The sequence below is a fragment of the Euleptes europaea genome, chromosome 19, assembly GCF_029931775.1.
Source record: "Euleptes europaea isolate rEulEur1 chromosome 19, rEulEur1.hap1, whole genome shotgun sequence".
Lineage (NCBI taxonomy): Eukaryota > Metazoa > Chordata > Lepidosauria > Squamata > Sphaerodactylidae > Euleptes > Euleptes europaea.
The window spans coordinates 17,551,698-17,692,917 of NC_079330.1; the positions used below are offsets into that span (position 1 = coordinate 17,551,698).

Below are 141,220 nucleotides of genomic sequence, written 5' to 3' on the forward strand. Positions count from 1 at the left end.
ACAGTCACCTTTTAAATCAAAGGGCTGTTTAGGTCAACTATAGAAATAATGTGTAGCATCCAGCATGGTGTAGCGGTTAAGAGCAGTGGAGTGGCAGACTGATCTGGAGAACCGGGTTTGTTTCCCCACTCCTACACATGAGGCCAGCTGGGTGACCTTGGGCTAGTCACAGTTCTCTGAGTTCTCTCAGTCCCACCTACCTCCCAGGGTGTCTGTTGCAAGGAGGGGAAGGGAAGGCGATTGTAAGCCGCTTTGAGACTCCTTAAAGGTAGAGAAAATCAGGGTATAAAAACCAACTCTTCTTCTTTTTCGTCTACAACTATAATTTCTGAGGCGCAGCCATCTTACTGTGTCGCCAGATAAAGACAAAGACAAGCATTTTCTCATACACCCTCTCTCACACCCACCCAAACACACACTCACATATAGGCCTGCTGTTGGATGCTTTCTAGTATACGTTTGTGTAGGCTGTATGAAAGTTTGCTCGGATATAAATGTGTTTGCCTTTAAGGCCCTGCAGGTGTCCTGTCTGGTTCAACTAGGACAATTTAAGTTTGAACACTCGGTCCAATCAAAAAGCAGTCTCTGAATACCCCACACTGATCAATAGGAGAACCCAGCAGCACTAGCCTTAAGGATGAATCGCCCATTAATGCACGACTCCCTGAGTTCCATGTGGAAATAGGCCCAGTCCCCCCCTTCCAACCTCCACGTTGCTCTGATGACATTTTTAGCATAAATCAGTTCACACATCCGGACGCTGATTGTGAATTAAGAAACCAAACAATATAAAGGTTCGTCAGCCAGCATGGGGCAGTGGTTAGATTGCTGGTCGAGGATCTGGGAGACCCAGGTTTGAATCCGCACTCTGCTACGGAAGCTTGCTGAGCAATCTCGGGCCAGTCACACACTCAGCCCTAACCTACTTCACAGGGTTGTGAGGAGAAAATGTAAGCCTCTTTGGGGTCCCCACTGGGGGAAAAGCCAGGTATAAATGACAGACAGACATTGGTTGGGACCTGTAAAGCTGAGGGACCTCCCAGACTTGGAGAAGAGTTCGTTTTTATATGCCGACTTTTTCTACCACTTAAGGGAGAATCAAACTGGCTTACAATCACCTTCCCCTCCCCACAACAGACAACTGGTGAGGTCGGTGGGGCTGACAGAACTGTGACTAGCCCAAGGTCACCCAGCTGGCTTCACGTGGAGGAGCAGGGAAACCAACCCAGTTCACCAAATTAGTATCCGCCACTCATGTGGAGGATTGGGGAATTGAACCTGGTTCTCCAGATCAGAGTCCACTGCTCCAAACCACTGCTTTTAACCACTACACCATGCTGGCCTTGTTACGACCTCTGCATAGCCCTATGTGAAGTTTTTGTTTTTCCTTGCAAATTCCCTTTTTTGTTTTGTTTTCAGAAACATATCCCAGGCTACCTTCTTAACCTAACTACAATTTATAGGTGAAAATATTGAAAAGTCACCAGGGATCAATCTGTGTCATTTAAACATGGCTGAGTAGGTTTTCTGTGTCAATTTGACTGTGGGTAAACAAACACAGAAGTTTCACTCAAGCAGAAGACAGAGTCTAAGGAATGTACATTTCTTGGCATCCTTGAAGTGATGAGGTACAATAGAGTAAAAAGGGTTAAAACTCTGGGACGACCTCTTAACAATACTGCTTCTTGTCTGCCACCTTGGACCTCGATTGTAATATATCGTGTAGATGTTAAAGCTGAAACGTGAGATTGGGAGTCCAGGTATTTAGCTCCTAAGCTGACTCTGCTGAGCTTAGAGTTGTCCCTGTCGCGGCTTCAGTTTAAAGCAAATGTTCCATATGCTCTGTCTTCTGCATCATTTTCTATGGCAGGCTATTCCAGAACTAAGAAAAATCCACAGCCTTGTCCGAATGTTAATCTTTTAAGAACACTTGAAGGCCTGAGGCTGAGGAAAACAGACATTGTCGTGTTTGGACGTGAGAAGTCCGGATTCATTTGCAAGCTTCCAGTACCTCTCTCGAAGAAGAAAGGCAGCAGATTTGGGTTGCCGTTGCCGAGTAAAAATCCCTTTCTTGTTCCCCAAAACGCGTGTTATTCCTGTTGAAGTGAAAGGCAGTTTTAAAAAAAGCACCAGTGAAGAGCCACAGAATTTCATGTTAGCAAATTCCAGAGGGTTTGCTCTGTTTGTCTGTCGTAGCAAAATCAAACAAAAGTGTCTCAGTCTAAAGTGCTGTGAGATTCATTGTGGCAATAGCCTATGAAGGCTTACACCATAATACAGAAATGTTGGCTTTCAAGATGTTTGGTTTTATGGGATTTTGGACTAACCACAGAATGTGTCGTCCTGCTAGCAGTTTTTTAAAAGAAGTTTTTACTTTCATTTTCTGGGGGGGCGGGGCTGCGTGGTGAAATCTCTGTACATAGGATTTAAACACTGCCCCTGATTAACACAAAAGCAGAATGAATTATACAAATCCAGGACAGCAATATGAATTTCCATAAATCTGGACCAATCACAGAATCAAAGATGTATCTTTATGCTGTAAATTGGCTTATGTGCATAGTGTGGATTACACCTATTTAAGAAATGTAAATGAATGGGGTATTCAAAGAGCCCCATGGCGCAGAGTGGTGTACTGCAGTCAAAAGCTCTGCTCACGATCCAAGTTCGATCCCGACGGAAGTCGGTTTCAGATATCCAGCCAAATGTGCTTTGTTTTCCCCACAGGGCAATAAGAGTACAATTTAGTCGAAGCATTTGCCATTGCTGTGGATTGCAGTAGAGGACAGCTGAGCATACATTCACCTCTCCTCAAACCAATAGGATTTAGAAATGCCTCTGTCAGGATAGGGGAGGGACTGTGGCTGAGTGGCATAGCATCTGCTTGGCATGCAGAAGGTCCCAGATTCAATCCCTGGCATCTCCAGTTAAAGGGTCTAGGCAAGTAGGTTATGGGAAAAACCTCTGCCTGAAACCCTGGACTGCCGGTCTGAGTATACAATACTGATTTTGATGGGCCGAGGGTCTGATGCGGTACAAGGCAGCTTTGTGTGTTCATAAACCTCCCAAGTGACTTAGTAATTTTCACCCAACATGACCATACCTTGTTCAGTCATAAAATCAGCAAAATTCCAGATGAGCTCCCCAATGACATACTCCTTCCTCTTTTGGTCAAAGATGGTGTGATATTCCTTTAGTACGGCTGCTTGGTATTCCTCTGTGAACATAATGGGAGGGTCCTGAAGGCAATAGGAAAGAGAAGAGTGAAGGAGGGGAGAGCAAGAGACACTCTTGGGTGAAATGACAGGTGCACAGGATACATGCACATGAAATCAAGGTGAGATGTGCATGCACTCTTGTTTTAGTGTAGGGTGCTTGGGTTCTGTTTTAAAGATCTTTGTGTGATCATAGAATCATAGGGTTGGAAGGGGCCACACAGGCCATCTAGTCCGACCCCCCTGCTCAATGCAGGATCAGCCTAGAGCATCCCTGACAAGTGCTTGTCCAGCCTCTGCTTAAAGACTGCCGGTGAGGGGGAGCTCATCACCTCCCTGGGTAGCTGATTCCACTGTCGAACAACTCTTACTGTAAAAAATTTTTCCCCTAATGTCCGCCCACAATGTAAACCCATTATTGCGATTCCTATCATCTGCTGCCAAAAGGAACAGCTCCCTTCCCTCCTCTAAGTGACAGCCCTTCAAATACTTTAAGAGAGCGACCATGTCCCCCCTCAACCTCCTCTTCTCCAGACTAAACATTCTCAATTCCTGTAGGTTATCCGGGCTGTGTGACCGTGGTCTTGGTATTTTCTTTCCTGACGTTTCACCAGCAGCTGTGGCAGGCATCTTCAGAGGAGTAACACTGAAGGACAGTCTCTCTCAGTGTCAAGTGTGTTGGAAGAGTAATATATATAGTCAGAAGGGGGTTGGGTTTGAGCTGAGTCATTGCCCTGCAAAAGTATCAAAGGTAATGTGCTAATCATTATCCTGTAAGTATCAAGATAATGTGCTAATGAGGGTGTGGTATGTTAATATGGAACCATTGTATCCTGAAGTGATCTGTTATCATGAAATACAATGGTTCCACATTAACATACCACACCCTCATTAGCACATTACCTTTGATACTTTTGCAGGACAATGACTCAGTTCAAACCCAACCCCCTTCTGACTATATATATTACTCTTCCAACACACTTGACACTGAGAGAGACTGTCCTTCAGTGTTACTCCTCTGAAGATGCCTGCCACAGCTGCTGGCGAAACGTCAGGAAAGAAAATACCAAGACCATGGTCACACAGCCCGGATAACCTACAAGAACCGATGAACTCTCACCATGAAAGCCTTCGACAATATTCTCAATTCCCTTAGTCTTTCCTCATAGGGCTTGGTCTCCTGGCCCCTGAAGGAGTGGCACAGCATTTGGTGGAACCTTCTGGAAAGTTCTGCTTCAGAGTCGAGGAGAGAGTACCCCTCCCACCTCAGAATGTTCACTTCGTATTTAATAACAGGAGCGGAGGAACCTCCTTGGGTATTTTTCAATGGCTTACAGTGTGTGTGGGGGACTGCTGAATGTAATTTAAAACAGGTGGGTCCCCCCTTCCACACGCCCAACTCACGCTATGGATGCCAGCAACGGCGTCGGCTCCGTATTCGCTCTGGATGATGGGTTTCTGGTGAGTTTTGTACCAGTTCTCGAACTGTGAACTGAGTTGTCGCTGGATGACTTCAAGGTGCCCGGGGTCGTGGTACCAGGAGAAGTAGCTGTTCACACAGACAACGTCCACGTAAGGCGCCTACAGAAAACCTCGGCTTAATTTGAGTGAGGAGAATCATAGAGTTGGAAGGGACCACCAGGGTCATCTAGTCCAACCCCCTGCACAATGCAGGAAACTAACAACTACCTCCCCCCACATGCCCAGTGACCCCAACCCTTCCCCGCCATGCAGGATCCCACAATCAAAGCACTCCCGACAGATGGCCATCTAGCCTCTGCTTAAAGACTTCCAAAGACGGGGACTCCACCACCCTCCGAGGCAGCACATTCCACCATCGAACAGCCCTCACCGTCAGAAAGTTCTTCCTAATGTTTAGGTGGAATCGCTTTTCTATTAGTTTAAATCCATTACTCCATGTCCTAGTCTCTGGAGCAACCAAAAACAAGCTAGTTCCCTCCTCAACATGACATCCCTTCAAATATTTAAACATGGCTATCATGTCTCCCCTCAACCTTCTCATCTCCAAACTAAACAAAACCAACTCCTTAAGAACGGGGTCTTCGTCACACTCCTTTGAAAGCAAGTCCCCTCCCCCTCAGCAAAGCAGCCATGTGAAGAGCTTTTCTGGGAAGGGGCTATATAGGCTATCTAGTCCCAACCCCCTGCCCACTTTAGGAAATCCAAAATGAAACATCCCTCATAGAAGAAGAGTTGGTTTTTATACCCTGGTCTTCTCCACCTTTAAGGAGTCTCAAACCGGCTTACAATCACCTTCCCTTCCTCTCCCCACAACAGACACCTTGTGAGGTAGGTAGGACTGAGAGTTTGGAGAGAATTGTGACTAGCCCAACGTCACCTCGCAGGCTTCATGTGGGGGAGTGGGGAATCGGACCCGGTTCTCCAGATTCAAGTTCTCTGCTCTTAACCACTACACCATGCTGGCTATCCTGTTTGAAGGCTTCTGGCGCTTTCATACAGGCTGAATAAAGCACTTCCAATGCACTTTGCAGCTGGATTTCATTGCATGAAAGGGCAAAGTCCACTTGCGAACAATCGCTAAAGTGCTTTGAAAGTAGACTGAAAGTGCATTATTCAGCATGTGTGAAAGCACAGTGAGGCAGAGCCTATCAATCAGTTCCACTGTTGACTCGCTCTTTATAATTGTGTTGCTGTCAAGTTGAGGCTGCCTCCTGGTGGTCCCAGGGCCATGGAGTTCTCAAGCCAAGAGACGAGCAGAGGTGGTTTGCCATGGTCTGCCTCTGCGTAATCTCCCATCCAAGAACTGACTGTGGCCAACCGTGTGTGCGTGTGTAAAGTGACGTCAAGTCACAGCTGTCTTATAGCGACCCCTGGTGGGGTTTTCAAGGCAAGTGATTAAGCAGAGATGGTTTGCCATTGCCTTCCTCTGCAGAGTCTCCCTTGGAGGTCTCCCTTCCAAGTAACTTAGCTTCCGAGATTGGGCTGTACTATACCATTCCACCTCCAGCTGGAGAGCCAGCATGGTGTGGTGGTTAAGAGCGGTAGTTTGGAGCGGTGGACTCTGACCTGAAGAACTGGGTTTGATTCCCCACTCTTCCACATGAGTGGCGGATGCTAATCTGGTGAAATGGATTTATTTCCCCACTCATACATAAGAAGCCAGCTGGGTGACCTTGGGCTAGGCAGAGCTCTCTCAGTCCCACCTACCTAACAGGGTGTCTGTTGTGGGGAGGGGAAGGTGATTGTAAGCTGGTTTAATTCTTCCTTAAGTGGTAGAGAAAGTTGGCATATAAAAACCCATTCTTCTTCATCCCCTCCTGGGTTGTTAGGCTGCCTGAATCACACTTGCCAATAGGAAGTGTCTCCTAATGTTAAACTGAAATTTACCCGTCAGTAAACTAAGCCATTAGATCAAGTCTTGCTCTACTGCACCAGCAGAGAATGAGTCTTTGCCCTCTGCCCTGTGGCAGCCCTAGGGTTAGGTGAAAGACGTTATACTGTCTCCCCTCCAGTCTAGACAGACCAGCTTCCTTCAACCTTTCCTCACAGGGCTTTCTTAACAGACTCTCCTCCATATTGGTTGCCCTCCTCAGAACTCGTTCATGTTTTATCCACCTCTTTCATAATGTGTGATACCCAGAACTGGACACAGTACTTCAGATGAGGTCTGAGTAGCATGGAATCGAGCGGCACTATTACTTCTTGTGACTTGGGTAGGCGGCTTCTAACGCAGCCTAGCTGTTAAAGGTTTCTTGACTAAAGACAGATGTACTGTGCTTACCCCTTGGTCGCGAGCATAATTGGCATTTGAGACGAACGTTACAGGCCGGGTGGGGTCCATGGCTTTGGTGTGAGCGATGACGGTCCTGCGTGGCAAGAGGAAAAAGCAGAAATGTATTTATTCAGGGGTGCAATGTCTGACCAAGCTAGTTCCTCCCCTGCCCAGACTCCTTTTCTTTGAGGTTACTGAGGAGCTGTTTCCAGGACTTGGGGGGGGGGGGGACAGATTAATAGCTAGAAAGTGTCACCCATTAGTCAGTGACCCCTTAGAGCTACTGCCTTTCTTCCGCAGCAGTGCCTGTCTCTGGTTCTCCCAATATGCTGGGCCCTTTTGCACGCTTAGCCCAGTCTGTGGATCTGCTCATTTTCACCCGACTGTATAAACGCAAACTGAAGGCCGTGACTTACTACTTACAAACTTTTCCTAGCATTATTGCCTTTTCTAGCAAGTCTTCTCCTTATGTGTCCAGACTACCATAGCCTCAGTTTAGTTATTTTGGCCTCTAGGGAGAATTCTGGCTTGGTTTGTCCTTACAGCCCTATAGGTAGTAGCGTATATTTCAAAAGCAAAGGTACAGCCTGTTTTGGGGGTCCTAGGCTGACCCTCTGAACCAAGGTGCCCAGGACCTCTGCCCAAAGTTAACAGCACCGCTCTACTGTGACCTCTCACCTGCCGTTTAGAACCATCCAGCTATGGACTGAAAGCACCTTTCCAAGATTCTTATTGTCTGTGATCTCTTACAGAACAAGAAGAATACCAGTGTTGCGTTTTGTTCACATGAACACAAACCTGGTTTTACAGAAAAGAGCAAGAGTCCAGTAGCACCTTAAAAGAGTAACAAAATTTCTGGCAGGGAGTGAGCTTTCATGAGGCAAAGCTCACTTCTTCAGATACAGCTAGAATGTGAGTCCATCTACTCTTAAGTAGAGAAGAGTGAATTAGACACACAATGGCAATGTAAAGACCAAACATAAGTAAATGACATTAGCGGGCATGATTGCATCAGGTGTGATATGAAGAGGGGTAGTACATGTGGAAAAATTAGCATTGGTAGTGAGACAAGAATCCCAGATCTCTATTCAATCCAGGAGAATTCATAGTTTCATTATTAGTTGTAATTCAGCAGTCTCTCTAATCTCCCTTTGTAAGAGAACTGCTACTCTTAAATCAGTAACTGAGTGTCCTGGAAGGTTAAAATGTTCCCCTGCTGGTTTTACGGAGTGTGAGCTGCAGTCTGCTTTACAAATCTCACAGTGTGGCAGATAACTCACTTAAAGTAATAAGCCGCTGGGGCCAGCTCTGAGGCCGGTTCGTTGGCTACTGACCACATGACGACCGAGGGCCGGTTTTTGTCCCGGCGGATAAGCTCCTCCATCACGATGAGGTGATGCTGGAGAGATTTGTTTCCAAAGTTGGTGCTGAAAGGAAGCAGCAAAGCGTTAGGCTTCAGACCAATGCACGAAGTTCATTTCTCTTCCTCTTTTGAAGTGCCTAAATGCACCTCTCTCATTCTGCCATGCTTTATTTATTTAAAACATTGCTGTGCTTTTAGCAAAGAATGGCTTGCTTGGACATCCCCTCTTTCTCTACTTCTTCTTCTCTCTCAATGGCCTCTAGGGAGAATTCTCTCTATAACCATTGGAATTCACAATCTCTCTGCCCCACCTTTCTACATGAGATCTCTGCAGCCAGGTTAATTTAAAGCAGTGTTTCCCAAAGTGGGCAGTACAACCCCCTGGGGGGCAGTGGGATTACCTAGGGGGGCACTAGGAGGCAAGAGGGCAGCGGGGGGGGGGGCGCTAGAGGTGGGCCCCTTCAACTGTGTTGTTCACTAATTTACAATAGATCAAGCTATGGCACCATGCTGGCAAATTTGATGGAAACTATCCCAATTTTTTCCCAGACTTTGAAGAGCTGGTACCACTGGATCAAGTTCATCAGTTTTGTTGAATAAATTTCAACTGAAAAGTTTTACTTTGATTTTGACTAGATGTGCATTTGTTACTGTTTTGAAATTTTATTGTCATGATCTTCTTTATTGAGTCATGCAAACCCCTATTTTGAATAATGCTTTTTATAGGATGGGGCGCTGGGGTTGAGTTTGTGGAACCAAGGGGGCGGTGGCCCGAAATGTTTGGGAACCACTGATTTAAAGCAATGAAAAGAACTTAAAATTAAAAACGAGCAGATCTGCACCCAAGAGATCTTGCTCATGTTCAGCAGAGGAACAGGAATATCTCTTGTCGAATGTACGAGTGGCGAAGTTTTACTTCGTCGTGATGCTATGTAATAACGGCCTTCCGGCTTTCATCTCAGGCCGGAGTAGAAGAGTTCTAACGGTGGTGATCTTTCTGCCTGCAGTGTGCCTCTGTGACAGCCGATCATTCCCAGAAACCTCCTTGCCCCCAAGTCCCATAATGCATTGAGTGCCTCATCCCTCACCTGTCTCTCATGCCCACTCCTGGACACTCGTCGATTACCACAATGCCGTAGGCGTCACAAAGCTCCATGATCTCCTCGGCGTAAGGGTAGTGGCTGGTGCGAAAGGCGTTTGCACCCAGCCAGTGCAAAAGGTTGAAATCCTTCACAATCAGGGGCCAGTCCAGCCCTTTGCCACGGATCTGCGAGATAAGGAACCTGGTGAGCCCCACTCTAGGAATCGGCGAGAGCCCCGTTTCCACCGCACGACCCTAACAGATGTCCAGGGGTGGATTCATCTACGGGAGCCGAAGTGGTAGAGTGGACAGAGTGAGGGTCCCCGACCTTTTTGAGCCTGTGGGCACGTTTAGAATACTGACACATAATGGTGGGCGCAGCCACAAAATGGTTGCCGCAATATGACTGCCACAGCTTAACTTCAGTCACAGATCCTTAAATGCCAAAGTAGCATTTAAAAAAAAATCTGTACAGAATCAAATCTCCAGTAGTCAATCAGAAAGCTTGCTGGGCAAAAGCCTGACCTGACCCCTCCCCTCCTAAAACATTTGATGGGAGCCAGAAAAAGTTTCCGTGGGCACCTACAGGCACCATGTTGCGGACCAAGTCAGTACTGCCTACTCAGACTGGCAGCGGCTCTCCAGGGTCTCAGGCAGAGGTCTTTCACATCACCTACCTGCCTAGTCCCGTTAACTGGAGATGCCAGGGACTGAACCTGGAACCTTCTGCATGCCGAGTAGGTGCTCTACCACTGAGCCACGGCCCCTCCAAATGGACCACACGGCTTCTTATTTTTGTACAGCTCACGGCTGGTGTTGAGCAAGTAGGAAAGACACCCAGCCCAACTCACGTCAGCGTCTTCGTGTTTGTTGACCCCGTGGAAGTAGAAAGGCTTCCCATTGATGAGGAACTGGGTGCTGGTGACCCGCACGGTACGGAAGCCGACCGGCTGTGTGTACTTGTCTTTCAAGGCCTCCCCGTTCACAAAAGCAGACAGCGTGACCTGTATTCCAAAAGATGCCCCCTTTTGAAGTAACTTTCAAGGCACATGGGACCCCACCCAGCACAGTTTGGCTTTGCTAACCCCAGGGAGAAAGGGAAAAGGGCAGAGCTGCTGAACGGAGACTGGGACGGTCCCAGGGTTTTCCAAAATGCCGGGGATTATCCCAAAGAAACAAGGGGGCTCACAAGTCTGTTACTTCACATACGGGATTCAAATAGATCTTGGGAACAGCAGTAACCCATTCCCAGGTTTTCCCTGGGGATAAATTTATGATAACCCAATATCTGGTAGGCTGACTGCCGAACACCATGAGCCTCTTGCCTATGTATTTGTGGAGCCGCTCCAGAGGACCTAACACATTACACCTTATTCTGTCCTCTTTACACACAGCCCAGATCTAAATTTCTTGGAGCATTCCTAAAGTGCCTAAATCATTTTCCAGATCCAGAGAAGCTGCTCTTTCTCCTATCAGTATCCTGATGTTACCTACAAAGTGCCAGTCTTTGCTTTAGCAGCCAAGAAAATCCGAGCTAAAGCTGTTTTTAATCAGGGAATTTAATAAATTTAATTACTAGCTTCTTGGGGGTCAGACTGTTTTAAAGTTATTTCAATGTTATTTTATGTTATTTTAATGAGTTGTATGATAGACAATTTATTTACGGCTACAAACAATAAACTTTTAACACACTCAATATCCGGTAGGCTACTTCTGCTGTCTCAAATTTCCATTGAGATGCACAGGCCTTTTGGTGCAAAGGAGGAGATGCTGTGTTGGACAGGGGGCAATGTTCATATCATGTGAGCATTTCTCCCCCCTCCCCATGATCAGGCCCCAATATGATACCTCTAAGTAGTAAAGGTATCCGGGTTGCTCATTCATCAAGTAGGGCCACCACAGGTTGGGATCCAGGACTTTCAGTTCGCCTGCCGACCCGTTTCCAGTAGCTACCACGATGTCATCTCTGTCTCGCAAAGATAGAGTCAGGGAGTAGTGTGGGCTTCCCTGAACTGAGACCAAATACTGTACCAAACCTGGCCCAAAGGAAACAGAGAGGATTTGCAGAGGGTGCAGTTTAGTGGCTGCAAGGAAGTCCTGGGTTCAAATGTCACCTCAGCCACAAGAAGAAGAAGAGTAGGTTTTTATATGCCGACTTTACCACTTAAGGAAGAATCAAACCGGTTTACAATCACCTCCCCCTCCCCACAACAGATACCCTGTGAGGTAGGTTGGGCTGAGAGAGCTCTAAGAGAACTGTGACAAGCCCAAGATCACCCAGCTGGCTTCATGTAGAGAAGTGGGGATCCATTTATCTCTGAGCGAGATCATGCTTTTTACAATCAACAACAACTACCAAAAAAAGCGCCAAACAGTGTCTGAACTCCCAGATCCACAATCACAAAACCGCTCAGAAAAGGAGGCCCCTGAAAACCTTCCTGCTAACTCCCCCAATGGCAATGCATTTAATCTGGCCTTAGAGAATAGCACTCTGGGGTCTTTCCTTTTCCCTTTCCTTTATTCGAGGGGCTGGGGTTCAGTGGTAGAACCTCTCCTTTGCATGCAGAAGGTCCCTGGTTCAATCCCCGGCATCTCCAGTTAAGAGGACCAGGAAGTAGCTGATGGGAAAGACCTCTGCCTGAAACCCTGGAGAGTTGCTTGCTGCCAGTCTGAGTAGACAGTACTGACCTTAATGGACCAATGGTCTGATTCAGTATAAGGCATCTTCATTTATGACCATATAGGAGAACTCAATAGTAATTAAACTCTGTATGTGTGATGAAAGAATTGCAAAGATACACAGAGAGAGTATCTTATTTTCTCTGCAGGAGAGGCAGTCAAATATTTAAGACTGTTGCTGTACAAAAAAGACTAACCCCCCCTGAATTTCTATTAACCAATGGTGAAAGCGCACAACTTACCAACATTTTCTGCCAAGTCTGTGGTCACGGTGATATCATCTATGTAGGCCGAGGGGGTCGTATACAGAATGACGGGCCGGTGAATCCCGGCGTAGTTAAAGAAATCGAACCTTGTGTTTTGAACAAAATAGCCTTTGGGATACCTGTATCAAGGCAGCGGAGAAAGGAGGTAAGAGGACCGGGGTGGGAGAAGAATCTCCAAATGAGAACGTGTATGGACAGTATTTTATTTCTTTCTCATTCATTTGTACTCCATCTTTCTCCCCAATGGGGACCCAAAGCGGCTTATGTTCTCCTGGCTTCCATTTTATCCCCACAACAACTCTGTGAAGTAGCATTGGGCCGAGGGTATGTGCCTGGCCTAAGGTCACCCAGCAAGCTTCCATGGCAACATAGGGATTTGACCCTGGGTCTTCCAAATCCTAGTCTGACACTCTTAACCACTACACCGCACTGTGGGTGTTAAGTGCCGTCAAGTCGCTTCCGACTCATGGCAACCCTATGAATCAATGTCCTCCAAAACGTCCTATCTTTAACAGCCTTGCTCAGGTCTTGCAAATTGAAAGCTGTGGCTTCCTTTATAGAGTCAGTCCATCTCTTGTTGGGTCTTCCCCTTTTCCTGCTGCCTTTGGCTTTTCCTAGCATGACTGTCTTTTCCATTGACTCTTGTCTTCTCACAGTGTGACCAAAGTACGACAGCCTCAGTTTAGTCATTTTAGCTTCTAGGGACAGTCCAGGCCTGATTTGGTCTAGAACCCACTGATTTGAGGGCATTGTTTCCTAGTAAGCATGCGCACAATTGGCCACACTAGGTCCACAATAATGCTCAGGCTAGCTTGATCTCATCCATCTCGGCTACTAAGCAGGGTCGGCCCTGGTTAGTACTTGGCTAGGAGACCACCATGGAAGTCCAGGATCGCTATGCAGAAGCAGGCACTGGCAAACCACCTCTGATCGTCTCTTGCTTTGAAAACCCTACAGGGTCGCCATAAGTTGGCTGAGGACGGCACTTTATACACACCCTTCAGAAACAGCTTCCTTCATCTCGTCCCAGGAGAACATTCTGGAATCTCGACTAAAGGACGGATGATATCTGTCTCCCTCTCTCTTCCACCCACCAACCCACGCACCGACACCTCCCGCTGGGACATGAACTCACATGGACTCGTCCTTGAAGAACTGAATAGTCCCCGGAGGCAGTGTGTGAGGCGTCAGGGTGTTGTTGACAGCGATGGTGATGCGGCACAGCTGGGAGGGCTGGAGGAGGCTGCCGATCTCTGCTTCGAAGGGGAGGTGGCCACCTTCATGTTCGGTCACCTGTACCCCATTGACCCACTGCAAGGGGATAAATCAGAGGTCTGGAAAGGGGATACATCAGAGGTCTCCAGGATCAGAGAAGCATGCCTATTATATTAGATGTTGTGGAACACAGGCAGGATGCTGCTGCTGCAGTCTTGTTTGTGGGCTTCCTAGAGGCACCTGGTTGATCCCTGTGTGAACAGACTGCTGGCCTTGATGAGCCTTGGTCTGATCCAGCAGGGCCTTTCTTATGTATATGAGAGAGTCCTATATAAGCCTGTTTCCTCCCAATGCAAGATGCCTGCCCTTTTCATGTTAGAAGCCCCAGTGGTGCTGGCACATCTCAAAGGAGCTAATTGTTGGCCTGTCTCCCAGTGCAAAAGCCCCCATGATAATCTCCCATTCCTGGTGAACAAGGACGGGTCAAGGGCCAAGCACCTCTGGCTGGTGGAGGACCCTCTTCCGGGCAGTAGGCCTTGGCAGATGCCCCAACAAGCCGATCCTTGCCACCAGTTGCAGAGCCGTGGGTCCATGACTCTCCCCATAGAGCCTGGCTCCCCAGATTCCAGAACAGTCACATTTCGCGGATAAAGATCCAATCACCTGTCACAAATCCCAGCTGATATATCTCCATCTTCCAGGATGGTATGTGTGGGCATGCACAAGAGGGCTGCACACTTAGTGTGCGGGCATCAGAGGGCATCTTAGCCCCTCCAGAAACTGAAATGGGTCTTGCACAGGTATGCAGAAGAAGAAGAGTTGGTTTTTCATATGCCGACTTTCTCTACCACTTAAGGGAGACTCAAACTGGCTTACAATCACCTTCCCTTCCCCTCCCCACAACCAACAATCTGTGAGGTAAGTGAGGCTGAGAGAGCTGTGACTAGCCCAAGGTCACCCAGCTGGCTTAATGTGTAGGAGTGGGGAAACAAATCCAGTTCACCAGACTAGCCTCTGCCGCTCATGTGGAGGAGTGGGGAATCAAACCCGGTTCTCCAGATCAGACTCTGCCACTCCAAACCGCTGCTCTTAACCACCACACCACACCGGCTCTCTGCAGATATCAGTGTGTCAAAACGCTGCCCCCTGGACTCACTACGATGGAGTAGTAGTGAGCACTTCCGATCCGAAGCACCATACGTGTCCAAGCGTCCTCCTGGAGCCAGCGGGCAGGCGGGAGCAATTCCTTCTCGTACCAAACCCAGCCCACGTACTTCCGCAGACTGGGGTCCTGAGTGATCTCATTGAAGCTGGCGGGGACTGGCATGTCAATCACTGGCCCGGACTGGAAGAAGAAGAAGAGTTGGTTTTTATATGCCGACTTTCTCTACCACTTAAGGGAGACCCAAACTGGCTTACAATCACCTTCCCTTCCCATTCCCACAACAGACGCCCTGTGAGGTAGGTGGGGCTGAGAAAGCTCTAAGAGAGCTGTGACTAGCCCAGGGTCACCCAGCTGGCTTCATGTGGAGGAGTGGGGAAACAAATCCGGTTCACTAGATTAGCTTCCACCACTCTTGTGAAGGAGCGGGGAATCAAACCTGGTTCTCCAGATCAGAGTCCACCTCTCCAAGGGAAAGTCATATGTCAGGGCGGAGCTGCTCCTCCGCTCCGGCCCACTTTGTGGCAATCTCCAAAGCAAGTGTCTCCCACCAAGTCAGTTACATCGATTGGTAGGGTTGCCAACTTTCCCCCCCCTGGCTGTGCGCCTGTGTCTTTCCCAGCAGGCTGACACAGGATTGTAGAAGGGCGCTTTATCTTCTCATTGCCAAGCAACTATTTGAGGGCAAGTACACAGTAAGTAATGGACCTTTTGCAAGTCTTTGTCACATCACTACAAAAAGAAAGTTTGATTTTGCAGTCTAAGACCTTCCTTAACATTGTTTGGAGCGCACCAAATCCTAAAATGTAAACGGTAGAGGGCTATAAACTAGATAGTATTCTAATACACTGTGCCATTTAAAAAAATTATAAGTGCATTACAATAAACTTGTTGGAAATAATATCTCATCTTGCCATTTTTTGCCCAATTTCCCCCTCTCTGTGTCCTGACTCACAGGCATATGAGGGGGTTCATTTCTGGCTGAGAAGCAAAAATTTCCCCAGTTCGGTTTTTTTCTGCTGCACGGAAACCGCCACATGGCTTAACTTCCTCTTTCCAGCACAGCTGAAGTAAAGAGCAATTTGCCGTTTGCAGTCCTGGCTTGCCCGGAAGGAATTTAGCAACAGCCAAGATCCCAAGGTTCCCTTTCAAGGTTTGGTGAAATTTGCCAAAGACAGGAAATGGGAACGGTGGCGTTACTGCCCTGCTTGTGAGCAGTTTAGGAGCTTCAGGTGGCTCTTGTGGGTAGTTGGATACTCTTGCTTTGGTCTGGGCCAGCAAAACTGCTGTGATGTAGGACAGGAGCATCACACTGCCTAAAAGACCCCCAAAATCAAACCTCCAAGTTTAGGTACAGTATACCTTTGAGTACAGTGATCAGAGACCCAGGTTCAACCCCCTCCCTCCACTGCCATGAATCTCACTGTACTCTTGGGCTTGTCACGTTCTTGCAGCCTGACCTACCTCACAAGGCTGTGGTCAGGATAAAACAGAAACAGGAGAACTATGTGTAGCTCCTTGAAGGAAACAGTGGGATGAAAATATAATAATAAATAGAAATAACCAAGGACCGAGTGCCCGTCCTGAGAAATGGATAGGGTTGCCAGCTCCAGGTTGGGCATTACCTGGAGATTTTGAGGGTGGATCCTGAGGTGGGTGGGGTTTGGGGAGGGACTTCAATGGCATATAATGCCATAGTATATATAACGCCTTCAATGGTATATAATGCCTTCCAAAGCGGCCATTTTCTCCAGGTGAATTGATCTCTGTCGCTTGGAGATCAGTTGTAATAGCGGGAGATCTCCAGCTACCACCTGGAGGTTGGCATCCCTAGAAACGGAGGTATTCACAAATGAGTCTTGGTGTGACAACGGCCCAATGATTGGACCCAAAGGTCTAGCAATGATAGGATACCTAAACAGAACCTCCATGGACAGAGGCAGGATACCTCTGCTCTGAATGTGATCCCTGTGCTCGCCTCCGGAACGCACGAGGCATTAAGAAAGAGGAGAGCACATCGGGGCATGTGCAGGTTGTCGTTCCTTCTAGAGCATAGGTTCTCAACAAGGGGGAATTCCCCCCCGGGGGGGGATTTTAGGGTTCTAGGGGGGAATTGGGACCACTTTTCAGCAAAGTGTGATGTCCTGTAGATTATGTACAATCTGAAAAATTGTAGTTTGTTTTTAATTTAACCTGTGACATTCAATATCTTGGGAAGGGGGGAATTATATTCTGAACAATGAAAGGGGGGAATGGGGCAAAAAAGGGGGGAATGGAGCAAAAAAAAGGTTGCGAACCACTGCTCTAGAGGAATCACCATGGATAACTCTCCACCAGGGCCAAGGCCAGTCTTTTTTGCGCTCTAGGCAAGGCTAACTACTTGTGCCCCCCCCCATCTCTAACCAATTTTCAAAAACAGATGTCTTGTAGAAAAAAAAATGAAAGCCTACAAAACTTTGTATAAGACATTATAACTAATTACACTCCATAGCACTGTTGATACTTATCTTAAAAAAATATATATATATAAAATGCAACTGACCATTTATATACATACATATATACATATATACACACATATATATGGTCAGTTGCATTATATATATATATATATATATATATATAAATGGTCAGTTGCATTTTTTCAAGACACGAATCCGTTTAAAACGGTGCCCCTCAGGCCATTTCTACACCCCTCTGAGGTCTGCGCCCTGTGTGTGTGAAGTGCCGTCAAGTTGCAGCCGACTTATGGCGACCCCTTGTTGGGGTTTTCATGGCAAGAGACTAACAGAGGTGGTTTGCCAGTGCCTTCCTCTGCATAGCAACCCTGGTATTCCTTGGTGGTCTTCCATCCAAATACTGATCAGGGCCGACCCTGCTTAGCTTCTGAGATCTGACGAGATCAGGCTAGCCTGGGCCATCCAGGTCAGGGCTCTGCGCCCTAAGGCTATGTTATTAGCAAGCAAAGCAGTAATAGCTCTAGGTTGGAAGGATAAAAGTAAATGGACTATAGAAATCTGGCACAACTATCTGTTTGAATGTATACAGTCGGATATCGTCGAGATGATGCGTCAGAAGACTTCATGGGAAGATAAGAACAGGGAAATCATGAGAAGATGGAAGACCTATTTAGAGTGGATATCAATGGAAGGAAGAAAAGACATTCGGCGTGTCTGGGGTTAAGAGACTAAAAACTATAAGGAGGAGAGGGGTTAGGGAGGGGGATGGGTGGGATGGAAGGGAATGAGAAAAGAATGCGTTATATAAACAATGTATGTAGAAAAAGAAATATATATTTGAAACTTGTATAAAAAGAAAATAATAATAATAAAAAAGACATGCAAAAAAAAAAAAAAAGGTGCCCCTCAGGCCATTTCTGCACCCCTCTGAGGTCTGCGCCCTCAGAGGGGTGCAAAATGGCCTGAGGGGCACCTTTTTTTTTTTTTGTATGTCTTTTTTATTATTATTCTTTTTATACAAGTTTCAAAAATATATTAGCAAGCAAAGCAGTAATAGCTCTGGGTTGGAAGGATAAAAGTAAATGGACTATAGAAATCTGGCACAACACAATGAGAAAAGAGAACGTCATACAAACCACGTATGTAGAAAAAGAAATATATATTTGAAACTTGCATAAAAAAGAAATAATAATTTTTTTAAAAAGACATGCAAAAAACAAACAAACAAAAACGGTGCCCCTCAGGTTATTTCTGCACCCCTCTGAGGTCTGCGCCCTAGGCGACTGCCGGGCTGGAGCCCCTCCTGCCCACCCACCGCTCACCTGCCGTAGCGGCCGCCGGTACCACCGCTGCACCAACCCCGCGTCCCTTCCCTCGGACCAGTCGGCCCGGAAGCTCCAGAGGCCGCTGAGGTCCTTCAGCTCCCTCGAGGGGGACTCCCGAGGGTAGAGCATCCCTCCCTCCAGGGCTAGAGCCGGGCTCCATGCCAGGAGCAGGCACACAGCGGCCGCCCGCAGAGCCATGCTGAAGGCGGCGGCCAGCATTCCGAGCCCTGGGAGGAGGTCAGGTGATCTCCCGCCCCAGCTGACCGTCCAGGGCCAATGACAGGCCGGTCGTTCCCCTCGCCTCCCTCCGGGTTTCGGAGGCAGCTGCGGCCATCTTGCTTCAGGGCTTGCCAGGGATTTGCCAGGAGGCTCTGCTCTTAGACGTCAGATGATAGTCACCAATTAGAAGTATCCCTTATTTATACAACACCCCGTATATAGCAAAATAAACATAAGGACATTTCCACAAAATAATACGAAGTGTTGATTCACACTCGTCAATTTCAAAATCATACAAAATAACACAACACTTTGTAGTATTGGTTCTTGTAGGTTATCCGGGCTGCGTGACCGTGGTCTTGGTATTTTCTTTTCCTGACGTTTCGCCAGCAGCTGTGGCAGGCATCTTCAGAGGCAGGGGTGGGGAACCTTTTTTCTGCCAAGGGCCATTTGGATATTTATGACATCGTTCGCGGGCCATACAAAATTATCAACTTAAAAATTAGCCTGCTATATTTGGTCAAACATTTAGCCAAGAGGCACGACCGGAGACGGCTCCGACTGCCTGCCACATAGAGCGACTTGCTTTTGAGCTCTGCCATCCCCAGCTGGGCCCAAGAGATTCAGGCAGGGCAGCATCCTTCTGAGCTAGAGATAAGCCAGGACCCATGGAGGGCCAGACCAAATGATTTCGCGGGCCTTATATGGCCCCCGGGCCTGACGTTCCCCACCCCTGTTCAGAGGAGTCACACTGAAGGACAGTGTCTCTCAGGAAAGAAAATACCAAGACCACGGTCACACAGCCCGGATAACCTACAAGAACCAATGACCCCTGACCGTGAAAGCCTTCGACAATACTTTGTATTATTATTTTGTGGAAATGTTCTTATGTTTATTTTGATATAAATAGGGTGTTACATAAATAAGGGGTACTTATAATTGGTGAATATAACCTGATGCCTAAGAACAGAGCCTTCGTGGTGATTTTTTTTTGGTAGAACTGCGGTTAATACAGCATAGATTTATTGTTTGTATCAAGGGCTTTGCAAGGGCCAAGCTCGCTGGAGGCGCATTTTGCTCATCTGCCGCCATTAGTTGCACCGTTAGTTAGCCTGGACTTTCCACGGGCCTGCCCAAGGGCGGGAGGTTTTGGGGGCGGAGCCTGAGGAGGGCGGGGTTTGGGGAGGGGAGGGACTTCAATGCCATAGAGTCCAATGGCCAAAGCGGCCACTTTCTCCAGGGGACCTGAGCTCTGTCGGCTGGAGATCAGTTGCAATAGCAGGAGATCTCCAGCTGGCACCTGGAGGTTGGCAACCGTACTCTCCAGGGAGGCGCACCTGCCCCCCCCTTACTTTCCATCTTTAGGAGGCAGTTGAAGACTTTTTATTTAGGACTGCATTTGATTAAGTGGACCGGCTAGGGTTGTCAGGTCCCTCTTCGCTATCGGCAGGAGATTTTTGGGGCGGAGCTTGAGGAGGGCGGGGTTTTGGAGGGGAGGGACTTACATGCCATAGAGTCCAATTGCCTTGCCTTTCACCTCTTCTTCGGCTGTCTTCATTGTGGACTTCCATTATCTACCTTCTATACTGACAATTCTGCAATACAATATGATCTAAAGTGTACTTACCTTGGAAAGAAGAATCCTTCAGTCCATTTTGTATATTTGTGTATATATTGTGCATATATTGTTTGTCGTTATCTTAGAGCTAAGTATTCACTTATCACCTTACACTTTTAATATAATTGTATTGCATTGAGATTTGTGCGCTGGTTTTGTTTTTTAACATTACTATACAGCACAGAGCCTTGTTTTTCTTCGGTATTACCTGGAAGTTGGCAACCCTAGTGGCCAGCAGTCTTAAACAGTGGTTTTAAAGTGGGTTTTATGGGTTTGTAAAAATATATTCTATCCATATTGCGAGCCGCCTGGAAGTCTGCAATACACTGGTTCCCAACCAGGGGTCCATGGACCCCTAGGGGTCCGCGAGAACTAAATTAAGGTCCACGAAACAAAGTTATAAACCCATAATAAATTAATATTTTCAATTAAAAGTTCTCTATTATAAATATATATCAAATATTATTCTAAGTTTAATGTTTAACTAACAGTTCTGATTCAAGTTTATTTTCAAATTCTCAGAATTTTTATTTTGAACCTTGGGGTCCCTGCACCGAACAAAAAAGTCCTAGTGGTCCCTGGTCAAAAAAAGGTTGGGAACCACTGCTGCAATAGGATGGCCAGGCCCCTCTTCGTCACTGGTGGGAGGTTTTTTGGGCGGGGTTTGGGGGGGGGGGGCTTCAATGCCATAGTCCAATTGCCAAAGCGGCCCTTTTCTTGATCTCTGTCGGCTGGAGATCAGTTGTAATAGCAGGCGATCGCCAGCTGCTACCTGGAGGTTGGCAACCCTACTCTGCAAGGAAGAAAGGCAGAGAATAAATGTTTGAAATTAAAATCGATAAATAAAACATAGCAGTTTAACAATAATTAAATGCAGCCAGCACAATGAGGCTGGGAGAAAGAGAAGCCGATGCCAAGTTTGTGTGTTTGAGGTATTCATTTATTTCCTGCTTGACTTCTCCCCCCCCCCTTTAAAGTTATAAAAAATGAAATGCTGGTACCGTTCAGAGTGTAAATGCGTTCCCCCTGTGAGGTAGGTTAGGATGAGAGAGACTGGCTGGAGGTTCACTCAGGGAGCTTCATGGCAAATTTGAAGCCACGTGTCCCAAATCCTGAGAGACAGGGTGGCGTCGTGGTTAAGAGCGGTGGATTCTAATCTGGAGAACCGAGTTCGATTTCCCACCCCTCCACAGGAAGCCTGCTGGGTGACCTTGGGCTAGTCACAGTTCTCTCAGAACTCTTTTAAGTCCACAAGGACACAACATTGGTTTTCCCTGTGCTCACAGGCTGTGAGAAGCTTCAGACAGTGCAGATTAAACCAATAAAAATTGTAGGGTTGCCTGGTCCTCCTTGGGCACTGGTGGGGGTAGAGGGTAGGGTTGCCAACTGCAGGTTGGGAAACTCCTGGAGATTTGGAGGTGGAACCTGGGGAGGACAGGGACCTTAGCGGTGGACAATGCTGCAGAGTCCACCCTTGCAAACACCCATTTTCTCCAGGGGAACTGATCTCTAGCCTGGATATGAGCTGTAATTCCTTGGGATTTCCAGGTCCCACCTGGAGGTTGGCATCCCTAAGTGTGAACCTTACACCATAGAAGCGGCGGCTATAGAATCTGAAATTGGTAAGGGTTTGAGGAGGGGTCACGTTCCCCCTTGTGGGAACGTTGGGTTTGCTCTGGAGGGTATTCTCAACAACCAGGTGCCTCTTCAAAAATGGCTCATGGCTGCCAATTCTGGTTTGGGAAATTCCTAGAGATTGAGGGTGTGTGTGGCTCAGGAGGTTGAGGTTTGGGGAGGGGAGTCCACCCTAAACAGCAGCCATTTTCTCCAGGGGAATTGATCTCAGTCATCCCATGCTGCCATCGTCATGTACAGACAAGGTCAGAACCACACGGGCAGGGTCAATTGCACAAACAGAGTTGTAATCCATTTGTTGTGTGTGTGTGTGAGAGAGAGTGTATAAATCCATTTTATCCTGGTTATTCCAAGGGTTTATGCAGTTATTTGACATTATGTTAACATTCCTGTTCTCCCGTTATGGACTTAATAGGGCTATGGGTTTTATAACGTTTTCAAATGCGTTTAAGATGTTATTGAATCTGTACAGGTATTATGTTGCGGTTTATTTGGGGGAAAGGGTTTTTTATGCAATTCTCTCAATTTTTCCTAAAAACATGTAACTATTGCTATGTTTATCTTTGATCATCATTAGTGTCTGTTTTTGTATGTATCTTTTGCATGTATCTGTCTAGGCAAAGTCAATGTTTTTATATGTCTTTTTATATGTATGTCCAGCCCCATGGTGCAGAGTGGTAAGCTGCAGTACTGCAGTCCAAGCTCTGCTCACGACCTGAGTTCGATCCCGACGGGAGTCGGTTTCAGGTAGCCGGCTCAAGGTTGACTCAGCCTCCCATCCTTCCGAGATCTGTAAACTGACTACCCAGCTTGTTGGGGGTAAAGGGAAGATGACTGGGGAAGGTACTGGCAAACCACCCCGTAAAACAAAGTCTGCCTGGTAAACGTTGGGATGTGACGTCACCCCATGGGTCAGGAATGACCCGGTGCTTGCACAGGGGACCTTTACCAGCCTGTGATTACACCCTTTCCCACCCGACCATATCTTCTTCTCTCACACACATCAGTCTTAAGGACCACTTTCACAAGAGCAATCAAACCCTTCTGCTTAAATCCCTGCACTGGTCTTCACTAAGAGGACAACCAAAATGAACAGGAGTTGTCTGCAAGGCATAATGCCCTGCTCATGATTGACAACCTAAGTTTGCAGGGCAACCTTACGCTAGCAAACTAGGTTCAGTGCCACTCCCAGGATCGCTCCTCCACCACTGAAGTTTTTGCCATGGATATTTCTGCCTGGAGTGTTCCCTTGCCCCTTTGGAACACTTAAGACTATGTTCACAATGCAGGATCAGACAACACATGCAACTTTCTGCCTTTAACTTGCCTCTTCTACTCCCCAACCTTCCCTGCTTAAGTTGAAGAACAGCTGGTTTTTATATGCCGACTTTCTCTACCACTTAAGGAAGAATTAAACCAGCTTACAATCCCCTTCCTGTCCCTACAACTGACACCCTGTGAGGTAGGTGAGGCTGAGAGAGCTCGAAGAGAGCTGTGATTAGCCCAAGGTCGCCCAGCTGGCTTCGTGTGTAGGAGTGGGGAAACCAACCCGGTTCACCAGATTAGCGTCCACCGCTCATGTGGAGGAGAGGGGAATCAAACCCAGTTCTCCAGATCAGAGTCCACTGCTCTTAACCACTACACCATGCTGGCTCCATTGCAGTCCCCTTCCCCAAATCCTGCCCAGAGAAGACTCCGATCCCACTTCCCGCTCCTTACCCCTTCTCTTCAATATACTCAACTCCCTCTCTGGGACTAGCATACATGTGCAACCAACCCAGGAGGGTTTCCAGTTCTAAGACTATAGTGCTTCTAGCATCATCAGGATGGCTTCCACTAAGTTTTGCTTATTTCCCCAAGTGTCTTTGTGTTTCTGCATGCTCTTTAAAATTTGCTTCCCAAAACCTTTTTTGTGATTCTGCATTTATCTAGTATTTACTTTGCCTTGGGATTTTATATCCACCTACTTTTTCCTTGCTTTCATATGATCAATAAAGAGTAAACCTAATTCAAGTTCCTGTCATAGTCCTTCTGTCCCCCTCCATAATTATACTGGATATATTGTCCTTGCCCTGACCTGGATGGCCCAGGCTAACCTGATCTCGTCAGATCTCAGAAGCTAAGCAGGGTCGGCCTTGGTTAGTATTTGGATGAGAGACCACCAAGGAAGTCCAGGGTTGCTATACAGAGGAAGGCACTGGCAAACCACCTCTGTTAGTCTCTTGCCATGACCCCCCCCAAAAGGGGTTGCCATAAGTCGGCTGCGACTTGATGGCACTACACACACACACACACACACATTGTCCTTATATATACATGGACTAGGTTCCCCTTACCCCAGGATTTGAGGGATGCACTTATAAAGGCCGTGCACCTATAGTCCCCTTTCTGTATGCAGAGCACATGCTCTGCCTTTGAGCCACACCCCCACATGTAGACCTACCACACTGTCCATGGAACCATCTGGTAAATTACCGCTGGGTAAAATGATTGGGCTAGCCTGGTCCATCCAGGTCAGGGCAATCTCATCAGATCTTGGAAGCTAAGGAGGGGCAGCCCTGATTAGTACTTGAATGGGAGACCACCAAGGAAACCCAGGGGTGCTACGCAGAAGTAGGCAATGGCCAACCACCTCTGTTTGTATCTTGTGCCTTGAAAAACCTGTTGCAACTTGACGGTGTTTTCCACCGCCACGGTGATTGTATCCAGGTTGGCTTTTATATGCCGACTTGCTCTACCACTTCAGGAAGAATCAAACCGGCTTACAATCACCTTACCTTCCCCATGACACCCTGGGAGGTAGGTGGGCCTGAGAGAGCTGTGACTAGCCCAAGGTTACCCAGTTGGCTTCATGTGTAGCAGTGGGGAAACAAATCCAGTTCACCAGATTAGCCTCCGCCGCTCATGTGGAGGAGTGGGGAATCAAACCCGGTTCTCCAGATCAGAGTCCACCACCCCAAACCATCCCTCTTAACCACTACACCACGCTGGCTCTCAGGAAGGGGTTTACGAAACCAGAAATTTAAGCGCCTCAGACTGAACCCCAGGGAAGCTGCTGAATTGCCTTCTCACCCCTCTCCTACTTGGGAGACAAGCATACCCCGAAGAAACCACACAACAAGTTTTGCTTTTCTTTTCCTCAGTGAAATCCAATACACCACTGTATTTATTATTAACTCGGGATTAAACGCGATAAGCAGAAACCCGCAGCACTGGGATAGCTTCCCCACACGCAAAACTTATTCTTTCTGCCTCTTGAGCATCTCCTTCACTTGCTCGATCTGGGTGGTCACGCTGCTCTTAGCCGTGCCCCCGGGGGAGGTGTATTGCTCCACACTGTGCTGGTGGTTGAAGACCTGGGAGATGTCGCTTCCCATCATGGGGCTGGAGGAAAGGACGGGAGCAAGAAAAAGCAAATCAGGTAAAAGTCTAAAAAAAATCAAATTAAAACAAACAAACCAAAAGTCAAAGCAAGCAGTTAAGTCCAAAGGTTGAAGGAGCTGGGTATTTTTAGCCTGAAGAGGAGGATATGATAACCATCTTCAAGTACTTGAAGGGCTGTCAGAGAGAGAAGGCTGCTGAGTTGTTTTCTGTTGCCTCAGAAGGTCGAACCAGAACCAATGGGTTGAATTTAAATCAAAAGTGTTTCCACCTAGATATTAGGAAGAGTTTTCTAACAGTTAGAGCAGTTCCTCAGTGGAACAGGCTTCCTCTGGAGGTGGTGAGCTTTCCTTCCCTGGAGGTTTTTAAGAAGAGATTAGATGGCCATCTGTCAGCAATGCTGATTCCATGACCTTAGGCAGATCATGAGAGGGAGGGCATCTTGGTCATCTTCTGGGCATGGAGTAGGGGTCATTGGGGGTGTCGGTAGTTGTGAATTTCCTGCATTGTGCAGGGGATTGGACTAGATGACCCTAGTGGTCCCTTCCAACTCTATGATTCTATGATTTGTTGGTCACATTTTGGTGTGACCAAGAAACAGAATGTGGGCCTTGTCTAAATACACAAACTCCCATTAAGTCTATAATAAGAAGGTTAAATTTTTGGATATAGTGGGATGGGAGATATGAGGGTAGGTCAGTATCCTGTATGAATCCTTCATCTGCCTTTTCCACAACTGTGTCAGAATGATCCTTTAAAAAATATAATACTCAATACTTCTTAGTTTCCATGGCTGTTAAATGGGTTGCCAATTTAGTGTGAAAGTTTTACACTGAACCCTTCCCCAATTCTGCAAAATGGGATTTTTTAATTCATTTCCTGTATATTTTAATTGCATTGTCTAATTTTTGAAATCAACTGTTATTGCACCATATAAATTTATATTGTTTTAATGTGTTGTTTTAGAATTCTGTAATCCTTGAGCCTCAGCAGGAAAGGCGGACTATAAATAAAAATTCTACCCTTCCATCACAGTGCTCAAAGACGTATCCCCGCCACTGAGCCTCCGATCCTGATACTGGACCCGACCTAGACTTGCTTAGCTGCTACATCATGTGCCATCTGACCATGCCCCAAATCTCAGTGGCCTTCCTTAGAAGGCTGTTTTAAGGATAACTGAAACAGCATAAGCGACAACGCTTTGAGCAGTAGAGAAAATGTGAGGTATCAATCTCCAAAGCCACAGGGGCTAGAAGCTTGGCTTCTATATTTTGAATTTAAGCCAAATTTCTCGTGGATGCTGTAAGAAGCCCCAGGAAAACTAGATTTAGAAGTGCAAATACATACGTGATGCTCTTCAAGTCCTCAGTGGATAGATGATTGAGGGTCACTCCTTTGCTCTCAGCTAAGTGAACTGCTTTTCCAACAGCCATGTGGGCTTGTCTGAATGGCATCTGCAATTAGAAGGATGCAAGATGAGTGGTGGGACCTAGGGAATCACTCAGTCCAGCCCCTGCCTCCAGCCCATCAGAGGATCCTCAGCACAACTTTTAAGCAGGCAGAAACAATCAAATGTTTGAGTGAATCCCAAGTCCTTTCCAGGAACTACAACTCCTAGGATCCCTTGCTCGGAAATGCCACACACAAGTTTAGATTTATACTACAGATGAATGCCTGTTCCACATGGAGCTGCCTTAAACAACACATGAACACATGAAGCTGCCTTATACTAAATCAGACCCTTGGTCCATCAAAGTCAGTATTGTCTACTCAGACCAGCAGCGGCTCTCCAGGGTCTCAGGTAAGGGTCTTTCACATCACCTACTTGCCTGGTTCCTTTAACTGGAGATGCCGGGGATTGAACCTGGGACTTTCTGCATATCAAGCAGATGCTCTACCACTGAGCCACAGCCCCTCCCCAGAATTAGTACATTCAGTGAAGGAGGGTTCAAGCGGCAAATAAAGAGGAATGCTGGAGAAAGAGGCCATCTTAGGGTGTTCCACAAGCAATTCTAACCCCCTTCCTTCCCCCCCCCCCCAGCCTTTGGATACTCACCCCTTTGCGGACCAGGTAGTTGGCAAGGTCCGTAGCAAGCATATCAGCGCTCAAGGCCCTCTCCATATAATCCTTGTTGATCTGGAAGAGGGTTAAGTCTTGTGAGCGTCAACGGAGACAAGCAGAGGCAAAGGAAGACATCAGATCGACCTGTTTGGGGTGCCCCTCCTGTCCCGAGCCATACACAAGTCAGACTTCTGTTTTTCAGCACAGTTGATTGGTTTTAAAAGCCAAAGCGTTAGTTGAACCCATTTGCCAGCGCTGCGCTCCCAAAGCTGGCCCTTCCACACCCGAGGAACACAATGCAGGACTTGGATGGGTATTCCCTCTTGTACATGTAGGCCTCAGTAGTGACTGGGACAACCCTTCCAAAATTCTCACCTGGAGAGTAGAGATCACGCCGGTGGTCACCTGGAGCACAGCATTCACGGTGTCCATAACATCGATCACAGCTTCCTTATCTTCCTGTTGGTTGAGAAATTAAAAAATAATAATGAGATACACAAGAAGCACCCTTCTGGACCCATCTAATGCAGGCTTTAGCCCTCAACGGTAGCCAGCCAGATGCTTCTGGGAAGCCCTCTCACCCGGGATGCAAAGGAGATGATCATCCCATGTTTGTACCCCGATAGACTGCCTCCAAGCCTGGAGGTTCCATTTAGCTGTCATGGCAGATAGCCACCCACAGGCCTCTCAATAGATTTGTGTACACCACAGGAGGTCCCCAGCGGACGATACCTGCCTAAAGATACTCAGCAAGTTGGAAAGGTTGGAAGGCAAGCCCTAACCTCCCCCCCTCATCAAGATACTTCCATGCCACTTAGTATAGACAAGCTGGTGTGGCAGGACCGTCCATCTATACAAACTTGAGCACAGTGTGTCATAAAGGAGACATCCAGTTCGCCCCATAAGCAGCTTCTGTAGACAGCTGCTGTTGCCATTTGCTGCATCAAACCCTCTCGGACTCCTCCTTGGATCAAACCACACCCCCAACTAGCCAATTCAAAGCCTTTTGAGCTAAGCACTCATCTTGTGGCGAGGAGGTCCAGAGATCCATCGTGCTCAAAGTTCCACTGATCTCCAGGGTCCTTTTTTTCTTTACCCAAGCCCACCTGGACAACTCCTAGCTACGCTTAGCTGCACATGCCAGAAGGCAGCTATTGGGCCCAGGGTTTGTAACTGGGGCTTGGGCTCAAGGCTAGAAGATCTTCCCAACCCCCAGTATTTTTACCTGCAGGTCCTTGTTGTAAGCACTGGGGAGTCCTTTCAGAACCATGAAAAGCCCAGTAGTCTGCAAGGGAGGATTTAAAGCGGATAAAAATCCAAATAACCAACAAAATCCAAAATGAAAATCCAAATAACCAACCATTCAAAAGGATTTTTTTTAAAAGTCCCCAAATTCTTCAAGGGTCACAGGTCCCCTGTCCCTTCACAAACTGGGCCAATAAGGCTTGCCCAAGATGCCTATTGTAGCACAGCCTTCATCTCCTGCTTGATTTCCCTCCTGCCCCCACCAGCCTCTTTAAACACCTTTTCCCAGCTAATCCAGAACGCCAAGACCTGGTTCTCTTCCATCGCTCTGGTGCCTTCAGCCTGCTCCAGGAAACAGGTGCAGCAAAGTCTTCCAGCATCGTCCAAGTTTCTAGTCCTCAGTCTCGCCTTAACTTCTCACATTCTTCCCCCCGCATCCCAGCAGCTTATCTCCTCCTCAACTGCCTTCTGCCTCCACTGTCTCTTTGCCACACTGATTCCATTCCTTCTCCATACCTGAATGATCTCCTTCCTCACTTTTGCCGAGGTCCAGAAAAAAACCAACCTGCCCCTGAAGTCACCATAGAGGTTTTACTCCCCCGTCCCCATATCGTCCCCCTCCCAGACTCCCTTTCAAATCACGTCTGCCTCGCCCAGACCACGAACCCGAAGGATCTTTCGACAACGTTCTCGGCTTCGTACAGCACCTGGCGCAATGCATCGGGGGAGCACTCACCCTTCCAAACACGCGGCCAGCCTTGCTGCGGATCAGTTCGAGGCTGTCCGGGTTCTTCTTCTGGGGCATCAGGCTGCTTCCGGTGCTTTAAAAAAAAAAATCAAAACATACCTGTTAGGACGCCTCCCTGCCCAAACTGCCAGTTTCAAAGGGCGTGCAAGATGGCTGCCGCCGCAAAGACATTGTGCCATACCAATGCCCCAGCATCCTCTGTCGTGTGGCAAAGGATTCTGGGACTCACCTCTAAGATCGCATGCTGTTCGAATATACCCCTCTTGGTGTGTATTCATTTGCGGAACTAACAGGTACGTGACCTCTCAGGAGATGGTAAGCTCTCCTTCCCTGGAGATTTTTTGAGCAGAGGCTAGATGGCCATTTGTTAGCAATGCTGATTCTATGACCTCAGGCAGATCACGAGAGGGAAGGCATCTTGGCTATCTCCTGGGCATGGAGTAGGGGTCACTGAGGGTGCAGGAGGGAGGTAGTTGTGAATTTCCTGCATTGTGCAGGGGGTTGGACTAGATGACCCTGGTAGTCCCTTCCAACTCTATATTTTTAGTTCCCTGCAACCAGGTAACAAGACCCCCTCCCCTTTCTTAATTATGCTGCATCTCTGCAAGATTCCCTGATGTGTGACCCAATTTACATTTTGCTGTGTCCAGAACTTTAAGCAATAATGTTCGAACTTCCTATCCCCCCCACTGTACATTTGCTATGAAACCCCCAAGCATTGCAGAGGATTCTGAAGCATGTTTCACAGAACATAGCGAGTCCAGGAGGAGCATAGAGAGTGTGCCCAGTGCAACCCTGCAAAGGCGCTGTGAATGGGAAGAGCAGAAGTGGGTGGATTAACCATCCCGTGTTACTGATCTTCTCTTTGAGGAACCCCAAATATGTTTCCAAGGAAATCCCCAGACCAAGCACATCAAACAGCAGAACTAGGCTGAAAGGGAAGGGCACGGAGGCTCAGGGTTACCAGTAAGAATCCGAGAGGGTGATGAATCCGAACTCCTTTGTGTTATAAATGATCAAATCTTCAGCTAATCGGCTCAGGTGGATCATGATCAGGGAAGAAGTGGACAGAAACTCGACTGGGGAGAAGAAGGAAAAAAATTAGGGGGGGGATCTCTCTTTTTTTTTTTGCACCCTCAGCTTGCAAACAAATCAAGTTGTTCGGGCCATGTTCAGAAGGAACACTTGAGCGCTGAACAAACACTCCTGTCTCTCCCCACCCCCATCTCCAAAATCTGTCTGGAACGATGCACCCACCCACAAAGTCTCGGTCGCTCACGGCATCCATGCTGTTGATGCTGATCGTAGAAAAGTCAAGTTCTGAGAATAAAAAACAGACATGAACGCATCAACAACAGGATCTAAACGAAGAAAGGCAAACGAGGAAAGACAGAGGCCTTCATTGAGTTGCTTTCAGATGGATGCTAAAGATGGCAGGGTGGCCGAGGGCTGTCTAACTGGCAAATAATGTCCAGGGTCTCAGGCAGAGTAAGTTCTATCCTAGTTACCCACACTGTCAGACCACAGGTCTGTCCAGGTCAGTACTGGCTACTGTGACCGGCAGTGGCTCTCTGGGGTCTCAGATAAAGAACTTCCTCATCAACTACTAGAAGAAGAAGAGTTGATTTTTATATGCCGACTTTCTCTACCTTTTTAAGGAGAAGCAAACCGGCTTACAATCGCCTCCCTTCCTCTCCCTACAACCTTGTGAGGTAACTGGGGCTGAGAGTGTTCGGAGAGAACTGTGACTGGCCCAAGGTCACCCAGCTGGCTTCATGTGGAGGAGTGGGGAAACCAACCTGGTTCACTAGATTAGAGTCTGCCGCTCTTAACAACTACAACACGCTGGCTCACTACCTGTTCCTTTGGACCAGAGATGCTGGGGATTGATCCAGGGACCCCTCTGTATGCAAAGCAGATGCTCTTCCACTGAGCCACAGCCCCTCCCAGATCTTTTAAGAGGAAATTGGGGGTTTTTTGGGGGGGGGTTAAATCAGGGACCTTCTACAAACCATCCCCTATCCAGGAGGCACAAGCAACAGTCTAAATCTAGACCTCGCTTCTCTTCTGGCAGGCTGCCGATTCCCTCCTTCACCTCCCAGATTGGGACTTCTGGTGAAAGCCTACAGCTTACCTTTACGGAGAAATTCACGGTCAAGGTTCAGGGGGTTGCCTGCCAAAGCACCACTGGAAGAGAGACAAATGAATACATGAAATTCCTTCCTACAAAAGATTCCTTCCTACAAAATGTTCAAATGCTCTCTTCAATCAGTTTGTCTAGTACTTTTTAGCCTCTTGTTCTTCTTCCAGCCCTGACCTGGATGGCCCAGGCTAGCCTGATCTCAGAAGCTAAGCAGGGTCAGCCCTGGTTAGTATTTGGATGGGAGACCACCAAGGAATACCAGGGTTGCTGTGCAGAGGAAGGCACTGGCAAACCACCTCTGTTAGTCTCTTGCCATGACAACCCTAAAAAGGGGTCGCCGTAAGTCGGCTGCGACTTGACGGCACTTCACACACATACATTCTTCTTCCAAGGAGCTCAGCATACATTATTCTCATTTTCCCATGTTATCCTCACAACAATCTTGTGAGGTAGGCTAGGCAGAAAGAGTGGCCTAAGGCCACCCAGCAGTGTGGGGATTTGAATCCAGTTCCTAGTCTTAGTCTCCCCTCTACACTACACTGGTGATGAAAGGGGCTTCCTTCTTTGGGCAGGGAAGTTAAGTAGAATTCCCTGAGAAGGGCCATGCCAAGATCTTTCACTGGTGCTCAAGCCAGCTTCCTTTACAATATATGGAAGTGGGCCCCAGAATCCTTTGCAAAGCTGCAAGAGAATCCTGGGCCATCCCTTTCTATTTCATTAGCAATTTGGAAAATAACCACAATGTTGGCTAAAGGGCAGCAAATTGCCAGTTTGGTATTATAAATGAAGACCTATCAAAATGTGCAGATTTTATTTGCACTAGCCTCTCTATAGCCATTCCTCATTCACTCACACATGCAAAAAAAAAAAGCCCCGGCACAACACTTCCTCACACGCCACTGCAATAGGGCTTGCCTTCTCTTTCCCCCACCTCTTCCCACCAGCAGCCCCTTCAGTCCACGGGTCTAGGGAGCTATCAGGTTTGGTCTTTCCTTTCTAATTCTGAGCATCTGGAATGTTCGTAAGCATTCCATAACGCCTCGGCAGCAGAGCCAATAGTTTACCGCCACTCATTGCAATCAATTAAAGCCACAGTACTTTACAGTCAAAAGTTTCCAAGGCTGCAGTCCAATTCCTGGGAGCAGCAGATAACGGTTTTGCCTCAGCTGGGCATGCGCTGCCTTTCCCAACACCCATCTTTACCTTCCCAAGGGCAGGACGTTGATCCGTCTCTTCACCTCCATCAGGCGTTCAGAATCCCTGGTCAAAGCAACTGCGTGGCTGTCGGGAATGAAGAAAAGGGGAGTATGAAAACAACCTGAACATCTAGAAAGAGAGATGCCTGAGCCGTTCGGGGTGCTGTAACTCTTAGTTCTGTAACTTCGTCTCTTTCATCCCAGAAGTATAAAAAGCTGACTCTCATTATTAAGAAGAGCTGGTTTTTATATGCTAACTTTCTCTACCACTTAAGGGAGAATCAAATCTACCTACAATCACTTTCCCTTCCTCTCCCCATAACAGACACCTTGTGAGGTAGGTGAGGCTGAGAGAGCTGTGACTAGTCCAAGGTCACCCAGCTGGCCTTATGTGTAGGAGTGGGGAAACCAACCTGGTTCACCAGATTAGCGCCCGCCGCTTATGTAGAGGAGTGGGGAATCAAACCCGGTTCTTCTGATTTTTATATTGCTATCCCTATAAAGCTATTTATCTATTTTTCTATTTGTAATTTTAAAATTTGTGAATTCCAAGATTTCAAAGCCATATTGTTTATAATATTTTATCACTCAATGATGTTGTAAATTTTGTTTTCGTCTTATGTGTGTTGCGCTCAAGAGCTTTGGTCGGATGAGCTTGAAATAAAAGGAAAGGTTCTGCAGATTAGAGTCCACCGCTCTTAACCACTACACCATGCTGGCTAAGCGAGTGTACAAGTAGGCCAGGAAAGGAACTCTGCATACACCCAGAGACAGCCTTCCCTTGCAGATGTTAGACTGCTACGGGTGGATTTCCACTGTTAGGAACAGCTGAATGACTCAGAGCTTTGAGAAACGTCAAGGAGGGACCAGGGAAGAGGACCGATTACCTGACTAAGAAATGGCTCCATCTGATTGGCTGAGCCCTTTGCATGTGGGTATAGCCAGGGAAGATCACATCGATTTCACTGCAGTGGAACAAAATGAGAACGCCAAAGGTGTACATTTGCACTGGGTCACAGTTATTCGTTATTTCAATAGTATCGTCAAGGTATACAGGATGTGACAGTTTCATAAGCGAACACAGATGGGTCCCTGCCTGCAAGGAGCTTGCAATCTAGACATCTTTAGTCTTCATAGTTAAACAAAGCCTTCAAGTACTGAAAAAATATACTAGACAAACAACAAGCGGAGAATTTAAGTTGCCTAATTGGGGCATCTGGATAGCCACTGTTGGAAGCACAATGCTGGAATAGATGAGTCTTTGGTCCAGTCTAACAGGGTTGCTCTTATTACTATTCACCATGATTTGTTAGTAGTGGAACCTCCCCATACAGTGGAAGTATATCCCTGAACAACAACTGCTGGGGAGGGGACAATGGGGAAGTCCTGGCGCCTTCTTGCAACCTTCCCAGCAGCATTTAGTGGACCACTGTGGGAAGTAGGATACTGGACCTGAGAACTTTTAAGGGGTTCATTCATTCTTTCAATTGATATACCATCCGGGGCTCAGGATGGCTAACAAAAATAAAATACAGCAGTTTAAAACATTCCATCCTTAAATAATATAAATCTAAAAAGCCAATAAACTATCTAATAACCTTAAGTCTTCCCATAGTACAGATGTTAACCACATTTTTTAAAAAATCAGTTCTGGTAACAGGTGGTAAACACAGGAGAGTATTTGGCTGTAACAATCAGACATAATAAAACCCAGGAGCTGGGGGAGGGGGGAAAACCTCAGTAGCATGGGAAACAGTAAAGGAAGCCAGCCGTAGCATTGGCACAGATAACACTGTCCTCAGCCATAAGAGAATCAGCAGACCGCGGGCCAGTAGCTGGAACAACAAGGCACTCAGGACCAAGAAGAATAGACCCAGACATACGCGGAGGCGCGTTCTAGAAGGGTGCGGATGAGCTGATGCAAATGGGTGGACAGCATGGAGATGGAGTTCTTCATCAGCAACCTCAGGTCGGTCACCACCTGCACGGAAAACACACACAGATACAGGACTTGACTGTTTGCAGCTTCCAATAGGGGGGAAAAAAACAACGCCTGTCCCCAAGATATCCGGCTGCCAGAGACATGTCCTCTTTGGCAAAAGTATGTTAAGAACAACTGTTAGTTTCCTTTCCTGTCTTTAATTTTCCTTTAGGCCTAACCACACTAATATTATATATACACATATATGTTTTAATGTCCCTTTTCCCTTCTAAGTATACCCTAATTATAAAAGTTTTTTTTTAATTTTCATTTTGTGCTGCAATTACTAAAAGATAAGTGGCCAAGGATTTAGTAACATTCGGATCCTTATCCTGCAGAAGAAAGGAAAACCTTTGCTCATAACTCATCCTTCTCTAACGACGGGGTTATCCAACTCCCTCTATCTTCACCAAATAAAGGACATTCAAGGGCTAAGTGAGCCCAGGTACTGATCTTCCCTGTGTTACAAAAGCACCAACGTTCTGGAAAAGGCACTCCAGCAAGGTGGTCTTTTAGTTCAGGCGATGGTGCAGCATTTAATCCAGCAGCCAAAAAAATTAATTACAGTATCTGAGAACAATCTGAGATATGCTGGGAGGGTCACCAGAGGTTCTAATTCATTATAGGAAAGAGAACACAAACTATTATTTTTTTAATCACCGAAGTCCATTGGTTTCTTAACTCATCAGTACGATTAAAGAATCACTGGAAAAGATAATAACGCTAGGAAAAGTGGAAGGCAGCAGGAAACGAGGAAGACCCAACGTGAGATGGATTGACTCCATAAAGGAAGCCACAGCACTGAGTCTGCAAGACCTGAGCAAGGCTGTTATGGAAAGGACAATAACTTGGCTTTGATGAAAACTCCTAAGGGAAGGGACAGTGGAGAAGGTCCCACAAGTCATGTGCTCGAACGCTACCATTTCCCTTCATGGATGTCCAGAGTCCTGATATCGATCAAAAGGTTTTCAGACATCTGACCCTCAAGAAACCCTTTTGACACAGTTTCATCTGTTTGGAGAATCCCCTACACATTGGAAGGGATGCCACAATACATTTTAATGCACCCCAGTCCTCGAAGATTGGCACTCTACACAAACAGTGTGCTGAAGAGGGGCAGCAAGCTTCTCAAAATGCTTGTTGCGTGCCAACAAGTCGCTTCCAACTTTTGCCAACCCTATGAATTAAGGACCTCCAAAACGTCGTGTCGTTGGTCAGGTCTTGCGAACTGAAGGCTGGGGCTTCTCAAGATACCAGGGCCCAAAACGTCCGTGCTGATCTTCTGAACATCGGTGGCTCCTGACTCGCATTAGTTTTTAATTTTGTAACATCTGGCCTGAGAAAGTGTTCTGAGGAACATGAAAGCTTGTGCACCGTGACAGATCATTGGGCTGGTCCTAAGCAAAGTGTCTTTGGCTTTCCAGTAAGTTCTACCACTGAAAGGCCCAAGACTTCAGTTTCTGGCTGTAGGGAAGGAATAGGGGGGGGAGGGGGAGAAACACAAGGTTGCCACTTGGCACGGATCAGGTACCCCTTCATTGTTGAATGGCCAGGAGGTAGCCGTCCAGTGTGAGAATAAGCAGGACTCGGTCTCCTGACCTTCAGAGATGCAGACAACCTCCTTAACCACCAGGCCTGCTTGTCTTTCAACTGTAGTTATGCACTAGAGGAGGAAATAAGCAACTTTCAAAAGAAGGGGGTTTGTTTGCATCTGGGCCCCCAAAAAGAACACATTTTAAGGGGGGGGGAACCCACCCAACCAATCCTAACAGAAACACAGCACAGATGAAATAGCTCACTGTCTCCCCTAAGTATCTCGAAGAAAACAGGGTCAACCAAAGGCCCCGGGGGGCAGGAAGACGAGAGAAACAACTGTTCTTACTCAGTATGCATGTGGACTAGGATGGTGGCTCCTGAGTTTATGTTGAAGCACATGGGGTTTATTTTTTGTGCCAAAAGCCACTGGGGTTTCAGTAGAGAGGTTGCATAGCCTCGCTTCTCGTCATGGCAAAAGACCCTATATAGGGTCTTGGAGCCTCAATCCCTAGAAATCCAACTCCTGAGATTTTTACCAGTTGCTACCCACCCCTTTACAGCCTTAAGGACTAGAACCTTGGTTTATTTTTAAGGTAGAGTTCACAGGATGCCGCACCTAGTTCTGGCTACATTTGCATGGGAAGGGCCAAGGATGAAAGAGAAGGGAAGCAAGCAAAACAGAAGGAGGGTTAAGCCACTGAAAAGCCACCCATGGTTTCCCTACTTGGTCATTTCTGCTACGTCCAGTATGGAGCTTCCCAGCCACATCGCCAATGATCTCCTGAAACAGAAGAATATTGATGCAAGTTAGCTTAGGAAGAAGAAAAAGAGGAGTTGGTTTTTATATGCTGACTTTCTCTACCACTTAAGAATCAAACTGGCTTACAATCACCTTCCCTCCCCACAACGGACACCCTGTGAGGTAGGTGGGGCTGAGAGAGCTGTGACTGGCCCAAGGTCACCCGGCTGGCTTCATGCGTAGGAGGGAGGAAACAAATCCAGTTCACCAGATTAGCCCCAGCTGCTCAAGTGGAGGAGTGGAGAATCAAACCCAGATCAGAGTCCACTGCTCCAAACCACCGCTCTTAACCATTACACCACGCTGGCTCTCTTAAGGGTTCCAAGGCAGCTGGTTTTGGGGACAGTCACATGGCCACTTTAATTCCCAGGGACAGACCACTGAAACAATGCTAACTGGGCAGAGGGTGGGCTGTCTTTAGCCAGACTCCTTAGGAAGGACCATCATGAGGACTAGATCCTTAATGAGCTTCTCTGGATATTTCAGAGTTGAGCACTTGCAGCCAGCAATTCAGTTGTTATTCCATATATATTAGGAAAAAATCAGCTCTCTGATGTTTGAACTGAATTGGACTTCCTTTGATTTGTCCAGAGTCAACTTCCTTGGCTGACCTCCCCTTTGTTCTAATATCAAGAAAGAATGAGGAAAAACTTCTTTCCAGAAGAAGTTGGTTTTTATATGCCGACTTTCTCTACCACTTAAGGGAGACTCAAACTGGCTTACAATCACCTTCCCCTCCCCACAACAGACACCCTGTGCGGTAGGTGGGGCTGAGAGAGCTCTAAGAGAGCTGTAACTTGCCCAAGGTCACCCAGCTGGCTTCGTGTGTAGGAGCGTGGAAACAAACCCAGTTCACCAGATTAGCCTCCGCCGGTCATGTGGAGGAGGGGGGAAATCAAACCCTGTTCTCCAGATCAGACTCCACTGCTGAAAACCACCGCTCTTAACCACTACACCACGCTGAAAAGACAAAACCAAACCTTGAGCCTGCGTTCAATGGTAGTGTGGATATCCTCGTCACTTTTGGAGATCATTAGGGAGCCCTTGGAACACTCCTCTGAAATCTATGAGAGAAGCAAAGACATCAGCTGGTTAGCAATTAACGGGGCCTCCCCTACGTCTGGCCGAGCCATTCATGCGTTTAACCGCAAAGTCCGACCGCTTGCACTTCTGAGCTCTCTGGCGAAAACCCAGAAGCAACATCCATCTGCTCAGCAAGGCAAGCATATTGCCAACCGGGGAAATTCCCAACATTTATCCTTTGATAAGTGCTTTCAGTGTTCAAAGCACTTCACCTATGTTACAGCGGCAATCTTTAAAACAAGCCTGGGAGGTAGGATGGTTACATTGCAGGTTGGAAACTGAAGCTGGGAACCAGCAGGCTGGCTAAGGAGGTTTGTGGTGGAGAAGAGATCGGAGCCAGCGTACTCCCAGATCACAGCTTATGCTCTTTACAGCTCTCACTTTTTGTTTTTGCAATAGAAAAACCAAACCATGACTTTATAGCTTCTCTACCAAGACCTTAACGCCTGTGCAACAGAGGTGGAACCAATTCATACAACTATAGTTTACAGTTGGCTATTTTTACGTTCTGGGAGTAGAGAAAAATAGCCATCAAGGGATTCTGCCACAAGGCTCAGCTCCTGGTTTTGTTCTGTTCCATTCCATGTATATTAAGTCTAGGCTGACCAGAGATTGTCTAGGCTGCCTAGATTCAATACAAGTCAGATTCTGTGACCCAACCAATGCTGAACAATTATTCCCCTTCCTCTGTTAACCTTGTAGGTGCAAACTGAGAACTTTTTACAAATCGGCTGAGTGGATCTTGATCACCCCTTGATTTCTCAGTAAAGATTCAAACTTATCGTCCTGCCCTCCCTCCAATCAGACTGATCAAAACTTGGGAGAAAAGCCGATGAATGAAGTTTACTGAGTTTGCCTGAGATCCACGCCAGTCTGTATTTAAAGCATGGAGCTTCCACAATGCTGATGGGACTTGAACTTGTTTATTTTTGAAGCCACCCTAGCATTACCATGTTTCTCATGGGGGGGGGGCATATGACACATTCAGAACTGGTTGAGAAAAATATTAGAGATGGTCTTTCTTTCTAACAGTTGTTGCCGGGCTCGCCCCCATCCCAAGGTGTTCATTCTAACAGAGCGGTTCCTCAGTGGAACAGGCTTCCTCAGGAGGTGGTAAGCTCTCCTCCCCTGGAGGTTTTTAAGAAGAGGTTAGATGGCCATCTGTCAGCAATGCTGATTCTGTGACCTTAGGCAGATGATGAGAGGGAGGGCATCTTGGCCATCTTCTGGTCACTAGGGGGGTGGGGGGGAGGGAGTTGTGAATTTCCTGCATTGTGCAGGGGGTTGGACTAGATGACCCTGGTGGTCCCTTCCAACTCTATGATTCTATTCCCACACATCAATTTTTGCAACTCAGAACACTTTGAAAGCTAAATCGTCAGTTCAGAACAAGGTCACGCCATCCACAGTACCTTCTCTAGGCCGCTGATAATCTTGTCTAATTCAGCCCTGGATAGAATCCCAGCCTTCTCCAAGGCCTTGGCATAAGCTATACTCCCCCGGATGTCGACCTCCGCCAGGCGCTGATCAGCCATGATGGAAGTGTTCAGCTTCTCCATGATGGGGTCCAAGCTTCCGACAAGCCTCCCGCCGTACATTTTATCGCCCTGCGGGAGAGGAAACGTCCCATTACAGGTGAACAAGGCAGCCCGGACGCCTCTACCTCCTGTTTCTGTGGTTGCCATCTTGGCAGCCCACGAAGAAACAGAAGGTTTCAAGGTGGCGGCCCTCTGAGGAAACGGAGGAGGAAGAGGAAGAGTTGGTTTTTATATGCCGACTTTCTCTACCACTTAAGGGAGACTCAAACCGGCTTACAATCGCCTGCCCTTCCCCTCCCCACAACAGACACCCTGGGAGGTAGGTGGGGCTGAGAGAGCTGTGACTAGCCCAAGGTCGCCCAGCTGGCTTAGTGTGTAGGAGTGGGGAAACAAATCCAGTTCACCAGATTAGCCTCCGCCGCTCATGTGGAGGAGTGAGGAATCAAACCGGGTTCTCCAGGTCAGAGTCCACCACTCCAAACCACTACACCACGTTGGCTCTGGATCACTGCCTGAGCGGTATTTTTATACGCGAGCGAAACATGTTGCGAGGGTGCTGAGGAAACAAGCACGGCTCAGCTAGCTGAAAAAACACAATCTGGGACTCCCATATTGAAGTCTGCACAGTTGAGGGTCCATAACCACCCTCTCAGCTTCGATGGAGCCCCAATTCCTGTGTCGGCACCTGAACTCAAAGAACTGGTATCTATTCTGAAGTATTTAGACCTTTAAACCCTGCTTTTCCTACCAGTGAGAACCTAAATTGGCTAACAACATTATTCTCCCTTCCTTTATCCTATCCTCACAACAATGATCCTGTGAGGTAGCTTAGGCTGAGAGACCAACCGGCCCAAGGTTACCCAGTGAGCTTTTAGGGTGGAGTGAGGATTTGAAGCCAGGTCTCTGGGATCCAAGTCGGACACTCCAACCATTACACCACACAGACCTGCACCCCAGACCCGCACCTCGCATCCCTTGGTCAGGCAACGTACAATGTAGTCCTGTGCAGAATTACTCCAGGCTAAGCCCACTGAATTTGTTGGGCTTAGACTGGAGTAAGTCTGCATAGGATTACACTGCTAACTGCTTTTATCATATAGATTATCATCTTTTGGACTACCGGACTGGGAGATCACAAGGGACTCCATGATGTACTTTTGCTGTCGCTTGATCGCGATGCGCCAACCCCTTGGCTTTCTCAAAGCAAACATGAAGAGCGCATGTGACTGTCTGGCCCTTCCACAGCAAGTCAAAGGTTGCTGTCCAGGAGATAGTTCTGGCTCAGCCTTGCAAGGATCAGCAGCAATTTCGGCTGCCAGATAATGCTGAAAATGCATTTTAATCTGAGAGGCATCGGCTAGGGGAGCCCTAGCTCCATTCTCATTTAGGCTAGGAAACGCTTAAAAAGAGATGGCCATTTGACAGATGTGCTAAACACCTGGCCCCGCTGCAAATATATTTATATTCCGCTTTCTGCAGACTGCTAACTGTATTTAGTTCCCTCTCTGGCTGAAGTTACCAGACGACGCACCTCTCCAAACCTCTGTACCAGCTGCCCATCTTCTTCTGCATCCAGTACAAACACTTTCTCATCCCTTCAAAGCTCCCGAACTTCTTACCCAACCTATCTTTTTGCGCTCATTTGCCCAACCCGTGACTTTTGTTTCTCCAGCACCCATAGCTACCCAAACATCTCCTGCTCTCTTAAACAACTCTGCCTATTTGCCTTCACTGCCCCTTGTGCCTAGAAGCCCTCACTTGCCCATCCTTTCCTTCTAATCCTCTCCTCAGAACTCCAGGAAGCCCTTGGTTATCTTCCTTTTCAACTGCAACTACGTGCGTGCACATTCCTCCCTTGTTACTACAACCCTTCTGTTCTCTCACCCTTTAGATTGTAAGCTCTTTGGGACAGAGAATGGTGTGGGGGGGGGGCTTTTCCTTCTGCTCTAAGGCATCACGGACAGTGATGGCATTGCCCAGACTATAAAAATGACCAAGTTCAATCCCTCAAAGAGCTTTTTAAAAAGAGACCTTTCGAGTTACTAAAGAATCTGCACCAAATGTCTAGTAACAAAGGCAATCTGAGATTTTTCTCCCACCTATTTTCACTCTAGACCAAAAAATGCCGCTTGCTAGGTCAGACTAAAAATCCATCTAGCCCAATACGCTGCCTCCAACAGTGGACAGCCTGATGCTAGTGGGAGCTCAGATGCAGAATGGCCGCAAATGGAGCGTTGCTGTATTTGATTCTAGCATCCTTCCTTGCCTCCAACGGCGGAGGGTGCCCCCCCCCCGCACAGGTATAACCCAACAGGTGAATATCCAGATACCTGTGTTGTCTAAACTTTTTAGCATTCCATGAACCACATGCCGCTGATTAACCTGTACAAGACCCTTCCCTATACCAAGAACTGACCCCCTACCCCAACAATACTGATCTCCCTCCATCCCTGTCATCTGTCTAATGCAGTGGTTCCCAAACCTTTCGGACCACCGCCCCTTGGTTCCACAAACTCAACCCCAGCGCCCCCTACCCTATACGACAACACAGTTGAAGGGGTCCATCTCTAGTGCCCACCCTGCTGCCCCCTTGCCTCTTAGTGCCCCCCTAGGTGATCCCATTGCCTCCCAGGGGATGGTACTGCCCACTTTGGGAACCACTGGTCTAATGCAAGCCCCTTGGGGCAGACAACCAATGCAAAAGAAAATGGTCCTGTACAGCGCCAAGCTCACTATGGGTGCCATCTAAGTGTTAAACTAAACTGTAACAGCACAATGCAATTGGTTCTTGTAGGTTATCCGGCTGTGTGACCGTGGTCTTGGTATTTTCTTTCCTGACGTTTCGCCAGCAGCTGTGGCAGGCATCTTCAGAGGAGTACCACTGAAGGACAGTGTCTCTGTCCTTGAGAGACACTGTCCTTCAGTGTTCCTCCTCTGAAGATGCCTGCCACAGCTGCTGGCGAAACATCAGGAAAGAAAATACCAAGACCACGGTCACACAGCCCGGATAACCTGCAAGAACCGATGAACTCTGACCGTGAAAGCCTTCGACAGCACAATGCAACTTTGTTCAGCTGGAAATAACCGCAAAGGAGCGTAGCTCCGTAAAATTCAAGGCAAAACTATTACAAACGGGCATGGGAAAAGGGCATGGAAGGATGGGGAGAAGGGGGGGGAAGAGAGCTTTTCTCACCTCAGATGCCATGCCTGGAGTCTTTTCCTTCTCTTCCCTCTAGAAAGAAACCTTTGCAAAATGCGTGTGAACCTGCAAGGGAGCCAAAGGGAACTTTTGCTCTCCTCTTTTGCAAAGCGTCCCCCTCCCCACCCCCGGGGTCTCTCCAGATGCCCACGTGAACAGACCCAGGTGCTTTGTCTGCCTCTTGCCAGCCCCCTGCCCTCTTCCAGCAACCAGCCTGCCCCGCATGAAGCTCTAGGGCAACCTGCCAGGCCAGACCCACGGCGGGAGGGCAGCCCCGACTCACCTGCCGCGAGTCCAATGCGCCACCCAGCCGATGCGTGCGGTTCCAGCTGGCCCGGGCTCCTTTTCAAGCGCAGGACTCCCGCTGGCCACGCCCCCGGTGGGCGGGGGCTTGGGCACAGCCCCGCCCACCCCTCCTCCTTTCTGAAAACCACCCCGCCCAACCCTGCCCCTCCAGCTCTGCATTCTCCATCATTTGCAGTGAATTTATTATATTTCCCCAAAGAGAGATCGAAAGTGCTGTGGGGTCGTTTGAGATTATTCTCCCTCTTGCAATTTTTTTTATAATAGATTTTTTATTCAAGATTTTACTAACAAACAAACAAACATCTTCCATTCACGTACATTCTCTTACATGCAAAATAAATGGTCTTTCGGGGAGTTCATTTTCAGATCATCGCAAAAATCTTAGGAGTCATTGCTTTAATCTAAATTCAGGTTAAATCCATTAGCTATAAACCCACTGCTTCCCAGGCTATCTTCCCTTACAGTGCTAAAGCTTAATGCTTAAACTATCTATCAAGGCAATACTAAATCAGACTAGTTAATACCAATCTTCTCACCCAACTATACTTCATTCTTATGTTCTAAGTTAAACTCACGCATAATAAAAATATTTTTGCTACATTAATCTTATTGATATTTTATACTTGTTGTAATACGTCTCCCTTCTTCACTGAACTCTACTTTTTACTTTATATGATCAAAATACACTGCCCACTTCTTCTGAAATTCTTCCACTGTTCTGCCTTTCACCAGAATCTGATAATTTTGCCATCACTGCATATTCTGCTAGTTTGTCTTGCCATTTCTCCATCTCTGGAGCTGCTTCTTGTTTCCAGGTTGCGGCCAAAACTAGTCTCGCAGCTGTTGTCATATAACCAAACTAGTCTCTGTGATCTTTGTCTATCTTCTCCGGCACTAGTCCCAACAGCATCGCTTCAGGGTCTAGAGCAGGGGTGGGGAACCTTTTTTCCGCCAAGGGCCATTTGGATATTTATAACATCATTTGCAGGCCATACAAAATTATCAACTTATAAATTAGCTTGACCAAGCCCCAAGCAGGCAGCTGCCCCAGATGACCCCCCCCCCCGGTACGGGCAAGCAGGCAGGCATCCAACTGGAGGCGCACTCGCCCACCTGATGGCACAGGATGGCCTATTGCACCAGTCGGGCGTAGATGTCCATCCACACGCCGGAGTTGCTCCTGCTCCACATGGTCGGGGCCGGATTCTACAGCTGGCTCCTTCTACCTCTGCCTGCAGGGGTGAAATGAGGACACACTGGCTAAGAACTCCCCCCCCCCGCGCATTCTGGCCCTGCCCCCTTTAACCCCTCCATTGTCGCCACTTCCGCCCCCAGCCCTCTTGTAGTATAGAGGGAATATGTTTCTCCATGGCCCAGGTGGGAAAGGGTTAACACAGTTTCTTGGGCGGCCCTAGCAGCTCTATAGCTAACGACTCTTCTGCAAGGGGGGAAAAAGTTTCCTTTTCTCAGCAAAACAAACTCACATCCGCCTTAAATAGAGGATATTCCTGTCTACGGGAGGGGGCGGATCGCCAGTCTTAGATCCTTCTGAGCAAGAGATCTGCCAGGACCCACAAAGGGCCAAACCAAATGATTTTGCGGGCCTTAAACGGCCCCTGGGCCTGACGTTCCCCATCCCTGGTCTAGAGGGAAGATGGTTTTCAAAACCTTCAGCATTTCTTGATGCATTTGTATCCAGAATTTCTTAACCTTTGCACAAGTCCACCACATCTGCAGTTTTCAAGAATGTTGCAGATTATGTGTTTGGAAGCCCAAGGGGTGTGAGTGTTTAAAACATGGGATCCCCTAGCAGAAATTGTTTTCTTTGCCTTTAGTTGATTTGGTTTTTTTGCAAGACTGTATAGGAACCAGCAGGGGGCAAATGTGATTTGAGGGCGAATGGTGTTTGAGAATGTGGTATTTCTGTGTTTCTCTTTATTTAATATGAACACACATTGATATTTTTGTAATGTGCTGCTCGGGCTTTCTAGAACGGTTTTGAAGCAGGATTTGAGAATCAAGAAATTTGTTTTATAGGCACGTTAGTGGAAATAGATTGGCAGAATTGTCAACGAGGAGGGGCAGGAGAGAGGTGTACAAAATTATGCATTAAGTGGAAGCCGTGGCTAGACAGCGCTTTTTTCTCACCTACTATAATAATAGTAAATCTTGGTAGGCAGCACCAGTGAAGTTAATGGGCAGTAGATCAAGCACTATGGAGAGTGCTACGGATATCGCGGCCAAAAAAACAAATCAGTGGGTTATAGATCAAATCAAGCCTGAACTGACCCTAGAAGCTAAAATGACTAAACTGAGGCTGTCGTACTTTGGACACATTATGAGAAGGCAAGAGTCACTGGAAAAGACAATCATGCCAGGAAAAGTTGAGGGCAGCAGGAAAAGAGGAAGACCCAACAAGAGATGGATTGACTCAATAAAGGAAGCCACGGCCCTCAGTTTGCAAGACCTGAGCAAGGCTGTCAAAGATAGGACATTTTGGAGGACAATGATTCATAGGGTCGCCATGAGTTGGAAGCAACTTGACGGCACTTAACACACACACACAGATCAAGCACAGACAAAAAGAATTGTTTATTCACACAGTGCCCATTATGGAATTCATGATGCAGGAGGGCTACTAAAATGGTTATAAAAGGTTATTATTTTTCAATATCCTACTTTTATCAATATCCTCTCCAGTAGGAACCCACAGCAGCTTACAGCCAACCTCCAGGTAGTGGCTGGAGATCTCCCGCTATTACAACTGATCTCCAGGCGACAGAGATCAATTCCCCTGGAGAAAATGGATGCTTTGGCCATTGGACTCTATGGCATTGAAGTCCCTCCCCTCTCCAAACCCCACCCTCTTCAGGGTCCACCCCCAGAATCTCCACATAATTCCCAACCTGGAGGTGGCAACCCTACCTCAGGCTCAAAAAAGATTGGGGATCATTCACCAGGGCTCTTCTGATGTTCTTGGTGGCCTACAAATTTATCTTGTCAATATAGCTCTTCCCCCAATTATTTGGGAAATTAACATCAATATGATGATGATCAGATGTTGCTTGGGTTTTATGTTTTTTTAAAATATGAAGTGTGACCTACCTAAAATCATATTTTTCCTCTAAGAAATAACTGCTCAGGGCCTATGGGTCATAGAAGCAAAGAAGGAAAAGAAAAAAAGATATACTTTTGGTCCCATCCATTTCAACATGTTTAACTGTCTCCCACCGAGATCACAAAAGAGATTGTTTGCAGAAGATAATTCTTTAAGGTAGCTATTTTTCTATGTTAATTTTTTGTTTTGTTTAAGATACTTATTCCCTGTGTTGTCCCAAGGATGTTTGAAGCAGTATGCTACAGCATTAATGCAATTTTTTTTTAAATTGTGACCCCAGTCAAATCAGTAAAAAGCAGATGAATGAAATAGGATTTAAAGCGGTTTGCAGTTATTATTTGTATAGGTCTGGCCAAAGTATGGCCATTTTATAACTGCCCTATATTTTGTATTGGATGTCCTGTATTTTGTATCGGATGTCCCATCTTTGATGTTTTAGCTACTATGCCAATAAATAAGGCTACGAATGAAATGGGATGTGATTCAACAAGGAAAAGCCAATGCAAAGTTTTAAGTACAATAAACCAGAGAAGGGGAATCATACAACAAAGCATTGGCTCAAAGCCTGAACCAAGAGAAATTTTTTTCACCTAGCGCCTAAATGTTAACAAGAGAGGTGACCAGTAGACCTGCTGTTGTGGCATTCCACAACTGAGGAGGGCATTCCATAGCTGAGGTGCCTCCACAGACAAGGCCCTGTTTCTGACCGTCATTGCAATGCACAGAGCTGTCGCAGATCTTAACTGGCAGGAAGGTTCATACTGGAACAGATGGTCAGAGACGCTTCTGACACCATTCGACACCAGATTTCAGAAACTAACATTTCATGGCTGTTGCAAACATGAGCGTGGCCCAAAAATGCAATTGCCGGCATTTCAAGGAAGCCCAACCCTGGATTGCCCTTTGGAGAAGCTGAGGAATTGTGTCTGCTTGCTATGGGCCTCGAAGACTGTATCCGATAAAATAAATTGACCATTTGGTTGGGGGTAGGGTTTGCCAACCTCCAGGTGGGACCCGGAGAGCTGGAATTATAACGGATCTCCAGACTACAGAGATTAGTTCCCCTGGAGAAAATGGTTACTTTGCAAGTTGACTCGATGGCATTATATCCTGCCGAGGTCCCTAATTAAAAAGCCAGTGTGGTCTGGTGGTTAAGAGTGTTGGAATAGTGTCTGGAAGACCCAGGTTCAAATCCCCACTCATGCCATGGAAGCTCCCTGGGTGACCTTGGGCCACTCATACTTTCTCAGCCTAACCTACCTCACAGGGTTGTTGCGAGGAGAAAATGGAGGAGCGGAAAATGATGTAAGCCGCTTTGAGTCCCCATTGGGAAGAAAGGCGGGGAATAGATGGATTAAATAAATAAAATTTGCATGATTTACCATTACAAATTAGATAGTGATATATTAAATTCTTTAATTAAATTCTGGTTGCTATTTATGGTTTTCATATTTTCTTGCAAAATAGAACATTTTGATTAAAAAAATTTTTTTTTAAAGTAAAGACAAGCAAAAGGTCGGGGTGTGGGGGGAGTCCTTTCTACAGTTCTCTTGAAATTGTTAGTGGAATACCTTGTCAGCTAAATTTGTATAAAGCAAGATCGCAGTTTTTGTCAGAAATACGAAACGGTGTGTTTTCCTGAACGTGGAATGCTAAAAGTGGCTTTACAAATATGTTTAGCTGAAAGAAAGAAGGAAAGAAGGAAAGAAAGACATTCTGCATATGGCTTGAAACTGCTAGTTAAATGCACCGTCAGCTGAGCCTGTATTTAAAAAAAGATGTCATTTTTGTGTGTGTTTTTAAAACCAGTTGTTTCATGAATGCTGAATGGTTTTTTTTTTTGGTTTTTTTAAAGATCCTTTGGTGCGATCGGCAAAACGCTGAGCATAGTAAACATCTTTCATGACAAAGGATACAAACACAGAGCAGATCTCACAATAGTGGTGTCTGGGCCCCGCTGCTTTCATTTGTTAATACCAGCGCGCTCCGAGACCCCCAGCCCGGGGCCTTTGCGATCTGGGTCAGAATATTGTGCTGAAATGTTGGTATGCTGAGCATACTCTTTTTGGGGGCCGGGGGTGGAGGAGGAAGGACACTGCTGCCTTTGTTCCCGGTGTTGTCTAGCAACGTGGTTGGATCGGTACCCGAGCAAAGAAGCTGGCATTCCACCAGCCCCATGTTCCCAGATGGAGTATTCAGAAATACTGATCACACGCGCACACCACCAATGAACTCCGCGGCGAGCAAGCAGGAACTGTGACTCTGAGATAGGCACAGTCGCTGGGTACAGCTGGCACGGGACCAGTCCGCTATGTGTACATGGAAACTGGCATTCCCCCGCCCCTCCACAAATCCAGACCGAGTTGGCAGCTGTTTTCAGAAAATCCTGGCGCTGGCTTGAAAGGTTGCAGGGAAACCCACAAGCGAGGCTTCCTGGCAACAGGCTAGGGTTGCAGGGGCTGGAGATCTCCCTGGAATTACAACTGATCCCCAGATTACAAAGATCAGTTCCCAGGGAGAAAATGACTGCTTTGGAGGGTGGACTCTGTGGCAGGGGTGTAGGGTTGCCAGCCTCCAAGAACTAGCTGGAGATTTCCTGCTATTACAGCTGATCTCTAGCTGATAGAGATCAGTTCACCTGGAGAAAATGGCCGCTTTGGCAATTGGACTCTATGACATTGACGTCCCTCCCCTCCCCAAACCCTGCCCTCCTCAGGCTCCACCCTAAAAACCTCCTGCCAGTGGCGAAGAGGGGCCTGGCAACCCTACAGGGGTGTCAAACGTAAGGCCTGCGGGCCCGATCTGGCCTAGGGTTGCCAACCTCCAGGTACTAGCTGGAGATCTCCTGCTATTATAACTGATCTCCAGCCGATAGAGATCAGTTCCCCTGGAGAAAATGGCTGCTTTGGTCATAGGACTCTATGGCATTGAAGTCCCTCGCCTCCCCAGACCCCACCCTCTTCAGGCTGCATCCCATAAATCTCCAGGTATTTCCCAACCCGGAGCTGGCAACCCTAGCTCTCCGCTGCTGACAGCTCTCCAACGTCTGAAAATCAGAGGCAACTCTGTCTCTGAAACATACTGTTTGTCTATCAGGGCTAATAGCCAATGAAAGACCTATCCAGCATAAATTTATCCAACTCCTTTTTAAAATCCAATTAAGTTGGTGGCAACATCTTGTGGCAGTGAGTTCCATAGGTCATTGCTGGTTGTGCGAAAAAGTCCCTCCCTTTGGTTGTCTTGAATCCTCAATGAACCAGTTTCATTTTGAGATGTTAGATTTGAGTCCAGGAGCACCTTAGAGACTTGCTGGACTCAAATCTAACTGTTTTACACTAGACCAACCTGGCTACCCTCTGAAACTATTTTTACAGGTGTAAAACTGTCTTCCCTCTCCCTGTGTCATAGGGATACCCATCCTTTCTGTTTTTGTTGTATGAATAGTCTTGTAGTGTTGGCCTGTAATGTGGAGCCCCAGGTTCGAATCCCCAGTTTTCCCATGGAAGCTGGCTTGAGCCAGTCACAGCCTAGCCTACCTCAGAGGGTTGTTCTGAGGATAAAATGGAGGAGAATGATGTAAGTCGCTTTGGGCCCTCTTTGGGGAGGAAATTGGGGTATAAATGATGTAAATAAATAAATAAATATTTAGAAATCGTTTATTTCGGGGAGCCTCACCAATACCCTTCATAAATAGGCTGTTGATTTGGTTTTCATCTTAAGCATAAAAGGCAAGGCTGCTCTGCTATTCAGCATTGCAAAGGCTCTGGTTCCCTTGGGGTTTCACTGGAAGTCAGCAAACAGTTAAAGGGACTAGTACCTGGGAGACCCAGGTTCGAATTCCCACTCCTGCCATGAAAGCTCACTGGGTGACCTCGGGCCAGTCACACTCTCAGCTTAACCTACCTTACAGGGTTGTTGTGAGGATTATTTTACCTTAATTTATCTTACTTTACCTTAACCTTACCTTAATCTTACCTTACTTTAACCTACCTTACAGGGTTGTTGTGAGGATTATCGCAAAGAGAGTTACTCCAGTCTAAACCCACTGAAATGAATGGGTTTAGGCTGGAGTAACTCTCTTTAGGATTGCACTGAAAATGGAGGAGAGGAGATCGAAGTAAACTGCTTTGGGGAGAAAGGCGAGGTACAAATGAATTAAACACATACAAATTAATTCTGTTGCTTCCGATATTTTTGCCACCAGGGGATGGGATGGGGGAAGAAACCACTTGCAGTTTCTTCCTGAAGCACCGAAGTACCGTGGAATACTCAGACCAAGAGAGCGTGTTTATTTTCCTTTGCTAAAAACCGACCCATTTTGCAGTCCCAGGAGCAAAAACCCCCAAAGCAGCAGCAGGAAATCATTGAAACAAAGTGGAGAAATTCCCTGCAGTAAAACCGATGGCTTCAAAACAGGCATCAAAGCAGAAGTCTAAAAAGCGGAGCATCCTGGCGTTTTTGCATGCATGTAGATGTCTGAACCGACGAAGCTGCCTTATACTGAACCAGACCCTCGGTCCATCCAAGTCAGTATTGTCTACTCAGACTGGCAGCGGTTCTCCAGGGTCTCAGGCAGAGGTCTTTCACATCACCTACCTGCCTAGTCCCTTGAACTGGAGATGCCAGAGATTGAACCTGGGACCTTCTGCATGCCAAGCAGATGCTCTATCACTGAGCCATGGCCCCTCCCCAAATTAATAAATGTGTTGAACACTTGATGCTGCCTTCTATTGAATCACACCCTCGGTCCATCCATTGTCTACTCAGACCGGCAGTGGTTCTCCAGGGTCTCAGGCAGAGGTCTTTCCCATCACCTACTTGCCTAGTCCCTTGAACTGGAGATGCCGGGGCTTGAACCTGGGACCTTCTGCCCTGGATTATTATTATATGATATTAGTATTGTTATTATTAGCAATAATGCTATATATGTATCATCAGCAGTGCTATCAATGCGGATGGCGCTTCCCCTAGCTAGCACGAAATGGCAGGTCCCTGCCCCGAGGAGCTTGCAAGGAAGGAAATGCCGGGACAGACGCGTACATCCCTTTTCTTTACGCTTCCCTAATAACGATCGCGTTCGTTCATTTTTAAAAAAATATTTCCCCCCTTCCAAAAATATTGGCCGCGAAATGAAGTTCATGGTTTGTTTGTTTTTTAAAAACGTCTGAAGCAACAGAAATGGAAGAACAGCAAGGTTCCAAAGAAGGAAGATTGGATCTTTAAACTTTTAGATTACAAAGGGCGAAAACGCATGGTCGCTTTATCCTCCTTTAATCCCTGTTTTAGCCGGGATCGAACTCACATTAGGCGAAACGCATGCGTCCGATCCAGGCTGAAACAGGAATTAAAGGAGGATAAAGCGTCCATGCGTTTTCTCCCAATGAGTCCGCTAGATTGACTGCTCTTTATGAGGACAAAGATTTGGACAAACATGAGTCAACATGGATGCCATTTCAAGACTATATCAAATTAAAATATGGTATGAAAATACGATTGGGCTACATCAATTTATGAGTCTTAAGACAAATATTATTTAGATATTGGTTTATTATGACAGTTTTTTACATTTTCAATTGTTTTAATATAGAGTAATTTACAAAATGCGGGACAAAATCGAGACAGAAGAATATCAACCAGAATAAGCTTGGGAAGTCAAAATAAATTGAGTATACATGACTATTTTTTTTTGGGGTACAGTTTGAAAGTTTCAGTGAAGAATTTTTGACATGGTTGGATTTTGGATTTCATTGTTTAATTTTGGATTTCAACTGTAACTTAATTCCTTTTCCTTTTTTTTTGTATTTCCTCTATTGTTGTATCTCATGAAAGTTAATACGATTTTTAAAAACAACAACAACAACGTCTGAAACAAAGCCAGATGTACCATCAGCAATAAAAAATTTTTTTATTGCAATTTAATTATTTGGAAAAGATAGAAACACGAAGAAAGCCCAATATTGTCTAAGGTCAAGGTCAAGGTCCCCTGTGCAAGCACCGGGTCATTCCTGACCCATGGGGTGACGTCACATATTGATGTTTACTAGGCAGACTTTTGTGGTTTGCCAGTGCCTTCCCCAGTCGTCTTCCCCAGCAGCAAGCTGGGGACTTATTTTTACTGACCTTGGAAGGATGGAAGGGCTGAGTCAACCTTGAGCCGGCTCCCTGAAACCGACTTCCGTCGGGATCGAACTCCGGTCGTGAGCAGAGCTTTTGACTGCAGTACTGCAGCTGACCACTCTGCGCCACGGGGCTCCTTCCAATATTGTCTAGAAGTAAGCTAAAGGAAGACTCTCTGTCACAACTGCATTGGTGGTTCAGTGGTAGAATTCTCGCCTGCCACGCGGGAGGCCCGGGTTCGATTCCCGGCCAATGCAACGGCTCCTTTTTTATTTTTCTTTTAAAATAACTTTTATTAACGTCGAAACCGCCCCTGTAACCGTTGCCTTCCCGCTCCCCCGCTCCAGGGAAGGGGGAGGCCTCCGCGCCGTACTGTCTGAGGAGAAGGAGGAGGAGGCCTAGCCGAGCGAGCAGAGACCTAGTCGCGCGGGGCGGCCTAAGCAGGCCCGGCCGCCGAGCAGCGCCGCCAGGACGAGGCGGGGGACGGCGGCGCGATGGAAGTGTAAGGCGGCGGGCGGGTCGAGATCCCCGTTTCCCTCCATGAGTCGTTCCCCCCCCCCCCACCAATCACCCCGGGCGGCTGCTGTGGGCTGGCTAATGGCCGCCTGGTCGCCTTTACAGGGCCATTGAGGGTGAGGGAAGAGGGTGAGAAGCATCCTCCTCCCCTCAGTATAGGGGCACGGGGGGGGGGCGAATCTGTCTCCCCCTCATCGTTAGGGTGGTGTGGGGAGGGGGGAGAAGGAGGAAAGGGGCATTGCCTGAGGTGACTGGTGTCCCCTTCCTCCTCCCAAGTTGGAAGCCGTGGCTTACCCGCCATATCGCCCACCCCCCACCCCCCTTTATGAAGGAAGAGGATATTAACAGTGCAATGAACACTTTGTGTGTGTAGAAAAGGGCGAGAGTCCAGTAGCACCTTAAAGACTTAACAAAAATATGTTCTGGTAGGGTATACCAGTAGTAGAAAAGGGCAAGAGTCCAGTAGCACCTTAAAGACTAACAAAAAATATTTGCTGGTAGGGTAGGAGCTTTCGTGAGCCACGGCTCACTTCTTCAGATATCTGAAGAAGTGAGCTGTGGCTCACGAAAGCTCCTACCCTACCAGCAAATATTTTTGTTAGGTATCTGAAGAAGTGAGCTGTGGCTCACGAAAGCTCCTACCCTACCAGCAAATATTTTTGTTAGATGTAGTAGCAGGCCTTTTAAAAACAACAATGATTTGCTTGCTTTTATGTGTGCGTTTGTTCTTCTGTTTGTATCTTTAAGGAAAAAGTACCGTATATAACAATAAGGGAACCCTTAAAAAAAAAAAAGAAGCAAACAAGTCTGCAATCTTCTGCACCCTGACTTGGGACTTTGCTTCATTGATCTCAGTGGGACTGAGTAAAGACATAAAAGATCAGGCTGCAAGTGTGGCTCAGTGGTAGAGCATCTGCTAGGCATGCAGCCGGTCCCAGGTTCAATCCCTAGCATCTCCAGTCAAAGGGACTAGGCAAGTAGGCGATGTGAAAGACCTCTGCCTGAGACCCTGGACAGCTGCTGCCGGTCTGAGTAGAGAATATTGACTTTAATGGACCAAGGGTCTGATTCGGTATAAGGTAGCTTCATGTGTTCTTTACCTGCAGAGGTGATTCTGACACACCCCAGGCAACCAAACTATGGTGGTTAATGCAAGGGGTTAGGGCCCCCTTTCAATTTAGAGTCTAGAGAGAGATGCATTCTGGTAAAGCTAGATTTGAGTCCAGTAGCACATTAGAGAACAATAAGATTTTCAGGTATAAGCTTTCACTATTCAAGGCTCTCTTTGTCAGATACCTGACGGAGGGAGCTTTGACTCTGGAAAGCGTATATCCCCAATATCTTGTTGGTCTCAAAGGTGCTACTGGACTCGCTTTTCTATTGCAGACCAACACGGCTATTCTCTAAAGCATTCTAGCAAGCTTGTGACAAAATGTGAGACAGTAATTTCAACATCACAGGCACCTCCCAGCCAGTGTGAAGCACCTTTGAATCCTGTTGATCTGAATGAGAAAATTAAATACGTCTTTACTGAAATCAGTGGGCCTCAAAAATGCTTGATTTTGACCGGATTGTACCCTATGTGTGTGCATTAAACAGAAGAGTGGAATAATAATTAATATAAAGATATCTCCATAAGTAAAGATCAAAGCAGAGTGAGCTCACATTTTAGGCCTCATAAATTAGAACACATTTTTTACTCTGATTTAATTAATCTGCGTTAGAAGAAGTTGATCACATACGCAAACATTCTGTCCTGTCCTGCTTGACTTTCAAGTGGCTCAGAGATTTTAAAAGTTAACTATAAAATCCCAAATGTTCCCTATAACATAGTTTAAAAATTAGAGCAAATCACTACATCATGTATCGAACACTTAGACAAATAAATCTTTCTGCTGGAAAGATAGCAGTACCATGGGCTTTGCTGGGGGTGAGGGGAATGCGCATTCCACACATGTGGCACCATCACCACAAAGGTCCTATTAACCTTAAATAGGATGGCAGTGCCTTGAGTAGAGCCTCAGAAGAGCTGCCCCCTGGGTGTAAATCTCTTCCAGGAGCCCAGCGTACAAAACCTTACAAAATGAGGTTTTCTTCTTTTCCCCAGTCACAAATGTCTTAACATATGGTTTCACACAGGTTGGATAATGTACTTGAGGGATCATTTGCAAGTGGATTTTCCTGTTTCACACAGGAGAATCCACTTGCAAAAGATTGCTAAGGCGCATTGAAAGTGCATTATCCAAAGTGTGCGAATGGATAGGGAAGTGACCTAAAAATAGTCGTTTTTAATGGATTCATTGCTAAGGCTACCCTATGCTTTATACAGGGGATAGCTGGTAATATTCTGGGAACATATTGTGTAAGACTGCATTTTTTAAAGCTGGATTAACAGATCTGGAATAAAAATGTACATGTCCTATATCCATTCCCTATTTAATACGTACAGGTAAGCTGTTTTCTGACCTAGATGTTTTAGACTGGCATTGACTTTGGAGCACAGTCTTTCCAATCCAGCTACATTTCTAATGGTAGATTTTCTGTGGCCCCTGTTTTGAGTGAATGGCGACAAAGGAAATCTAGGCCCCCATATCTGCTTATAGCTGTTGAGGAATTTTAACAACTGGTGCTGCTTTTCTCACTGCTGTGTGACAAAGGGCAAGGGGGTTAAGGAAAAGTTGGGATTTATGTAACAGAAGATTTGAATGGCCGACCCTACAAGCAGGACTGTTTAAATTGCACTTTGTAGAGGCCGTGTGCCATCCTCTTTATTTGACCTGGTACTGTCTTACAGATGTCTTACTATCTGTTGTGGATTACCGTGTCTTTGCCAGGGAGAAACCTGCTCTCCTAAGAAAGCAGTGAGGTCTTCACTAGAACAATGTGAGCGTTTTTGTTTACTCAGAAGTCCTGTTGACTTTGGCTAGGACTTACTCCTAAGTATGTGTGGGCAGGATCGCTGCCTACGAGGAACAAACAACACATGCCGTGTATCACTTTGATGCAGCAAAAAAATGCAGAAATTGTTCTGCAATACATTATCAAGTGCCCTCTCAATGAATCTTCTGGCGTATTCTGAAATAGTGCGAAGTTTTTATTTTTGCTCGAAGAGAGAACCCTTTTGTTTCAAACCTATTTGAAAAACAGAGAGTAATTCTCTGTAACCCCATTTGTATGTTCAAGCAAAATCCTGTACCACGCTGTTTCTTTGATTAAAAATCTTTCTTCCCCGTTTTCTATTGTATTTGGTCACAAGTGCCCTGGATGTACAGGGATTTCTCTAGACGGGGACGAAGTGCAAAGTTCCCAAAGAGAATTAAATTTACCTATCGACAAAAAGCCGCGACCAGCGTACGCGAGTGTGTGAGCTTGCTTGCTGAACTTTCTCCCGGGTCAGCAAAAACGTAATGAGAAGGCTACCTCAGCATTTTTTTTTCCTGAGGGGGCTTCTCCCCCTCCCATTCAATTTAAAAACAAAGCGGGATGGAACCTGTGGAAGTTTGTGGAAGAGGCATTGAACTTGTGCGAAAGTGATGAGCATGACGGTTCTTTTCAAACCGCCGGCTGTGCTTGACATAATACATTGTACTTTTAAATATGTTCCAGCAAGGGGGCTGAGAAAAGCCTCCCTCCCCCCTTTTGTATAGCTCTCTTGTTGTTTCTGCTCTCTGTCTGTTCAGCAGAACCCTTTGTCCCTAGTATGTATAGCGCTCACAGCTTTGTGATGTGCGTGTGGTTGCGGGGTTTTTCCCCCCTTGTAAATGAAGCATTCTGTTTATTTATTTTTTAGCAAAATAAAATAATTGTGCCCGCTGCTGAATCGAGGCATGCATAAATAGGAAAACTGAGCATACAACTCCTCACAGAGCCAAGTTTAAGCGGCAATAAGCAGACCTGAGTTGCGACTGTCCTGTCTGACTTTGGAGCACAGTCTTTCCAATCCAGCTACATTTGCGCTTGGGGGGAAAAAGGCCTGTGCACTGTCTAGCTGAGCAAAGGTGCGGGTGGGGATCCAGTGCTCGTTGCATTGAGAGCAGCGTGGTGTGGCTATGCAGCAACCTTCTCTGGGTGCGCATTCGGATGTATGCCATGATTCACGATCCGGCAAATGTGCAGAAGCCAGGGGCTGCCTATGGGCCTCCTTAGTTGGATCGGGGCTTGTGCATTTCAGTGGATTCAACCGCACTGAGGAAGTGGATAGATTTATTAACTTTTGTCTTATGTAAATAGTTTCAGAGAATACCCAGTTTGGTCTGCAGCAGAAGAGCTAGATTTGAGTCCACCTTTAGAGATGGATAAGATTTTCGGGGTATGAGCTTATGAGAGTCAAAGCTCTGGAGAGGGGCCATGGCTCAGCGGTAGAGCATCTGCTTGGCATGCAGAAGGTCCCAGGTTCAATCCCCTGGAGAGCCACTGCCGGTCTCAGGAGATAATACGGACTTTGATGGACCGAGGGTCTGATTCGGTATAAGGCAGCTTCATGTGTTCAAAGCTGACGAAGGGAGCTTTGACTCTTGAAAGCTCATACCCTGGAAAATCTTGTTGGGTCTTTAAGATTTTAATGGACACGAATCTAGCTGTCTTACTTAAATCTTTCTCCTTTTATATAATATGTTTTTACGTACACAGAGCAGCTTATAATAAATCCAGGACACACAGTAAATGTTTGCACTGGAAGTCAATTCTCCAAAATTCTTCCTTGTCTTCTGTGAAGTTACTAAAAGATGTTATAACATCTGCTTTTGCTCTTCTTTGAACAAGGTTTGAAAGAAAACCAAAAGGCAGTGACTTTTCTGGTTAGATGGGTAATAGTTTGTTATTTTGTCCCCTCTGCCGTATTACCATTTTATTAGCTTTTTCTAACGCATATTTATTTGTATCCTGCTGCTCCGCTCAGCTAGTGTTGCCAGCTCCAGGTTGGAAAATACCTTGATATTTTTGGGGCGGAGCCTGAGGAGGGTGGGGTTTGAGGAGGGGAGGGACTTCAACGCTATAGAGTCCAATGGCCAAAGCGGCCATTTTCTCCAGGTGAACTGATCTCTATTGGCTGGAGATCAGTTGTAATAGCAGGAGATCTCCAGCTAGTACCTGGAGGGTGGCAACCCTATGCTCAGCAGAGGTTGAACCCTAACCTGGAGGAAGGCCCTTCGGCAGGTTTTCTATCAGGTTTTCTACCAGAACCTTCCTCACGCTGGAGGAAGGCTGAGCCGAGGGTTCCTACGGAAGTGATTGTCTCTCTGTGGCCTCCAGTTCCTGACATTCCGCCCTGCCTTTCCCTTCTGTCACTCTTTGTGTGACCAAGAAATAGCAAAGGATGGGGCTAGATAGATAAGAGCAAGGTTAATTCTTTTAACTTTTAAGTTTTATTAATAAAAATGGACAGTCAACAGTAAATATAAGCATAAACTAAAAACAAATAGTCACATAATCACATAAAGTCACATAAAATACTTTACAGCCCTGCATCCATAGCCCCTTCTTGCTTAACCGAAGCTATATCTTATTATAAAATGGACATTTCTCTTCTTTGAATGGCTCTTGTCCATAACAGGTCTACACTATTAATATCATTATTTTTTGTGTTAAGCGGTTAGATTCACTAAAATATAGACCTCTTTGATTTTTGGCAACCAATCATGTATCTTAGGGGAGGTTTCCTGGTTCCACTGCCTAGCAAAGACCATTCTAGCTGCAGTTAACATATGTAATGCTACTATCGGTTGGTCTCTTGGAATTTCAGGGAGATAGTTCAACAGGAGCAAGGTTAATTCTTCATGGCTGGGGTCACCAATGAGCAGCAGTTGTGTCTTCCAAGTGCCCTTCCTTTTCTCTCTCTCTTATAAGTGAATGATCGATTGCCTTTCCCCATAGGAATGAGTGGGGAAATCCTGCACTTGGAAGGCAGGAAGGCCGGCAAAGCTGTACTCCCCACTTCTAGGGTTGCCAGGTCCCTCTTTGTCATCAGCGGGAGGTTTTTCGGGCGGAGCCTGAGGACGGCGGGGTTTGGGGAGGGACTTCAATGCCATAGAGTCCAATTGCCAAAGCGGCCGTTTTCTCCAGGGGAACTGATCTCTGTCAGCTGGAGATCAGTTGTAATAGCAGGAGATCTCCAGCTAATACCTGGAGGTTGGCAACCCTAGCCACTTTTGACCATATGTCCCAGTCCTTGCCAGCAGGGATCCCACAGGGAATCGCAGTTCGCAGTGTGTTAACTTGCTCTGTGTACGCACCCCATCTATGATGAGGGGTCTTGCCTGTAGACATTAATTAATAACCTTTATGCATAACCGGTGGAGAACGGGAAGAATCCAGGCTTGGTTCTTGAATATATCCCTCTTGTATAGGCATATGTGGTTCCCCATTTTATCCCCACAACAGCCTTGTGAGGTAGGTTAGGCTGGGAGAGAGAGACTGGCCCAAGGTCACTCGACGAGCTCCAATGATCCCAGGTATCCCAGATCCTAGGCAGATGCTGTAACCATTATATTACCCTGGGGGTGGATGATGAGAGGGAGGGCATCTTGGCCATCTTCTGGGCATGGAGTAAGGGTCACTGGGCGTGTGTGGGGAAGGTAGTTGTGAATTTCCTGCATTTTGCAGTGGGTTGGACTAGATGACCCCGTTGATCCCTTCCAACTCTATGATTCTATGATTCTGTGTGTGTGTATACATAAATATTGTGTCATGTATTATTTTGTGAACTAAGGCAGATTATAAGAGGGAGGGCAGGAATGATTGTATCGGCAGTGTTTGGCTCATGTGGCCCTTTCGTACATGCCCAGGGTAATGCCAATCACCATTTGGGAATCAGGAAGCAACTTTCCTCCAGACCAGACTAACCAGGGATTCTGTTTTTCTTTTCTTTTCTGGCCATCTTTTGAGTGTGGAACGTGGGTCACTAGGGATGTGGGGAGGAGGTAGTTGTGAATTTCCTGCATTGTGCAGGAGGTTGGGCTAGATGACGCTGGTGATCCCTTCCAACTCTGTGCTTCTATGATGCTATTTGTTGTTAAATGAAATGGCAGGGTATTTCTAAGAGAGATGTTAGTAAGATACTTTGTTACTTTTGCATAAAACAGATTATTGCCTAAAGCAGATTACTGCCAAGTTCTCAGTTCTTCTTTCAAATGATGATGCCCACAGGCTTCATCAAATAAAATCACATTATATTGGATAAAAAGAAGGCAGTACATGATATGAACTCAGAGGTGCCTGACTCGCACTTGAGTGGCATATTTTATGGCAGCTCTACACTGGTCTAAACCAGTATGAGACCGATTTAACTCATGGTTTCCACCAAAGCTGTAGTTTTGTGACTGGAAGCTGAGAAAGAGGTGTGAATCTGGTTTCCCTGTGCAGCAGGATCATTCCCTTGGCACAGCTGCGTCGGCCGGACAGAAGAAGAGCAGGCCAGCCTATAATTTTGGTGGACCAGCAGATGTGCTTAAAAGCTTTCAAGAAGGGTCGTGGTTTTATTTTTAGTGGAGCAGACTCCTTGGAGTTGCGTTCTCTTTGAAGCAAAGGGGCTTGATGGACTTGCACCGGTTTGGCTTTGATGAGGGGGTCTCAGATCACACATACATAGTCTCCCCTTCCATGAGCAGTATCAAGCGTGAATGACTCAGTGTGGATTTTTTAATGCAGGCCTTCATTGCAGAGCATACTCCTTTTAGAACCTTGTGAGGTAGAAGACAAACAGGAATTCCTTACGGTGCTGTTGGACACATGAACACATGAACACATGAAGCTGCCTTATACTGAATCAGACCCTCGGTCCATTGAAATCAGTATTGTCTACTCAGACTGGCAGCGGCTCTCCAGGGTATCAGACGGGTCTTTCCCATCACCTACCTGCCTAGTCCCTTTAACTGGAGATGCCGGGGATTGAACCTGGGACCTTCTGCATGGCAAGCAGATGCTCTGCCACTGAGCCACAGCCCCTCATTTCCTGTTGCTGCAGGAAATGAAAATCCTCAATTCCTTTAAATAATTCTGATGTCTTTTGTTTTCTTTTTCTTTTTTAGGAAAGATGGAAATGCAGCCCTTCTCAGCAATTACGAGGTAAATCGATTTGTGTTGATGGATTACATTTCTGTCCTGCCTTTCTTCCATCATGGATCGCAGGGCATTGTATCAGTGTTTTTGTGTGGGTTGTTTAATGAGACCCCCCCCCAGCACTGACCACCAGACCTGCTGAGTTTCATCAGGGTTGCTGGATCAGGTGCCCTTTGGACCCATGAATGTACAGGCACGCCCTGTTTTATTGCGCCCCGCATTATTGCGCTTCGCAGATATTGCATTTTTGAGCAAGTCTGTTGGCACCATTTTCCCAACAGCATGGGCTCACTTTGTGTCTCTGTGTCACATGTTGTTAATTCTTGCAATATTTCAAACTTTTTCATTATTTTTACAGTACATTGTTTTTTAGACATAATTCTATTGCACACTTAATAGACTTCAGTATAGTGTAAACATAATTTTTATATGGACCGGGAAACAAAAATTTCTCCCCATGTGACTCACTGTATTGTAGTGGTCTGGATTCTCCGAGGTATGCTTGTACTGTGTCACAAACAGTTGATGCAACACAATATAACACTGGTTAAACTATGGATGAAGAAAAGGGGAAAGTCCGTATTTCTATTATAGTAGTAGTAGAAGTAGGAGCCCCGTGGCGCAGAGTGGTAAGCTACAGTATTGCAGTCCAAGCTCTGCTCATGACCTGAGTTCAATCCCGACGGAAGTCGGTTTCAGGTCGCCGGCTCAAGGTTGACTCAGCCTTCCATCCTTCCGAGGTTGGTCAAATGAGTACCCAGCTTGCTGAGGGTAAAGGGAAGATGACTGGGGAAGGCACTGGCAAACCAGCCGTAAACAAAGCCTGCCTAGGAAATGTCGGGATGTGACATCACCCCATGGGTCAGGAATGGCCCGGTGCTTGCACAGGGGACCTTTACCTTTAGAAGAAATAGAAGTAGTAGATGTAGTAGATGACATCTAGAAAAACAAAAACCTTCCAGCCCATAAAGCTCTACAACCAGAAATCAGTACTGTATCACAAACAGTTTATGCAACACTGTATAGTTTATGCAACACAAATACACCATACACAATATATAATATTAGGCCTGGTACCTGAGGAGGAAAATCCAAATCTTTTCTCCCCATACCTGTGTAAGAATGCAGCAGTGACTGGAACCTAGCTGTTTTACCAGGTTGATAATTGCACACATTTTATACGGGAGAGATATACAATATATATCTGTAAATGTATGTATGTTTTACATGGGTTTCAATTGACCACTGAGGAAGGCCAAACAGGCCAAAATGCATCTGGCATGTGGTTACAGATATCAACCTTAGGAAATGCCATTGTGCTGTTTTTACGTTTTTTAAATAATGTTTATCTTGACATAGCGCTTTAAATTAATTATATTTTCATTATCTATATATTTTATTTATCCCACCCAACCTTGGGTACCCAGCTTCTGTTTTCTAGGTTGGGTTTCATTCCCCTTTTTTCTTCTAACCTCGCTGAGACAGATGAGAGAGAGTTCATCCAGCGGTTCAGTACAGCTTACTGGCACTTTCATTAGCGCTCTGTGATTTTTAACCCAGAGCTGCCTGATTTGAGAATAGATCGGGATGCATCTGCACTAAAGATCTCAATCAGTTTGCAATTGGTTTGACTGTCACAACTTCCACCAAAGCTGTATTGTGAGGGGAGGCTGAGAAATCCAGTCTTGGAGAGCACCGTCCCTTCCCGGGATTACAATTCCACATGTGCCTTGGCTGAAAGGCGCAGTGCCGAGGAGGCGCGAAACTCTTCAGGAGGGCTCAGAGCATTGGTTTGCCAAGCTTACGGAAATGTTGCGTTAGAAATCTCGCAGTGCTTAAACCTTCCTAATAAAGCTTCTTTTTGGCAGGTCTACAAGTTGCTGACTGATCTGAAGCAGCAACGCCGGGAGACTGGGAAAAGCAAACAGAGTTCTGGCCAGCAGAATCTGAACACTATCATGTATGAAGTGAGTAAAACCAGCCCGGAGGGCCTGCTGGTCGCCTGCCGCTCCCTTCTCAACCTGCGCATGCCTCCCTTGTGCAAGAGCTGCCTCTTCCTGTCCCTTCTGTCTGTCCACATCCCATGGGAGAGCTGTGCCGTGCACAGAACACAGAAGGGCTTCTGTCCCATAGCAAATGGATGGCTGGACAAGTGTTGGGGTGGTTGATTTGGGGTTCATTTCAACTCTTGGTACAACAGAAAGTGAGCAGATATATTGTAAAGTATCATTGACATTTGAAAGTATAGTTGTAGTGTTTGAAAGCCCTGTTGAAAGGGTCCCCCCGCCCCGACCCTTTAATTTTATCTGTAGCTACTTATTCTTAAAATGCTCATGTTCTCAGGTAAAATGACTTGGTCCAAAACCCAAAGCCAGCAGTTCTCCTTTGGGGGCCCAAAAGGGAGAGCATACATTTCTCTCTACTCTCTTGATCTGGTTCTGTCATGTCCACCTCTTACTTGCTTTTAAGTCCCGTTGGAACCCAGCAGAATTTAGTAGAGGATAAGGGTGCTCAGGTTTGCAACCACAAAGCCTCAACTCCCAGAAGCCTTTTTAAAGGGGGGGATTCTCTGTCCCTGTGATAATTTTGCAATCTGCCATGTCATTCTGAAACTATTGGATTCTCCCCTGGAGGAAACATTCATAAGTACAGCCTTTGCCGTGGTGTTTGATTCTTACTTTTTGGGTTCTTCTCTGGCTTAGGTTTGAATCATTTTTACATTAGACATGAAAAACAGGCATGACTAATTTGCCCACTTTTATTTTTCTGTTCCTCTAGACTCTAAAATACATATCTAAGACTCCATGTAAACACCAGAGTCCTGAGATCGTAACAGATTTCCTCTTAGCAGTGAAAAATCACAAGTTAACAAAGTAAGTATGAATAGTATTATTATTGTTATAGTGCATGATAATGCGATAAAGGATTTAAATTGTTGGCCAGAAACTCCTGTTATCTGGACAGTAGAGGCACTGGAAATAGGTTGCCGGATACACGTTGCTGGATACTGTGGGAACATTAAAATGTGCTAGAATTCAAAATGGAAATTCTGAGTCTGCACTGGCAGCTAAATCAAGTAAGGTTGTAGGAACTCAAAGTAACGCTAGATGATGCAAAGATGTATATGGGTGTTAGATCAAAGACCACAGATAACCATCCTGGGAAATCTGCAGAGCAAAAAGCATACAGGGTTTTCCCACAGTCCCCTCCAATGCTACAGCTCTTTCTGAGCCCAGGAAAGATTGCTCCCAGGGTTGCAAGATCCATGCAGGGGGAACCGCTGTGGGGGTTGGTGTGCTGAAGTGAAGAGCGGCAGGAGTATGAAATTTCAATTCCTTGTCCCTCCTCACTTGAGCCCTCCTAACCCCAATGGCTATTCCTTTCTGCAGGTCCCACGTCCTTGGGACTGATCCCTCCAGGGCTCAGAAGGAGCTGGAGCAACGGAGAAGAAAACAAGGCTACACTTCGTGCACACAGAGTGGGGGGATCCTGTCCACTAAGTTCCAAGTTAGCTTGAGTACAATCTGGTCATTTCAGTCGGCAGAAAAACTCATCCTTAGTCTTTAGTGACAAAGAGCAACTTGAAAATAACTTCAGCCAGCATGGTGTAGTGGTTAAGAGCTGCAGACTCTAATCTGGAGAACTGGGTTTGATTCCCCACTCCTCCGAATGAAGCCTGCCGGGTTACTTGGGCCAGTCACAGTTCTCTCCAGAACTCTCTCAGCCTCACCTACCTCACAAGGTGTCTGTGGGGTAAAAGGTAAAGGTCCTCTGTGCAAGCACCGGGTCATTCCTGACCCATGGGGTGATGTCACATCCCGACGTTTTCTAGGCCGACTTTGTTTACGGGCTGGTTTGCCAGTGCCTTCCCCAGTCATCTTCCCTTTACCCCCAGCAAGCTGGGTACTCATTTGACCGACCTTGGAAGGATGGAAGGCTCGGTCAACCTTGAGCCGGCTATCTGAAACCAACTTCTGTTGGGATTGAACTCAGGTCATAGAATCATAGAATTGGAAGGGACCAGGTCATCAAGTCCAACCCCCTGCACGATGCAGGAAATTTACAACTACCTCCCCCCTCCCGCACCCCTAGTGACCAGAAGATGGCCAAGATGCCCTCCCTCTCATCATCTGCCTGAGGTCACAGAATCAGCATTGCTGACAGGGAATGTGCTTAATGAGCAGAGCTTGGACTGCAGTACTGCAGGGCTGTCTGTGGGGAGGGGCAGCTATTTTGTGACTGGCTTCACCTCCTACAGCAGCCATTTTGTGGTTGCACCCACCATGCTGTGTCAGGATTCCAAAGGTGCCCGCAGTCTCAAAAAGGTTGGGAACCCCTGCACTAAGGGGACTTTTGGTCTGGTCTAGCACAGCAGTTCCCCCCCCCCCATGGCCTTGAGCATTACCACCTCTGTTTCTGCTGGGGTGGTGTTGGGAAGAGCCTCACCGTCAACAGGCACAACATCTGGCGTCATCTCCCCTCTTTGTTGAAAACAAACTGTTATAAAGACCGTTCAGTAATATAAACTGCCAAACTCCCTCCCCCCGCAACATTACAGAGCCCTAGATTATCACACTTCACTTTTACAGCCCGCAGTCGGCTGGCAGTAATCCCAGATTAGCAGCTGTTCTCCCTCTCTTTGAGCTGGAGAGAGCCTGTCTGAGGGGTTGAAGCAAGCCATCTGTGGACAACATGCATCTGGGAATCTTGGTTGCTGTTTCTCTTTTGAGGGTCAATTTTTAGGGGAGAAGTGGCAGGGGAAAGGATCCTTAAATTACCTACCATCTGCTTCCCACCCTCCTTGGTACAGCAAATGCCTGGCACGAAATAGCTGGAGGAACCATGGAAGGAAAGTGGTGTGTGTGGGTGGGTAGGCCAAGAGTTAAGCACATTCATTTCCCCCTCACCAACACACACTTGTGGCTTCCCTCTCTTTCCAAGCTCACCCCTTGCTTTGCAGCGGCAAAGTGGCAGCTGCAGTCCTTAGACCCATCTTTGCCTCTGAATGTTTAGATTTAATTCTGTTTGTGCTAATGAACATAAGGAAAGCCATGCTGGATCAGACCAAGGCCCATCAAGTCCAGCAGTCTGTTCACACGGGCCAACCAGGGGCCTCTAGGAAGCCCACAAACAAGACGGCTGCAGCAGCATTATCCTGCCTGTGATCCACAGCACCTTTGGAAAAGAAGGTTTGAGATTTCAGAGCATAGAATGAGCGGATGGCTAACTGCTTGAGCAGGCATTCTAGGTGCTGAATCAGTATGCCAGTAGGTAGCCCATAATTTGCATCCCCGCCCCCCACCAATGATCAGTTGAAATGGAAGGTTAATAAGCCCAGAGCTTCATGGTTCTCACAGGCAAACCAGTCTGTGTTCAATTCCTGTCGGCTTACCCCTTGCAAGGCGTTTTGTGTTGCATACTCCTGTCCTCCATGGGTAAAATTATGTTGCAACTTCTGTGCTAGCTCCAGTTCATGCACCTTGGCTCTCCTCTGCCAGGGGATAGTTGGAAACAATTGCCTGGAAGCCATTTGCCCTGGTGACCTGACCCCTAGGGAAGATTGGTGGAAAACATGGGGACATTTCCCCCCCTGAACCCGCTGTGTTAAAATGACCAGGAGGGGGATGTCTAGATAGAAAGTTGACAAAATTCTGCTTGCACTCTGTTTTCGATCTTAGGGAACTATGAGCGGAAGATTTGACTGGCTTTCCTCATTCTTCCACCAGGCGCCGAAGCTAAGTCTTTTCACATAAAGCACAAGGGGGTGCATTGTCATAGGATACAGTCTGTGGGGGCCTTGTTTTCAGAGTGGCAATAAATCCTGTCGGAAGCGATCAGTCGCAAGAGGCGGATGACTGAGTTTGCTTTGCAGTCACTTTTTCAATCTTGTTATCTTTTACCAGCCCTCCTGATTTAAAATACATTCTCCAAGACACATTTTGATATTAAGGTCCAGTCTCTCATCCCATTTAGCTCTTTTAGTAATTAACTTTGGGGAATTTTCTTGAGGAAGTACACCTGGACCACTACCATTTAATGCAAATTTTTTTAACGATATGGGCAGATGATCACTTTCCAGTCTTTGATGCATTTCAAACGAAGCAGTCCACATATACAGGGCCAGAGAGACTGATGTGATCCAGTACGCTAACCCCCCAAACCCCCCAAAAGGAGTAGAAGCCCTTTGAAAGGTCCTTATATGTCCCGTGCAGATTAAGAAGCCCAACTCTATCAAATTAAGCAGTTGTAAACCGTGATCATTTATACCCTTGTCTAGGGAAAGCCAGGGGACAAACCAATACTCCTCTGGAGATACCTGCATCTTATTAATGTAGGCGTTGATATCTTGCCCAATCCTGGCATTAAGTCTCCTGCCAGTATGATGTCTTCCCCAGAGAGGGTTGATTCTGCCCTTTCCATATCCGGGTCACCAGGGGATTGGCTTGAGCTGGGGTAATATACACAGATTTAAAATACTACTTTTCTCAAGGGCTTTGCAGGCCCTAAAAGTGTTGTTGTGTTCTGGGAGGGTCCACTAGAAAAAAACTATCCAAGAAGGATGCCGCTAATGAACACAGGATATAAAAATTACCAAACTGGGAATTCTCTTGGCAGGAGCCAACATTCCCATTTAAGTCACGCAGCAGGCCCTCTGGGTGGCTAATCCAAAAATAGCAGGTAGGACTCATGCCTTCTCGGTGGTGGCCCCCTCTTTGTAAAATGATCCTCTGGAGGAGCTATGGAAACCTCCTTCCTAGCTTTCTCTAGGACATGCAAACTGTTCCCCCCCCCCCTCTGGGCCTGTAAATAATTAACTGTTAACTGTATTTTCCTTCTGTCAGAATTCCAAAGGTGCTCTCAGGCTCAAAAAGGTTGGGAACCCCTGCAACTAGGTGGACTTAGCACAGTAGTCACCCCCCCGCCCATGGCTTGTAAATGATCTACCTGGTTTTAACATCTTTCATGACTGATTATAAGGGTGGGATGTGCTTTTTAAAATAGAAAAATACAGGTTGCAAATGTGAACATACTTTTCCTCAAAATGCACAGTCCAATCAGTTTTATTCGAAGTATTGTACCATCAACTATAAATTGAAAAGAAATGTTGATAATATCTACTATTTTCCGACAATTTAGAAGGAGCGGCAGACACAGGAACTGCAGCAGGATTAGAGAATTGTTCATTTAAATAGGGAAGCTGCAGATTGCCCTTTGTACTTACCTTCTTTTAAAATAATTTTTAAATGTAGTTATACAAAATGTCACGTCAGACGATCGCCAGGGATGTATCATACAAAAAGATAACAAAGAATAAGAACAAAATACCAATTGACCTATTAATAGCATTCCCATTGTTCTAGAACCGCAGAAGCTATAGGAAGTTGTGAAACCAGTTCTGTTTAGGATAGTAGAAATACTCTCTGGCTCGTAATTTACCTGGGGCCCCCTCTTACCCTGCTTGATCCACCCTGCTTGAGCTGAGCTGGCCTATCATGGACACCAGAGATTAGGGAATGCTGATCCTCTCTTTTACTTTGGTTTCCTTCCAGCATAGTTTTGTCCTACCCTTTCTCCGAGTTCACCTCTTTTTCATTTTCAGTAAGAGATGTGTCTGAATTCTAGGATGGGGGATAGTTTTCTCCCTATGTGGAAAGAGTTGCGCGCGCGTATGTGTGTGTAAAGTGCCGTCAAGTTGCAGCTGATTTAGAGCAACCCTGTAGGGGGTTCAGAGCAAGAGACTAACAGAGGTGGTTTGCCATTCCTCTGCATAGAGACCCCGGTATTCCTTGGTGGTCTCCAATCCAAATTCTTACCAGGGCCAACCCTGCTTAGCTTCTGAGATCTTATGAGATCGGGCTATCCTGGGCAATCCAAGCCAGGGCATGTTAAAAAACCCCAAATTCTGCAAAATGACAAAAACAGGCACAACTTTTTTTTAGTTGGTTTTTTTTACCCTGCTTTTCTTTACCTTTAAGGAGTCTCAAAGCAGCTTACAATCGCCTTCCCTCCCCCTCCCCACAACAGACACCTTGTGAGGTAGGTGGGGCTGAGAGAGTTCTAAGAGAAGTGTGACTGGCCCAAGGTCACCCCCCAGGCTTCATGTGTAGGAGTGGGGAAACAAACCTAGTTCTCCAGGTTAGAGTCCATCTCTCTTAACCACTTCGCCACGTTGGCTCTCTGCATGTGAGGATACTCTGCGAACAACAGAGGGCAGTACTAGTACACATATTTTGCTCCTAGCTGGAACATCTCATTGCTTCCTGAGTTGGAAGAGAAAATGCAAACAGCCCGGGGGCTTAATCTAGCAGGAAATTCATTCCAATGGGGCTTATGCAGGAGAACTCCCTGATGGGTTGTGCGCTTGGTTGGTCATCGCTGTGAAAGAAATAGGCCAAGTTATCACATAACACTTGTAACCCTTTGCAGATTTGCTTCTGTTGTTCCCCCCCCCCCCCGTATTATCGCTTCAAAACCAGCGCAGCTTGCCCATAGCTGGCATGATAAAACAATTGAAGTAAAAGTAGCATCAAAGCAAAACAAATTATAACTGTTGGGGTGGTTTATAGCTAGGATTGCCAACTCCGGGTTGGGAAATTCCTGGAGATTTGAGGGTGGAGCCTGGGGAGGGAGGGATGCTCAGCAGGAATGTGATGCCATGCAGGCCCCCCTCCAAAGCTGCCATTGTCTCCAGGGGTTACTGATCTCTGTTGTCTGGAGATCTCTGTTGTCTGTAATTCTGGGAGATCTCCAAGCCCCACCACCATGGAGGTTGGCGACCCTATTTATAGAACACTTTATGAGTGTTGAAACACTTCCCCAGCAGTCACTCTAGTCGAGTGAAGCAGCTCAGTGCTGCTGTCTCTGTGTTAAGCGGTGGGAGAGGGCTGGGCCTTCTCTGGGGCGGCACCCTGTCTGTGGGGGAGCTGCTCGTGAATTCCCTGCACTGTGCAAGTGGTTGGGCTGGATGTCCCTGGAGGTCCCTTCCAACTCTATGATTCTGCCTTGCGCTGAGCACGAGAAGCGGCAGCAGCGACCATGTTGCTCAGAGCAGCAGAGGCCGAGAGGCGCTGAAGCATAGTGCGCAGCTTGATTGCAGGGTGGAAATAACGGAAATGGCTCTCCCAAACCCCCCGAAGTGGACTTGTTTATTGGGGGCAAGGAAGAGGGTGCAAATTGTGCTGGTGGGTCGATCTCCCCGGTGCTTTTGGCATAGCTCAGCCTGCTTTTACTGTTTTGGTGAAAGCAAAAACACCTCTTTACAACAGTACTGTGTTTATATCCTCCCTGCGTGGGTTATTTTGTCCCTCTGAACATTAGTTTTCCATCCTCGAAGCCCCAGTCTGTGCAGCTCGGAACTCTGACTGGCTTTCTTGTCCCTTTTTGCCCTGCCCATCGATTGAATTCCCTGCAGCAATGATTTATTTTTGTCATTTGAAACCCAGCCAACCTCTTAATGCTTCTTGTAAAAATGAGGAGCGGTTAAAAATGCTTAGGGCTGTTTAGCTGGGAAAGAAGGTGGTTAAGGGGAGACATGACAGAGGTCTATAAAATTATGCATGGTATGGAGAGAGTGGACAGGGAGAAGCTTTTCTCCCTCTCTCATAATACCAGAACTTGGGGTCGTCTGCTGAAGCTGGAGGGTGAGAGTTTCAAAACCGATAAAAGGAAGTATTTCTTCACACAAGGCATAGTTAAATTGTGGAACTCCCTGCCCCAGGATGTGGTGATGGCTGTCAACTTGGAAGCTTTAAGGGGAGTGGGCATGTTCATGGAGGATAGGACTATCCATGGCTGCTAGTCCAAATGGATTCTAGTCATGATGCATACCTATTCTCTCCAGGATCAGAGGAGCATGCCTACTATATTAGGTGCTGTGGAACACAGGCAGGTTGGTGCTGCTGCAGTCGTCTTGTTTGGAGGCTTCCTAGAGGCCCCTAGTTGGCCACTGTGTGAACAAACTGCTGGACTTGATGGGTCTTGGTCTGATCCAGCATGGCTTTTCATACGTTCTTAACAGCAAGTCCCGAAAACTCAGCAATAGAAATCCAGTATCGAAAGGGCTGATGCAGAAGGAGGAATGTAGAGGCATCCAAGATGTTTGGTCCTGACTTTCCATGGCGAAGATGGGGACAAATGTGCACTGGAAAGGAATCCTAACAATATTTTGTAATGTTGGTCATTCCATTCCCACCTCCCAATTGATGCAAATGTGATTTCCGGAAAGTTTTTTACTAATGACGACTAGCGTTTATATAGGGATTTTGAGTGTTGAAAGGGTTTTGCTTGCATTATCTAAGCACTCCTTATAACCCTGCAAGCTAGGGTTGCTGCTCTGTGCTGCTGTGGTGTGGGCCAAATCTGGCTGTTGTGGTGTAAGATCCTCTGCAGCGCAACTGCTGCTGGTGCCATACAAGGTGAGCAGGTCAGGATGCTCAAAATCTGAAAGTGAATTTTAAGAAATCTAGCTCCAAAAAAAGGTTGAAATGTGTTTTCCAGCCATCTCTGAGGGGGCTGTAGGTTGAGTGAGTTGTGGACGGCAATGACAGCCTGTGGATAGAGAATCCTCAGCAAGGGAAGCATCAATGTTAGTGTGCCTGAACCAAGAGTCATAAGGGAAATTGGATAATCTTAACTCTTGGGCCACAAAATGCCGCGCTGCGTACAGCCGCAGTGATGAAATATTTCTGGGCATCCAAAAGCCCTTGTCCTTCACTGTCCCATGCCAAGTTCCTGCCTTGGTTCTTAGGCCCTTTGGGGTGACACGTGGCCAAGGCTTTGACCTCTAAACAAGCCAAGAAGTGTTCAAAATGCAGATGGCTTCTCTGACCAGAATCCCCAAATTACATGGTGTGTTTGTTCTTTTCTTTTGCACAGAGCAGAAAAGCTACAGCTTCTCAACCACAGGCCTGTGACCGCAGTTGAGATCCAGCTGGTGAGTTCCCAAGTTCCCAAGCATCTGAAGGCCTCTGTTAAAATTTGCCTTGGACCTTAGAAAGCAGTCGGAATACACCCATTTCTTGCCGTCTTCCTGAACATTCACCTTGTTTAGATGCTGTCGAGTACCCTTTTGTTCCTCCTGGCTTCTGAGATTTCCCTGCAGGGCTATTGCCCTCACTGTCCTAGGCCTGCTTTGCCCTCACTGCCAGTTTGATTTGACCGGCTGTGGCAAGCCACACGATTTTTGTCAATGACACAGCAGCGGTGCGCATCTGGCGTGATGGCATCAGGCGACAGTAAACAAAATCTATTTGGATTTAAATGGCAGCGGGGTCGAGGGCAGTGAGGACAAGGGAAAGGGAGCTGCCAGGGGCAGTGAGGGCAAAGGGGGAAAGGAGCCGTCAGGGTAGGAAAAGGCCACCAGCATCAGCACAACCTGAGTTTGTTTATATTATAGTTGTCTCCTGTTTTTCCAGCCAAAGTTAGCCCCCCAAGCAACTGAGACAAATGAAAATTCAGAAGCAATTTGGATTGGATTTTTGTATTGGGGAGGGGATTCGTAGTTGGAACCAGGTCTGGGCACAGAGATCAGATGCCTGGCTCCTTTCAGTAATCGAATTCCTGTTAGCTAGAAACTGGAGGAAGGGTGTCTGTCACCTGGAACTGACGGAGAGGTATCCGACTGCTTCTGGCCCTCATTGGGGGCTGTAGGTTTTAAGAACATAAGAAAAGCCATGCTGGATTTGACCGGCTGGATCAGACCAAGGCTGATCTGGAGGCTGATCCAGCTGGTTTGATTTTCCTTAAAAGGTAGAGAAAATCAGCATAGAAAAACCAGCCTTCTGCCTCTGCCCACACTTCAGCAACCCTGCCGACTTCCCTTGACCCAGTTACACTACCAAAGCTTCCAGGTCAGGCTGAGACTTTCCTGGGCAGTAGCAGTGCCTGCCAGCTTCATGGAGGATTTCGCCCCTCTCTTTGTTCTTTGGAACTCATGCCTCCAGCCTTTGAGCTCTGCTTCCCTCCGCCCCCCCTGCCTAAGCCCTATCATCCATCCTTAGCAGATGCTGCTGCCTCTGTTGGAGAGAGCTGCGTAACAAAATGGGTATTGACTGATGTTCTAACGAGAGCGCCTGAATGCCGCGGTGTCCCCTGAGCAAATAAAGCCTCTGTATTAGAGAGAGAAATGAATAGCCAAGGCAAACACTCCACCTGAGCATCTGCTCCCGTGGAAGCCCTGGGAGTTGTCGGGGCATTGATTCTGCGAGGAGGTGGGTTTTACTCTGTGTGCTCTCCCCACTCGTGGAAGTCCATTAGGCTGCTGCTGATAGTGGGCAGAGGGAAAGATTGCGGGCGGGTTAATCCCAGCGGTTGGAGAACCTTGGCTCTGAAACCTCCCAGTCTCCTCTTCCCGTGCGCCAACAAATTTGGAGCCAAAGAGGATTTTTCAGCTTTGCAGAATGGAATTGGCTTCAGTTCGTCCTCGCCAGAAAGAGGAATAATAGAATCATAGAGTTGGAAGGGACCACCAGGGTCATCTAGTCCAACCCCATGCACAAAGCAGGAAATTCGCAACTACCTTCCCAACCCCCCCCAGTGACCCCTATTTAATGCCCAGAACATGGCCAAGATGCCCTTCCTCTCATGATCTGCCTAAAGTTATAGAATCAGCATTGCTGACAGATGGCCATCTAGCCTCTGCTTAAAAACCTCCAGGGAAGGAGTATTTACCACCTCTCGAGGAAGTCTGTTCCACTGAGGAACCGCTCTAACTGTTAGAAAATTCTTCCTAATGTCTAGAATGGCTTCAACGTCTGCCCTCCTTCTTTTGAACACATGAACACACATGAAGCTGCCTTACACTGAATCAGACCCTTGGTTCATCAAAGTCAGTATAATCTAGTCAGACCAGCAGCGGCTCTCCAGGGTCTTAGGCTGAAGTCTTTCACATCACCTGCTTGCCTGGTCCCTTTAGCTGGGGGTTGAACCTGGGACCTTCTGTGTGCCAAGCAGATGCTGTACCACTGAGCCACAGTCCCTCCCCATTTTTAAATATGGTTTGTTTTTTTTAAAAAAAACACATTTGTATTTCCATTTCCAAACTATTGAAATGCATCTTTGTGAAAGCCATCTGTTTGGTTTGAAATGTGGCGCTTCGTAATGGTAGTTTGTTCGGTGCTGCCTGTGTCCATGATGCCCTTCGGAGCCACAAAGGCAAAGCCAGACAGGTACCTGCCCCCACAAGCTTACAATCTAGTCTTGGCAATGAGAAAAACAAAGCTTTCTGTATAGGTGGCTTTTTATAGCCAGAGTCCAACAGTGACCCTCCTGTGCAATGCAGCAAAAGGCTTCCTTTGGCGTAATGGAGGCTAATTCAGACCAAGATTCTCAACACAACTTGAGCTCCAAGGAATTCTTCTGGAGAAAAAGGTGTTAAGAGTAAGAAAGACCTTGGAATTAATCGCTTCTGTCACAAAATGGTTATCTTTAGAACAAAATTAATATGTTTTAAAGGCGGTGGTCTGAATTAGCATTGCTTAAGCCCACTAAAAGCTATTGCTGTGTTCTTTTTTAACCACAGTTTATTTCTTTAATCTGTTTCTCTTCTGCCCTCTCAGCCATTCTTGGCTCCAGTGGGTGTTTAAAAAACAATAGAAAATGCAGCAATCAATCAGACTGTGACCTGTGAGACCAGAAGAGCCCCAAGAAAATCAGCAGGGGCACTTAAAACTGCAAAGAATCAACAGAACGTGAAAATCTTTAAGGGGCTAACAGTACGATCCTAAACTGAGCTACACCATTCTAAATCCACTCAAAGCATTGGCTTAGAGGGGGTGTAAGGATAGAAGAAGAGTTGGTTTTTATATCCTGGCTTTCTGACCACTTTAGGGAGACTCGAACCGGCTTACAATCCCCTTCCCTTCCCCTCCCCACAACAGACACCCTTATGAGGTAGGCGGAGCTGAGAGAGCGTGGCTAGCCCAAGGTCACCCAGCTGGCTTTGTGTGTAGGAGTGGGGAAACAAGTCCAGTTCACCAGATTAGCCTCCGCTGCTCATGTGAAGGAGTGGGGAATCAGATCAGAGTCCATCGCTCCAAACTGCCGCGCTTAACCACTACATCACGCTGGCTCTGTGAAAAACTTTTTTAGCACTGTGAAAAATACTCTTTTTTTTTGAAAAGCAGAAGACAAAAGCCAGTTTCATTCAACTTAATTGAAATGGCTGTGGAATACCCGAGCATGAAAATTCAAGAGACTTGGCCCCAGGTGGCCAGACGAAGTCATAGCACCGTTGAGGTGCCACAGAAGAGAAGGACCTGTCCATCATAACTGTCCACCTTGCTTCAGAAGGTCCAAGAACCTGGAGCAGGGTCTCCAAGGGGGGGCTTCAAATGCATTGGGGACGTGTATATTTCTGGCCTTTGCCCTGGGGAGCTTACAGTCTGATGGGGCGAGAGGACAGCAAGAGCGGCAGGTCAGGTGTGAGGAGGCGCTAACCGTTTCTGATCCGCAGATAGTCGAGGAAAGTGAAGAGAGGCTAACGGAAGAGCAAATCGAATCTCTGCTCCAGACTGTCACCAGCATCCTTCCAGGAGATCCGGAGCAAGAGGAGGAGCGGCAGTCGGCCATGGCCGTCAAGGAGGAAGGAGAGCAGGCGTAGGACGGTGTCTTCAGGACTGTAATGAGGATCCTTACCCGACTCTGAAAGTTGGCTGTTGGTTTGCAACAACGATCTGCCACCCCCACTCTGTGATGACATACTTAAAATACAAAGCCACGTCACCCTGTTTTACTGTTGAATTCTTCTTACATCACAGCAGCAAACTTCGCTTACAACAGAAGGGTTTTAAAATTGGCTCTCGTGTTGGCATTTTGTGAGTGGTATGGAAAGACAGGCGTGCTTTTGGGTCGGGAGGATGCCAGGCTTGGCTCCATGTTTCTTTTCATCATGTGCTTCTCTGAGTAAGGCTTGCACACAGCAACCTCCCTAATGTCTCATTGGTTTCTTATGCTCCTGAAGAGCAGATTGGTGTGACTTAAATGTGAGGAATGCAAGGGGAGAGAAAGATCTTACACATGTAGACGGAACTGGTTTGCTCACAGAAAACCATGCAGCTTGTTTCTATACAAGGTTTGGGTACGGGTGGTGTGACTGGGACCCAGAGCGAGGTTTTGTGCAGGGGCCCTGGTGATTCTTGGTGGTCTGGCTTCCTGCCTGATCCCTGGTTTTTGTTTTGTTTTTTGCTTTCTCTCTGCCCCTCAAGGAGCCCCGTGGCGCAGAGTGGTCAGCTGCAGTACTGCAGTCCAAGCTCTGCTTGTGACCTGAGTTCGATCCCGACGGAAGTCGATTTCAGGTAGCCGGCTCAAGGTTGACTCAGGCTTCCATCCTTCCGAGGTTGGTGAAATGATTCCCCGTTTTGCTGGGGGTAAAGGGAAGATGACTGGGGAAGGCACTGGCAAACCACCCCGTAAACAAAGCCTGCCTAGTAAATGTCGGGATGTGACATCACCCCATGGGCCAGGAATGACCCGGTGCTTGCACAGGGGACCTTTTACCTGCCCCTCTCTTCTTCCTGAAGCCACCAAGGCCCCGAGCCCCCCCCCTTCCTTTCCCTGAGGGTTTTGGTTTTTTTTTGCTGTCAAGTCACATCTGACCTATGGTGACCCCAGTGGGGTTTTCAAGGCAACAGACATTCGGAGTGTAGGATTTTATTGGGTTTCCTTATGCCCAAATGTTTGTTAATTTAGCAGAGTGCACAAAGGCTACTGTGCACAGAGCAGCCCATCCAAACCTTTGTGCGTGCCAGGATAAAAATTGCTCGGAGCCTTTTGTCTATTCCACTGATATACTTTATTTATTATAGGAACTCCATTTCTGAATAGGATAGAGTAAAATATAGTTCCCTGTCTATTCTAACTTAACTAGGATGGAAGGAGATCCAGGACTTGCGTCCTTTCTTCATGGTGGCAAGGTGGAGTATTGTGCTCAGTTTTGGGCACCGCAGTTTAAGAAGGATGTAGACAAGCTGGAACATGTCCAGAGGAGGGCAACAAAGATGGTGAGGGGTCTGGAGACCAAGTCCTATGAGGAAAGGTTGAAGGAGCTGGGTATGTTTAGCCTGGAGAGGAGAAGACTGAGAGGTGATATGATAACCATCTTCAAGTACTTGAAGGGCTGTCATATAGAGGATGGTGTCGAGTTGTTTTCTGTTGCCCCAGAAGGTCGGACCAGAACCAATGGGTTGAAATTAAATCAAAAGAGTTTCCATCTAAACATAAGAAAGAATTTTCTAACAGAGCGGTTCCTCAGTGGAAAGGCTTCTCAGGAGGTGGAAAGTGATCCTTCTCTGGAGGTTTTTAAGAAGAGGCTAGATGGCCATCTGTCAGCAATGCTGATTCTATGACCTTAGGCAGATCATGAGAGGGAGGACACCTTGGCAATCTTCTGGGCATGAAGTAGGGGTCACTATGTGTGTGTGTGGGGGGAGGTAGTTGTGAATTTCCTGCATTGTGCAGGGGGTTGGACTAGATAAACTTGGTGGTCCCTTCCAACTCTGATTCTATGATTCTAAGTGTGTGCGTTCGAGTGGAGGTGTGAAGAAGCTGGAAGGAAGGATGTTTTCCCCCTGTGAGTAGCAATCTACACATGAAAGGATAGTAGAGAAAGGATGCCCAGCATCTTGACCCCTCTATCTCTCTGACTCACTAATCAAGTACCCCTCTGAAGTCTGAGGTTAAGAGACAGCGCAAAGTCCTTCTCTTCCAACACTGAGGTGGTTTGCCATTGCCTGCCTCTGCATCGTGACCGTGGTATTCCTTGGTGGTCTCCCATCCAAATACTAGCCACGGTCGACCCTGCTTAGCTTCTGAGATCTGACGAGATCAGGCTAGCCTAGGCTATCCAAATTTGCTCAGAACCAGTTTGGACCTGTTCAACACACATGGCAAGTCGAAACCAGAGCCCTGCCCCTCTCCATCTTGCCTCGCGTCACTTTGTTCGCCACACTAGGGGATCTCTGCTGCAGAAAGTGGGCAGTTCTGTGGGTGGGTGTCCCGCCACGACAGCTCTGGCTATCAGCGAACACCTGCCCCCATCCCATGCCTGGGACCCCTGCAGGTCTGTCCCGAAAGTTTGCTTTTCTTATTTGTAGAAGGTACTGAAAGGAAAGGGGAGGCTTGGGAAAAATAAGCACAGCAGTGATTTCATGTGGGGGTGTGGGGTGTGTGCGTGTACGAGTACATATTGCCGTGTTTGTGCAGGCAGCAGGGCTTTATTTTGGGAAGGCTCTTCACAGATAACGTGGGGCCTGCTGGTGGCTGGGAGACCAATCCCTGAAGGGGAAACAACCCTCAGCTTCTTATCAGCAGCTTGGAAAGAGGCCCTCCCTGTCCCAGAAAGTTGTCCTGTTGCTTTTGGCAGAGTGCGGGTCTTGCGTCAGTGAAATAGCAGCACGATGTAGGAGCAAGAACCCCCCCCAGCCCCCATGTGTGAAGCAGAAGACCGCCTAGAGCCCCTGGTGGGACGGTGATAAGAACATAAAAAAGGCCATTCTGGATCAGACCAAGGTTAATAAAAAAAAAAAAAAAAGGTGGGGGGAGACCAAACTTGAAAAACCAAGAGGTCCATCAAGTCCAGCAGCCTGTTCACACAGTGGCCAACCAGGTGTCTCTAGGAAGCCCACAAGCAAGATGACTGCAGCAGCATTGTCCTGCCTGTGTTCCAAAGCACCTAATGTAATAGGCATGCTCATCTGATCTTGGAGAGAATAGGTATGCACTACGGCTCGTATCCATTTTGACTAGTAGCCATGAATACCCTTCTCTTGCATGAACATGTCCACTCCCCTCTTAAAGCCTTCCAAGTTGGAAGGTTCAAATAGTGCCCATGACACATACATGTAGGCTGGTTGTAGGCAACCCATTCAGCTTCATCTGCTGTAAGGGGAGAATAATCCTGGCCTACCTTACAGGGCTGTTGTAAGGGTTACAAGACAGTAACGGGCACTTTGACTTCCGAAAGTGTTACAGAAATGCTGATTACAGGAGGATCCCAGCCTTATAAACAGCCTTTACCAAGCAGCAGAGCACCATCTACCTTCCATCGGGAGCCGCTCTGATGTTTCTGGTATTCAAATGTTATGCCATTTGTTGCAGGGAAGGGAGTTTCTTTCTGAAGGAATTGCTGAAGCTGCCGGTGGAATGCAGTTCAATGACTCTGAGCCAAGACTGGTTTTGAATTGGCAGCTCAGGAAAAGGGTTAGAGGGCATGAACACACCTTCCTCAGATTCTTAGAGCTGCTAAGGCATGCTTTTCCGAAACACGTTTGGAAGCGCGCCACTTACCCCAGAGAACTGCTTTTACATGGTGTACAAGGCCCTCTGTGCTTTTGAAAGAATCACTGATCCCGGCACACTTCCCTGTTTGGAAGGGGGCAATCCAACAGCAGTGACTCATACAGAGATGTAGCAGGCAGCCTCCTCTGTGGGGCTGTAATTATGTGGTCCCGTTAGGCATTCTCAAATGCTTCAATTGCACCTGCTGCAAAGGCTCAGTTTGGCTCTCCTTCCTCCCAGTAAGCATACTAGAAAGATGCACAGCCAGAACAGTGGATTATGCAGAGATGCAACAGGCAGCCTCCTGTGTAAAATAAAGTGCTTCGGGTTCATGGGAGCCTCTCACTATGTAATTAATCTCTCTTGGGGTGCTGCTTTGGTAATTATTGGTACAATCCATAGTCCTTTCCCCTGCTCATGTCGGTGGGTGTGTATGTATGTATGCTTGTGCACTACAGAACTCTCCCAGGCCCTGCTGTTCCATTGTTGCAGCTGTGATAACATCGAGAGACACATCTGTCACCAAGCCCTTCAAGAGCTGTCAATTAGAGCATTTCATTGACACGGCTGGGTTTCCTTTATTCCTGTTTTCTTTTCCCCCTCCAGATTTCTTATTAATCTCTTCTTTGCTCTGCAGACCTCTGCTGAAGAGCATCTCTGCAGTTGTTGGAGCTTGTGTTCACAACTGGGTCTTTGTGTGTGTGTGTGGGAGGAACAGGGGGTAGATTCACCATGTCTATATACCCAGCAGGGGTGCCCCCTTACAATCCCCTTCCCTTCCCCTCCCCACAACAGACACCCTGTGAGGTGGGTGGGGCTGAGAGAGCTGTGACTAGCCCAAGGTCACCCAGCTAGCTTCGTATGGAGGAGTGGGGAAACAAATCCAGTTCACCAGATTAGCCTCCGCCGCTCATGTGAAGGAGTGGGGAATCAAACCCGGTTCTCCAGATCAGAGTCCACTGCTCCAAACCACTGCTCTTAACCACTACACCACGCTGGAGGGGGATTTATGGGGACCAGCTGCGCTGACGGCCCCAAGAAAAATACCCAGAGGGTTGTCTGTTTCTTCTTAAACGTCAAGGGAGGCAAGGATTTACACGGCTTGGTTTGCAGCTGACTGCGTCCAAGTTGGCAGTGCCTTAATCAGCTTGGAATTTGGGCTAGGAGTCAAGCGTAGGCTGTGGTAAAGATCTCCCTTAATCTCTTTAAAAAGGAGATCACAGTCGCATCCTCTGTGACCAGCAGGAGAAGCCAAGAGATGGACAAATTGTTTTTTCCTCCTAAGTTGCTGAAAGGCAGTTCAAAGACGGATCGGCGCTGACGGGTGTTCACGTTCGTTCATCCCTCTTTTGCCCGTGCTAAGCAGGTCGGGAGGGTTTCTGTAGGACTATTTCAATGACTTCCTTGACCAGAGGTGACCAGGGGGTGAAAAAGAGAAAAGGGCATGTGTGGTGTGCCATGGGAAGTGAAGTCATTCTCAGTCCTTGTTTGACTTCCTTACAAACTGTTATTTGCCTCTACTTGTGGGCTTCATGACAGCCAGCGCGGTGTAGTGGTTAAGAGCGATGGTTTGGAACGGTGGAGTCTGATCTGGAGAACCAGGTTTGATTCCCCACTCCTCCACATGAGTGGCGGAGGCTAATCTGGTAAACTGGATTTATTTCCCCACTCCTACCCATGAAGCCAGCTGGGTGACCTTGGGCTAGTCACAGTTCTCTCAGCCCCACCTACCTCACAGGGTGTCTGTTGTGGGGAGGGGAAGGGAAGGGGATTGTAAGCCGGTTTGATTCTTCCTTAAGTGGTAGAGAAAGTCATATAAAAAAGGCATAGAGAAAGTCGGAATATAAAAACCAACTCTTCTTCTCCTTCTCCTCTTTCTTTTTTGCTTTTCCTTCTTTTCTTTCTTTTTCTTGCCTGCTGGGTGACCTTGGGCTAGTCACAGTTCTCTCAGAACACCCATAGCCCATGCTGAGGCAGGCAATGTCAAACCACCCCTGAACGTCTCATGCCTTGAAAACGCTAGGGGGTTGCCATAAATTGGCTGCATCTTGACGCCACTTTTCCCCACTTTTCTTATCCTTCATTCACGATTTTCACCACTCATGCATGATCCAGAAAGACTTCTCTTTTACAGTTTCCTCTTGTACCCTTCCAGGATTTTTTTTCCTTTTTCCTTTTTTGCAGGGCACATTACATTTGTTGGAGGGTGTATAGTATATTTAGTCAAGCATTATGTAAAGAATTTAAACTCATAAAAATGATTTTTGGTGGGCTGTTTATCACTCCATGACTGTTTTTATGGAGGCTCATTCTTAGAAAACGCTTCTGTCGATCTTTCTAAACTTTGCTTTCCAAGCTTCCTTAAAAATAGCCGGCTACGAAAAGCGTCACTGGGTGTGCCTTTGCCAGCTCCACTTTCCACTCCATGCCTGAGCTGTGCCGATGGAACTGGAAGCCAGAAAAGGTGCCGGGGATTATGAGCCCTTTCTGGTTTTCCTGTCTGCCCGGTGATCTGGGACGTCAAAGACTCCTTTCTGTATTTCTCTCAGAGCTGAGTTTCTGAAGGGATGGAGTCTGCCTGCGCACCTTGAAGAAGAAGCTCAAAAACCCACCACAAGGAGCCTCGTGGTGCTTTGAAGACGGTAGGGGCTAAAACGGGTTTGAATAATACTTTCCTCCCTGGCAGCAGAAAAGAGCAAGGCCGTTTATGCATGACTGTTTCCTCACGGTCACCTCGCCAGCTCCTTTGGAGCTTTGCTTTGATTATGCTTGCATTTCCCGACCGTCAGAGGTCGCCTCGCTCTCGCCGCGCATTTCCGTGCGTTTTCCCTGTGGCTATTTTTGCACGGTAATTAGCAGCGCGTTCCAGGCTGAATTGCCCCGCATATTTTTTTTTACATTTTGCACGCTGAACTGTCGTTCCGGAGGTGACTGCGAAGCCGGCACTTACCGGTACCTGCTTCGCGTTACTAAAGAGGCCATTTAACACGACCTTTGGTGTTTGCCGTGAAGAATCCCCCTCAAGGAACTATGCAAAACAACAGGCGCGTTAGCTATGCATATGCTAATAGCTATGCAAACAGGAACAAAGGAGCAGGCGAGTGTGGGGAGTGGAACTTCTTTTGCCTAGGGACCGTGAAAAGGCATTTTTAAATACTGACTTTGATGGACCAAGGGTCTGGTTCAGTATAAGGCAGCTTCATGTGTTCAAGGAATCCTAGTAGGGTTGCCAGCTCTGGGTTGGGAAATATTAGGAGAATTTGGGGGTGGAGCCTGGGGAGGGCAGGGTTTGGGAGGGAAGGGACTTCAAAGGTGTATAATGCCATAGTCCACCTTCCAAAGCAGCCATTTTCTCCAGGGGAACTGATCTCTGTTGCCTGGAGATGAGGTGTAATCCCAGGAAATCTGCCACCACCTGGAGGTTGGCAATGCTAGATCCTGGGTTGCAGCTTTTGAATCACAAGCCACCTCTTTGGCAGAAGCAGCTGTAGGTGGGTGTAGAATCCCCAACATCTCCAGTTAAAAGGATCAGATAGGAGGACATGTGAAAGACCTCTGCCTGAGATAGGGCAGACAACTCCTGGTTGGGAAAGTGCTGGAGATTTAGGGGTGGAACCTGGGGAGGATGGGATTTAGGGATGGGAGGGACCGCGAGTGGGGTATAAATAGGGTTGCCTAATTATGGCAATGAAGTCCCTCCCCTCCCCAATCCCCCCCTCAGGCTCCACCCCAAATACCTCCCACCAGTGGCGAAGAGGGACCTGGCAACCCTAGTTGAAGGACACGGTGGCGCCCACGGGCACTATGTTCGGGACCCCACTCTAAACCAGTACCACAAGTGTGAAGTTTGTCCTAAGTTTTGGCAGACACGGGCCAGCTGATCGGACTCCTGTGCAGCAGATGTGGAGCTATATGGTTAAGCCTCCTACAGTTAGGTTTCTGTCGCATTGCGCACTTCAAATTAGCTTTGCAAATCCAGGACAATTGCGCAGTTATAGTGTGGCCCATGTCCTTGTCTTGTACGTAGCTGGGTACCCAAGGGTGGGTGAAAAGAAAATATATATAAGTCTATGTATAAATAGTGAAAGTATAATTTATTAGAAGCGCTATATAAAAATTAAAGTTATTTAAAAGCATTAAAATAGCACAATGGCATTTCCTGAGGTTGATAACTGTAACCACATACCAAACGCCTTTCGGCCTATGGGGCCTTCATCAGTGGTTAATTAAAACCTGCACACATTTACAGAAATACATTAATGAATACAAATACAAACAATTCAAACCCAACAAGGCATGTGTATATGTTGTAAATTCAATTCCCAATTACTCAAACATCTGGTATAATAGGTTCTTGTTGTAATACTGGTTAGTATAAGTCTCTCAAATACTATGTGTGCAGGTATCAACCTAATAAAGCAGTCATAGAAATGTCACCAGCTGTACCTCTTGCTGGCCATATCCATTTGGCTGCACTGCCTTCAGTCCTTTCTTCTAGGCCCCCTTAACCCCATATGCGTATCTTTGCCAGCTGGGGGCACATTTCATACATCTGGCAAAACAGGCTCTATTCCACATACACAGATGCCGTAATAAATCTGGAAGGAAACACAAGATTCTTTTTAGTGTGCGGAACTAATCGAAGACGTACGCTGATTTTCTGCAACTTAACCCCCTGTTAAAGAGACAGCTGCAGGGGCTGTTTCAAAGGTTGCCAATCCCATATTTATTAATTCAGATACTTAAAGCCCTGCTTTCCTCCCCAGTAGGGACCCAAAGTGGCTTACAGCATCAGTCTCCCCTCCTTCATTTAATATTCACAACCAGCCAGTGAGGTAGGCTTGTCAGAGGAAGGGTGACTGGCCCAACATCACCTAGCAAATTTGCATAGCTGGGGATTTGAACCTAGGGTTTCCTGATCTTAATCCAACACTACTACACCACACTGTCTCTCCCTTTAGCACTCAGCCCCCTGTATGCTTATGCCCTCATTCAAACTGACTTTTCCAGCAGCAAATCTGCTAACAACTTCCCCTCAGCAGTCTGAATGTCTGGAGACATTCCGTGACTTCACAGCAGCCCAGCCAATGACTGGGGTAAGTTTGGAGGCGGGCGCCTCCCCTACTTATTAGCCTGTACATTGAATAGCCATTTCCCAAGTGAGAGCAAGCGTGGTGTAGTGGTTAAGAGCGGTGGTTTGGAGTGGTGGAGTCTGATCTGGAGAACCGGGTTTGATTCCCCACTCCTCCACATGAGCGGCGGATGCTGATCTGGTGAACTGGATTTGTTTCCTCGCTCCTACACATGAAGCCAGCTGGGAGACTTTGGGCCAGTCACAGCTCTCTCAGCCCCACCCACCTCACAGGGTGTCTGTTGTGGGGAGGGGAAGGGAAGGAGATTGTAAGCCGGTTTGAGTCTCCTTGAGTGGTAGAGAAAGTCATATAAAAAGGCATATAAAAAACCAACGCCGCTTCTTTTTCCACGCAAGGCACCTAAAATTGCTTCCTTGTCTGATGCGTAAGGCGTGGGTGCTTGACCTCTGAGCTCTACTTTGGCCCCACAGGATGGGCCACTCAGACTGCACAAGCTGACACGCTCAGCTGTGCACTTCCATCCCTTCTTGGGATTTATTTTTTGGTGGTTCTCTGAAGAAACCAGAGAAGGGTTGTAAATAGGACGCATGTCGAGTGCCATTAAAAAGCAATTAAGCACTAAAAAAACGATCTGGAAGCAGATGGCTCAGTGGCTCAGAGCGAACATTGCGGTAGAGTTGATAACAGCCGTTTTCTTGACAACTGTCGGCGGAGATGGCTGGCGTCAAATCCATTTGATCCAGTCACTAAAACGGAAGCGTCGCGGATGCTGCCCACACTCCTTGCTCTTTTTGAAGCTCAAGTCGAATCCAAATAATACACACGTGCTTTGGAACATTTCACTCATTCTCCCTCTCACGCTAGGGTTGCCAGGTTCCTCTTCAGTACTGGCAGGAGGTTTTGGGGGCCTGAGGAGGGCGGGGTTTGGGAAGGGGAGGGACTTCAATGACATAGAGTCCAATTGCCAAGGTGGCCATTTTCTCCAGGGGAACTGATCTCTTATCAGCTGGAGATCAGTTGTAATAGCGGGAGATCTCCAGCCGCCACCTGGAGGTTGGCAACCCTAGCTGCAAAGGATCCGCAAGTTTTGAAGACTCACAGAACTTGACGTAGAATGGCAGCCAGGCTCAGTTCGAGAGAGAACTGGGGGTGGAAAGTGCCCTCCAGTTGCAGCTGACTTATTGCGACATTGTAGGGTTTTCAAAGCAAGAGAGGAACAGAGGTGGCATGCCATCGCCTGCCTCTGCGTAGCCACCCTGGACCACGCTGGCTCTTTACGGTAATGAAGAAGAAGAGTTGGTTTTTATATACCAACTTTCTCTACCACTTAAGGAAGAATCAAACCGGCTTACAATGACCTTCCCTTCCCCTCCCCACAACAGACACCCTGTGAGGTAGGTGGGGCTGAGAGAGCTGTGACTAGCCCAAGGTCACCCAGCTGGCTTTGCGTGTAGGAGTGGGGGAAACAAATCCAGTTCACCAGATTACCCTCCGCCGCTCATGTGGAAGAGTGGGGAATCAAACCCGGTTCTCCAGATCGGAATCCACCGCTCCAAACCATTGTTCTTAACCACTACACCACGCTGGTGAAAGGCTGCTGCCAGACACCTTGGAAAACAGCTGTGCCTCTGAACATGCGCCAAGTGTGCTTTGCGCACTGCTATACGTGGCTGTACATGCAGCATCGTTTCCACTTTATTATTTATTTTATTGTTTCGATTTGTATCCCACCCTCACTCCCCGGCCAAGTCTCGGCTCAGGGCTGCTGACAACCTGTTACATAACGAATACAGTAAAATCACGATAGCATAAAAAGAGAAAACAATTTGGCAGCCTCATACACATTAACTTAATAAAACATCAGCAATAAACATTGATTTAAATATAACATCAGATTAAAACATCAGATTAAAACAGGCCAGCGGCGCTCAACGTTGGGTCATAGAGGCCGCCAAAGGCTCAATAAGCAATCGGGGGCCCCCCACATAGGTTGGTAGCAAGCAGGAAAAAAGGAGTGTGTGGGGAGACCAGTGCTTGCTCTTGGTAATACTGTGTACAGTTCTGGTCACCACACCTAAAAAAGGATATTACAGACCTTGAGAAGGTGCAGAAAAGAGCAACCAAAATGATTAGGGGACTAGAGCAACTGCCCTATGAGGGGTGGTTAAAACGCTTAGGACTGTTTAGCTTGGAAAGAAGGCGGCTAAGGGAGGACATGATAGAGGTCTATAAAATTATGCATGGTATGGAGAGAGTGGACAGGGAGAAGTTTTTCTCCCTCTCCCATAATACTAGAACGCGGGGTCATCTGCTGAAGCTGGAGGGTGAGAGATTCAAAACAGATAAAAGGAAGTATTTTTTCACACAAGGCATAGTTAAATGGTGGAACTCCCTGCCCCAAAATGTGGTGATGGCTGCCAACTTGGAAGGTTTTAAGAGGGGAGTGGACACGTTCATGGAGGAAATGGGTATTCATGGCTACTAGTTAAAATGGCTACTAGTCATGATGCATGCCTATTATCTCCAGGATCAGAGGAGCATGCCTATTATCTTGGGTGCTGTGGAACACAGGCAGGATGGTGCTGCTGCAGTCGTCTTGTTTGGGGGCTTCCTAGAGGCCCCTGGTTGGCCCCTGTGTGAACAGACTACTGGACTTGATGGGCCTTGGTCTGATCCAGCAGAGCTTTCCTTATGTTCTTATGTTCTTAAGTGATATTCTTCTGTACATGTATTGAAAATGAAAGGGCAGGTTGGTGTTCCAACCTGATGATTTACACAACCTCCTAACGGACTCCCCAAAATATTAAACCACTTGTCTCTAAACTTCTGCTCTTCCTGCCATATTCCTTAAAAAAGAACCCTCCCCCTCTCCTGAAGGCAGTTGATTTAATCTATGCAAAAATTGATGATATACAGCAAGGGGGGGATCAGATTTTTTAAAAATCAGATTAAAATCTACATTGTAAACGAATTTATTTTATTTAAAACACTTATTAGCTGCCTTTCTCCCTTGCAGGACTCAAGGCAGCTTGCAGTATTAATGAAACATTAGAAAAACACAATGAAAACAGCGATTATAAAACCCATAAAAGTAACCGTTTAAAAACTCCAATTAGGACTGCCAACATCTAAAAGCGAAATCAACATGCAATCCTAAATAAAACTGTCTTCAACGAGGAATAGGACAAACATGATGAATTCAGCCGCAAGAGGAGGGTTGCCTTCTGCACATGCACTGGTCCCACATTGTTCAGCAGAAACGTTCCAATGAGCTAGCTTGCCTCAGCTCATGCAGCATAGCATATAAATCAGAGAATTGGAATTACAAAACAGCTTGCTGGAATTTACAAAATAAGGGATGTATCTATTTAAAAAAAAAACATTTTCCAGGCAGAGGGCGTAGCTTTGAAATCAGACCTGAATATTCCTCTTTGTTTGTTTTTAAAGAAATTAAACAGTGTGTTGAAAACAGATTTTATGTCCGTCTCGAATTTCAGCCAGCATCTCCTGCAAATTCAGATGCATTCATCTTTATTCTGCCCTGACCTGGATTGTCCAGGTTAGCCTGATCTCGTCAGATCTCAGAAGCTAAGCAGGTTGGGCCCTGGTCAATATTTGGAAGGGAGACCACCAAGGAATACCAGGGTCGTGACGCAGAGGCAGGCAATGGCAAACCACCTCTGAACATTTCTTGTCTTGAAAACCCTACAGGGTCGCCATAAGTCAGCTGCCACTTGATGGCACTTCCCACCACCAATCTTTATTCTGGGCCTTCTTCTTGGATGCTGTGCTCCATCTAGTCAAAAGAGGCCTCTTGGAGGAATTGGATGGGCCCTTTGACTTGTCAGGAGGAATCCTGGTGGCACGAGCAAGTTGAACCCAGCCAAAACAGCCCAGGCAGCTCTAAAGGGGCCACTTGGCTCAGACCCAGCAGGGATGCAGAGAAAGTGACGGAGAGGAAGGAGTAGGGTTGCCAGCCTCCAGGTACTAGCTGGAGATCTTCTGCTATTCCAACTGATCTCCAGCCGATAGAGATCAGTTCAACTGGAAGAAATGGCCACTTTGGCAATTGGCATTGAAATCCCTCCCCTCCCCAAACCCTGCCCTTCTCAGGCTCTGCCCCAAAATCCTCCCGCCAGTGGCAAAGAGGGACCTGGCAACCCTAGGAAGGAGCCATGGCTCAGTGGCAGAGCATCTGCTTGGCATGCGGGAGGTCCCAGGTCAGTAACATTATGCATGGTATGGAGAGAATGGACAGGGAGCAGCTTCCCCCCCTCTCATAATACTACAACGTGGGATCATCTGCTGAAGCTGGAGGGCGAGAGATTCAAAACAGACAAAAGGAAGTATTTTGTCACGCAATGCATAGTTAATTGTGGACCTCCCTGGCCCAAGATGTGGTGATGGCTGCCAACTTGGAAGGTGTTAAGAGGGGAGTGGACATGTTCATGGAAGACAGGGCTATCCACGGCTGCTAATCAAAATTAATACCAGTCATGATGCATACCTATTCTTCGGTTCTTCTGTTCTTAAGTACCTAACCAGGGCCAGTCCTGCTTAGCTTCTGAGATTTGACCAGCTCAGGCCATCCAGGGTCAGCGAAGCTCCCCACGATGAATATGGGAGCATCCTTTGCTTGCAACTCCCCTCCCCTCCCAATGCAGATGTTTCCCCGGGCCCGCACCCCACCCCTCCAGGTGTTCCCCGTCCCAGCTGGGCGTCCAGATGTTCGCCTCTGGAAAGGGTGGGGGGAGGAGGGGGAGGAGCCCCGCCCCCGCCCGGCGCGGCCAATGGGGCGCCGCGACACATCGGCCAATCCAAGGGGCTTTTGGATTTCCATGGCAGCGCCTCTGCGGACCGGGAGCCTGGCGCGGCTGCGGCGCGGCGATGGGGCCGGCGTGGAGACCCCCGGCAGGTGAGCAGAGCCCCCTGGCCGCTGCCGGCCCCCTTCCTCGCCCGGCGGGGGATGCCCAGGGGCAGGGCAGCCGGCCAGCCAACCGGCAGCCGCTTTTCCATCTTCCCCTCCTTGCAAACCCGGGAGCAGAGAAAATCCCCCAATTGCAAGGGCGGTCCTTTTGCACATTTGGGTCCGAAGCCCACATTTTGCATATTTGCCCATATTTTGCATATTTGGGACAGGGTGGGCTTCGGTGTGTCATTCGCGTGCCCGGGATTGCAATGCACGTGCGCACGGGTGCATCTGTAACTGTTTGCGTGCAAAGCTGGGAGTTCTGCAAAACAAAAAAGGGGGGGATGTTGGAATGGGGCGTCCTGGAACATGCGGAAGGTCCTTCCCAATCTTTAAAAAAAAACTCATCATCAAAGTGGAAAAAATGTCTGACGCATGCAGAAAGTAATTCCCAGTGGGTAGCCGTGTTAGTCTGTCTGCAGTGGTAGAAAAGGACAAGAGCCCAGTAGCACCTTAAAGACTAACAAGAATATTTGTTATATTCTTGTTATATAATATATATAGGGTATACTTACCAGAAAATATTTTTGTTAGTCTTTAAGGTGCTACTGGACTCTTGTCCTTTTCTACTACTGCAGACAGACTAACACGGCTACCCACTGTGAATTACTTTCTGCATGTGTCAAGACACACACACACACACACACACACACATATATATATATATGAAAAATCCTTAAAAGATCGAAGGATAATATGCTTGCAAGCCTGTGCAAGGTGTTTCCCCTCCCCCTTACAAACAAAAAATTGTGAAAAATGGTGTGACGGGGAACCTTGACTAAAGTGCCTTTGCTTTGTGAACAATGGACTTTGAGATTGGAGGTGGAGGGAGGTTCTCTAAATGTGTTTTGTGTATGTCTCCCTGAAGAGGAGCGATGCACACACCGCTCGGCAGATGGGGATTAGGAATAAAAAACTGAGAGATTTGTGTTTTTGTCTGGGCCCAGATTTTGTTAGATCTTGGCAGCTAAGCAGGGTGGCCCTGGTTAGTGGACGGGAGACCACCAAGGAAGTCCAGGGATACTGCACAGACAGGCAAAGGCAAACCACCTCTGTTCCTCTTCTCTGATCTGGAGAACTGGGTTTGATTCCCCACTCCTCCACATGAGCGGCGGACTCCAATCTGGTGAACCGGGTTGGTTTCCCCACTTCTACACAGGAAGCCAACTGAGTGACCTTGGGCTAGTCACAGCTCTCTTAGAGCTCTCTCAGCTCCACCTACCTCACAGGGGAGGGAAAGGGAAGGTGATTATAAGCGGGTTTGATTCTTCCTTAAGTGTGGTAGAGAAAGTCGGCATATAAAAACCAACTCTTATTCTTCTTCCTGCCTTGAAACCCCCTTGAGGGGTTGCCATAAATCAGCTGGGACTTGACAGCGCTTTGAGATATGTGTTTTGTCTGGGGGTACATCCTTTCTTTCTTTTAATAGAATTTTTATTAACAGTTTTTTAATAAAGAAATTACAGAAAAAAATGGAAAGAAAAAGGATTTTAAACGAAGTTAAAACAAATTAACAGAAAAAACAAAAAAACAAAAACCCAATATAGAATTAAAAGTAAAAGTCCCCTTTCCTCCCTCGTGTTATGTGCCCACCCACCCCCATTGTGACTTCCGGAGAAGTACCCCTTAACTTTATATCATCCACTATATATTTAAGTTCCCTTTACTACAATATTTTCTTTACAACTCTTTCACAATCTTCATAAAATCAATCTTTGCCGGCCTTATGCCAGTCTTTTTTGAACTCTTCTACATCATTTCCATGTAGACTATTAGTTAATTTGGCCATTTGTACAAAATATATTACATCCTTTCTTTCTGATCATCCAGGAAAGGCAGGTGAATTTTTGAATTGGGCCAGGAGAATTCTGGTCGGTTGGCAACCTTAACCCTTTCCCTCCCAAATGCCCCTTGCTGTCGGAACGTGCCTTGAAACGCTCTCTTCCCTGCCACCTTTCCTTTCTGACTGCAATTATCTCAAAGAACATAACCAAAGCCTTGCTGGGTCAAACCCAAGGGCCATCAAGTCCAGTGTCCTGTTTCGCAGTGTGACTAGCCAAATCTGCCCCCTCCCCCCAGCCTACAAGTAGGACATGGATGCTGGTGTCTCTTGCCCCTCCTGAAACTGACATTCAGAGGCACAACTAACTGCCTCTACTCATGGAGGTTCCATTTAGCCATTCTGATTACAGGCCGTCGATGGCTTTCTTCTCCTCCTTGAATCTATTTGACCTGCTTTTAAAGCCATTGACTTTTTTGGGCCATTATTACATCCTGGGGTGGCGAGTTTGGTAAGTTAATTATGTGCTGTGTAAAGAAACCATCCTTAAATGCCTTCAATTCTTTTTGGTGACCACTACTAATTACCCCTTCTCATACTCCTGTACCAAACCAAATGAATGGTGGCCACTGAGATTATCGTGTCTGTGAAAATTGTAGCATGGTTTACTTCTAGAAACTCTTTAGAGCCTCCTGAATATTTGAGGGATCCCTTTTCTTCTCTGGTTGCTCCAACCTTGCTGTCAGTGAGAGCTTCCACAATATAGTGTACTGGTTAGAGTGTTGGGTTAGCACCAGGAAGTCCTAGATTCAAATCCCCCTACTCATCCATGAAATTTACTGGGTGATTTTGGACCAGTCTCTCTCTCTTTCTTTCAGCTTCATCTGCCTCACAGGTAGGGTTGCCAGCTCTGGTTTGGGAAATACCTGGAGATTTTTTTGGGGGGGGCACTTGGGGAGGGTGGGGATTAGGGAGGGACCTCAGCAGGGTATAATGCCATACAGTCCACCCTCCAAAGCAGCCATTTGCTCCGGAAGAACTCATGTTGGTTGTCTGGAGATCAATTATAAAAGTGGGAGCTCTCCAGGTGCCCCCAGGAGGTTGGCAACCGTGCTGACAGGATTGTTGTGAAGATTTAATGAAGGTGAGAAGAAGCACGTAGACCACTCTGAGTTGCTTGGAAGAAGGGCAGGGTAAAAATCTAATGGGTATATATCCATGTATGCCAATGCACTTAATCCACACTCAGGTGGCTACATATATCACGGGATCTGTTGCCCCCAGCCTGTCTGTCTCCTTCCTTAACCTGAGCTACTGGAAATTTTACGGAGACCAAAGGAAATGGAAAATTGAACTGGAGTCCTGTAGCATCTTAATTAGTCCTTAAGGTGCTCCCGGTCTGTTTAATTTCATTAAAAAATGTTAGCAGAGTTACCCCTCTGGAATGAAAGGAAGAAGAGTTGGTTTTTATATGCTGACTTTCTCTACCACTTAAGGGAGACTCAAACCGGCTTACAATCACCTTCTCTTCCCCTCCCCACAACACACACCCTGTGAGTAGGTGGGGCTGAGAGAGCTCTAACAGAGCTGTGACTTGCCCAAGGTCACCCAGCTGGCTTCGTGTGTAGGAGAGGGGAAACAAATCCAGTTCACCACATCAGCCTCCGCCGCCCATGTGGAGGAGTGGGGAATTGAACCCGGTTCTCCAGACCAGAATCCACCGCTCCAAACCACCACTCTTAACCACTACACCACACTGGCTCTCTGTCAATCTGAACCTGGTCTAACTGTCATGGCTGCTCAGTGGTAGAGCATCTGCTTGGTGTGCAGGAGGTCCCAGGTTCAATCCCCGGCATCTCCAGTTAAAGGGACTAGGCAAGTAGGTGATGTGAAAGACCTTCTCTACCTGAGACCCTGGAGAGCCGCTGCTGGTCTGAGTAGACAATACTGACTTTGATGGACCAAGGGTCTGATTCAGTATAAGGCAGCTTCATGTGTTCATGAAGAATTGTGGGAAGTGTAGTTTGACATGTCAGCTGAGGATGCTCTGCTAGAGATTCCCTACCCTCCACCACAGTGGGGGATTACAGTTCCCAGGCATGGGGGAGGGAGAGAATGACTGTTAAAATATGTTTCATCTTGTGGAAGGATGCTCATAGTGGTTTGCAGCTTGTGGGAATCCCTGGCAATGCTAGATAAAAATCTCCCATCTTTTAAACTTTTTGGCCTAGAGTCTAAGGCAGTGGTTCCCAAAGTGAGCAGTACCACCCCCTGGGGGGCGGTGGGATTACCTAGGGTGGGCACTAAGAGGCAATAGGGCAGCAGGTGGGCGCTAGATGTGGGCCCCTTCAACTGTGTTGTTCACTAATTTGCAACAGATCAAGCTATGGCACCATGCCGGCAAATTTGGTAGAAACTATCAGAATTTTTTTCCAGACTTCGAAGAGCTGGTACCACTGGATCAAGTTCATCAGTTTTGTTGAATAAATTTCAACTAAAAAGTTTTAATTTGATTTCGAATAGATGTGCGATTAATTGTTAACTGTTTTGAAATTTTATTGTCATTATCTTCTTCAGCGAGCCATGCAAACCCCTATTTTGAATAATGCTTTTTATAGGGTAGGGTAGGGGGTGCTGGGGTTGAGTTTGTAGAACCAAGGTGGCGGTGGCCTGAAAAATTTGGGAACCACTGGTCTAAACTGTATATTCAGATATAGGGTGGAAGATGATGGTGCAAACTTTTTTTTTTTGATGGTAGAAGATAATTCCCAACACAAGGTTACCATAAGTCAGCTTCATCTGGGCGGCACTTTCTACTACCACCGTGTAGATGTATAGCTTTCAGTTCTGGTTCTGAATAGAAAAGTTCTAAATCTGTTGAAACCGTCATTACCCAACAGTTACTGCTTGCGGCAGAGCAGATCAAAAACTTCTCAGTATGCTAGAACAAAATCCACCCAGATGGTAAAATAATACCATTTTTGAGAACTGGGCAGGTTTGCAGCTGTGCGGGAAGACTCAAGTTGGTGTTGGAGCGTGTAGCTCTGCAGAGGGATGCTGACATGTGGTGCAGCCCTTCGCAGAGTTAAATAGGCTTAAATTGGTCTAATTCTGTATCGGATTGGACTGTCAGTCTTCACCCAAAAGGATCTTGGGTTGAAGGTGTGGGAGAAAATGTCTAGATTTTGGAGAGCTTCTGGTTAGAGGAAGAGGCTGCTAGTGCTAAATTCTAGAAAGAAACCATATGATGTGCCCCAAATGATCCCCCTTTTTAATTTTATGCAAACATAATCCTGAGAAAGAGTGCTGTGTAACTCAGAAGCTCACATGCTACATCATAAATCTTACCTGGTCTGAATGTAAGTGATTAAAAAAAAACATTTTGGAAGGAGTTTTGATTAGAATTTGATCTCTCGCTCTCTCTCTTTGCTATCCTTTAGTGTTTTGAAAAAAATATTGTTGATGCTTTAGAATATGTTTTTGGTGGTGGTTGTAAGTTGCATTGGGCATAGTATTATGGAAAGGTAACGTATAAGAATTCTAAATTCAGATTTTTTAAAAACTCTTTCCATGATCCAAGAAAAGCTGGACTGTTGTAATGGCTTTGGCCAGTGAGCCCGAAAGGTTGTGGTTCAAATTTTGCCCCAGCCGTGTGCTTGCTTGGATGCTCGCCAAAATGATTATGCTAAGCCTCAGCCTGTCTCTTCTGAAATAAGGAGTAATGATAGCGGCCTACCTTTCTAGGGTTATTGTCAGGGTGGCTTAGGTCACGAAAGTGCTTTCATTCTATCCAGTTTAGTTGCTTAGTTAAATCAAATATAAGTCCGTCTTTCTCCTGGATAACTGTGTCCCAGGCTGAATCACAACAATGCAATCCGTACAAAATAACATAATTTAAAAGCAACAGAATTAAAACAGCCAGCAGACATAAACGCTTTAAAAATATAATTCAATGAACTAGTTTTTTAAAAAATGGGCCATGATATATTTTGATTTTTTTTTTTTTACCATGATGCCGGTCTATTAAGAATTTGCCAAACATGAACTGTTGCCCATTATTTTTGTACAGATAGACTAATAGAATCATAGTTAGAAGGGACCACCAGGGCCATCTAGTCCAACCCCCTGCACAATGCAAGAAACTCACAACAACACATACGATCCCCCAGATCTGGGGATACAACACATATTTTTTTGCCAGGGTTAGTCACAACAATATAATCGGTACCAGATAACATAATTTAAAAACAACAGAATTAAAACAACAGGCAGGAAAAAAAAAACGCTTTAAAAATAAAATTCAATGAACTAGTTTTAAAAAAATGGGCCATGATATATATATTTTTTTTTTTACCATGATGCCAGCCTATTAAGAATTTGCCAAAAATGAACTGTTGCCCATTATTTTTGCACAGATCTGGGGATACAACACGTATTCTTTTGCCTAAGATAACTTCTAGCTTTTTAAAAAAGCTCTGAAGATAATTGACTCTCTTGCCCAAGGGAGAGGGCAAAAAAAGAGGAAAACCCAGAGTCATGTGGGGAAATGGCTTCTATTTCTTGGCTTTCCCATGGGAGTGTGTATCTGAGTCCCTCTCTCCTTAGTGAGGTACAATATAATGACACAGTTGTTGGGTGGAAGAGAGATTGTCAGGAGATGTTGGACAGAGCAATACCTTATTGGGTTAAAAAAAAAAATCTGGTCCAGTTCCGGAATCCTAAAGTTCCTGTGGCGAAAAAAAAAAGAGTTGTATAACATGGAGATAACTGTGAAGATGTGGCCTAACTTTTTAGCTTGTAGAACAGCTGTGTATTTCTTTAGTAGTTTCTCAGGGCATAGACGGGGGGGGGGGGTGTAGTCTGGGCCAAAGGAATTAAAATCCAGCCTTGAGGGTACCCCACACTGCACAAAGGATAACTGGGTGTGCGTCCGAGTGAAAGAGAAGTAAGTTTGTAGGACACAGATGTCCCACCACTGCAAATCTTTATTCCAGCTGCTGAGATGTCATAAGGTTTGTTTTCATGGGCGTCAGGATTAGAAACGTGTTTGAATGTGTGTGTGTGTTAAGTGGCCTCAAGTCGCTTCAGACTTTTGGCGATCCTATGAAAGCTGGGGCTTCCTTTATCCAGTCAGCTCATCTCCTGTTGGGTCTTCCTCTTTTTTTGCTGCCTTCAACTTTTCCTAGCTTTATTTTTTTCCAGCGAGTCTTGGGATGGATTGACATGGGATGCATCGAAATTCTAGGAAGGCAACGAATAGTTTACGTCTCAGGCTTCAGACTTTTGGCGATCCTATGGAAGCTGGGGCTTCCTTTATCCAGTCAACTCATCTCCTGTAGGGTCTTCCTCTTTTCCTGCTGCCTTCAACTTTTCCTAGCTTTATTTTTTCCCCAGCGTGTCTTGGGATGGATTGACATGGGATGGATCGAAATTCTAGGAAGGCAACGAATAGTTTAAGTCTCAGGGTGATTGTAATTCTGTTGGCTAAATGCAGAAAATCCAGTGGTCTCATGTCGTCTAGCTTCTTCATGATGATATGCCTAAGACCTTGCGACTCCCCCCCCACCCCCCCAGTGCCAGAACTCAGAAACTTGCTCAGCAGCCTATCTGGATAGTTAAAATATTTCTATGCCCTGCTCTGCATGAGTTTTTCCCTAGTAAAATACAATACAGCAAGAGAATGTAAACATCGAAAACAAATATCAAGCAGCAATTTAAAAAGCCCTGAACTAAATATCAGCTGCTGCATGGAACAGTGTAAACAATAATTCGAATAGCAGGCGAGAACATGCCAAAGGAGCCACGAGATTAAAAGCTGCAGAACTATAACCCCCCAAAGCTATGTTTAGACCGAACGCTCCGCAATCTGGAAGGGCGTCATCAAACAAGCCTTGTTTTTGTGGTGGGAGGACATATGTTGTGGTATCAGGCAAAGTGTTCCATCAATGGGACCAAAACAGAGGGGAACTTTTCATTTCCAGCCCACCTCTGAAGGTGGGGCATACAGAAGGGGGCCTCCCAACCAATAGCATCAGACGCGTGCAGATTTCATGTCAGTTTCTTTCAGTTTCACACCATGTAGCTGGTGGGGGGAAACCTGGGCCTTCCCCAAGCTGGTTTTCCTGCAGAGAGACTCTTTTGTCTTTAAAAAAACCCATCTTTTTGCTTCGCACCAGCCCTGATGCATGGACGGCATTGCAGAGGCGCGTTGCGCAACGGTGTAGGGAACTGTCAACAGAGTCAGGGCGATTAAAGCAGTTTTCTGGCACTTTGGAAACTAGTGAATGTATTTCGTGCATTGGGGCAAATTAGAAATCGAATCCAGCTGTACCACTCAAAAGAGAAGAGTCAACGAGATGTGCAATAGCAGAGGAAGTAGAGAGTTAAAATTGCATTTTTATGCCCCCCCTGCTTACAAGGGGATAAATTCTTCTGGGGAGGGGCTCACCCCTCCCACCTGGCCCTGCACACACACCCCAGACAAGAACCCGGGGTGTTCCGCAGCTAAGGACATCCCCATGATAGCCTGGCTACATTCTTGCAGGCACAAAATTTTATTGCTGTGACATCATGCGAAGGACAGAATAATAATTATACGTGGCATTTATACAGAACGCCAAGCGGTTCAAGTGCTTTGCACACATTATGTTTAATCTTTTCACAGGCACTGCAAAGGAAGCTAGTATAATTAAGGCTCATATTGCACGTGGAGCAAGGAGTCGGGAGCAAGTGGCCTGCCTAATGCGCTCATGCCAGAGGTGAGACTTGAACCAGGGACCTCCCGGATAGCGAAACAGGAGACACAGCAACTTGGCAGAGTCTTTAAATGGCAGCCCAGATGCGAAGTGCGAGATGTATAGATCTGTCTAGCAGGAGATAATACTCTTTCAGTACGGTTGCCAGGTCCCTCTTTGCCACCAGTGGGAGGTTTTGGGGGCAGAGCCTCAGGAGGGAGGGGTTTGGGGCAGGGAGGGACTTCAGTGCCATAGAGTCCAGTTGCCAAAGCGGCAATTTTCTTCAGGGGAACTAATCTCTATCGGCTAGAGATCAGTTGTAATTGCAGGAGATCTCTAGCTACTACCTGGAGGTTGGCAACCCTATCTTTCAGAGTTGGTGGTAGTGGTTACTTCCCAGAGAGAAGCTAATACACCTTGGGAGTCAGCGAAAGGGGTGGCTGGTGTCGCAGGGTGGGGACCTAGGATGGCCGTGGGACTTTTCCAAGCTCCTGAAACGGGGCTTAATGTGTCTGTTCCTCCCAGATCACAAGTCCTTTTCTTAGGGAGCCAGCATGGTGTAGTGGTTAAAAGCGGTTGTTTGGAGTGGTGGATTCTGATCTGGAGAACTGGGTTTGATTCCCCACCCCTCCACATGAGTGGTGGAGGCTAATCTGGTGAACTGGATTTGTTTCCCCACTCCTCCACATGAAGCCAGCTGGGTGACCTTGGGCGAGTCACAGCTCTCAGCCCCACCTACCACACAGGATTGTTGTGGGGAGGGGAAAGGAAGGTGATTGTAAGCCGGTTTGATTCACCCCTAAGTGGTAGAGAAAGTCAGCATATAAAAACCAGCTCTTCTTCTGCTTCTTCTTGGCCATTCTGTTTAGAAGACAAAAACTTAGAGGAGGGGTCTATTTATGAGTGTTAGCTGAATGGAACCTCCATGTTCAGAGTCAATATACTTTTGAGTACCCGGTGACAAACGGCAGGGGAAGTCGAAGGCTTTGCTGCTTTTTCTTTCCGCCTGAGGAAGTGTTCAGAGAAGGTCTGGAGCTTGCGCTGCGCTTTAACCCAACAGCTACCACGCTGCTTTCGTGGGCTGTTTGGGAACCTCCAGAGAGGACGGGGAGGGGCTATGGCTCAGTAGTAGAGCCTCTGCTTTGCATGCCGACGGTCCCAGGTTCAATCCCTGGCATCTCCAGTTAAAGGGACTGGGCAAGCAGGTGTTGTGAGAGACCCCTGCCTGAGACCCTGGGGAGCCGCTGCCGGTCTGAGTAGACAATACTGACTTTGATGGACCAAGGGTCTGATTCAGTATAAGGCAGCTTCATGTGTTCATGTGTTCAGCTGTCTGAGGCTGGAGATGCAAATTGGGATTAGACGGACCTTTTTGACTTAGCCGCGTAGTTCTTCTGTTTGCTTTAAAATTCAAGGGAGATTCTTTCTCTAAACAGTATAAATAATTACTGCTCTGGGCTGTTCCCTTGAGGACAGATTTGCAGTCCTTGTTGGGGGTGAGGTGGGGGGGGTCAGGCTTTCATTTCCTTGTTGACTCCCATGTGTGGAAATTGGCCTTTTGACCTGATGCCTGGTAGTTGACTCCACTCTGCAGGGGAGTTTCTCCTCCCTCTACCCATTGTGTATGTGTGTCCTTCCGACAGGAGCACTGCTTTAGCACAGTGGCAAAGAGAACGAACTGTACTGTGAGCAGGGAGTTCCCTGGTTCACACCTGCTAGCCTTTCTATCGGCCTCAGCCCTTTCCCCCTCTGCAACTGGTCCGCCTTCCAGGGCTGTTGGCAGGATTCCAACAAGATATTTGTGGAATGCTTTCAGCGTTGAGAGTGGTTTACAAACCCAAAATATCTATTACGTTTGGAGGGGGAACTGAACCTGAAAGAAATCAAGTTACTAGTCCTTAGGGCTATGATGATATGCTTGATAGTGGGCCAGGGGAAATTTTGGAAGACGTAGGGATGCCTGAAGGAGACATCTTATGATCCGAGGCAGGAATTCAACACCCTGCATGGCGCACTTACCATACCAGCTCAATTCAGGGGGATTGGCGGAGGGGCACCTACTTGGCTTGTAGAAAGTCTTGGGTTCTGTCCCTGACAGCTCCAGTTAAACAGTTGGGTAGCAAGTATAAAGGTCAAGGTAGTCCCCTGTGCAAGCACCGGGTCATTCCTGACCCATGGGGTGATGTCACATCCCGACGTTTACTAGGCAGACGATGTTTGCAGGGTGGTTTGCCATGGCCTTCCCCAGTCGTCTACACTCTACCCCCAGCAAGCCGGGTACTCATTTTACCGACCTTGGAAGGATGGAAGGCTGAGTCAACCTTGAGCCGGCTCCCTGAAACCGACTTCTGTCGGGATCGAACTCAGGTCGTGAGCAGAGCTTGGACTGCAGCACTCTGCGCCGCGGGGCTCTTGTATAGCAGAAGTATAGGAGAAGACGTTTCTCCGGCCGAGACCTTAGAGAGCAGCTTCCGTTCAGAGGAAACCAGGCTGAGTTATGCGGAGAGATGAGTCTACTTCCTTGAAGGTAGTTTCACATGTTTAGTATAGCCCTAGAACCCTGCTGGACTACACCAAGGCTCGGCATTGCCCTGCATCCTGTTTCTAACAGTGGGCAATCTTGATGTGAACAATATCGTTCCGCTGCGCATCTCTTGCAATCGTAACTCGGGAGAAGCCAGGACTGTGTGGCAGAAGGATCCAGGTTCAATCCCCGGCATCTCTGGCTAACTGGATCAGATGGTAGGCTCTGGGGAAGACCTTTTCCCCAGTGTGGTGTAGTGGTTAAGAGCGGTGGCTTGGAGCGGTGGACTCTAATCTGGAGAACTGGGTTTGATTCCCCACTCCTCCACAGGAGCGGCGGAGGCTAATCTGGTGAGCTGGATTTGTTTCCCTGCTCCTCCACATGAAGCCAGCTGGGTGACCTTGGGCAAGACACACTCTCTCAGCCTCACCTACATCACAGCGTGCCTGTTGTGGGGAGGGGAAGGTGATTATAAGCCAGTTTGAGTCTTCCTTAAGTAGTAGAGAAAGTTGGCATGTAAAAACCAACTCTTCCCCTCCTTCTTCTCCTGAGACCCCAGAGAGCTGCTGCCAGTCTGAGTAGGCAACACCCATCCTGATGGGACTGATGGTCTGATTCAGTATAAGACCAGTCCAAAACTTTGCTCTGCTTGAATGAATGAATTTTTTAAACGTGGAGGCCTGCAAAAAGGTGATTCACTCTTAGAGAACAGCTCTCGGGTCACTTTTGTTACTAAAGGAACACCTATTTGCAGGCTGCGTGTCACTCTCCACTCAGGAACACACACCTTCCAATGGGCAGATAAGAAAGGGAATGGAATTTGATCCACACCCATCGATAGATCTTGAAACACATCTGGCACCAGAGACGCTGCAGGTAATGTTGGTTTCTCCCCCTGAATTTTTAGGTAAGCTTGTTTTGGAGCCCTCTGGGTAGTCGCGAGGCAGCCCAGGAAACCAGACAATTCGTCGTCTTTTTGGCAGGGGAGGCGGTTTCACCCGTCTCGTTTCTCATTTGCGGTTGTTGCCGCCAGTAAGTCGGAGACCCGGCCTGGGAGAATTGTGTCCTCCGATGATCCTCCGGATAAAAGAACGCATCTCCCTGTTTGAAACCAAACGCGCCGAGCTGTGTTTTGTTTCGGTTCTAGCCACAAACCACAATGGAATATAATGTTTTAGCTCAAAATGAGGGGGTGGTTATTGGAATTTTGCTTTACATTTTTAAAAATCTACTGACTTGTATGGTCTCCTGGTTGTAGATTTTGTCCTTACCTCGGTTGACAGGTTAATTTCTTCATTTTGGGTTCTGTCTGCCATTTTTAAAATAACAGTTTAGAAGCGGTGGAATGTTTTGTAACTCATTACGGAGGGAAATTCTTTTCCCGGCATTTAATCTTGTGACTTTGTTGTGGGTGGGCAGAAACGTTCGTAGTTAGATTCTGTTGGATTTTTTTTTTTTTAGTTTGATCTCTGGTGAGTAATTTGGGGAGAGGCTGGGGTAACTGTGTTTTGAGATCCATTTGAACGCTGAAAATGAGGATCCTGTCAAGGGGCCAGAGACCCGTATGATTTCAGGCAGTTGCTTCAGGGAAAAGCCGACTAACTGGGTACGAAGTTAAATCGTGGAACTCCCTGCCCCAGGATGTGGTGATGGCTGCCAACTTGGAAGGCTTTAAGAGGGGAGTGGACATTCTCATAGAGGAGAGGGCTATTCATGGCTACTAGTCAAAGTGGCTACTAGTAATGATGCATACCTATTCTCTCCAGGATCAGAGGAGCATGCGGAATATATTAGGTGCTGTGAAACACAGGCAGGATGGTGCTGCTGCAGTCGTCTTGTTTGGGGGCTTCCTAGAGGCACCTGGTTGGCCACTGTGTGAACAGACTGCTGGACTTGATGGGCCTCGGTCTGATCCAGCATGACTTTTCTTATGTTCTTACGAAGGTAGCAGTCCTGGCTTCTTAGCCTGTAGTTTTGACAATCATTGTGTAAAATAACAAACAACAACAACAAAAGATGTTGTTTGCTTGATGTTGCTCTGTGCTGAATTCTTGATACATTTAGCACAGGGTGAGAAGACATCTCTGGGTAAGACCGCAAATGCATCTCTCCCGGTTTCCAATAGCTGCTCACCAGACATATCCCAGGAAGCCCATAAGCGGGGCAGGAAGACAACAGCCCTCTCCTGCGGTTTGTTTCCAGCAACCGGTATTTAGAGGTAGATTGCCTCTGAATAAGGAGGCTCCATTTAGCTTGTACGGCATCCCAATGCTGCCTGCTTCCTGACTCTGCCCCTGCAGCGAGCGGACAGCTAAATGTGATTCTGTGCAAGCACCGGGTCATTCCTGACCCATGGGGTGACGTCACATCCCAACGTTTACTAGGCAGAGTTTGTTTACGGAGAGTTTGCAATTGGCTTCCCCAGTCATCTACCCCAGTCATTGGCTTCCCCAGTCATCTACCCCCAGCAAGCTGGGCACTCATCTGACCGACTTCGGAAAGATGGAAGGCTGAGTCAACCTTGAGCCGGCTACCTGAAACTGACTTCTGTTGGGATCGAACTCAGGTCGTGAGCAGAGCTTTTTTGACTGCGGGACTGCATCTTACCACTCTGCGCCACGGGGCTCCCTACCCCTGACATACATTGTAATATATTTGGTATTGATATGCTTAAGAACCCAGTTATTTCCTAGCTGATTTGTTGCTTGAGGGTAAATAAGTTAATTTGTAGTAGTCCAGATGTGACTTAATTTTTCTCCCTCTCCTCCGATAGGTCTGGATCTTTCTGGAACGGGCTTTTCATGGCTTGAAGAGCCGAAACTGAGACAGGTGGGGTGATTTTTTTTTTGTCTGGCGGGACGGTAACTTAACCGAAAAATGGTTGGAAAACTCAAACAGAATTTGTTGCTGGCATGTTTGGTCATCAGTTCGGTGACCGTCTTCTATTTGGGGCAACATGCCATGGAGTGCCACCATCGGATCGAGGAACGAAGTCAGCCCACCCGGCCGGAGTACTTGAGGGCCACGTCCCGATCTGGCCTCAGTTCGAAAGAAAACACGACCTTCGCTTATCACAAAGACATGCCTTTAATATTTATTGGTGGGGTGCCCCGAAGCGGCACCACCTTGATGCGGGCGATGCTGGACGCCCACCCGGACATCCGCTGTGGGGAAGAGACCCGAGTGATCCCTCGCATCCTGGCGGTCAAACAGATGTGGGCCCGGTCGAGCAAGGAGAAGATCCGTCTTGACGAAGCGGGCGTCACGGATGAGGTTTTGGACTCGGCCATGCAGGCCTTCCTGCTGGAGATTATTGTGAAGCACGGGGAGCCAGCCCCTTACCTGTGCAACAAGGACCCCTTTGCCCTCAAGTCCCTAACTTATCTCGCCCGGATTTTCCCCAACGCCAAGTTTCTTTTGATGGTGCGGGACGGCCGGGCGTCCGTCCACTCCATGATCTCCCGGAAGGTCACCATTGCCGGGTTTGACCTCAACAGCTACAGGGACTGCTTGACCAAGTGGAATCGGGCTATCGAGACCATGTACAACCAGTGCGTGGAGGCCGGGTCGGACCGATGCATGATGGTTCATTACGAGCAGCTCGTCTTGCACCCGGAGAGGTGGATGAGGAGTCTGCTGAGGTTCCTCCGCATCCCGTGGAATCCTGCTGTCCTGCATCATGAAGAGATGATTGGGAAGGCTGGTGGTGTATCTCTTTCCAAGTGAGTAGACTTCTGTTGTGTGTGTGTGTGTGTGTGTGTGTGTGTGGAGGGGGGTCTTCTGCATCTAAAGGGAATTCTTAGGGTGTCTCCAAACAGAAGAGGTTGAGCTAAAAAATGCTAAAATTACAAATATATAAATTTTAATAAGGTGCACAGTCAAGTTAAAAACATAAGGCCTATAGCATAGGCAAGTCTTTCACAGTCAATACATACATACAAACTCATACACATGTGATGTACAATCTTTCATTGACCAAAGTAGGACCTAGTAAGAACCAAATGCGTTTCAGCCTGAAAAGGGCCTTCCTCAGTGGTCAGTCACAGAACTGTAATCTAGTACACATCCTAATAATATAATAGTCATAATGCACAGTAGAAAAATGCATACAAGCCCTTCTAGTATAATGAAGCTTCCTGTAAAGTTATTTATTCCTTATATACTAGAATATGGCTTCCATGTCTCACCTTCTGTTACATGCTGGGCTCCTGAGGATGTGTCTCTTTCCAAGTGAGTCGACTTCTTTTGTGTGTGTGTGTGTGTGTCTTCTGCATCTAAAGGGAATTCTTAGGGTAGCCTCATGGTAGCCAGTATGGTGCAGTGGATGGACCCCCCCCCAATTACTCAGCTGGAACTTCCCAACTGCTGGCAATTAAAGAACTGAAGACTCCTCCTATGAATCCAAACTAACTGAGGAGGCTGCCTGCTGCATCTCTGTATGCTTCCTGCTCTGGCCTTTCCTCCTTCTTAGCAGCCGCCATGGATAATTCTATTGCATCTCCACATTGGCAGTGGTTGGGTTTCTCAGTCACGCCTAATGCCGAGGTAGTGGAATGGCTAGCCCTAAGAAGCTGCAGCCTGTTGTGCCCCTGCATGAGTAGCTGATCGGTGACTCATGCAGAGACACAAAGGCTGGGCTGTTCTGTGGGCTGCTAATTCTTCCTGTCTAAAGTGGGCATAGGAGTAAAGAGCAGTTTTAATTTCAGGGGGGAAAGGGTGCGTATGTAGTTTGAGAAATGCTGCCTTAATGTTTAACGATTGTGTATTACACATTTCTGAATGAGGTTTATTGTAATCACTTATAAAAGCCCCCTCCCCTGGTTCTCATACAATATTACTTTTGGTAATTAATCTTCTGATGAAAACTTGATGTATCTTAGAAGGAGCTCAGAACGACTGCCAGCTTTTGCTAGATTTGAGGCAGCTCTGAATAGCTGCTAGCTGTGTGATGGAGACAGATCTGTTACTTTTACAAAGATGGAGTAGCTGTTGCTCATTCACCCCACTGTCTCTTCTTACAGCCGGAGGACTCCCCCTTTTTTTTTTGCATGGTCTAATCTAATTGATGCAGCAATCCCGGAGAGAGCAGCATCATTTTAAGTCTTCTGACTTCAGTGGATTGAGAAGGGTATACCTCTGCTAGGGATTTCACTATAAGAAGAAGAAGAAGAGTTGGTTTTTATAGGCCGACCTTCTCTACCACTTAAGGGAGACTCAGACCGGCTTCCAATCACCTTCCCTTCCCCTCCCCACAACAGACACCCTGTGAGGTAGGTGGGGCTGAGAGAGCTCTAACTGGCCCAAGGTCACCCATCTGGCTTCGTGTGTAGGAGTGGGGAAACCAACCCGGTTCACCAGATTAGCCTCTGCCGCTCATGTGGAGGAGTGGGGAATCAAACACGGTTCTCCAGATCAGAGTCCATTGCTCCAAACTACCGCTCTTAACCACTACACCATGCTTTCATAATGCCTCCTCTGTTCCCTCTTAGGGCCGTTGCAAACTGCGGTTTGCAAGGCTTTTCCATCCTGCCTTTAACCCCTTTTCCCTTTCCTCCCCCGTGTTTATATTGGCTGGGGGTGGGGGCTTTACATCCAGAGGAAGAGTCCCGTTAAACCCCACAGCTGCTTTTGTGGGGTGGGGGTTTAATGTTGTCACGTGGTCCCGATCGTGGCTCCTCTGGTTCCGATTCGGACTTGCCCCTCTCTCGAAACGGTCGCTCCCCTTCTGCTGACTCCGACTGTTCCGCACGCTGGCCGTGCTACTTGGGGGAACGGGACAGGATCCAGACAGGAAGACGGCGCCGGCTCCTTTCCCTCCTCCTCATTCCATCGGGTCGATTGACCCATCTCTTAGGAAACTATTTTAAAAAGCGAAGGATGCTCACTCCCACGACAATGGGTTGCCGCTTGGGTTTGGAAACGGAGCCACTCTCGCCGGCCTCGGCCATGGTTTTCTCGTAACTGCAGCGATAGTTCTGTTGCAATAACACTGCTGTCACCTACTGAGCATTTTGGGTCAAGGGTTCTCTTTTTCCCCTCCTCTGCCTCCTCGCAACCGTTCGCTTTGAACCTAACGTGATGGTGTCCAAAGGGAGGTTGCTCTTGATGGCTTTGGCGCGGGGCTTCGAGCAGCACGGGACCGCCTGTGGCTTGAAGTCACTGCCAGCGTGGCTGTCGGGAGGGAAGCGCCGGAGCTCGAGGCCAAGCCGCAACTAGGGTTCGAGGCGCCCTGGCGTTTGCCCCCTCCTTAACTCGAAACAGCTGTGTGGCTGTCGCAGCCGCAAAGAAATGTTCCCCAGCAAGGCTTTGGGCCAGGTTCCTTTCTTCCTTACTGTAAGCGCAGCCTGCAGCTCAGGATGATGCAGGAGGGAAATCTCTGTATGGGTTTTCTCTGCAGTCCCCCACCCCCGTTTAAAAATCCCCCCTCTCACAGGTCAGAGGCTGGGAAGGCTTGCGGGAAGCTGAGCTTCTGGAATGCAGCCTGCCCTTTCTGCAAGAGATTGAAGAAGGGGTGTGTGTGTGTCTGTGTGTGAATCATAGAATCATTGAGTTGGACGGGACCACCCGGGTCATCTAGTCCAACCCCCTGCACAATGCAGGAAATTCACAACTACCTCTTCCCACACCCCCAGTGACCTCTGCTCCACGCCCAGAAGATGGCAAAAAGAAAAAAAAACCCTCCAGGATCCCTGGCCAATCTGGCCTGGAGGAAAATTGCTTCCTGACCCCAAAGTGTCGATCAGCATTACCCTGGGAATGTAAGAAAGGGCCACAAGAGCCAAGCACTGATGCAACCCTTCCTGCCCTCCCTCTCACGATCTGCCTAAGTTCACAGAATCAGCATTGCTGTCAGGTGGCCATCTAGCCTCTGCTTAAAAACCTTCCAAGAAGGAGCGCCCGCCACCTCCCGAGGAAGCCTGTTCCACCGAGGAACTGCTCTGTCAGGAAGTTCTTCCTAATGTTTAGTCCAAAACTCTTTTGATTTAATTTCAATTAATTTCAATGGTCCGACATTCTGGGACAACTGAAAACAAAAGGCAGGATAATGCTGCTGTAGTCGTCTTGTTTGTGGACTTCCTAGAGGCATCTGGTTGGCCACTGTGTGAACAGACTGCAGGACTTGATGGGCCTTGCTCTGCTTCAGCAGGGCTTTTCTTATGTTCTAACTCCACACCATCATCTATATGACAGCCTTTCAGGTACTTGCACATGTTATCATAGTACCTCTCACTTGTCTCCTCTCCAGGCTAAACATACTGAGCTCCTTCAACCTTTCCTCATAGGACTTGATCTCCAGAGCCCTCACCTGAGGGGCTTTCTCCTCCAGACTACCCTGCGAGGTAGGCTAGGGTAAAAGCTTGACTACACAATGCAGGGAGTCGTGTAAACAGAACTCTTGAGGTTTAGTTTTCTCAGGGAATGAGGTGTGTCGCTATTTGCCCTGATGGGAGTGCATATTTATTTACTAAATTTACACCCTGCCTCTCTGCCCACTCTGAGCCACCAAGGCAGCTAACATTCGAAACAAAGCCTATTAAACATACTCCATAAAACCGAAATGAAAATACAGACAGAGACAGCAATTGAAATTTTAAGCGTGGTCTGCGTGTTCCTGTGTAATTTATTTTTAGCTCGGCTGCGTGCGGGCAAACACAGCCAGTACTTGGAAAAGTCCCACAGATAAAGTTTCTTGTTTAAGCAGCACTTATTGGTTCCATGCGAATATATTAACTTGGGGTGGGGTCCTTTACAGAGTCCCCCCCCTTATTGAGATTTGTATTCGGCTTTCTGTTGCTTTCTTAACAGGTCAGTAATAGTACAACGATCGTCCTCCCACCCACCTTAGCCCGGGGGGCCAAACTGGAGGGGCTTAATTTTTCAAGAGTTGTGTCCGGGTTCCCTGGACCCAATTCTGGTTCCCTGCAGCCACACAGCAGCTGTAGGGAATGGCTTAAAAAAACAAAAACGAGAAACCATTTGGGCGCCTGCTTTCCTCCAAGCAGTTCTCCTATGGCTTGGAGGAAAGCGGAAACCGTCCTTCCCCAGTTGTGTGGCTGCTGGGAACCCGTTGGGTCTGAGGAATGCTTAAAAATAAGCGTGTCCACTTTGGCCCCCATCAGCCCACTCAGAGCAAGACAGCATATAGAAGAAAATTGGTTAACAATAGAAGTAGAGGGAAGAGAGAGAGAGTGTGTGTATAAATTTCTGCTGTTTCACTTTCGTATAGTTCCAGAAAAAAAGAAGAGTTGGTTTTTTTATATCCCGCTTTTCTCTACCTTTAAGGAGTCTCAAAGCGGCTTACAATCACCTTCTTTTCCCCTCCCCACAACAGACACCTTGCGAGGTAGGTGGGGCTGAGTTTGAAGAGAACTGTGACTAGCCCAAGGTCACCCAGCAAGCTTCATGTGGAGGAGGGGGGAATCGAACCCAGTTCTCCAGGTTAGAGTCCGCCGCTCATGTGGAGGCGTGGGGAACCAAACCTGGTTCTCCAGATTAGAGTCCGCTGCTCTTAACCACTACACCCCACTGGCTCTCCCAAGGTCCCAATCTGCTCTTGAATTCCTCCTCCCTTTCTTGATGACCAAATGTCACTTTTTCTCTTGCAGCAGGATCAAGAAAGTCTTCCATCCATGTCTGTACGTTGGACGTAGACTTTCAGCAGCAACTGCTTGTTTTCTGTTAAGATTTTAATTCAGTTTCCCTTTTCTTTCCTTCCAGAGTGGAAAGGTCCACAGATCAAGTCATCAAGCCAGTCAACGTAGAGGCCCTGTCGAAGTGGGTTGGGAAAATCCCATCTGACGTTCTTCAGGACATGCCCGTCATCGCCCCGATGCTGGGGAAACTCGGCTATGATCCCTATGCCAACCCGCCAAATTATGGGAAGCCGGATCAGAAAGTTCTTGAAAACACCAGAAGGGTAAAAATTAAAAAAAGGATTCTTGGTTTGGTCCTTCAGATGCTTTATTGATGTCAAGCTGTCTGGGGCGTGTGGCGGTTTACAGAGCGCCGTAAACGAGAGACAAGTCTCTGCCCCGAGGAGCATACAACCTAAAGGGTGGCGGTGGGAAAGGGAAAACAGCAAGTGTGAACTAAAAATTTGTAAACATAGGGAAGATGATTCCAGAGCGCCTCATTTCCCAGGAACAAGGGGTGGGGAAGCAATTTTCTTACCGCAAGTTCCCAACAGCAATGCAGAGACGATTGAACCCGTGTACCAGATTCCAGATTATACCAGCTGGACTTGTTTAACAGAAGCGGATGAGTCTTGCAATAGTCTACGTATGTAATTTACTAGAATGTTACCAGAAATGCCTGCGGCCCATCAATACGTTGTAAAATTTGCACAGCCAAGGTGGCATACCGAAAATCCCTTAACATAATAAACATAATTAAGTGACGCTGAGTCTGCTCTTGGGCTTAAGACCGTAAGAAGATCTTAGCTGGGTCAGACCGTCGTTCCCCCTAGCCCTTTACAAGAATCTCTGTAAGGCCTAGGCAATCCACTTAAAATTGGCAATTAGACCACTGTTGACTGGCTGCCCCACCCCTTCCAGGAGGAACACCATCTGCCCAGAAAGACCTGTCTGGCCCCAGAGATCAAGCAGGTGTGCAGAGCTTGCAGGGAGATTTATTTCTTTATTTAAATATTTACACCCTGCTTTTTCTCCCCGGTGGAGATGCAAAGCAGCTTTATAACATCGTTCTCCCTTCGGTTTTTGTCCTAACAAACAACCCTGTGATGTAGGATAGGCGGAGAGAGAGTGGGTTGCCCTTGGTCCAGCAAGCTTCCATGGCAGAGTGGGGATTTGAACGTGGTGCTCCCGGAAGCTAGTCCAGCACTCTAGCCCCTACACCACTCTGGCTCTAGTGGTGTAGCCCTGATTGGTAAATAAAAATGAAGCCAAAATCTTAGCAGGTTCCAAACTTAGAGGTGTCCTATGATTTAGGCGGCTGCTTCCGAGTGGTTGTTTCCCGCAGATGCAAAGGTGAGGCCTCCTTAGAGCTTCTGAAGAACCTCCAACTCCGATTAGGTAGAGGAAAGCCAGGGTTAGCTCTTTGCTTTGGGGGAAGTGGAAGTGGTCTCTATGGTGCCAACAGGCCACCATAGGGGGTCATTGCCCTACACAGCTTGGGGTCTTCTTCCTCATGTGCTCAGATCCAAGGAAGAAAACTTCCTGCGTGCTCCCCATTGAAGCATTCTGATAATCTTCCTCAGCGAGCATCCTGTATGAAAAGGAGCCTGAGCAACAGAGAAAATAAATACAGGGGGAAAATATGTAAAAAGTCAATGCTGTTTACAAGACTGCTTTTCTTCTCCCCTCTCCCACCTCCAGGTTTATAAAGGTGAATTCCAACTTCCTGACTTCCTCAAAGAAATGCCACAGGTAAGGTTGGAATGTTTCCAATGTAGCCACGTTGGTCATTTTGGTAATGACTTCCCTGGGTCAACCTATACATAACTAGGGAGGACCTAACTACCTGCTAACTCAGTTTCTGAGTTCACTTAAGGTCCAGCCAAGCGTGTGCTGAGAGTTCTGGGTTTGGAGCTCCCAACCATTAATTTTCAAAAATGGCTTCAGTAGTGTTAAGATGGTGGGGCCAAAGATGAGCTTCCTTATCCATATGTCAAAGAAAGATACTGCCAGCATGGGGGAAAAGTCCATGTTGTAAACTCTGCCTGCCCTGACCTGGATGGCCCAGGCTAGCCTGATCTCGCCAGATTTCAGAAGCTAAGCAGGATCAGCCCTGGTTAGTACTTGGATGGGAGACCTCCAAGGAATACCAGGATTGCTGTGCAGAGGAAGGCACTGGCAAACCAACTCTGCTCGTCTCTTGCTTTGAAAACCCGACGGGATGGCCATAGGTTGGCTGCGACTTAATGGCCCTTTCCACCACCACCAGGCCCTGCTCACGTTATCACTCCACAGATGTTTGTGAAGCTGTGTGAGAACAGCTTTGGGGGAGAGCATTTCCCACGCCACTCTGATCGTGGAAGTCTTTGACCCTGAAAAATACTTCTTCGGGGGGAACCCCTCCTCATGCACCTGCATTGAAGAGCAGCATCGGTGCACCTTGAGAAACGGCTTTGTTTTTGTTGCAGCCCAAGAAGAGAGTAGAGAGGAGGTCCCGTGTCAAGATAAAATGAACAAGGAACTCCCCAAGTAGGGTAGCTCGTGGTGTCTGTCGCACGTTTTCCCACACACCAATCCCTTTCGGCTGCAGGTGCCCGGGCTCCTCCCGATAACCTCTTTGGCTTATGTCTGCCTTTGCACCCTCTAACATGTGAGGGGGTGGCTTCTTTGCCTGTCCTGTTTTTGAAATGCTTTGGGCAGCCTGTGTTTGCAGTTGGGCCGGCTGCGCTGAGCTAACTCCCTGTGTCCCTTAAGCTTGGTGCGCTCCTGTCCTTGGCGTGCTGCTTGGCTCCACAATCTGTGTGCGCACGGCTCAAGCTGATCAAGACGGGCCCTCGGCGCCTTGTTTTTCCAGGAGAGTTGCCGACCAGATGAATCAGATGTAGTTGATTGGCCATCTGGTGGATCAGAATGGGATACATGGTGGAATATTTTTAAATCGGAGTCACTGTGAGAATTCTTAGAGAATTCTTTTTAAATAGATGAGGCAACGGCCTATGTTGGATGGCTTAAACAAGGATTGGGTTGGATCCGCCAGTTTCCCTTTCCTACTGAAGATCTACCTCGTGCTGTCCTTTGGGGTCCCTTATCCCCCATAAGCGGCATTTAATGGAGATGGTGGGCTGCAGTGGGAGGTAAAGGCAGGGAAGTTCTTTTTAGCTGACGGAAAATTTAGTCTGGATCCAGGTGGTGGCTGGAGATCTCCCGCTATTACGACTGATCTCCCGGCGACAGAGATCGGTTCACTTGGAGAATATGGCTGCTTTGGAAGGTGGACTCTATGGCATTATACCCCACTGAAGTCCCCCCCCCCAAATCTTAGTCTCCTCAGGCTCCACCCCCAAAATCTCCAGGAAAGGCAAATCAAACCTCCATATTTAGAGGCAGTATGCCTATGATGACTACAGATGAAGGCCCCATAACCTTCATGCCCTGCTTGTGGGCTTCTCGGAGGCATCTGGCTGACCTCAGGGAGAAACCGAGTAGTGGTTTCGGTGGATCGTTGGTCAGATTCAGCAAGGCAGTTCTTAATTCTGTTTCAAGGAACTTGCATATAATCCAAACCTCAACGTCCCTTCCGAGATGTTCGCGGGAGTATGAGAAAACTCGCATTTAAGAATCCCAGGCTTTGGAAACCAAGGCCATTTTCCTATCTGAACCATAAGAGCTATTTTGGATAAACTGGGGATAGGAGAGGTGCCCTGAACTCATGCTTGATTAAAACCAGGACCCACTGATTAATCGATGGAGGTTTTATTTGGTAGATCTACTGATCAAACCTTATAGCCCCAAATTATGTTGCCTGTCGTGATTCAAGGACTTGGGTATTTTTAAAAGATGGACTTTTTTGCGGGTGCGGGGGGAGACAAATATTGCAAGAAAGGGCAGACGCTGGTAGGTGAGATGAAAGGACAGAGGCCGTGGGAGAAGAGCTTGGCGGGGACTCTGGGTCTGTGCAGGGTGCTGAAGTGCAACCAGCAGATGTTCTACTTAGAGCCAGCGTGGTGTAGTGGTTAAGAGCGGTGGTTTGGAGCTGTGGACTCTAATCTGGAGAACTGGGTTTGATTCCCCACTCCTCCACATGAGTGGCAGACGCTAATCTGGTGAACTGGATGTGTTTCCCCACTCCTACACACGAAGCCTTGGGTGACCTTGGGCAAGTCATTCTCTCTCAGCCCACCCACCTCACAGGGTGTCTGTTGTGGGGAGGGGAAGGGAAGGTGATTGTAAGCGGTTTGATTCTCTCTTAAGTGGCAGAGGAAGTCGACATATAAAAACCAACTCTTCTTCTTAGTGTCTTGTTGGATTCTGTTGCTTTTCCAGGCGCTGCCCGCACTTGTTTGTTACAGCCCTGAGGACTAGAAAGGAAAACTAAAATGCTGGATTTTGCGCACTGTTTTCCATACTAAACCTCTGTTAATAACTTATCCCTTCTATTTTTTAATGGAAAGGAACTTTATTTTATGGGGCAATGAGCCTTACCTTTTTTTAAAAAGCAATTTTTTTGGTTCCTCTAGTACAGTGATGCTGTGAAATAGAAGTGCTGGTGGGAATTAACAGGCACAAATGGTAAGAACTTGAAACATCCCCTCTTTCCGTTGTATTCTTTGTTGTTGTGCTATTTTAATGGCAGCTTCAAAGTGTGTGTGTGTCTGAAGGTTTAAGAAAACCATGGTCACTGGTTCAATCTGCAAAAGGTAATCCTTCCCTCCAGCAGGAATGTGGCTCAAAGGTGCCTTTTGCTTTGGCCAGCTGGACTTTGTGCATCCTCAAGAGCGCCAGACTAGAACATAGTTTAATTTGCAAAATGCTGAAATTGCAATAACGGGTGCTTGGATGCCATCACAGTTCACGGCTGAATCAAACTAGCGTTGAGTAATCCACTAGGAAGGCGTTGTATGAATCAACTAGGAAGGAGTTGTATGAGACACCCCTTCCCCTCGGCACAATGCTAGGGCCATCAGTGAGGACTAGGACCTTGAAAGCTGGGATTCTCTTGGGTAGCTGGTGCTAATCTGGTGCATCTCTTGAGACTACACCTTTGGGAGGGGGCCACTGTTCAGGAATGGAACACCTGTTCATAGAAGATCTCAGGTTTGATCTCCGGCATCTCTGCTTGAAAGGTGCTTGGCTAGTCCTATTGGAGAAGATCTCTCAGTTGCCTGGGGGAAAGGTAGAAAGAATCTTTCTCTGCCTAGGACCTTGGATAGCCACAGCTTGTCAAATGAGACAGCACCTGTCTAGGTGGATTAATTTGCTAAATTAATGGATTGACTTGGTCTGAGACGCCTGTCCTGTAAGGCAGGGTGGGTTTGGGGTTCTGGGAAATGGGCAAACAAACATGAGATCTGCAAGGCAAAATCCCTTTGTGGTTTTTCTGTCTCGGGCCCCAGATCTCGATCAGGATAGCACCCCGTTTTCATAAGTCACACTCTGCTGTCGGTAGCACAAAAATGTGTAAGGGATTCATCGCCAGTGGTGTAGTGGTTAAGAGCGGTGGATAATCTGGAGAGCTGGGTTTGATTCCCCACTCCTCCACATTAAGCCTGCTGGGTGACCTTGGGCTAGTCACAGTTCTCACCGAACTCTCAGCCCCACCTATCTCATAAAGTGCCTGTTGTGGGGAGAGGAAGGGAGGGCGATTGGAAGACGGTTTGATGCTTCTTAAAAGGTGGAGAAAATCGGCGTATAAAAACCGACTGTTCTTCTTGTCCTTCTGTTGAGTTGCTGCACCTTCTGTCTACTCTTGAATAGTGTGTTCTTACATTTTTTTCTTTTTTTTTGGTTAGGAATGTTGGCTGTTTTTTCTTAAAGCAAACTGCTGTGGTGAAACCTACAAAGAACACAGTGGGCTGGTTGCCTCACTCGGAATATTTTCCCGTTCCATCCTGTGGTCTTTTAAAAAAGAAAATCTTCCTTTTTGAGCACCTGTAAACTCTCGTGGCTCACTTCCTCGCGCCACTTCCTCCGGAGAAACCTTAGTGAAGCCTTGGAGATATTTTTGGGTGAGTGCTTTTGGGACGTCGGCATCCAGGGTGGAATGACAATCCAGCGGCAAATTCCTCCTGAGCAAATCCCATCAAAGCAAGCAAGAGAACATGATTGCATAGCTTCTCTTCATTTCTATGATGCTCGCCCAGGAGGTGTTGCTGTAGTTCCATGCCCAAAGTAAGATGCTTCCCCATCCCTGATGTTGGAAACCCAGCAGTTTCTTCCAAGCTCACCACTGTTGTTGTTTTTAAATGACAGAACGGACGGTATTCTAGCTGAGCTAGGGATAACTGTTCTGTCTCTCTCTCATGTTGTTTTTTCAAATTTTCCAACTGCGTTTTCGACCCTGATTTGAGATTTCAGTTGTGTAAAAAATCTCACAAAGGTGGATCTGCCCTTGCTGCAGGACATTGGACCCTGGCCCACAGATCCTCTCTTGTGAGCTGGCTGTAATCACGTTGCTTGCATGTGGGCTTATCTGGGCGTATCCCTGCCAAGCACACAATTGGTCAACACCAGATGGGGACAAAGAAGGGAGAGAGGCCTGGTCTGTTTCCGCATGGATGTTTTGCTTCCCCTTGGCTCCCTTACAGCAGCACTGGTTTGGGGAGCATTCACATGACGTTGTGTCCTCTGCTTATCCTGCTTTTATGTTCCCCCCCCCCACTTTGGTTTGGGATGATGCTTTTTGGAATGATACCATGGATGCCACGTGAACAGGAAGGTGAACGTTTTTGTAGGGTCCCGCTCTGGCACCATTTTCCTTACATTGGACCCTGCAGCTACTGTTTCCCCACCAGGCTAGACAGCGTTAAAAAAAATCAGGAATTGTTAGATGACTAACAAGAAGGGCCAAGGCTCAGTGGTAGAGCATCTGTTTGGCATGCAGAAGGTCCCAAGTTCAATCCCCAGCATCTCCAGTTATAGGGACTAGGCAAGCAGGTGATGTGAAAGACCTCTACCTGAGACCCTGGAGAGCCGCTGCCAGTCTGAGTAGACAGTACTGACTTTGATGAACCAAGGGTCTGATTCAGTATAAGGCAGCTTCATGTGTTCATGTGACTATAGTAATGTAACCAACTATTGCAACTATGTACTACTTTCCACTTAGTTTTAAAAAGCAAGTCTCTAGCCCCTTTCGTTGCAGCATTATAAGGGGAAAAGTACAAGTGACATTTTCTCTTATCTCTGCAATTGAATGTGCTAGGGGCTTTTTTTTTTAAAAAAGTGAAAGCTTGAGAACTAGTACATTGTTGCATTACAGGGGTCCCCAACCTTTTTGAGTCTGTGGGCTCATTTGGAATTCCGACACGGCATGGTGGGCGCAGCAATAAAATTGCTGGTGCAGGAGGCAGAGCCAGCCACAAAACTATTGCCACAACTTCACTTCAGTAACACTGTGTAGATCCTTGTGTTTTGCTGGCAGCTGCCGCCAAAGCAACAGTTTTAAAAAATCTGCACAGCCAGTCAGATGCCTTGCTGGGCAAAAGCCTCATCTGGCCCCACCCACTTCCTAAAAAACACTTGGCGAGTGCAAGAAAAGGGGTTGGCTCCACGATGGGGACCCTTGCATTAGAACATTAGAATTATAACAACCTAGCTGTTTCTGATTTTTTTTAAAGGCCTAAAAAGCCCTCTGGTGGCACAGAGGAAAATAGCAGCCACACACATGAACCCATGAAGCTGCCTTCTACTGAATCAGGCCCTTGGTCCATCAAAGTCAGTACTATCTACTCTGACCGGCAGCGGCTCTCCAGGGTCTCAGGCACGGGTCTTTCACATCATCTACTTGCCTAGTCCCTTTAACTGGAGATGCCAGGGATTGAACCTGGGACCTTCTGCGTGCAAAGCAGATGCTCTACCACTGAGCCACAGCCCCTCCCCACAGAAGGCTTAGGCAAGAAATGTTGGGGACAACGTCCATGTGGATGCTCAGTCACCTCTGCAAGCGCAGCAGTGACGACCTAGGCAGAAAATCATCTCCATGTGAAAGCAGCCCTGGATTCCATCTGGTGATGGACATTAACACCAGTGACCTGTGAATGGGATACAGGCATGGGCTGGATCCAGCAAAGACCAGTAGTTTATAGCCCCAAGTGTTGGGGTGTTCTCTCAACGCTTTGCAGTATCTTTTTCCATTCATGACTCATCCAGCAGATTAACCAGTAAGCAGCGGTGTGCTTACTCCTGCGTGTTTATTGCTTTTCTTTAACTTGGGCGATTAAAACAAAAATACGGAGAAGGATTTTTCTGTGCCTCTTTTCGTTTCAGTTTTATTGATGTGTGAAATGTCCGGGCTCTTAATTATTTTTTAAAAAACGAATGATTTCTGAGATGCAGAGAAATGACTTGTATGTTTACAATTCAACAACCTTTTGTATTTTATTTTTCAAAATAAATGCTTTAAATGTGGATGTCTCTCAGTCTGGATGACTTGGATGAGCCCAATGAAGGAAGGCGACAGTCGGGAATGGGGCGTGACTAAGATTGCTGGATGAAAACTTCAGAATGTTACCTGAAATGGAATGTGCGGATAGCTTTAGGGAGGGGAAATTTAGCTGCTGAAAGCATTGCAACCCAGTGCAGATGGTTCTGGCTCAAGATTTTGGGGTCACTCTCATAGTGCTGAGCTCTGGTTCTTGGGAGATACCCTCACATGCCGATCCTTAAGATCCTCTGTGACTCAACCCTGTACCTGAACCTCTCTGGATTGCTGGGCTTTTAGACCTTCCCCATGCTGCCATAAATGTGCTGAGCTCTGAGAAGCTGCATCTGCTGACATTCCTTCTTGTGCATACCTATTGGAGGTCCAGAAATCCCAATTTGAATGTTCATGATACAGGACACTTCTGTCAAGTGGCAATTGTCTAGTTTGGAATTACTTGTTGCTTCTTCTGTCTTTAGTGTAGCAGTGTTTAGAATACTGCTAGACTCTTGATTAAATCTCTGCTCAGCCATTAAACTCCTGTGCCAGGAACTATCTTCTAGTGTAACCTACCTCACAAAGTTGTAGAATGGGAACAACACCACATGTGCAAACTCTAAACTCCTGACAGGAAGGGTAGGGATAGAGATGTGATTCACAATATCTCAGTTCCAATTGTCTGATGCACCGTGTCACACAACCTAGAACTAAGCTGAGGAATTCACTACTGCAAGATGCGGCAATGGGCATTGGTCATGGAGGAAGAAAGATCAAGTGGTGGCTATTAGCTGTGATGACTAAATGGAACCTCCACATTCAGGAACAGTATACCTCTGAATAGCAGTTGCTGGGGGGCAACAGGAAAGAAAAGCCTTCATGCCCTGGCTTGTGGGCTTCCCAAAGGGTTGCCACTTTGGGAAGCAGATGATGGCCTTTTGGTCTGCTCCAGCTCTTCTATTCTTATGATATTCCGTGTTTTCAATTGCTAATGTCTGTACAGGGAATAGGAGGCCAAAGAGCACACAAAAGAAATAGCAGTTTTGGGAACACAATTGCAGGGCTACCTCCTAGTGTCAGGATGAAGTACTGTCTTGTAAGTATTACCGTGCATTGATTTAAATATAATCTGCACATGTTTTCTGGTCACTTTTCAGCATAACTAGGGGTGAAGTGGGGAATGGCTGGGTAATACAAATAAGACATGGGCCTTGTGTTTCTGTAATGAGGATGTAATTGTCCACTCCAGTGTGGCGTAGTGGCTAAGAGCGGTGGACTCTAATCTGGAGAACCAGGTTTGATTCCCCACTCCTCCACATGAGCAGCAGACTCTAATCTGGTGAACCAGTTCTCTCTGAACTCTTTCAGCCCCACCTACCTCACAATGCGTCTGTTGTGGGGAGGGGAAGGGAAGGTGATTGTAAGCTACTTTGAGACCTTAAAGGTAGAGAAAAGCGGGTATAAAAACCAACTCTTCTTCTTCTCTTGCTTTAACTTTGTACCCTAAAAAGAGGTAGGATGTCTGTTATTGATGGTGGAGTGGACAGAAATAGCAGTTGCATCTCTCTTAACAGGTCCTAAGTATCCCGCCTGTCACAGCTGAAGCTGATCCTCCATGCTGAGAAGCAATCTAGCTTTAGGAAAAGGAAGCAGGAAAGAGTCTGCTAGCTGGCAAGCAATGGCTGAATAACATCCAGCACTGTTTTGCTTATCCCCAGCAAGTAGCATTCAGATGCATAGAATGTTTGGATGCAGAGTCTCTATTTAGCCATCAAAGCTAATAGCTGTTGATGATAGACTTAGTCTTCGCGTATTTGTTTAGTGCTTTTTAAAAGGCATCTAATCTAGGGGTCACCACCACATCTCATGGTAGTGAATTTCATGTGCTAATTATGTCCTGCATAGGAACAAAAAAAAATACAGGAGTCACAATGAGGGCTCAAACGTTGGTGCATAGTGTCCTGAACTGGAGCACTAACTACTTCATCACAGCTTTATCTCCAGGATCTCTCATATTTTGGGAGAAAAAACAATGAATCTGACAGCTGTTTTTATGCAGCCATTATACCCCCAGGAGCCCACTGGCTGCTGTTCCCTCTTAGAATTGCCCTCAGCTGTTATTTCGGGAAGGGTTCCTAGGTTTGCCCGTTGATCCATGGACATTCAACAGAGAAAGCTTTTTTTCATCATGGCATCTCCAGGCTGGGTAAAGATTCTGCTTCTGCCTAGTTTTAAGTGTTTTATTTCTTTATAAATTACATGTGTGTACTTTAAACCCATAGCAAAGTGTGTGTGTGTGTAGGGGGAGGAAAGACCAGAGATGCCCTGTCCATCTGCAAACTAAACATGAAGACGTTGGTCCTCCTCCATCACTAGGGAAGGGCCAGGCATGCCTAGCCTCAACGGCATCCCGTTGCCATGGAGACCAGCAAGCCCCTCTAACCTGAGCATCCCACGGGGCCTTCAGTAAGAGGCGACAAGGCCCGCCCGCTCACCGGTATTGGTCGCGCGATACCCGGTTACCATAGAGACAGAAAGCAATTTTTTTAAAACCACGCCCCCTTTCTCTCTGAGCCAACCCGGTAGGCCCTTGGAAGGCGATTGCCTCGGGCGAGCCCCGCCCACCCGCCTCCCTCCATCCCCTTTTCCGCGCCCGCAGCGTTCGGTTCCCATGGAGACGGAGGGCGTGTCTTTCCGAGCTGTCATGGCGGCCGGCGGGGGGCTCGCGCCTCCTCGCTGTGCCCCTCCTCCCCTTAGCTTCAGCGACCGAAAGTACCCGGATGGCTGGCTGGCTGGCTGGCGGGCGGGCGGCGGGGAGGCGCGCGCGCCCGCGAGAGGCAGGCAGGGAGGTTGGCGGTCGCTGGGGGACGGGCGTCGCTGACTGCGCCTGAGGCAGGCTGGCCCTGAGGAAGGAAGGGCGGGCGGACGGAGCACTGCCGTTGCCGCCGCCATTCGCTTCCCAAAGCGGAGGGGGAGAAAAAAAGAAGCAGGTAAGGACCAAGGCGAGGCTGAGGAGGGGCTGGCCGTTGGCCGTTGGCCGTTGCTCCTCATGAAGCCCCTCCCCCTTATCGGGGGTGGGGCAGACTTGCTTTCTAAGCGGGAGTCCCGTACGTCATTCGCATACAGAAGAAGCAGGCTGCAGTTCTTCCCCTTTGGGGGCGTGGCCCGCGCGACATTTGCATACAGTGGAGTGTGGCTCCTCCCCCTTTGCGGGCGAGGCCTGCGTGTTATTAATGGGGTTGCCGGGTCCCTCTTTGCCACCGGCGGGAGGTTTTTGGGGCGGAGCCTGAGGAGGGCGGGGGTCTGGGGAGGGACTTCAATGCCATAGAGTCCAATGGCCAAAGCGGCCATTTTCTCTATCGGCTGGAGACCAGTTGTAATAGCAGGAGATCTCCAGCTACTACCTGGAGGTGGCAACTCTAGTTATTAATAGGAAAGGGCAAGGCCGTTTATACGTGGGGAGCTTTGCCTTGGATTTGCCGCTCTCTATGTGCACATTTCCCCCCATTTAAATTTCTCAAAACTGCATGGGGGCTTTGAGAATTAGGATGGGGGGAAATGCGCATCTAGAGGGCAGCAAATCTAAGTCAAAACCTCCCATGCATAAATGGCCAAAGGGTCCAGCAGCACCTTAAAGACTAACAAAATTTCTGGCAGGGTATGAGCTTTCATGAGTCACAGCTCACTTATCTCAGGAAGATAATTCACAGTGGGTAGCCGTGTTAGTCTGTCTGCGGTAGTAGAAAAGGGCAAGAGTCCAGTAGCACCTTAAAGACTAACAAAAATATTTTCTGGCAGGGTATGAGCTTTCGTGAGCCACAACTCACTTCTTCGTGAGCTGTGTGGCTCACGAAAGCTCATACCCTTCCAGAAATTTTGTTAGTCTTCAAGGTGCTGCTGGGCTCTTGCTCTTTTCTACTGCTAGTGACAGATTAACACGGCTACCCATCCTGATCTGTCATTAATAGGGTCAGTGCCACAATACCAGAGATAGATAAGCTCCGCCCCATGTAGCTCCTCCCTTTTGGGGTGGGGCTTCTGCCCATTCCTCGTGTGAGAAGCTTTGCCTTTCTTTTTCTCTGAGTTTGCCCCAGTGGCATGGGGAAGGCTGTTGTGTTTCCTGCTTCCTCTGCAATATAATACGGCTGTGCTGTGCTATGAGGATGGGGAGATCAAAACTCTTAATTTTTTCATTGGGTCCCCCTATGTGCCATTGGTTGGGGGAGGGAGATGAGATCAGGCTCTTTCCCTTCAATCTTATTCTCTTTAACCTACTGCTAGATAGGGAAGGACTTGTCATCTTCTGGAAAGAGAGTTAAAAGTTGAGACCTATTATTTCTCTCTAAGGGAGGTCAGAGTCCCACTAGTATAGCTGAAAGGGAACAGGCTGTGGCCCCTTCCTTCTCTCAGCCCAGCTGACCTGGGATTGAAGAGAAAGATATTCTACCCTTTTCCTTTGAGGGCAGCCTGTTGCCCATTGTATGTGTGCTGGGAGAAACAGGCTTTATCTGACACATGTGGAAAAGCATCTTTCCTTGGAGCTGGCCAAACCCTCACTCCACTTTCTTCTGCATGGCGTATGCGCCCCACAGAAAGGAGCTAGGGGTGAGGCTGCAAATCCTTTGGCTAAGTGGTGGTTCCACGCCGCAGGCTTTCGTTGCGCTGGTGCAAGCTGCATGGCTTAGTTGCAACATCAGTGTGCACTTGATGTCCAGCTTATCTGTGGCATGCACCAGGGATGCAGTCTGGTTGCTATAGTGGCCCACACCTGATGTGATTCCCCAGCCTGTGTGTTTGTGGAGATGTAGCTGTTCCTTGCCTCAGGCTTCCTCCTGTTCCTTGCCTGAGGCTTCCTCCTGATCATCATTTCTGTGAAGACGCACCTGGGCCCAGGCTCCTCTGGGTAAGGGGGAAGATGTTGTGATCTCTGCTCGGCTCTCCATGGACAGGGGAGGCTGAATTATGTCCCTTATGGCCAGAGGAAAAGGGGACCCCAGTGGCAGTTGCCTGGCACCACAGCATCCCCTGGACGCATTTCAGGTCTGATGCCAGCAGGCTGTTTGTGCTGATTTATTTAGAGTCATAAGATGGATGATGGATGGTTTCTGCCATATGCTGATCCACCTTTTAAGCAAATGGTTGATTTATAGCTCCTCCTGTCTCACTGATGGTGGGTGGGTAGCAGTAGAAAGACATTCCTGTTCTCTCCTTTGAGAATCTTGGGCTATGGCTTCTTGGGTTATGCTGTGGGTACCTCAAGTGAAGCAAGGAGGAGACCTTGTCCTCCTGGGTTTTCTCCAGATTGGACTGTGGCAGGTTGAGAGCTGTTGAAGCCAGCCCCACTAGCTAATGGTTAGGTAGGAAGGACTCCTGTGCCCTGAAGTGCGGTAATACAGAGAAGAGGAGCATCTAGAAATTATGACAACATAAACTGAGCTTCTGCAGGACAGTGCAGAATTCGTGCTGGCAAAAATAATAATAGAATTCCTGTACACTGCTGTTGCATTTTACAAAACATTCAAGAGCCTGTGTGGTTTTGAATGCTGCTGGAATCTTTATTTTAGAGGACCAGGGAGCGTCCGAAGAAGCTGCACTGTTTCTGTCTGATGTCCAGCAGCTTAGAAAAGGGGTGAGGGGAATGTTGCTGGGGACAGTTCTGTTTCCAAAACAGTTGAAAAGAATACTAGCAGTCGGTTCTGCTTACATTTGTAAGCAGGTGCTGTCAAGTCACAACTAACTGACGGCGACCCCCAGCAAGGGGCTTCCAAGGCAAGTGAGAAGCAGAGGTGGTTTGCCATTGCCTTCCTCTGCAGAGTCTTCCTTGGTGGTCTCCCATCCAAGTAGCAACCCTGTTAAGCTTCTGAGATTTGATTAGATCAGGCTATACCACACCATTCCGCATCCCCTATTCTGCCTAGTCATTGCAAATCCTTCCAGCGATGCATATATCACTGTTCTCCAAGAATTAAGGGAATCTAGAAGGACAGGATTTATCGAGGCGTGCGGGGAATTGGAATAGCTGTGGGGCAAAGTGCTGGCTAAGGAGTCCAAAGGAAGTAATCTAATCCGAAAGCTATTTGTAAATTGCGAGATGTTGTGCCACTATAATGAGATCAATTAGATGAGGCAAAGTGATCTTATGCTCACTTTGGTTTGTCATAGCAAGACAAAGGGATGTGCCATACTCAGGCAAGGCCTAGGTTTAGGAGGTTCTGGGTCCTAACTATAGGAAGCAGATACAAACCTACCCAAAATGTGCGGCAAGGCTTATTCTGATTGGTCAGAAGCAGAGCAACTGGGGTGGATGCAAAATGGCTGTCATTCAAGAGAATTTATGAATGTGAATCCAGTTCAGCAGTTCACAAAATTCCACTATTTGTCTTATTAACTAAAATTGGTCAGGTTAGGGACAGTACCCAAAATTGTGTGGGTAAAATGTTTTTTGCGTGTTGTCACGTGATAGTTGGGAGCTTCTGAAACCTGCAGGCAACTCTGGGTGGGGTTTTTACGCCCATGACACTTAGTGGCGGCACAGAGATCTTTTTTTGACTGCATTTGTAGTCCATCTTTCTCTCTAAGAGCCCAGGCAGACTACAGAATTGGAAACCAATGCAATAAAAACAGGATAATGCATACAACAAACAGAATTTTAAAAACTGCCTAACATTTTCCCATCAAAACTGTTCTGGTTCATGTTCAGTTTATTGCATATGGCCAAAGGCTGTTACAAGTTACAAAACAGTTACAAAACTGTTCTGAACTGTAGAGCTAGCTCACTCGGCATCTTATCAAAGATGTTGAAAAACACCAAGAAAACCTCTTCACAAGAAGCTCAGGCCTGCCGAGGCAGCTGTCTTGAGACAAGACAAAACAGCCCAAAACACCTTGTCCAAAGAAATAAATAAAAGAAGGCACAAGTCTTTGAAGAGCACAGCAAAACACTGCCACCCAGATAACTGGGAAATGGAAGTCCTGAGCTGTAGAGCAGCACTGGCCAGTTACTGTATTTTCCAACCAGAGCTCTGGGGGCTGGAAGTGTATTTTGCACCACAAGTTGACCCCTCTCGTGAGACCCGGCAGCAAACCTGCAATTAATGGTTTCATAGTTCTGGAGCCCTCATGTTTGCGAGTATCATTAAAACAAATCCCACAGAGATCTTAACATTAAAGCGGGACGATCTCTATCCTTGACCTCTCCAGAACACCCCCACCACCTTTCCTTGCAAACGTGTTCTCGTATACTTCATTAAAATGTGATAAGCTTGCTGGGAACCAGATCAAAGAGGTTTGGGGGGTTTCATCTGGGGCTCTTGTGCTGCCCCTTGGCTGTCCCCATTTAAGTTTAAGTTTGGTTTATTGCTCATTAACAAAGCCATAAGCAAATGCGCATAAACTTATAAAATACCTAAAATTCATAAATATGCAAAATACATATAATAACATTATACAAGTTCAACAATACCTCTTGGAGCAAAATAACTGTACCATTTAGCAGGACAGTTTTAAAGCCATTACTTGAGTTAAGTATTTTGCCGCCTGATAAATTTTCTCAGTATCTGTCTTTAGATCTGATAAGAGAAAAAGGACAATCCAGAGTTCTAAAGGAAGATTATACTTTGTTAGAATGGGTACGATCCACCCTGTTCTCTCCTTATTCCAGTTCTTACAGAAAAGAAGTGGATGCCTTAGGGTTTCAATTTCACCAACTCCGCAGTCACACAGGTGCTTGCTGAATGGGATTTTTAGAAAGCGGCCATTTAAAACCTGTGTGGGGAATGCGTTTAGTCTTGCTAGGGTGAAAGCATGTCTTTGGGTTGGGGGCCGCCCCATTTGAGAGGGCAGGGCCCTGGCTCTGTGGCAGAGCATCCGCTTGGCACGATGCAGCAGGTCCCGAGTCCAGTCCCCGACACTTCCACTTAAAAGGATCAGGTGGTAAGTGACGTGATTTGGGACCTGGGGGAGCCACCGCTGTTCTGAATGGGCAGTACTGACCTTGATGGACAAATGGTCTGATTCAGCGTAAGACAGGCTCATGTGTTTTCCTATGAGAGAAATCGTGGTGATGGTGGTGGGGGGATCCTACTAAAAGGAGACTTATTTTCATTTTAAATATTTATGTAGACACCTTGTTTTGGAGCTGGCTGTTTACAAGGCTGATGTGGTGATCTGTTGTGTGCTGAAATGCCTCGGGGTGACCAAGAAACGAAATGATTGGAAACAGCGGCTCCAGCAACCTCTGCTTGCACATCTGTACCCAGGTTAAACCTTATCTTTTGATTCCCCTCCCACTCATGACCATTGCAACTGACTAGCAATGCTGGCTATCTAAATCTGATTCTGAATGCTCGATGCTTGGTAGTTTTGTCCCACCAGTACATTTTTCATTAGTCTTAAGCTTTAAAAATGTTGTTGATAGTGCTTGCTGACTTTTGTGAATGGCTGCAGAGTGGCAAAGAGGTACTTCCTTTTGTCTGTTTTGAAACAACTTGGGTGGCAGTGTGATGTTAGGAATGCCAGAGCAGGGGAGTGGCCAAAGACCAGCTGACCAGTCAATGGTCAGCTTTTATATCAGCCTGGGGAGTTGCCAAATGGCTGCTCAGCAGAGTGTCTCCCCCCGTCACAGCAAGTGGGATTTTAGTTAGCGAATGACAGCCCTGCCACCGAAAACAGGTCAAAACAGCCAGGCAGCCAATGAAAACTGGCTCTGCGAGGGACTCTCCAGCCGTGAAACCTGACAGGGAATCTTCCTGGTGCTGCCGTGCTAAACTTGGATCCCTTCCAACTCGTGTCCCTGGCTAATGGCAGATATAATAACCGTCCTGGTTGTGACTCACTTCCCGAGAATAGTGATGACACTTGTAAACAATTGATGCGGAGTGAGCCGAGCATCTCCCTCTGCCTGCTGCCCCACAGTGGCCTGCTGGCGGTAAGCGAGGGCACCCAGGTGACCATGGGCTGTCTCTTTACCCCAGCACTGCCACGGCCGCCTGCCCAGCATACCCGGTTACGAGAGCCAGAGGGATGGTTGTAGTCACGGGGCAGAACAAAGCGAGTGGACGCCCGGGAGATGCCATGTCGACCTCGGATGCAGAGGATGATTTTCAAGAGCCGGCCACCCCGACGGCCACCCAGGCGGAGCACTCCCTGTCCCTTCTTCCTCAGCAGGTAGGTGATTCTTTTGCAGAATCCATTGATCCTTTTTCCATTGCAGTTTCATGGATCAGCTGAAAAATGCCCTTGTGATTATTTAATCTAAACTTGAATGTGGGCATTTTCAAGGGGTTGTCTGTGTTCAAGGGGAGGGGCCGTGGCTCAGTGGTAGATCATCTGCTTGACATGCAGAAGGTCCCAGGTTCAATCTCTGGCATCTCCAGTTAAAGGGACTAGGCAAGTAGGTGATGTGAACAACCTCTTCCTGAAACCCTGGAGAGCCACTGCCTGTCTGACTAGACAATACTGACTTTGATGGACCAAGGGTCTGATTCAGTATAAGGCAGCTTCATGTGTTCATGTGTCCCGTGTCTGCAAAGCTGCTTCCCCCTGAAGGATTCTCAGATTCTTCTGCAAGCAGTGCAAGACTTTTCTGTCCTGCTTGACTTGTGGGGACCAGGAAACAGCCATACACTGATATCCCCCCTTAAAATTTGGTGTCTCGTCGTTTGTCTTTTTATGTCACACATTGCAAACCTGAAGGATGGGGTGGGTTAGAAGTCCAGGTAATCAGTACATAAAATCAGTTATCCAGCTTTTGTCTCATGTTTATGCTTCATATTTTTGAGGGTTCTAGCAATACAGGTTTTTCCAGTCTCAGGTTAAAAAGATTCCTGCAAATTAGTAATCTCTGTAGCTAGTTGTAAACTTGAAGATGCGTAAAGGTCCCCTGTGCAAGCCCTGACCCATGGGGTGATGTCAAATCCCGACTTTTCCAAGGCAGACTTTGTTTGTGGGGTGGCTTGCCAGTGCCTTCCCCAGTCATCTTCCCTTTACCCCCAGCAAGCTGTATCTAAGTAATTATGAAGAGGCACGCTCCCTTGACAATGATGGAAACAGTGAAAACTAGCCAAGTGTAGGCATGACATGGGTCTCTACTTACTCGGGGGACTCCACAGGTATGCAGAAAAACATGGCATTGTAAATTAACCTAATGAAAACCTAAAGGGATCCTTAACTGAGCATGCTCCAGAAGGAAATGCTATTGAAAGCATTAGAATAGCACCTAAAAGAAGAAGAGGGGAAGAAGAGAAATGGACTTGCTGAAGCCCCTGCGAGCGTTGAGAATTCTTGAGAGGGAGATTTTGAGAGGAGAGGTAGGGCTTCTGAATCTCTCCCGGCCACTGTAATTCCTCTTAGGACCTCAGCTTGCTTATTCGGATATTTAGAACGTGGGATGGGGTGGCAAAGCATTCTAGACCTGTATAACTTATGTTCAAGTGAGCCTGTTTCCGCCCACTTGCCATGTATAGTGGCCCTCCAGGTAGGACAAACAGGAGGTTAATTGAGGCCCTGGTGGGCTGTGTCTGGTTGGGACACAAGCTCTGTAGGCCTGGGCGTTTTATATTAATACTCCGATCGACTATGTATTCCTAAAGTCTGTGGCTCTGACAGCTCTCGGAGACAAAGATGCTAAACAGGTGACTACCTGTGACTGATCTCTTGACCACTCTGGTCCTACCTGCATATCCTTCCTTGTTGCCTTCTCCTCTCCATCTTGGCTCCTTGCCTGCTTCATGAGGTCATCTCCTGCCAAGAGTTTCGAAGAGTGATTCGTGGTTATTCTTTGCAGTTCCCTGAAGTGGTTCCCCTGAACGTTGGAGGCATGCATTTCACCACCAGGCTGTCGACACTGAGGCGCTATGAAGACACCATGCTGTCAGCCATGTTTAGCGGCCGGCATTATATCCCGACAGATGCTGAGGGCAGATATTTTATCGACCGAGACGGAATGTTCTTTGGGTATGTCTCTGCTGGGTTGATGTATGAAGAACACCTAAGCAAGATGGATTGGTTTTTGCGTGTTGGAGGTATAGTGATTTCTTGGCCCCTCTGCCAAGCATGGTGTAGTGGTTAAAAGCAGTGGTTTGGAGCGGTGGACTCTTAATCTGGAGAACTGGGTTTAATTCCCCACTCCCCCACATGAGTGGCAGACCCTAATCTGGTGAACTGGGTTGGTTTCCCCACTCCTGCACACAAAGCCAGCTGGTGATCTTGGGCTAGCCACAGTTCTGTTAGAGCTCTCTGAGCCCCACCTACCTTACAGGGTGTCTGTTGTGGGGAGGGGAAGGAAAGGTGATTGTAAACCGGTTTGATTCTTCCTTAAGTGGTAAAGAAAGTCGGCATATAAAAACCAACTCTTCTTCTCCGCCTCCTTCCTCTTCTTCTTTCTCCTCCTCCTCTTCCTCCTTCTTTGCGATCTGGAGACCCAGGTTTGAGCCCATACTCTTCCATGGAAGCTTGCTGGGTGATCTAGTGTCAGTCACACACTCTCAGCCTGACTTACATCACAGGGCTATTGTGAGGATAAAATGGAGAATGTTGGAAGCCACTTTGGGTCCCGCTGGGGAGAAAAGTGTGGTATAAATGAAGTAAACACATTTTCTGGAGACCACAGGTACACACATTGTCATAAAAGCCCAGCCAGTAGCAGCTGGATAGCTGTTTTCCTGACTGACAGAAGATCTTGGTGAAAGCTTTTGGGAAAACAAGCTTTTTGTGTGTGTGACCTTTTTGAGCACCCCTGATGCTGCCAGCCAGCATTCCTATGTGATTTAACTGAAGCACTTGTCCAAAATGTCTGGGCGCAGTGCAGCGAACCAAACCAGGTTTTGTTGATGTGTTCACGTAGCACTGGACGAGGCAGCGTGAGCAGCTTCCCCAGGCAGTGGACTTTGAGAGCAACTGAGTGGAAGGCAGACACATCTGACTCACGGGGCACAGTCCACTGGAGCGGAGCTGCTTGGGAGCACCCCAGTTCTCACTGATTTCAGTGGCACTTGCACATGGGAACATCTTGGTGGATTGTGCCCCACATTAGTGAGGAGAGCAGAATGTGGCTGGGGTTTTTCTACTTCGGGCTCTGACTGAGCGTAAGAAAGGGTCAAGAGGCAAGGAGCAGATGCTTCTTTGTTTATGCAGCATGTGGCTGCTAATAGGATTGATTAGTCAAAATGACTTGGCTGCCTTTGGCCTTGGAAACAGGATCTTCAAGGGTGCCTCATCAGCTTTTAAGCACTCACCTTCCTGTAGGAATAAATGTCTATGGCCTTAGTTGTGCCAAGTCAGCTATCCAAATAGACCTTGGCCTGTCTGTTCTTTTTAGTTCTAATTTTAAAGCAGAAAGCTCTGAAGCAAACATTAAACTAATCCTGTTCCCTTGAGAGACTTCCCCTTAGGGTATTTTTAGAGGGTAGCCGTGTTAGTCTGCAGTAGAAGAGCTAGATTGGAGGCATAAATCTGACATCTAAAATCACAGCACACCAAAACCAGTGGGGGAACATTTTAATCTTCCAGGACATTCCATTGCTGACCTAAGAGTGGCAGTCGTCAAACAGAAGCTTCAAGGGGAGATTATAATATGAGATTGTTGAACTTGATTTCATTGACAAATTCAGAACAATGACACCCCCACCCCCTGGCTGAACAGGGACATAGAATTCTTACCTTGCTTATCTGATGAAGGGAGCTTTGACTTTCAAAAGCTTATACCCCAGTGTATCTTGTTGATCTCTAAGGTAATACTGGACTCAAATCTAGCTGTTCCACTGCAGACCAACATGGCTCCCCTCTTAAAGTGTCTAGCTGCAGATGCTAACTTTCTGCATATCAGTAAAAACAATGCTTCTGAAACAAAAAGGAAGATGCCACAGGGGTCACTGTGTTAGTCTGAAGCAGCTTAGAAGTAAAGCTGAAGAAGTGAGCTGTGACTCATGGAAACTTAAAAGGTAAAGGTCCCCTGTGCAAGCACCGGGTCATTCCTGACCCATGGGGTGACGTCACATCCCGACGTTTCCAAGGTAGACTTTGTTTTCAGGGTGGTTTGCCAGTGCCTTCCCCAGTCATCTTCCCTTTACCCCCGACCTCGGAAGGATGGAAGGCTGAGTCAACCTTGAGCCGGCTACCTGAAACCGACTTCCGTCGGGATCAAACTCAGGTCGTGAGCAGAACGTTTGACTGCAGTACTGCAGCTTACAATTCTGTGCCACGGGGTTCCTCCATGGAAACTTACGCTGTCATAAAGTTAGTGGTCAAGGTGTCACTGGTCACTTGTTTTATTCCAAAGCAAAAAAGCGCACTTCCTTTGTTTTTGTTTTTTTAATACACAGCTGTGTCAAAGGAGGTATAACCCTGCAAGAGGAAATGGAAGGGCAGAGAATCAAGCTTGCCACCTGGAGCTCTTTGGTGGAAGTTCAGTATGAAAATGTCACGGGCATTCCATTCTGGGCGAGAGAGTGGGGGAAATCTTCTAAGATGTTGCTTAGCAGCTGCAGTTTTTATAAAATTATTTTAAAGATATGTGTATTTGTAATATATTTTTTTAAAAAACTCTATTTCCCCATTAATTGGGGACACCTTTTTAGTTAATCCAAACTGATAAATTTAAATAATTGACTTAACACTGCAGATTTATTTAACGCTACAGTTCTAAGCAGAAATGTCTAAATCTGTTGATGTCATCAGGCTTATAACAGTGCAGCACTATGTAGGATTGGACTGAAAGATGTGTAGAAGATGGATACCCCGTTAGCATATTCAAGATTTCTAAGGCAGCTTACAAAATACATAAATAATAAAAATCAAATTAAGTAGCTTATTTATTTATTTAAATCATTTTGAGCCCCTTTGGACCCAGTTTAGGGGTCCCCGGGGCAACAAACAAAACCATTAAAACAGGCTTTTAAAAATACATATTTAAAAACAACAGCAAAACATAAATGGGAAGGAGGGATCATAGTTAAGTAGTTACGATCACAACAAAAGTTATTTGACCTCACTGACACTGATTGCGACAACTTTATTTAATTCACCTCATTTATAGATCATCTTTCTCACTTAAGACTCAATGTGACTTATAAAGAAGAACACTTGGTTTTTATATGCCGATTTTCTCTACCTTTTAAGGAGAATAAAACTGGCTTATGATCTCTTTCCCTTCCCCTCCCCAAAACAGATACCTTGTGAGGTAGATGGGGCTGAGAGAGTCCTTAGAGAACTGTGATGGCCCCAAGGTCACCAGGCTGGCTTAATGAGGAGTGGGGAATTGAACCCGGTTCTCCAGGTTAGAGTCCACCGCTCTTAACCACTATACCACGCAGTATAATTCAATCAGAGAGCGTAAGGCATCTGGTAACAATGCAGTAGGACTAGAACTGCAGAAATGATGAAACAATGCAAACAGAAAACTGACTAAGGCATGGCATGTTGGACCACATCCCACAAATGGCACCCCCCCCCCCAATAACACCGAAACCTGAACAGAAAGAAAATTTTTTACCTGGTGCCTAAAGTCACACAGGCCTGGTAGGCAGCTGCGGGGAGGGAGTCCCATAGATGAAATGGTGCTTCCTCAGGGAAGGCCCTTTTCCTGGTGACCAGTGAAGAGGGTGGGTGGGTGGGGGGGACACGCACAGAGTGGTTTCTGCAGAAGACCTTAGCTGCCAGGCAGGCTCACTTAGAAGGAGGCAGTCCTAGATCTCACCTTGTCTTTTTACGCGCTAGAGTACCTTGCCTGTCGCATCACGAAAGGAGAAAGAGCGTCGCGACGATCTAACCGCCCTGCTACCCCTTTTCCGTTTCCTTTCCAGAGATGTGCTTAACTTTCTGCGGTCTGGTGACTTGCCTCCACGAGAGCGAGTGAGGTCAGTTTACAAGGAAGCTCAGTATTATTCAATAGGACCATTGCTAGAAAGCCTAGAAGAGCTCCAGCCCCTTAAAGGAGAGAAAGTCCGGCAGGCTTTCTTGGGCTTAATGCCCTATTACAAAGGTAAATCGAGAGCAGCGTGGCGTGGTTGTCTCATGGCAGGTCACACGACAGAACTCGAAAGCCAGGAGCTGATTTGAAAATGGGAAGGAGTTTTCTGGGGGGGGGGGGAAATCATTTAAAAGCTCTCCAGAAGAATGGATTGCATTGCAATGGAAAGCATAGCCAGTCACTGTGCAGTGTATCTTGACATAGCTCAGTTCTTTACAGATTGTGGGCAGATGAAGCTACTTTATACTGAATCAGACTTTTGGTCCAGCTAGTCTTGCCAGCTTTGACTGGCAGCAGTTCTTTAGGGGCTTGGGCAGAGGACGTTCTTCCTCAACACTGGAGATTCTTTAACTGGAGATGCCATTAGGGATCGAAGTCAGAATCTTCTGCTGCTGAGCCGTTGCCCATCTGCTAAGGGAGTCACCCAATGATTCATTGCTTCAAAAGGCACAAAATGACATTCTTCACGCAGCGGGAGGAGGAAAAACTGAAGCAATCTGGTATCTAAACACATTTCTAAAAAAATATCCATGCCACTTTTATGCTTATGGCTGGCCCTGCAATTTGGAGCCCAATGTGAAATCATTCCACAGTGCTCTGTCCCCTGCGTATGTAGTAAGTAATCTGGGACACAGGCAGTGGGGAAATTCACTTGTATAAGCCCCGTTAAAAGAAACTGGAGCTACAGAAGAGCATCACTATTGGCAGAATTCAAACAAAGCAAGAGCTGTGCTTGCAGAAGATCCCGGGTGCAGTGCCTGGAATCCCTGGTCTCGGGAAAGTCTTTAGTGGATCCTTTAGTGTCTGGTTTGGAGCAGTGGAGTCTGATCTGGAGAACCGGGTGATTCCCCACTCTTCCACATGAGTGGCAGAGGCTAGTCTGGTGAACTGGATTTGTTTCCCCACTCCTACACACAAAGCCAGCTGGGTGACCTTGGGTTAGTCATACTCTCTTAGCCCCACCCACCTCACAGGGTGTCTGAAGTGGGGAGGGGAAGGGAAGGTGATTGTAAGCCGGTTTGATTCTCCCTTAAGTGGTAGAGAAAGTCAGCATATAAAAACCATCTCTTCTTCTTCATCATCCTGAAGAGCTGCAGCCAGTCAGAAGAGATGTTGCTAAGCTAGGTGGATCAGAAGTCCAACTTGATGTTAGGCAGCTTCATACGTTTAAATTGGTTGCTGTACGTTTGGTGTGGGCTCAGCGGTCGAGTGTATGATTTGCATGCGAGAGGTCCCAAATTGAGTCTCTGACTTATCAGGTGCTGGGAAGACTGCGGAGAGCCACTGCCAGTCAGAGTAGACAAGCTAGATCTGCCAAGGGTCTGACTTGATGTGGGGCAGTTTTTTTTGGTGAGAGAACGGTCCGTATCTCAGTGGTAAAGTAGGTGCTCTGCAAGCAGAAGACTCCAGTTGAATCCCCAGTATTTCCAGATAACAGACTGCAGGGAGCAGGTGCTGGGAAAAAGCTTTATCTTCTGAGAGACCGGAGAGCTGTTTGCATTCAGAGGAAACAAGACAGGCCAAAGGTATTAATTTGATATAAGGCGCTTTATATATTCCGTTGTGAATCATTTGTTCAAACTCACTAAAGGCGTTCTCCTGTAGTTTCAAACATCACTTCTCTTTCGCTCCGCAGACCACTTGGAGCGGATCGTCGAGATCGCTAAGCTGAGGGCCATGCAGAGAAAGGCCCGGTTTGCCAAGCTGAAGATCTGTGTCTTCAAGGAAGAAATGCCCATCACGCCATACGAATGCCCACTGTTCAACTCCCTGCGCTTCGAGAGGAGCGAGGGTGAGGGCAAACTCTTCGAGCACCACTGCGAAGTGGACGTGTCTTTTGGACCTTGGGAAGCCGTGGCAGACGTCTACGACCTCCTCCATTGCATCGTGACCGACCTCTCCAGCCGGGGCATCACCGTGGACCACCAGTGCATCGGGGTGTGCGACAAACATCTGATCAACCACTACTACTGCAAGCGTCCCATCTACGAATTCAAGATCACGTGGTGGTGAGCTCTTGGCCCAAGTGTTGAGGGAGCCCGTTTGGAGTCCTCGTCCTGGTCTTGCTCCACTTATAACCGTGGGACGGCGATTCTACTCTGTGTCCGAAATTACCTTGGGAGGGAACGGGCCCTCCACTTCTTGCTGTTCAGCCGATGGGAACTCACTCTTCACTTTGAGAAAGGGAAAAAAATCAATTGGGAAGGAAGCATGCCAGCCCCTTAACTGGATACTGTCACAGTGGGAGAATACCACGACGTGCTTGTATCAAGGTTTCGAAGGGGTCCTTTGCGTATCTGGCACTCCGGCCCCAACTTTCAACCCTTACTCATCTGCACTACAGTTGTGGCCGATAGCAGTAACACAAGCCATTGCTCAATCTTTCCAAGAGTTTGTTCCCTTCACACCAGAGTGATGAATGGCTTTTACTTAGTCATGTGGTGCCAGAAGTGTGCAGCAAGCACTTTACCTCACACAGCTGCCACTCCTGCCTACGTGACTTTGTTGTGGTGATTTGCAAAGCAGAGGGCTGAGATGCATTTCATAGATGCTGACATGATTCAAAAGTAATTTTTCAAAAAAATAATATGTGTTGATTCTGTATACCAAACCCTACATGTTTAGTGTGGAGTTCTTTTTTTATCACTCCTTTAATTGTGAAACCTGTATTTGTTAATTATTCCTTGTGTTGAAATGTAACTTATTTCTGTGACCAAAAAAGGGCAATTTTTGTTTTGTTTTCTGGATGCCTCACAGTGCATTCAAACTGCGTAGATTACGTTCTTTAAAGAGCTGAGGCAGAACTATTCCTTTAAAAAAAAGTTTCTAAAAAAACTTCAGCAGCTGGCAGTGTCTGGATGAAAGCGTCTCTGTTAAGGTGTAGTTTATTTTGCAGAGACTGATTTAAGGCCTTTTGCTGAGCCAGCCTTCCCCAGATTCCAAGGCTGAGAGAGCTGGCCAGGAGGCACACTGGGTGTGGTATCTTTACCTGCATAATGAAGTGCCAGATCCCACAGAGACAAAAAGATCGCCAAGGTGAATTGCTTTATCGCATCAACTAGTATTGGCTAAAATTAAAACAGCCAAGCTAAGATCCCGCGCCTTCTATATCCGTGTAAGTTTGAATCCATTTGAAACTACCAGATCGGGCCCATAAAAGATTTCCCTTGCTGATTCAGTACTGTCCAGCAGTTCATGATGTCATGGGTTGTGGATGAAGAGCCTTTCCAAAAAGGGCTGCTTGATCTTTAGAGCCACAGTAGAAGCAGCCCTAGTGTCTCTCTGGTTCCCTTCAGGAGAAAAATCCTGCCAACCCCTGGTGCTGACAAAGAGAACTTTTCTCTCTCCCCAAATACTAGAACTCAAGGGCATCCCACAAGGCTGATGGGCAGTCTGATTCAGGACAGACAAAAGGAAACATGCTTTACACAGTGAATGATTAAAATGTAGTGATGGCCACAGACATAGATGGCTTTAAAAAGGGATTAGACAGATGCACAGAGGGTAGGTCTGTCAGTGGCTACTAGTTGTGGTGACTAAAGGGAACCTTCACATTCAGAGGCAGTCACCTTCTGAATCCCAGAGCCAGAAGGCAACATTAGGAGAAGGCCTCGGCCTCTACACCTTGTTGGACCTGCAAAGGAACTGGTTGGAAGGGCTGTGGCTCAGTGGTAGAGCATCTGCTTGGCATGCAGAAGGCCCATGGTTCAGTCCCCGGCATCTCCAGTTAAAAGGACCAGGCAGGAGGGGATGTCAAAGACCTCTACCTGAGACCCTGGAGAGCCGCTGCCAGTCTGAGTAGGCAATGCTGACTTTGATGGACTGATCATCTGATTCAGTATAAGCTTCATGTGTTCATCTGGTTGGCCAGTTTGAGAGACAGGATGATGGACCAGATGGACCACTGGTCTGATTCAGCAGGGCTCTTCTTACGGTCTTTATGATACTAGCAAAAATCCCAAAGGGCCAAGGGCTGAATTTAGATAGTTCACTCTCAGGCCACATCAGCCAGATGGACTCTCTCCATCAGGCTTTTGTTCTCTTCCTGATTATGCTTGCATGTTTCTTGATTGCTCTTGGCGACCGCCAGCACCTGACACCCGAGTCCTAGCAGATATGCTTCCTTTGTACATAAGCACTGTGACTGAGACACCAGCAATGGTGCAGGCCATGTAAAGGCCAGAGGTTGCCAAGTTGGCTGGCCCTATCCCATGATTAAACTGCCAAGAATATCATGCAAATGGACCCATAGTAGACTCAGATGCATTGGGGGGTGGAGAGCCAGGTAATTGGTGCTACAACAGCCCTGAGGTTGGTTCTGGCTATTTACACAGCCCGAGAGCTGACCAAAAAGACCCCTTTGTATTTTATGACTGATTAAATCTCATGCATCAGGAGTGGTGCACCATTGGAGACAGGATTCTGGATATTGCTGCAACTTGCTGTTACTTTAAAAGAGCGTAACTTTGTTCTTGAGAGAAGACCTAGTTCTTTAGTTTGTGAATCTAACACATTCTTTTTTTTTTTGTACAAATAAGCTGTCATTTATTTATTTATGCAGAGAAAGAGAGGAGAATAAATTTAAAATATATTGTTATTCCTTACCTAGATTTGGAAAGAGATTTTGTTGCGACTGTTATTTAAAGAATTTTTTAGCAGGGAAAAATCACCGTATTATCCAGATTTCTCTATGCATTGCCTTTAATGCCTTTGAAAACAACGGAGATGTAAATGGAAGGTTGTGTGTCGTGTTGAAATAAACTGTCGGAACTGGTGGGCCTTGCTAATATAAAATTCAGGTTTGTGTTCGTTTTTCGTCATATCATCTGTATTTTGTATTAATATGTGTCACGTCTCAGTATTGTGCAATAAATTATCTCCATATGATCAGATAATTCACAGCAGCCTTGTAAGCCAACAGAGTGCCAGGAGCAGGGATGGAAAATTCGAATTACTGTTCCAACCGCACTCACCAAAGTCAGTCATGGGGATGGGGGGGTGGGAGGAGAGGCTGTCATTTTCCTGGATGGGACCACTGAGAAAGTTCTACAAGCGAGGCATAATTATTATTTTTAAATGGAGACAGGCGGTCTGAGTCATCGGCAGAGCATTCTTCATTGCAGAACAATCCCAGTACATTCCAGATGCATTTGATATTAGGGTTAGGGCCCTTCTGTGCACTTTAAAAAATTGATCTAAAAGTTTTTAATTAAAATCGCACCACACCTATAGGTGCCTTATACAAATTACAGGAAGACTCGGGCTGTGTTGTTAGGTTTCTAACATAAGAAACTGGATGCGGAAAGGAAGAGGGAAGAGGTGAAGGATTTTTAAAGGGGCCTATTGACATGCTAGCACAGTTCTTTCTGGAATGGAAGGGGAAGCCTGGAGGAATATAAGCGGGGAATCTTGATTCAAATGAGAGGAATCTGTTGCATGCTTTTGCTAAAGCTTGTTATGGGTTTTGAACCAAGCTCACATGCAATAATTTAAAATAATTCTGTCCCAAATAATATTAACGTTATAAATCACATTTTCCCAGACCTTTCTCCATGGAGTTCAGGGTGATGTACACGATTCTCCGCTCCTTCATTTATTTATACAAATAATGTCATGGAGTGTGTGGGAGGAGAGACAGTGAGAGGTGGATGGACAGCTTTATGGCTGAGTGGGGATTTGAACCCGAGTCTCCCAAATCTTAAGTCCAGGACTGTACGAGCTCCATTATGCTATGTCTCATGGCCCAAGTTGGCATTCGAATGCAGCTGTTCGTGGTTCAACCCTAACCATTAACTTAAACTGTCAGAGTTCCTGGATGAAGTCAAACAACTTCATGAGTACAAACTGGAACCACAATTCAGTAAACTTTCCTTCTTTCTATCCACAAAAATAAAAATGCATCTGAGCATGTGCAGAGTGCATTTTTACTGTTCAGTAACTATCCTGCTAGCCTTACGCAGCTTGGTTTAGGGAACAAACTGCATCACAAGGTCGGACTTGGGGGAAAAGCACCTATTTATATTTAACAGCACCAATAAAAGAGAGAGAACTGAGGTACAAATCAAGAAGTCTCTGATCTGACTTCTGCCATTTTCACTAAGCAGGCAAGCCATGTGTGAGCCTCAGTTCTATCTGTAAAAGGGGAGGACCCTGGTATATTTTAAAGTAGGGCTGCCAACCTCCAGGTGGAGGTGACAGCTCTCCTGGAATTACAACTGATCTCCAGACTGCAGGGATCAGTTTCCCTGAAGAAAATGCCTGCTTTTTAGGGTGGATGGCATTATACCCTCCCCTCCCCCAGCTGCACCCTCCAAATCTCCAGGAATTTGCCAATCTGGAGCTGACGAAGGGCCGTTGTAAGGATTGCCAGCAGAACTTCCCACCCTGAAAGCTCTCCACATGTTATTTATTCGAAATTTAGTATACTCCCCAAATCGGGCATGCGAGATGGTTTACATAATCATAGGAAGGGGGGGGGAACCCAGTCTGAAAAAAACCCATCAGTATGAAATGTTATAAACGGTAACAACGTATTGTTGCAATTTCATTAAATAAGTCATTCAACATGCAGTTACGTAACGATTATGACTACGACCAGAGGAACAAGCAACCCGCACAGGTGACCACAACGGGCGTGGCCTCTTACGGCCCCGCCCATTCCCCCCTCCCTACACAGTCTTTCTGATCCCAAAGGGTCAGGAACTCGATGAAACTACACCCGTGCTTGGGTTCCCAATGGAGTGGTAAAACACACCCAAAGAAACACAGCGAGGCGTTGCAGAGACGGAGAGGGCGAGCAACACTCCCCTAGTTTTTCCTCCTGCCCCACGCCTGAGACCCTGGAGAGCCGCTGCCGGTCTGAGTAGACAATACTTTGATGGAGCAAGGGTCTGATTCAGTATAAGGCAGCTTCATGTGATCAGCTGTAGTTAAAGGGACTAGGCAAGTAGGGGATGGGAAAGACCCCTGCCTGAGACCCTGGAGAGCCATGGAAAGGGGCCGTGGCTCAGTGGTAGAGCCTCTGCTTGGCATGCAGAAGGTCCCAGGTTCAACCCCCAGCATCTCCAGTTAAAGGGACTAGGCAAGTAGGTGATGGGAAAGTCCCCTGCCTGAGACCCTGGAGAGCCGCTGCCGGTCTGAGTAGGCAATACTGACTTTGATGGACCCAGGCTCTGATTCAGTAGGCAGCAGCTTCATGTGTTCAACTTCTCGGCCCATTTGCAGGTTTTGGGGAGGGGTTGTGGCCCAGTGGCAGAGCCTCTGCTTGGCATGCAGAAGGTCCCAGGTTCAATCCCCGACATCTCCAGTTAAAGGGGGACCAGGCAGGTAGGTGATGGGAAAGACCTCTGCCTGAGGCCCTGGAGAGCCGCTGCCGGTCTGAGCGTACGATACTGACTTTGATGGACCAAGGGTCCGATGATTCAGTAGAAGGCAGCTTCCTGTGTTCATGAATCAATCTTGGGGAGGGGCTGTGGCTCAGTGGGGGAGCCTCTGCTCGGCCCGCAGAAGGTCCAAGGTTCAATCCCTGGCATCTCCAGTTTAGAGGGGCTAGGGAAGAAGGTGATGTGAAAGACCCCCCCCCTGCCTGAGACCCTGGAGAGCCGCTGCCGGTCTGAGTAGACAATACTTTGATGGAGCAAGGGTCTGATTCAGTATAAGGCAGCTTCATATGATCCGCTGTAGTTAAAGGGACTAGGCAAGTAGGGGATGGGAAAGACCCCTGCCTGAGACCCTGGAGAGCCATGGAGAGGGGCCGTGGCTCAGTGGTAGAGCATCCCTTTGGCATGCAGAATGTCCCAGGTTCAATCCCCGGCATCTCCAGTTAAAGGGACTAGGCGAGTAGGTGATGGGAAAGACCCCTGCCTGAGACCCTGGAGAGCCATGGAGAGGGGCTGTGGCTCAGTGGTAGAGCATCTGCTTGGCATGCAGAAGATCCCAGGTTCAGCATCTCCAGTTCAAGGGACCAGGCAGGTAGGTGATGTGAAAGACCTCTGCCTGAGACCCTGGAGAGCTGCTGTCAGTCTGAGCAGACAATACTGACTTCGGTGGGCCCAGGGTCTGGTTCAGTACAAGGCAGCTTCCTGGGTTCAGCCCCGCTCCGCATCGCAGCGCCGTCTCGCAGGGGAGCCCGAAGTAGGGGGGAACGGCGCCAACCGCCCGCACCTCTTTGCTGCAGGCCCGGCTCTATCCCTCCCCTTTCCCTGGGCGACGCCCGAGCGGAAGTGACGCCAGCGCGCCGGTTGTCAGAAGCCGGACGCTCCGAGGGGGAAGTGGGGCTGCGAGGCGGAGGGAGAGCGGAGGCGGCTTCTGGGCCGGCGAGACGGGGGCGACTCAGGTGAGGCCCGGGGGGGGGGGGATGGACGGACGGGGTGCCAAACGACCACGCCGATAACTAGAATAGTAATTGTTCTCTCCCGGCAGCTAAGAACACCTGAATCTTCCTTATACTGAATCAGAGCCTGGGTCCATCCAAGTCAGTCTTGTCTACTCAGACTGGCACTGCAGTGACTGTCCAGGGCCTCAGGCAGGGGACTTTCCCATCACCTACCTGCCTGGTCCCTTTAGCTGGAGATGCCAGGGATTGAACCGGGGACCTTCTGCATGCCGAGCAGAGGCTCTACCACTGAGCCACAGCCCCTCTCCGTGGCTCTTCAGGGTCTCAGGCAGGGGGTCTTTCACATCACCTACTTGCCTAGTCCCTTTAACTGGAGATGCCAGGGATTGAACCTGGGACCTTGTTTTAGGGTTCTGCATGCCAAGCAGAGGCTCTACGACTGAGCCACAACCCCTCCCCAAAACCTGCAATAGGGCCCTGAAGTTGA

The 141,220-nt window shown here is 47.3% G+C and overlaps 5 protein-coding genes and 3 non-coding genes across 9 annotated transcripts; 4 read left to right on the top strand and 4 right to left on the bottom strand.

Annotated features, from left to right (window-relative positions):
- Positions 1–1,920: 1,920 nt before the first annotated feature.
- GUSB (glucuronidase beta) lies at positions 1,921–18,738 on the bottom strand. Its single transcript, XM_056864976.1, has 12 exons — positions 18,517–18,738; positions 14,730–14,918; positions 13,494–13,669; positions 12,335–12,477; positions 11,262–11,449; positions 10,265–10,417; positions 9,421–9,599; positions 8,250–8,396; positions 6,979–7,063; positions 4,620–4,796; positions 3,104–3,239; positions 1,921–2,096 (listed from the first exon to the last, which is right to left on the bottom strand). Exons 1-12 carry the CDS (start codon positions 18,736–18,738, stop codon positions 1,921–1,923), a joined length of 1,971 nt encoding a protein of 656 aa, XP_056720954.1.
- A 6,386-nt stretch (positions 18,739–25,124) lies between these two features.
- Positions 25,125–42,973, bottom strand: ASL (argininosuccinate lyase). Its single transcript, XM_056865111.1, has 16 exons — positions 42,897–42,973; positions 39,578–39,772; positions 38,063–38,146; positions 37,008–37,064; positions 34,650–34,747; positions 33,654–33,731; positions 32,774–32,851; positions 31,562–31,614; positions 30,685–30,747; positions 30,392–30,506; positions 29,416–29,500; positions 28,660–28,719; positions 27,810–27,893; positions 27,429–27,509; positions 26,720–26,826; positions 25,125–25,375 (listed from the first exon to the last, which is right to left on the bottom strand). Exons 1-16 carry the CDS (start codon positions 42,906–42,908, stop codon positions 25,231–25,233), a joined length of 1,395 nt encoding a protein of 464 aa, XP_056721089.1. The 5' UTR covers positions 42,909–42,973; the 3' UTR covers positions 25,125–25,230.
- Positions 42,974–52,629: 9,656 nt separating this feature from the next.
- Positions 52,630–52,700, top strand: TRNAG-GCC (transfer RNA glycine (anticodon GCC)). The gene has a single exon. It is a non-coding gene; the product is annotated as a tRNA-Gly (tRNA).
- A 237-nt stretch (positions 52,701–52,937) lies between these two features.
- CRCP (CGRP receptor component) lies at positions 52,938–75,658 on the top strand. Its single transcript, XM_056865337.1, is given in 6 exon segments — positions 52,938–52,945; positions 60,984–61,020; positions 62,883–62,981; positions 63,793–63,887; positions 71,890–71,947; positions 75,467–75,658. Coding segments are annotated over 6 exon segments (489 nt in total).
- Positions 60,829–60,900, bottom strand: TRNAG-GCC (transfer RNA glycine (anticodon GCC)). Its single transcript has one exon. It is a non-coding gene; the product is annotated as a tRNA-Gly (tRNA).
- Positions 75,659–103,207: 27,549 nt separating the features above from the next.
- On the top strand, positions 103,208–113,590 carry TPST1 (tyrosylprotein sulfotransferase 1). 2 transcript variants are annotated; one of them, XM_056864872.1, is made up of 4 exons: positions 103,208–104,109; positions 109,106–109,304; positions 110,722–110,772; positions 113,543–113,590. In XM_056864872.1, exons 1-4 carry the CDS (start codon positions 103,265–103,267, stop codon positions 113,543–113,545), a joined length of 1,098 nt encoding a protein of 365 aa, XP_056720850.1. In that variant the 5' UTR covers positions 103,208–103,264; the 3' UTR covers positions 113,546–113,590. The 2 variants fall into 2 exon arrangements, with proteins under 2 accessions (XP_056720850.1, XP_056720849.1); XM_056864871.1 differs by lacking the exon at positions 113,543–113,590 and adding an exon at positions 111,489–111,582.
- Positions 113,591–116,818: 3,228 nt separating this feature from the next.
- TRNAA-UGC (transfer RNA alanine (anticodon UGC)) lies at positions 116,819–116,890 on the bottom strand. Its single transcript has one exon. It is a non-coding gene; the product is annotated as a tRNA-Ala (tRNA).
- An 8,666-nt stretch (positions 116,891–125,556) lies between these two features.
- KCTD7 (potassium channel tetramerization domain containing 7) lies at positions 125,557–134,416 on the top strand. Its single transcript, XM_056864873.1, has 5 exons — positions 125,557–125,691; positions 126,406–126,598; positions 128,217–128,386; positions 132,232–132,410; positions 134,035–134,416. The coding sequence occupies exons 2-5, from the start codon at positions 126,455–126,457 to the stop codon at positions 134,409–134,411; spliced, it is 870 nt and encodes a 289-aa protein (XP_056720851.1). The 5' UTR covers positions 125,557–125,691; positions 126,406–126,454; the 3' UTR covers positions 134,412–134,416.
- The last annotated feature ends 6,804 nt before the right edge of the window (positions 134,417–141,220 follow it).

Excerpts from the sequence above, each read along its gene's own strand:
- GUSB (XM_056864976.1), bottom strand. The coding sequence starts at position 18,738 with ATGCTGGCCGCCGCCTTCAGCATGGCTCTGCGGGCGGCCGCTGTGTGC. Across the intron at positions 11,450-12,334 it reads AGACTTGGCAGAAAATGTTG|GTTTGGTACAGTATTTGGTC; the intron begins GTAAGTTGTGCG and ends CCTTTGGGCCAG. Across the intron at positions 7,064-8,249 it reads CCAGCGGCTTATTACTTTAA|GACCGTCATCGCTCACACCA; the intron begins GTGAGTTATCTG and ends CTTGCCACGCAG.
- ASL (XM_056865111.1), bottom strand. Across the intron at positions 30,507-30,684 it reads GAGCGACCGAGACTTTGTGG|TCGAGTTTCTGTCCACTTCT; the intron begins GTGGGTGCATCG and ends TCTTCTCCCCAG. Across the intron at positions 27,894-28,659 it reads CTTACAACAAGGACCTGCAG|GAAGATAAGGAAGCTGTGAT; the intron begins GTAAAAATACTG and ends CTCAACCAACAG.
- TPST1 (XM_056864871.1), top strand. The coding sequence starts at position 103,265 with ATGGTTGGAAAACTCAAACAGAATTTGTTGCTGGCATGTTTGGTCATC. Across the intron at positions 104,110-109,105 it reads GGTGGTGTATCTCTTTCCAA|AGTGGAAAGGTCCACAGATC; the intron begins GTGAGTAGACTT and ends CTTTCCTTCCAG. Across the intron at positions 110,773-111,488 it reads TCCTCAAAGAAATGCCACAG|CCCAAGAAGAGAGTAGAGAG; the intron begins GTAAGGTTGGAA and ends TTTTTGTTGCAG.
- KCTD7 (XM_056864873.1), top strand. The coding sequence starts at position 126,455 with ATGGTTGTAGTCACGGGGCAGAACAAAGCGAGTGGACGCCCGGGAGAT. Across the intron at positions 126,599-128,216 it reads TGTCCCTTCTTCCTCAGCAG|TTCCCTGAAGTGGTTCCCCT; the intron begins GTAGGTGATTCT and ends TATTCTTTGCAG. Across the intron at positions 128,387-132,231 it reads CGAGACGGAATGTTCTTTGG|AGATGTGCTTAACTTTCTGC; the intron begins GTATGTCTCTGC and ends TTTCCTTTCCAG.